Source organism: Myzus persicae, unplaced genomic scaffold, assembly GCF_001856785.1.
Source record: "Myzus persicae strain clone G006 unplaced genomic scaffold, MPER_G0061.0, whole genome shotgun sequence".
Classification (NCBI taxonomy): Eukaryota; Metazoa; Arthropoda; class Insecta; order Hemiptera; family Aphididae; genus Myzus; species Myzus persicae.
In genome coordinates, this window is record NW_019103602.1 from 657,792 (window position 1) to 767,228 (window position 109,437).

General features: G+C 27.9%; 6 protein-coding genes across 11 annotated transcripts; 2 read left to right on the forward strand and 4 right to left on the reverse strand.

Annotated features, from left to right (window-relative positions):
* Positions 1 to 1,172: 1,172 nt before the first annotated feature.
* Positions 1,173 to 14,599, reverse strand: LOC111034864. The gene is made up of 18 exons (XM_022316266.1): positions 14,059 to 14,599; positions 12,376 to 12,582; positions 11,914 to 12,021; positions 10,470 to 10,568; positions 10,302 to 10,334; positions 10,189 to 10,224; positions 10,033 to 10,074; positions 9,422 to 9,568; positions 8,374 to 8,646; positions 7,249 to 7,329; positions 6,418 to 6,498; positions 5,567 to 5,647; positions 3,970 to 4,047; positions 3,657 to 3,770; positions 3,288 to 3,597; positions 3,044 to 3,219; positions 2,311 to 2,864; positions 1,173 to 1,448 (listed from the first exon to the last, which is right to left on the reverse strand). The coding sequence occupies exons 1-18, from the start codon at positions 14,076 to 14,078 to the stop codon at positions 1,432 to 1,434; spliced, it is 2,457 nt and encodes an 818-aa protein (XP_022171958.1). The 5' UTR covers positions 14,079 to 14,599; the 3' UTR covers positions 1,173 to 1,431.
* A 5,897-nt stretch (positions 14,600 to 20,496) lies between these two features.
* On the forward strand, positions 20,497 to 48,143 carry LOC111034855 (MAM and LDL-receptor class A domain-containing protein 1-like). 3 transcript variants are annotated; one of them, XM_022316255.1, is made up of 18 exons: positions 20,497 to 20,878; positions 31,991 to 32,089; positions 33,304 to 33,334; positions 33,418 to 33,573; positions 33,640 to 33,784; positions 33,860 to 34,028; positions 34,112 to 34,288; positions 34,716 to 34,872; positions 35,673 to 35,942; positions 36,028 to 36,198; positions 42,368 to 42,476; positions 42,619 to 42,799; positions 42,866 to 42,878; positions 42,988 to 43,062; positions 43,155 to 43,313; positions 46,643 to 46,839; positions 46,907 to 47,072; positions 47,960 to 48,143. In XM_022316255.1, exons 2-18 carry the CDS (start codon positions 31,997 to 31,999, stop codon positions 48,007 to 48,009), a joined length of 2,319 nt encoding a protein of 772 aa, XP_022171947.1. In that variant the 5' UTR covers positions 20,497 to 20,878; positions 31,991 to 31,996; the 3' UTR covers positions 48,010 to 48,143. The 3 variants fall into 3 exon arrangements, with proteins under 3 accessions (XP_022171947.1, XP_022171949.1, XP_022171948.1); XM_022316257.1 differs by lacking the exon at positions 20,497 to 20,878 and adding an exon at positions 25,087 to 25,107; XM_022316256.1 differs by lacking the exon at positions 20,497 to 20,878 and adding an exon at positions 29,973 to 30,133.
* Positions 37,430 to 40,832, reverse strand: LOC111034856. The gene is made up of 2 exons (XM_022316258.1): positions 40,456 to 40,832; positions 37,430 to 39,157 (listed from the first exon to the last, which is right to left on the reverse strand). Exon 2 carries the CDS (start codon positions 39,142 to 39,144, stop codon positions 38,092 to 38,094), a length of 1,053 nt encoding a protein of 350 aa, XP_022171950.1. The 5' UTR covers positions 39,145 to 39,157; positions 40,456 to 40,832; the 3' UTR covers positions 37,430 to 38,091.
* On the forward strand, positions 39,145 to 40,230 carry LOC111034857. The gene is made up of 2 exons (XM_022316259.1): positions 39,145 to 39,897; positions 39,964 to 40,230. Exons 1-2 carry the CDS (start codon positions 39,465 to 39,467, stop codon positions 40,065 to 40,067), a joined length of 537 nt encoding a protein of 178 aa, XP_022171951.1. The 5' UTR covers positions 39,145 to 39,464; the 3' UTR covers positions 40,068 to 40,230.
* Positions 48,144 to 52,947: 4,804 nt separating the features above from the next.
* On the reverse strand, positions 52,948 to 58,971 carry LOC111034869. Of its 3 annotated transcripts, none has more exons than XM_022316272.1 (6): positions 58,694 to 58,971; positions 57,139 to 57,335; positions 56,932 to 57,067; positions 56,714 to 56,848; positions 55,022 to 55,090; positions 52,948 to 54,939 (listed from the first exon to the last, which is right to left on the reverse strand). In XM_022316272.1, the coding sequence occupies exons 2-6, from the start codon at positions 57,210 to 57,212 to the stop codon at positions 53,551 to 53,553; spliced, it is 1,803 nt and encodes a 600-aa protein (XP_022171964.1). In that variant the 5' UTR covers positions 57,213 to 57,335; positions 58,694 to 58,971; the 3' UTR covers positions 52,948 to 53,550. The 3 variants fall into 3 exon arrangements, with proteins under 3 accessions (XP_022171964.1, XP_022171965.1, XP_022171963.1); XM_022316273.1 differs by lacking the exon at positions 58,694 to 58,971 and adding an exon at positions 57,749 to 57,846; XM_022316271.1 differs by lacking the exon at positions 58,694 to 58,971 and adding an exon at positions 57,416 to 57,658.
* A 22,177-nt stretch (positions 58,972 to 81,148) lies between these two features.
* LOC111034867 (myb-like protein AA) lies at positions 81,149 to 102,871 on the reverse strand. Of its 2 annotated transcripts, XM_022316269.1 has the most exons (5): positions 102,424 to 102,871; positions 99,621 to 99,768; positions 87,746 to 87,823; positions 82,732 to 83,976; positions 81,149 to 82,256 (listed from the first exon to the last, which is right to left on the reverse strand). In XM_022316269.1, exons 2-5 carry the CDS (start codon positions 99,718 to 99,720, stop codon positions 82,117 to 82,119), a joined length of 1,563 nt encoding a protein of 520 aa, XP_022171961.1. In that variant the 5' UTR covers positions 99,721 to 99,768; positions 102,424 to 102,871; the 3' UTR covers positions 81,149 to 82,116. The 2 variants fall into 2 exon arrangements, with proteins under 2 accessions (XP_022171961.1, XP_022171962.1); XM_022316270.1 differs by lacking the exon at positions 87,746 to 87,823 and having other exon boundaries at positions 81,150 to 82,256; positions 102,424 to 102,868.
* Between the last annotated feature and the right edge of the window lie 6,566 nt (positions 102,872 to 109,437).

The following is a 109,437-nucleotide window of genomic DNA, read 5'->3' on the forward strand; positions in this document are numbered from 1 at the left end:
TTATCTCAAAATTATACTAGATCAAGATAATATATATATTATATATGTATATGTTATTCCTTATGAAGGAACTAACCACAAAAATATATTGGAATATATATTTCTATCTTATTAAGTAGATAGATCTTATTAAGAAATTATAAAGTTCTTTATAATCTGATACTAACCTACTATTATCTGGTTTATCAATTATATTATTTACATTATGGACTCCACATCACACCCAGCATTTCTATTATTTATTTAATCTTTGATGATGTCCACAAATTGTTTTGGTTAAAAAAGAACCACTAAATAATTTGTCATATTTCACTAGTCATAGTTGAGAAACAACATGAAAAATTAATAAATTTAATGCTTTAGTAATATAGGATGATGCCATGATGGTTTTGATGATGGTCATGATGAAGTTTTATATGCACTGGTCTATCATTAAATTTAAATTTAACACATCAAAGTCCTACCAAGAGCTTTATTTACTAGGGGTATTTTAGAGAGCAATTATTTTAAATATTTAACATAAAATTCTTTAATTTACCTGCCAGAACAAGGCCTTGGTATGATCTCAAATAATCAACTAACAAAAACCAAACCTAGAAAAATCATGGGAATTAAGTCAAAGCTTATGGTCAAACAATTATAAACTTGATACATAAATATATTTGCTACTATGATTTATAATCATGGAACAAAAGTGTACCTAATTGATTTCATAGTATTATTTTTTCAGACCTCAATACAATAAAAAAGTTCTAACTTAATTTTATCTTATTACTATAGATACATTCCAAAAGAGTTCCTTATTGTATAAATATTATTCATCAACAATCTGGACACATTGAACTTCACTACTAACAGACTACCGTCATAATTACAATAATTTTTTTTTTATTGAGCGAGCAACTAAAATAAAATTAAGATTTTACAAAAATAATAAAACAAATATTGAAGGCAGATAAAGAATAAAAGTAATATAACTTCATGTATTTACATCATAATTTTATTTTTATTTTTTAAAACTACTAATATTCATAAGCTAAGGGTTACAATTAGAAATATTGAATTGAAAAAAACAACATTTTAAGCAATATTTAAAAACAACTCTAGAGAAAATGTAAACATAAATCAGCTAAACCGAAGAAATACTTATAAATAACAACAATTTTGATATAAAAAAAAAAAATACATATTTATTTAAAAAAGTAACGAATTAATGATTTATACTTAACTTCAGAGAAATCACTAAAAACGATAAATTGTTCAATTGTTTTAAAAGATTTTTTCTCTTAATTAATTTACTGTGAAACAAAATGACATACTTTCAATTAATTCAATACTCGTAAAAGGAGTAATATCAGTAAAAATAAATTAATACAAAATATTAATTGTTAATAAAATGGTGATAATAAAACAATATATATATAAAAATGATCAGTTATCCCAATTTTCTGAAACAAAAAAAAAATGTGATAAGTTATCTGACTATTTAAGTATTTATGAATGCAATTATTCATAGCAAGAGGTTTATAGCAAGTAGGTTTCAAATAATGTTTGATAATTATTTCTGGTAGGGAACTAGGATATCCATATATCAGAGTTACTTTACAATTGTCAATTACAAATGTTATACTATATTTATAATGTGGGATATGGTGTAAGAAAATGGTTCCTCCACTTTATCTGGTCAATTAAAAAATGTGCAAATATTTTACAAATTAATTGCAAAATTGGTTTCTATAATTTAAAAATTAGAATAACATTTGCCAGCAATGGTTTTAGGCATAATAATATTTTAGATTCTTAGCAAAGCGATGAAGGTATTTTTTTAAAAACAATATTGTGTCTAGTATTATATTATTATCTTCAATACCTACTCAGTTGACAGTTGTGGTTGTTGTGAATTGTGATTCATAATTGTATAATGTTAATATTTATCCCAGCTTATAATTACTAACGTAATTTTCACATAATTATCTAATTTATTTATTTATTTAAATTTATAATCTTAATACATTTTGTGATTTTGTTACTATAATACCTACATTTAAAATACTTTGGTATGCTTCTTCAAAATCTTAAATTTTAATTAAAATACCTATATAGATACTTATTAAATTATTCTTAGAATGGGCTGGGGAAGCGGGGAAGTTAATGTTGGCCATAATTAGGCCACCCCAATAATGTGTAATCCTAGCTAATGTGTCTGTACAAATTCACCTAGAGCATCCAATATAGAACCACAAACATGATTAAATTATATTGTTTAACTGCTTATAGCTAAATATATGGTAAAAATTAATATTTAGCTACCTGTTATGTAATTATCAACAGTTATTTGATCTTGGTTCAGATACGGAACAGCGTTTACATCCAATGTGTTTTTACTGTTATATTTTTCTGATAACTCATGTTTACTGTTATTACTATTTGTACTTTCACGTTTCTTTCTTTCTGATCTATGTTTTGATCTGGCATTTGTTTTTGAATTTCGTTTTTGATTCACTTCAATGGCATCATTAACAATGTTTTTATATTGTTGATAATTAAGTGCTTTATGTTGTTCAGTATCACCACAAATCCAAATTTCAGCATTTTGAACACTAAAAACTGATTTTAGTGTACATAAAGTACGTGGCAAAGTGTGTTGGTAAGACCTATAACTTATTGGCTCTTGTTGAATTCCTAAATATCTATAACCAGTCATTTGTGACTTCATCTCTTGAAAAGCTTTTTCAAGACATCTAAAGTATGCTGAGTTTTGATCTAAAGGCTTGATGAATATACAAAACAATACTTCACTATCAATTTTGTAAGTCAGTAAATCACCATGCGCCATTGGTTTAATATTAATATCTTTTAATAATCTATAAATGTTTAAATAGTAATTATTACTTAACGTTTATTAATTTTTCTGGTTAATTTAAACTACTTTTTATTGAGAATATCTAACTCTTATAAAATGATATATTTTTTAATATTTAACTTAAATAAATTTGTTTGAAGAATAAAAATGTTTAACATTCATTAACAAAATACAAATTACCTTTCTTTGAATGGGTATTTAGCATTGATATGTTCTACAACTTTATCATTCCAATTCGCTGAATACACTGTGTTTATATTTATAAATATTATTAAATCAGTTTGTTTCTCCATCTCCCACAAATGTTTATAAGTATAATTTACTTTTGGAGGATTAAAATGTTCTACATCCAATTTCTATAGATTTAAACATTATTTTAATTATTTAAACAAAATAAAAATATAAAATAATGGTAATAACTTACAGGCGGTGCCAGGCATAAAGTAACTTCAATATTGGATAATATAAATACTTTTGAAATCAGTTCCTTTACATCTGCCATATTGAATGTGTCTAGTCCATATTTTGGGATTGCCAATTTTGTTAATTTAAGGTCATTCATTTTATCACGTAAATTATACAATGCTATTTCTAAGGAAGATAATAATGGTTTCTGAGCCACTTTTCTTTTTACGACTAAATAAAATATATGTTGTTCATCATGTAAAATATGACCAACATCGCTCACACGTAAATGTTGATCCATTAATGCACCATATTTTCCAAATTTGTATCTAAAAAATTTATTTATTTTTTACAAATAAAATAAGAAATGTAAGTATGAATATAGTACTTAAAATCAGCTGTCATGCCCATAGAATTATGAAAATCTTCACAAACACAATGAGCTAAAGAAAATTTAGAAGGCAAACCAAATATGTCATCATTCACTTCAAATATATTCAACCTAAAAAAAAATATATAGTAAGAAAATTGCTTTATGATTTTTTAAAAATCTAGTTATTAGTTAACAATGCAATCAATTTAATGTAATTTTAATGATTTTTCAAGTTACAATCAATGTATTTATAATTCTTACATACAGCTCAAAGGGTAATTTAGTACTACAATCTATTGTTCTGATAATTAAATATGATACAACTTACATCGTATTTTCAGTCTTTGGAATAGGTTTACTGTATTCATGTATATTGTTATTATCCCAGTGTTCACTGTTATTAGCCCTAAAAATAGTTTCATTAAAAAATCTCATATAATAAAATACATAAGAGTAAACATATATTTTTAAAAGATTTTAAGATATAATAAATGTACACATAATAAAAAATTTCAATGGGAAAAAAAATTAGTTTTGAGATCTGTTCTAATTATTAATGATGACATTTATATATTTTCAGTATAGTTTTCTGTATTCATAACTATCACTATTACCTCGATGTTCAACTTTATTTTTGGTTATTCTAAAAACATTATTACAAATAAAGTGCAAAAACTTACTTAATCAAATATAAATTTAAAAAAAAACTATCATGACCAATAGAGTCAAGAGATTATCAGCACTACTTGTTTTCTCTCTATGACCCAAGAGAAACATAATATCAAACATGAATTGTAGAGAGAATTGACCAATGATCAAACTTAAAATGAAGTATATTACCTGTTTCTATAATGGCTTTATTTTTGCAATATTTCGATTTTTAAGCGATATATTAGTGTAAAATTTTATAATTTAAAAATGATAATATCTCGCTTTAAAACAGAAATATTGTAAAACAAAATCAATGTGAGAACATAAACAATATTCTAAAATTTAACTTTGATAATTGGGCAATTCAAATCTAATACTAAAGCTAAACAACAGGTTTGTTCTACTAAACTCAAATTTGATATGTGCACATGAGCTGGAGAGAGAAAACTAATTGTGCTGATATCATTTTAAAACATTTTGTTTCAATATTTTGATGCGTGACAAAAATTGTATTTTTTTCTTATAAAATGCACTCTATTAACATAGTAATTTATCCATACATTGTTTAATGATATTTAAAACGACATTGGTGTATACTATACTATGTAGAACAATCCTTGTTGCTAAATAAAGGGACGTTATAGTTAATATAGTCATAAACTCCTAAATATTATGAAATTTGGAAATTATATTTATTTTAAGACCTGATAAAATAAATATAAAACGAGATTCAAGTATTTGTTTTTTCTATATCAAGTTTTGAATTATACAAGTTAATATCAATGATAATTTGTATAAAAGGAAATTAAATATTCTTTTATTAAGTTACAACATGTATATGTTAAAGAAATTCAATTATGTAATGCTTAATAGAAAAACCAATTAAGCTTCAAAAGTTAGGTCCTAATTTTCTAAATATTTGATATGATGAAACTGACCGAATTTCAGTTTTTGCAATCAGTTTTCTGTTCTCAATACTGTCATAATTGTCTCTGAATTTGCCATTGTTTAATGTGATCCTTTAAAATTTTTTTTTTTTAAGAACATTGCACTTCAAAGAACTTAAAAAATGTTTTATAGATAGACTTTCCTAAGGTGTCTGATTTATTAAACAGGCTGTACACAATATAAAAAATGTAATAATTTTAAAGATTTTTAGTTGCAATATGGGTATATAGGTATAATAAAGATTATCAATAATATAAATCACAAAGATAAAATAAATTAAGATGTAAGATTCCATTGTTCTGAATATTTCCTATAACAGTACTTACATATGCTCAGTCTTTGTATTCAGTTTACGATTATCAAAATCATCAAAATCTTTCCAGTAGAAATCATTATATTTTGTGGTCCTAAAAAATGATTTTTAAAAAGTTAGTTACTTTTAATTAGATAGTTTAAATTTTGACAAAATTCATCAAAACCACAAATATTTACTAAATTATTTTGAGAAAGAAATTCATACAAAAATATATTATATCACAAAAAAATAAAAAACTACTGGACATACAAATTAATTTTAAATTATTGTCAGTAAAAAATTGTAACCCAGGAAATTGAATACAAGGCTTCTCATAAGTTTTTCATCTTACGAAAAAAAAAAATTCAAAAATATTTGAGTTACTTAAGCACGTTTTTTTTTATAAGCAACTAAAATTCAATTTTTGGCAATCATCTGTTAGGTCATCTTGTAGTTAATAATTCATAAAATGTTCAATTTTTATAGCTAAGGATTTAAAATGGTATCTTTATAAGATTTGCATAAGTAGTTCATAATGTAAAAAAAAAATATAAAAACTTTATAAACTGTCTTTTTAAGTAGATTTTAAGTTAAAATTTTATACTTAAAGGGAGAAGAAGAATTTTAGTTATTTTTTTGTAATTTAAAAATATTTTAACAATACAGGGTGAGATTGTCTTTGTTTAGAATCTTAAATGATTTAATATAATTGAATTTAATTTTAACACATCAGTTTCAATGATCCACACAAACACCTACAGTACAGCAGAGCGGTCCCCACTTGCCTATCCTTTTTTATTAACCTCAATTATACAAAGCTTAAGAAATAATAATGTTGTTTTTAGATCCAGTTATCAGAATAAGAACTAGGACAATACTTACATATTTTCAGCCTGTGTAATTGGGTTTTTATTTTCATAACCATTGTAGTTTTTCAAGTGTTCATCATTAATTTCTTTGATCCTAAATAATTACTTCATTATGAATAAGGTTAAAAATAAGAATATTATTAACTAATTATGGATAGTTTCCAAAAGTTATAATAATAATAAGTTTATATATATATAGTTCATAACCTTTTTTTCCGTCGAATTATGGTTTTTTTTTTAATTTTTGGGGTGGAATGAACTGAAAAAGTTTGGAAACCGCAAATCTAGGCAGTATTCTAGAGGAGGCAGAAGACATATATATATCATTTATAGACTTATCAGTGGCATATGATACTGTCTGGAGAGAAAGGCTTATGTAAAAGTTTACAAATATAATCCCTTACAAGAAAATGAGCAAACTATTAAACATGCTAGAAAAAACTGCAAGCTCCACATGTTCATGGATGGTAGGAATAGTAGATACTAGATGGCACTCATTAAATAATGGGTTACTAGAGATTAGTGTCAGAATTGTTCTTTAATTTCCATTTGTACATTCTGTATGCAGTACTTATTCCATAAAAGATTACCTATGTCTGATGTGAGAGTTCTAAGTTTCAAACCCTTTAAAATTAATATTTCATTAACTGAATGTGAAATACAGATAAACTTATAATAAAAATTAATTTAATTTTGTATTAAGAAATTTAGTTAATTTTAGGTAACAATTCAGTGTATAATATATATATAACACAAAATTAGAATTATAAATAGCTCAAAAGGAAAATAGATTTAGTTTTTATTATTAAATCTTCTGAATATTATTAATTATGATGGTACTTACATATTTTCAGTTTTTGTTGTCAGATTTCTGATTTCATTACTATTATCATTTTCACAGCAGTCAACATTATTTATCGTGATCCTAGAAAATATTTTTATTCATCATATGAAATAAGAAAAATAAAAACTTGATTCATTAAATATAGATGGGATTCTATCAATATTTATTTTTATGAATAATTATTAACAAGTAACATATTGATATAGGTATAATACCTATATTATAGGTATGTGAATAAATTAAATTATGTATCTTATGCATACAGTGTCTGGAATGATAGAATTGAAAGTGAACGACTTTGTTTCATTCTTTAAGTCTGAGGAAAGCAGACCATTTTTAAAGGGTTGGATTTAAGCAATTTTCTAAATCCATTAGGAGAGCTATGTGAATGTACGTGTAGTGACGGATCATTAGTCCGTGTCTGTGTGAGTTACTCGTTGACTAGCTTTCAACAGTTACTTTGATAATACAAATACAAAAATCATAATAGTGATGTCAATAATTCATGCATAAAAATAATAAATATTGCACATAGCACTACATACTACATTGGGTTTAATGAATGTATTTCTTAAAAATCAGTTGCACCAGCATGCGTTGTCTTTATCTTACAAGTATGCACATAGCAAATTTTAGGCTCAGCAGATCACATAAAGCTCCGTTAGTTTAAAAATTAGAGTAAATTTACCTCTTATACATTTTAAAAGTAAGATTATATATAATATATTATCTAGGGCATCTCATATTCTTTCTATTATATTTTAATTTTAAAGCAAGCTATGAGTATATTTAAATTGTAAATTGTTTGTACATCTAAAAATACTCATAACAAGCTTAAAATTAAAATTTAATAAAATACCAACAAGATGCCCAAATATTAATCTTACCTTTATTTTATAAGGGGTCAATTCACTCTAATTTTTAAAGTAATGGAGTTAAACGTGATCACCTAAGACGGAAATAGCACATGCGGGTGCCACGTCTTCTTAGATTTAAGATAATGCCTTAAGAGGATGTCAGCATTCTATTTGTATTCTCTATCTCACCTTACCCTATTTCTAAGAAATTTTAAAAAATAGCATATCATAAATTATATTCATTTTTAATAAAAAATAAAACACGCACAATTGTTCATTTCCATTGGTTTTGCATTGATTTTCCATTAGCTCTATATTTTTTTGGATATCAAGGATATTGCCATCATTCATGTACTCTGATCCACTTTCAATATAAGTGTCTTTACTATGGCTATTGTTAGACACTTCAAAACAATCAGTTTTCTCAGGATCACTATTTAATGACAATTTTGTTTCGCTTATAAAACTATCAGATTTGTTTGTTAACATTTTATCTTTATCCCTGTAAGGATTTCCATTAGGTATTTCTTTATTTGACATTCTGTACAACAAAATTAATATAAATTAAAATTGATACTCAATAAGTTATGAAAAACTCAATTATAACAAATATTAGTTAGTAAAAATGGTATCGAGTATATATAAAAGGAGCACACAACATCCAACTATTAAAAATAATTATTTCAAGAGATAACGTCATAGGACCAGACTCAACATGAATATCTGAGAGTCGAAAGAGTTGAGCACTTTACACAATGAACCTACCTTAATACTATTTTTAATGTTTGATCTACATATAAATGTGTGCATTTTGAGCTTAAGACAATAGAGGTATCAGAATTGCAATATAACAAATATTTTTTTTAAATTAAAAATACTAAGAAATAATAACCAGTTGTCACAATAAGTGATTGGTCCAGTTACAAGATAGACATAACAAACATGTGTTTAATAAGATTTTAAATATTTAAAAAAAAACTCGACACTTTAAACGAATTCTAGTTCCACCAATGTCCTTAGTGCATAAAAAAACATCATGATGTGATGATTACACGTACAATAAAAATTAAAAATATACTTTTAAGGTAAGTAAATTATGTGAAGCAATTAATTGTTACACATATAAGATTGATAATTATGTAGTCCCAGGCCCAGTGGCATCACTCTCTTTTTAAAATTATTCATAACTTATTGAATAATGTGAATGGATCCTACACAATTTTTCTTAGAATTGGACATTCTGTCGAAAATTTTTTTTTACTTTTTTGCTCTTTTCATATAGGTAATGCAATAAAATTATTAATATGCTCTTTTACTTGTCTATGTTAAGTTTGGTTTCACACTTGAATCGTTTGTCCATTAATTTGTTTTCATTGATTGTTTTAGTTATTAGTAACATTGCAGTATTTTTGATAGGATGTCTTTTCCTAGCTCTTGTTGATCCTATGTCCTCGCAATTTTTTCTATAGAAAAATAAATGATAACTAAATTTAAGGGGACTTAATTGAATATTTTAATTACAATACATAACAGAAAATTGAATTGAATAAATATTATCCAGCAAAAATACTTAATCTACATGATGTCTATGATAGTCACATGCCTGTGATCTTTTTTTTATTACTTTTTGGAAGTATTGGCAACTTTGGCCATTAACATTTTGTGGTGGGTAACTGTTGGTTGTGAGCCACAAGTAAGTATGTAGGGCAAAAAGTTATCACTAAAAGCCCAGGTGGTCACCTGTCTAGGACCTAGTGATGGCAGACGATGCTTGACTGTAGCACACATCAGAGGTTGCAGCCAAGAACCGCACCACACCAGGCCCCTACAATTTTTTGTATGATAATCAAAGGCTTTGAATAACTGGATTTAAAAAATAATAAAAAAGTATTTTTTATAAATAGTTTATACTTAAATTAATACTCACTCTTCTTCTTTAACTTTTTCCACACTGTCTTCAGAATTAGAACTGTAAACATGATGATAATTTAAACATTTAACTAAAATAAACTATGCTTATACAAAATCATTTATAAAAAGACCTTGAAATGCCTAAATATTTAGATTTAAATGAAATACTCACTTATCCTTTGATTCTCCAGGATTTTGAGACATAGGTCTATAAAAAAAGAACCAATCAAATTATTGTTCTTTTAATATTTTAATTAGATCTAATATATTTTAGTAGGTACTTACTTTTGTTCAACTTCATAATGTTGAGAATCAGACCTAAACATATTAAATTACATTATTCATAATTCATATCCATAAATAAATTACTCTTAAAAAATGATAGGTAAATCAAAATCATCAACTTATCTTGATTATTCTTAGAATATAAATTTGTTTAACTGAGAAACTTACCCTTCCTCTAATTTACAATTTACAATATTAGCAATAACTCCATTTACTATTTTTTGTTCAGCAACTATATTATTGTTAAAAACAGATTGATCATTACACCTGTAAAGAAAAAAACATTGAGTTATTGAAAAGTTTTGAGGAACATTTTAATATAATTTAATTTTTTTGGAAAGGTTTTAAACTAAAAATCAGAAAAACTTTAATTAGTCTTTATTTATCAGATATAACTACTTTTATACAATATTCTTCTTCAGTTTGATTTTCATGACTAAAAGAAGAATGACAATCATACATTTAGGGAAACATAAACATTAAGCAAAGTCAACTTAAATAACTCAAAATGCTTGATGGTTCAATTTTGTTTTATTATTATCAAAATTACAGTTACTTATTGGATTTGAATATTTGTTTAGTAAATTAAAATAAAGTTACATACTCTTTATTGATTGTGTCTATTAATTCCTCGATTAATTCATTCACCATACCATCAATAACCTCGTCAACAACTTTACATATTTGTTTTCGTTTTTTGTTTTTATTGATGTGATTAGAAATAAAATAATCATCACACCTTGCAGTAAAGAAAATAATTTAATTATTTTTTGAAGTTAACTTAATAAGTTAAAATAGTTGATTTCTAATTTTTCTTCTTAAATATTGAGTTATCTAGAGACTAGAGTTGTCTGTTATATGAATTCATGCATTTAGTTATTTTCTAAACCTATTTATTTAAGTAAGTTTAACTTTATGCCAATTAGTAATTTTACTGTAAATATTACTTAAAATACCTAAGATTAATATTCGACAAACGCCTTAACTGGAGCTCGCATCTTAAACAAAAACGTAAATCAGTGAACTCTAGACTGCATCTTCTGAAACCCCTATTAAAGTCGAAACTTTCTCTAGCCAACAAACTCACAATATACAAATCAATAATTTGTCCAGCTTGGCCTTACGGCATCCAACTATGGGGGCTAGTAAAACCATCTAACACTAAAACCTTGCAAGCATTTCCAATCCATATGTCTACGCCTAATAACCGCTGCCCCATGGTATGTTACCAACAAAAACCTCCACAAAGACCTGAACATACCAACCCTCAACAACTTAGCCAAATCCTACTACATTAAATTTCACTCAAAGCTTCGAGCTCATCCAAATCCCATAGTTAAATATATATCCTCTACCTCAATTATACCTAGAAGGCTAAAAAGGCTATGGCCAAGAGATCTGCTCAATACTTAAAAAACATAATAATAAAAAAAAAAATTAAAACCCTAATTTCTAGTCAGGTGGCACTGCTGGGAGCCTTCCTTTTTTGTTATTAATGTTATTTTGCTATTATGTCATCACACTTACTGATTACACCATTGTATAGATTGTAAATACACTATGTTTAGTAAAATAAAATAAAAAGGAAATTAGTATAATACAACTAACTTACTCTTTAGTCCCAGTGTCTAATAATCCATTCACAATATCAATAACTTTATTTGATCCTTTTTGTTCTTCATTTTTATTGGTGTGATTAGAAAAAGAATTAGCATCACACCTTTAAGAAAATAAAAATATTAAACTGTAGAGAAATATATATATATTACTTTACTACTTATCTACTACTTAAATTAGGTATGAGGCAATTAAAATATTAGTAAGTACTTACAAAAATTAAAAAAAAAAATTATATAGATAACTATATTAAACTAATATGAATAATAATATAGGTAGATAATATTATTATTAATAAAAATATTAATATTGATATAAATATATAATATTAATATTAATTATGCCAAATCATATAATTAAAATTATTTTTTCAAGAAAGAAGTATAGGCAAATTACCTACAAAGAACTTCTGAATTTAAACTTATTAAATACATTTAGAAATCTAATTTACTAGTACCTATTTTCAACAGTTTTCTTAGGTGAATCATCTGCCTTTTCAGTTGTTTTAAGATAATCAGATAAAATTTTAAACCATGAACTAAACTGGAACATCACACATGCCGCAATAGAGAAAAAAATTCTTAGTACATTACGAGTAATGTACATTACCAAACTCCAATAAAAATTGATGGATTTCCAGTGTTGAACTCCATTAGATAATGTTCTAAATTTATAAAATAAACAATAAATAAATTAAAAATGTACAATTTTTTAAAAACATTTACGACTTATGTCAAATATTAGGTAGGTATATGACATAGAATCTTTATAAAAAAAACTGCGATATTAAGCATACATATTTTGATAATTTGTTCATAAAAAACAACATTTTTAAGATAAAGGTTACCTAATCTATATTAGAGAGATTGGTTGTTTTTACAGAATACTTATAAGCATCATTTCCAATTTTTTGTATCTAAAATTCAGACCCTAGTTTCACTGTAAAGAGCAAATTTACATAAACCAGGAGAATATTTATGTGTGGTTGGTTAGTAGAGGTGGCTGCAGTCCTATGTCAATATTTTTTCCTTAAATAGTACTTTATGAACCACATGTATATTATTCATTATTTTAATAAACCTGAAATGTATGACTTTGGACATGAACAGGCACAGTATATTATCTAGATTAAATTACTTTAAAAATACCTAATAAAATTACTTTACGCGTTAAATTAAGTATTTTTATTGCATTTTTATTTAAATTACATTTGCATTAGGTAGGTATCTGTCATTATTTTTATCACATACCTAACGTCACATTTATATTTTAAAAGTAAGGCTTTACAAATAATGTTACTATCTTAAAAATTTACAAAACCAGTCCATTACTACTTATAAGTAGTAATAACTAAAAAGTTATAGTAAAAGGTTACACTATAAAAAAATTGTAAAGCAGTAAAGGTATAACAGGTATAACATAGATGATGAAGGGGACTAGGGGACCATCGAGGGGACCATTGTTAATGACTTAGGTAATGTTATTTATGAACAAAATGTATGAGTATTATTTCCCAGGATCTTTAATAATACTGTTGGTTATTATTATCTTAAACATTCGAATTATAAATCTTAAAGCTCCTAGGTTTTGTCATACATTCTACTTTCATAAATTATTTTAATAATGTGAAAAATAACAAGTTACTTCAAAGAAATTACTTTTAAAAAGTTATTTTGTTAGAATTGAGTTAATTAAAATAAGATATAATGAATGTCACTTCTCGACACTGAAGGATGGCCTAGCCATATAAAACTAAACTTAACGATTCCGAGACAAAAGTTCCTAACCATTCGTTTACTTCTTCTTGCTATTGTTTTTTTATTTGTATATATAGTTATAATATGGGATTACTTTACAATTGATTAACAAACAATTAATCATCGATACAAATTTCGACCGACCAAAAAACGCAGAAATGTTCATCTCCACAGGCGTGGCGGAGTTGTCGCAGAAAAAGTTGGAGTTGTAAGTTATTCAATAGTTAGGGCTGAGGATGAACGACTAGCGAATCGTATGCTCGGCGGGGAAAATGGTGATTCCCAGCGCCTCGTGACTGACCACCGCGGCCCACCAACCACCACCGATTGAAAGGGGCCTGTCGGCCAAACGGTCGTTACGCGCGTGCAAAATAACTACTCACTTTTGATTCGCATCCGCCATTGCGTCGGTGGATTCTCGTCACGGGTCGGTCGGTTCAACGTGGATCGAGATCGTAACGTTTGGTGTCGTTCTCGAGTAAACGTGGCGACTGCAGGACGGCAAATGGCAAGCGGAGTAACCAGGAACAAGCACGCGTGAACGAACGGAGGACAAAAAAAAAAAAAACGTACCACTGCGGTATACGACTACACCAGCACAGCCGAGTTTAGTGTGCTGTACCAAATACCAATACCGACCAGCACGCCAACGCGGTACAAAAAGAAAAAAAGTAGTAAACGCGCCAAACGGTTCCAACGGTCGTGCGCTCCCGGCGGCGTTCGACTCATCGGCAATCGGCAGTTCGGCGAGTGGCGACTAAATAGCTGAATGACTAATGACTAATGAGTAATGACCACGGTGATATTATGTCGTGCGAGTGCGCGACCAGTGCAACCACGGACCTTTCGACAAACTTTAATAATAATATGTTACGTCATAATAACAATAATATTGTAATCGTTTTTAAAAATAATAATAATAATATATTATCCAGCAGCGAAGTTGCATAATCGAGCTACCAGTTGTGGGTAATAATAATATTTAGAACTGAGTGTAGGCTGTGCAGCCGATATTCGGTCTCGGACTTCGATGGTTGAATGGTATCGGTGGCGGTATTATGAACGTGCCTAGTACCAGCCACTCAGGTCTATTTAATAATTGTTATTTGATTTATAATTTGTGGTAAGTATTATACAGTGACGGCTAGTCGTGCATATATGCACACGTACACTCCCTACCCAAACGCGAGAAAAATTGAAAAATTGAAACCATGAATCATAATAATACAACCATGTTGCTGCGGTGTTGTTGAGATTATGTCTGAAAACATAAAAATATAAATAGATGTAGGAATTCAGAATGAAAAAAACGGTCGGGCGGCTGTCGGCTGCCCCCGCCGGAACGGTATCAGTACCTATGTATAATAGTGCAGCAGTGCACACAATCTTCGTGCACATTTGTGCAGTGTAAAAATTAAAACAAGTCAAGACACGCAACCCGCGCTATAATGGAATTGATGTGCACGTTCGTTTCTGTGCACGTAATCAATTAAATTTATTGTTTTCAGCGGATTATGTTCGACGTTGCCGTCGAGCGTCGGCATTATGATTTATTTTTACTCTCACTCGTTTATTACATTCCGATTTTCAGCTGATAACGTTCGTAAACAATCGTTTAATACGGTATTCTATATTATGTAACATATTGGTTACATTTTTCCGGATGTACACTACTTCATTAAAAACCCACGGGCCACCACTGGTATTAATAGACCGCCATCGCACCAAACCAAATAAACATTAGAAATTGTGCATTTCACCGGTAATACACCATTAGGTAATTTCGTAAGACATCCACAGTCACGATTTTGATAATAAGTTATTTCCCACCAAAAATGAGACGTATTCCTCCACTACGGTTATCCTGATGTCCTTCTCGGCTTCGTTTTATCATTTTCCTCAGAATTAAAACCAATACAGATCTTGAGTCTTGACCATTTTTTTCTACTGTCCATTTTCCACCACTATCAAAATTTCATTTACTGATTGAGGAAATTGTTCTAAACATTTTTATGCTCAGCTAAACATCAAATATTAAATTATAATAAATAAAAAAGGGGTAAGTGGGTATGTAACCGCACTGCTGTACAGTAGGACGTAGGTGAGGAGTGTACCTCATTATTGAGGAGTAAGTCTCTTCAATTTAAATAGGTAATATCATTGACTATAAATATTAGTATTTATAATCAATAGTAATATAATATGCATTTTGATGGGTAAAAGTTATTTATTTTAGATACTATTAGTATTTAGTAGTACACTAATATGATAGGTTAAATAAATTTTTGCAAGACAATGTCATGGTGTGCGTAAACAATATAATAATACACTTTATAAGTAGGGTTCGGATTTGAAGGCAAATGCCTTTCTCTTATTAATCACAATAGAAAAATAATTTTTATACAAAAATGTGTTTCATTTAATTTCTTAGACGAAGTATCTTTTTTTTTTGCCTTTTTTTGCCTTTTTACTTATAAATGCCTTTTTGCCTTTTTTACCTATTGTACTTATAAATGCCTATTTTGTGTTTAATTTTTCAGTTGATTTTATAATTGTATACACAGCTTGCGTATTATCGCTACAAATGAGTTTTATTATTCGCAATATTAATCGATATCATCTCATCGAGTATTTGGGTAGGTTCAACAAAGTTATATCGAAGAACAAGGGATGGGAAAATATCAAAAAGATCAACCAAGTATTGATTGGAGAAACCACAAGCGAAGAAGATCTAACAATTTGCAATCTTAATTTAGATAATTATTTAAGTATGAAATAACCCCGATAACTTCGGTGGACGTAGAAAGATCGTTTTCGATGTACAAAAATATTTTAACCCCTAATTTTTCTGAAGACAGCTTATCACAATACATGGTAGTCAATTTTTTTTTAATACCAACTAGTTTATTTTGCATTAAATTAACTAGTATAACTCAAGTAAGTTAATATTTAAAATTGTTTTTAACTAATTCTTGGGACAAACCTGGTTTTAAAAAAAGGTACCTAATCTATTTATACAAAATAGCATAAACTTAATATAGTTTAGTATTCATGCTCAATTTTAATTTGTATTTTTCTCAAAATGTGTGCATTTGAAAGTGTTTAAAAAATGTTCACTATTTTATTTTGTAGTATATTTATGAATTGCCTTTTGATATAAATTAAATGCCTTTTTTTGACTTTTTTTACATTTTAAATGCTTTTTTTATTGATTATATTGCCTTCAAATCCGAACCCTATTTATAAGTTTCAACAAGGTACCTACTCATAAATGATATTTTTAAATTACAAAAATATAACTAAAATCGTTAATCTTCGTTTAAAATGTTTGAGTATTTAGTTTTGTTTAAATTTTAAATTAAATTGACTACAAAAAAAAATCGTTTTCATATATTTTCTAGATTTTATGATTACAGTATTACTGTATGAACTACTTATATTAGAACCTTGTACTTGGCTATACAAATTAAACATTTTAAATATTTTAATTACAAAATAATTTGCACATTTTTGTGGTTTTGACGAATTTAATTAACATTTAAATATCAAATACTTACAAAGTTATAAAAAAATACTGCATAATATATCTTTAATATACTTAAAAAGCTATAATAACAACGTATAAGAAAACTTGTTTTAAACTTTCAAGCTTTTTGACTCAGCGAACATATTTTGTACCGATATTTATAGAAAAAAAAACTAAATCAAATAAAAATGTTTATGTAATATAGGTCAAAAAGAGTAGGTTAGTTTGAAAATAGTACTATGTCTAGAAAACGCTGTTATGAACATTTGGTAAAAATGTCAAGAATATACGATTATTCATTTTAAAGTTACATCAAAATAAGTTCACCATCGTTTTCAGCATGCCTAACTACGTAGGCACATTAAAACAAAAACATTGAGCTAAAAAAAGTGTATTCTGTAAAATAAAAATATATCACATTATCACTGATTTCATTCTTAATTCCTCAATATTCGTTATACACATGGGTGTAAACGTAAAATCATAAGCTTTGGAAGGATATAACTTCCAAGACAATGATTTCCGAATTTTTTTTTTTTTTAAATGCTGTGTAGTTAGAGTGAATTTATGCCCTTTTTTCATTTCAATAAAAACTTATGAAGAACCTTGTAATACATTTTCGAATTTATACATTTTCTCAATTTCCCACCACAGACATAATCTATACTTAGTGTCTACTGTACTATACTCGTATACTAGTAATCTTGTATTATATGAGTCTGTGATGATACAGTCCTTGATGATATTACAATTTATACATTCATACATTAAAACATTAGGTAATATAATTAAATAATTATTTTAAAATATGAATTATTAAAATGAAAGTCAAACAACTGACTAAAATTTAAATTTAAAATAGAAGCTAGTAGTTACTATAGGTAGTAGGTACCAAGTGAAAAGTTTAAAATTATAATAATACATTTATATTTATACTTAAATATGACATAATACAATTAATTAAAATCAGCTAGTTTTTTGTCTAAAAATACGAAAGTTGTTGTTCCATACAAATAAGAATACTAATAGCCCGATAACGTGCAATATAATATTCAACTCTATTACAATTCAATAGTACTATACATTTCGATATTGGTATTTTAGTCTAATATGATTAATAAATAAATAATTAATACTAAATATCTTGTTTTTATACTACAAATTTAGCTGTACAGCCTGTCAAGGAGTTTCAGTGGCGGCGGCACAAATGCGCAATAACAGTGAGATAAATGTAAGTATCTATATTTTTGTTTATGACCTATCAATTAATTAATTTTTCTTTTTTTAGTAAGCTTATAGGGTTAATAAATATATATAAATTCACAAAAATGGAAAAACCACCGAAAAATGCTCTAAAATAACTGTTAATACCTAAAAAAAACACCATGTATGATCTATCTTCGAAATCCTCCCCCTCCTCCTCATAAATACACAGCTTCCAAGACTAAACCATATTATTCACCGCGGTGAATCCAAATGGAAACCGGAGTGGTAGCTGCAAATCCGCAATGGTATACAAAGACAGTTAAACAATGCTTAAGATTTCTGATTCCTGTTCAATCTTTACTGCTGACGCTCTTGCGTATTCCAATGCTCTCTTTATATCACAAAAACAAATAAAAAAACTAAAATATAGGTACTTACTGATTCACTTAGTACTCTATACGAATTAAGATCTAAATATTCAAAACAAAGTCAAGTGACCCATACAATTACCATAAAAATACAAATGTTCGTGTTCCTATTAGGTGGGTTAGAAGTTAGAACCCAACCTACCTGTTAGGTATATAATTATGCTATAATTCAAAATTCAAATTGTAAAGTAAAAACTCCTCAGTTTCTATAGTTATAAATTAATATTATAATCTATAGATGTCTATAATTAATAATTATATCAATGGATGGTTTATCTTTTTTCACTATCCGATGATATCTTTAAGCTAGCTCTCAAATATGCATTGTAAATGTTAATTACAATTGTGTAGTCTCCGTCTTACTCACGTATAGGCCTAAAAATGAACCAAAATAAACGTCCAGCAGTTCCAATTTTGTGTTGTTAGGTTATATATTTGGGTGAATTTACCTATTATCAAACTTAAACGTAAGAACATTATCTGTGTTCACTAGTTGGTTTTTTACGATATTTTTATTCAGACATTAATTTATGTTTATAATTAATAAACAAAATAATAGTATCAATATGGTACCTATAGGTAGGCATTAGTGGTAACGAAATCATGTAAAATATTAGTTAAAACTTAAAAATCATTATGTTTGCCATTGATTTGACATTTGAATCTATCGGCTAGGCGAGGTCTGGGTACACCTGTATAGTAATGATACATTAGTAACCTTCACGTGATCGAAACATGATTTTAAAACAAACGTTTTTGCAAAATAACCCTGCTATAAAATTATAGAGCTACAATACGTATAATTGGTGTTGAGGTCGTTACACATTGTTGTGCGAACACTCGGCGGCAGAATTAAGGGAAACTGTAGCATAATATAATATGCTTGTAGCGCATAGAGGTTGTATGGGTGATGAGGGTGCGGGTGGTGTCGCTGTCCTGCTGGCGGTCATTCCTCGGGTCATATCGCACAATTAAATCCGATATAATAATAATAATAATAAAAAATCATGCTGCGTCAGAGCTGCTATTTACTGCATGCATTTCGCCGTACAATCATATATTATAATAATAATTTCTTGCGTATATCGTGAATATTATAATACATTATAGGTATAGCCGTATAGGACATAGGTATATGGGCCACAGAGCAGTTTTTTTATCCATCTTTCATTAAAACTATACGATCGTTTATTATACATAATATCCATGTACGATGACGTCCATTTAGGTGCCAGCCGCCAGGTGCCTATAATACATAGGTACCTATTATGTAATATTTTTCGCAGCTCGCATATAATATGAGGTGCACACAAACAAACGCTCTCACAGCGCACGTGTGTTCAAAGTACAAACAGGTATAAATAATATATGTATAAATGTAAGTGAACATATATTATAGACTTCCGCCGTACTTGCAGCTCCCTCGATTGTTGTACAGGTGACTCGTACCTACAAGCCGAGGCGGAGGTTCGTTGAACCGAACCCTGCGATTTGCGCGGAAGCGCCATCGCCATGGTAACAGCAAGGTCAACAAACACTGACCCGGCGAGTATGTTACCGTGTATACGCCTACCATTACAATATATACCACTACCACTAATACCATTACCACTAGTACCATTCCTGCTAACACTCTGACACGGCAACGATTTAATATAATATTATGTAGGTGGGTGGGAGGTATACGAGGTGGGTGTCCGGCGTGAAGAGCGCCGCCGTCGTCTAGCGCGTGCGGTTGAGTCCATTGCAGAACGCCGGCGGTGTAGTACGGTATGATATTATTGTAGTCTACCGCCGTCTACGGTTCTATATATTATTTTGTACACAGTAATTCCGCCGCATATCGCGTCTTCGGGTTCATTTGGGTGAACGTTCAAAATTTCAATCTTCGGGTGTCGTTTAATATCGTTGCGCCGGTACTTTGAGGGGTGGCCTTTTACCACTAGGTCTTGGCTTTTCCTATAAGCCAAGAGCTTTTCCTGCCGAAAATCGCCACTCGTTCGCCCGCGGAGACGGACAAGAAGTATCTCAAATCTCAATCAGGTAATATTATGTATCAATTATGAATTATATTTATTATTATATGACCGGACTGGAGTCTATTACTTAAGTAGGTATCTATATCGCGGGCGTTAAATGAAAATAAGACACTAAATAAGTACCTACATGGTTATTTTTTTGTAAATTTTATTTTTAATGTACCTAGGTATACTGCAATATTATCATAAATAGTTTGCATAACATTGCATTGATCAAACATGAAGTTGAACTCAAAAACCCTAGCTATACGAAACCACTTACCTGCGTCGTACAATTAAATTGTATTATTATGTCGCTTTAAAATTTAGCAAAATAAGTCACTCTTTCTAATGCCTTATAGCAACCACGACACATCGTGTGATCGAGTGGAATTTCATCATCATATAACTACAGTATAAATGGTGTAATTCTCCGTCACGCAATAATTGCAGGTATACATACGATATATCAATAGGTTAATTATACTTTAAGTATATTTATACTTATTGTAGTCATTTTGCTAGTGGTTTCGATTTTTTGCTCACATATATTACCAGTCTTAAGTTGTAACATAGTAATAATAATAATAACATTAATTGTATACTCATAAATATTAGTTAATACAGTAATATATTAATATCAATTATCAATTATCAATTACAGCTATCCATTGATGATCAAATATATTAATTATTGGTGCCTAGGTACTTATTATACATTTTGTTTCTATGCTATTGTTCCAGGTGAACATAACGTTTTCAGACATACCTTAAGTAATTGCATTGATTATTGTCACAATTCGTTCATGATCGTATGTTATTATAGATTATATCATTTATGTACACAACAATTATTCAGCTTAAACAGTTCAGGTGTTCACTGTTCAGATTTTCACACATTATAATCATATATTTTTTTTTAAAATTACTTATATGAATCAAAACATAATTTTTAGGGTTTCCTTATAGGCATTAGGCATGTATATGGTAATATGGTATATCAAATAATACGTTAGAATATTTTAATAATACTTATTACATTCGCAATTTTGCCAGTAACGAGCCAAAAATGTTAGGAGGCATTAACCAAATGGCAAATACATGTTTTCCACAATAATATTATAGTATAGTATATTATACTATTTCATATATTATTGTGTAAGGGTTTGTTTAACAATGAGTTCTAAAATAATAACTCTCTGTGTAAATAGGTATAGAAGAATGTATTATACTAACTATAATTACAATTTTATAGAATTTGTGTAACAAATACTATTATTGCCAATAATACACCAATACACGAATACATTTGAATACTAAATGTCATAATTAGGGCTCGGTACTTCTAGGAGTTTGCATGTTTTTAAATAATCATTAAAAACATAGCTAAGTAAAATAGAAATTTGTTTCATAGCATTACAAGTTTATATTTAAAATTTATAATTGCATATTTTGCATAATATTTGACTATATTTCATTTATAAGTGCATAAATGACCATTTTTCATTTTATTAGTGCATATTTGACAATATTATTTATACGAGGAGTAAGTTTTTAGTTATATAAAAAAAATTTTATTTTAAATAGATTTCCTGGACCGGATATAAATATTTAAATATTAATATTTGCGTTTTTCTTGCCTATCATTATAACTGTATTGTTATTTATCGGTATACCACACTCGTGATTCCCGATAGGCGATAAGCCGATAATGATACCAAAAAAGCATTTTATAGACTATGACTAGTTGTAGATAGAGGCCAGATGGTCCCTTGAATAGTAATAGTTGACAGTTGGTGTTGTGCGTTCTTCGTATTTTGGTTTTGTGGAGTGTTTATTCTTTCGAGTGAGCCCATAATAAAATAATTAAAAAATGCCTAGCTTAATGATTTTGTAAAAGAGTATAATTTTTTTTAAATGCATATTTTAATAGCATATTTATTGGTTCGTTAGCGCATAAATGCATGCATATTTTAAGGTTTTTAAGGGCATGAAGTCCCTAGCCCTAGTCATAATAAATTATAATAATTATTTAATTAATTCAGATGCCTATCAAGTATCAATACTGTAATACATTTTACATTGTACAGTTTAATCAATATAATAATCTGTTATTCTGATGAGCTATGATGAATATTATATTGTACCTATGTCTAGAGTATGTCTAGTCGGGTTAATAATGTTAATATGAATTTTAAAAGTATGTATAATTGAGTAATAGTGTTACCTATTTTTTATTGTTTGACGCTTCGTATAACGTAATGTGTATTATTATATAATTCTACTAAATTATTGTGATATTTTATTACCTATACATCTGATTTTGAGTGGAGCGAGACAAACAAATTTAACAACCGTTTGACATTTACTATTACTCGTAACTGTGGATTAGATGTGGCAGGTGTGAACATTTTTGGCAATAGGTGGTACAAAATAAATAGTATAACTAACTCTCTCTTATATTTTATATAATATCAATTGTAGCTAATAAAGTGTATTAATAAAAATAGATTTGTTTTAATTATTTTAGATTACGTTTCTTAATTACATTTTAAATTACAACCAGATATTTAATCAAACTTTAAAATTGTTTGAACAATTTTAGACAATCACTATTTTATTACCTATATAATTTTTTCATCAACAATTTCACTCAAAATTTAAAAGCAACAAGTAATTTAGTGAAATAGGGTTATCTCCAAGTAGGTCGGTAGTTGATGAAAAAGTACATCCAAATTACGAGTATAATCCGTCAATAAAATATTCGATGTAGTTACCTAATAGGTAAACCTATCTAATTACGAGAGACTTTGAGCTCAGATATTTTATATTTCTGTTATTACTATTGTAGTATGTAACATTTATCTATATATTAGTATACATTTATAAGAGATAACAATATACTCAATAACTATATATTTTGTTTCCAGTGTGTTGATTTAAGCAAGATGATATTATAACCTCAAATTGTAGCTTTTATGTATTCTATATTCTTGTTTATATAGGTAACTAAAGTATTGTTAATTGTCGTTATATATATATTTCGATTCATAAATATAACGAATATACGTTTAACGTTATACCTATAAGGCTAGGTATACGTATAGAATAATAAAGAATAGTATAAACCTATAGGTTAAAATTAGATACTTAATTAGTTTTACTTTATTTAAACTTTAAAGCAAACTAAAACTGTATTCTCATAAAATGAAACATATTATATTTTACTGTTTAACTACTATTAGGTATGTGCATAGATATTAATCAGAATAATTATTTGAGAGAAGTGATGCATATTATATATAATAGTTTAATGTTAAAACACGTCTATTATATTATACAAGTATCGAATATAGTAGGTGAAATATGTAAAAAAAATCATTGATGTGGAACTTAATATTTTGAAGTTCAATGACCTTTTAATTAACTAGTTTTATGCTTTATATTTAGCATTCATTGTAGGATTTTAAATACCAAGGTATTTAATAACTATGGCTGTAGACACTATAGGCATATATCTATATCCTGTATATTTTACAGTTAAACTATTTTTGTATTTGAAATGTTGAATTAAAAATTTTAAATTTATATCAATGGTTGATAACATAACTTAGCTGAATATTATTAAAATAATATAAAGCAATATTTTCTTTTCACGAACAATTTACAACCTATGGTGGAATTATGTTCTTACCTACTTTATTTGTCACTGTAGTTCATCAGCTAGTGTTTAATACGGTAACAACATGTATAATACTTAAGCTTCAAATCATAATTTAATATACCTAATAAATAATATTATGTATAATATTTGAATTGCACAATAAAACACATTAATTAGGTATTAGATTACTTACCTATCTATAAGCATGGAATCGGACACGTTTAATAAGATTAAATTATGTTTTATTATTTGATTTTCAAAAGGATTTATAAATTTACTTATTCGTTTAATAAGGCAAAAACTACTTATAAGACACCATTGACACCAGTTGTAACTCGCAGTGACATACCTTGCAGGTACCTTGCAAGAACCTACAATTAAAAGTTCCTGAAAAACGCCTGTTTTATTTTCTAAATTTTTTTGGTTGTCATGGTGTTAAGTTCTTATGCAATGAAGTTTATTTTTAGTGAAATTAGAGAAATCATTTCTAATGTTTATCTAAAATTATAAATTATAAAGACCACTCAAAAATATTCTACATATATATATCGCCAGTAAAATACAACAAAGATACATTTTTTTTTAATAAGGTAAGATATTATCATATTAGATAGGTATAAATTAAAATATCACATGGCTATGTATAATGTAATATCTAAAACAAACTTTTACAAAGTAAAATCAAAAATACAACACGATTAAAAAAAAGGTTTCAACAGAAATAACTGCTATTTTTAAACGTAATAATTAATAAATAATAATAATATGTAATGAAAATGCACTTTATTTCTAATAATACACATAATAAGAGTTAACATTTTGTGATTTATCTAAGTATAATAATGTAATGTGTACAGGTGGTTACCTATACTGTTTCGTAATGACTTTTTTTTTTAAATTTCTTTTAATGAGACTATCTTTCCTAGTTTCAAAGGTAATTAAACGATTTCTTCTGTACCTAAGAACAACTATCTTAAATTTCATACTATCTAACATTCTATAACTAGAAAATAATGTAGAAAATGAATGTTCCCAACACCAAAAATATGGTATTTTGAGTACTAAGTCAAGTAGGTACTTAAGTATGCGAATACTGATTAGTAGGTAACAACCTATTCTACTTTTCAATGTTCTATGAAATGAAAGGTCATTATTATTACCAACTGGCAACTTATAATTAAGGCTAGTATTTATATACATTGGAATTTTTTTTTTCGCAGCACCCTTTCACAAATTTTGTTATTAATGTCCACGAATTGTATCGTATTATAATGCATATACCTTATGATAAAACACGATTGAGTATAATTCCTACCGTTGCGGTCATTGCTACATTAAAATCAAAATTATTATTTTCACATATTATACTACATTACTACAACAGTTATTATTATGATACCAAGCTTACACGAACCGAGCACAGCTTTATCGACAATATATTTATGGATTAATAAATTGCCCAGTTCCGCGCAATAAAGCAATACTAACAATATGTATTAGTTTATCCGTGATAATGATTAATGAACGTCATAAACGTAAAATTTTGAACATTTAGCATTGGACTAATACTTACTTAAAATGAGCATTAAAGTTATTAAGATAAGTAACTGTTCCCAAATTTTTACAGGAATAATTCAGTTTACGTAATAAGTGTTTGTTTACCTAGTCCTTCACACAATATATGAATATGTCAATTAATGTCAATGCGTTAAAAACAATTTTAGACAGGTTTCATAATACACAAATTATTTATATTAATATTTTTTTTATAACGTAGTTCAAAATTGCAACAAATAGTAACATTGCAGAATTTGTTGTGATCGATCGTTAAGGTTTTCTTCTGTATGTCTATACCCTTTGAAAAGTTGTCAAATGTTCTCAATCGTGTAGTAAAAAATGTGTTTTATGCTCAATCTTGTATGGCCCTTATATTTTTTATTTTTTCCCTCCGTACCTTTAATACCTACCAGGCTGTGTATTGCATATATTTTAATTATTGTGTACCTATATGGGAAATCCCAGATTCGTGGTACATTTAAACGAAAGTAGTTTAAAAGACTAGATATTGTATTATGCTACGAATTTTAATTTAAAAAACCAGTGATTTGGCCTTTGATGGAAAACAAGAAAAAATGCTTAGAAAATTCTGTAGATCTATTTAAAAATAAGAAGAACAAAAATAATTTAATTTTCATAAAAAGTAACTTGATTATTTTTTATTGAAACTACAAGATGCTTTTCTTTTACATAATGATAATTTGGAAAATATTGTTTGATTAATTATACACCATATTGATCGGTATGGGTACTTTATTATATTTTTATTTCATATTTTTATTTTACTATTTTATATAAATCCTAGTCCTAATGCATTAAATTTTATCATATAATATTATAAGCATGCGATTATCCGTTCTGTGAATATTTAAGTGAAGTCTAATGAAATATTTGTTTATGTATAGTATATACTATTAATATCATGCAAATATCTGATATATACATGCATCAAAATAAAGCAAGCCATTTTTCATATTAATTTAGTAAGCCAAAAAATGGTATTATATTTACATTAACTAGGTGCCTATATATTTATAAGACATAGTTTTAAATGCTATCATAATTTTCTAGTGTTATATATTATGTACAATTGTATACTTACATAAATAATAGTACGTCTACATACATTTCATTGCACGCAAAGTTAATATTTATAAAATGTCAAGGTAAACCTTTTAACAAAGTAATGATTTTTCATAAAATGACGTGAATATTATTTAAAAAAATATTTTTTATTCAACGGAACATACCCTATAATTTTTATTATCTTATTTTTGTTTTTTATAGTAGGGTATACAGAATATTATATTGTATACAATACACATTATATAACTTTATAGTAATAGCCAATCATTATATTTTATACTTTAAAATCATGACAAGTATAAATACTAATATTGCTTAAAAATATATATTATACTGTACATCTGTAATATCTATTAGGTATCTTTATATTGTGTAATTACAAGTTGATTTACTAATTGAAAATGTAAAACTTAAGTTTTACTTTATTAAATCGTTAAATGTAATTTATTTAAACTCATAAATATTATGCATGATAATGTAGTTAGAGGTTGGTGCAAGGTAAGTAAGGAGGTAGAAAAACGTAACAAAAAAATGTTTAAAAATAAATGTTCACAGTATTATTACTTTGTATCTATACAGTAACACGTAAACTTCACCAATTTTGTTAATTTTGATCTGTAATCCAACTAGCCAACTAGGTACCTACATAATTAAGATGTACTGCGTGTCTACGTGCATAATTTTAACACCGGTACATAAACATTGTTACTGTCAAAATAAAAAAATTCAAATAACACATGGGTTTATTTAGGTAATACATACTATCCCGTACCCACTACCTACTAATGAATAAAAAAAACTAGTAATTTATCTTTTTTTGGATTTTATACAATTGAGTTGCATAATTATATTGAGTCATCACTGACCATATATATCGATAGAAAAAAAGTATAGAACATACAAATTAATGTTCTGACCACGGAATATAGCCGTGGTTGTGACTTTTGATAGTCGTTATTAATTTATTAAATTGTTATATTAAGACATTAGGTACATCTGACAGATTTATAATAAGGTTACCTATATAATATAGTATACTATTAAAACAATAATTATGACTTGAATAAGAATTACACTTGAATGAAATTCGTTGGCCTCGTATTATGTATTTGATAAATGCGTGAGGTTATTTATTTTATTTATTTATTATTCCTCGAGAAATAAGTATGATTATATCACTTTCATAAGGTAGGTACCTACATCACAAAATGACAAGTAAAAAAACGTAATTAACGATACTGCTATGAAAGTAGGTCATACGATATTTATAGAAATTGTGTTTTTAACCATTTTTTTTATTGTTTTATCTTAGGCAATCTTCATTAGTGTCGATTATGATAAAATAATTAGGGGGTGACAATAGCCTGAGAAATTCAACTCTCATAATAATACTTAAAATCATAGTATATCTATTACCTAATACACTCAGTTTACATTAAGGCACCCTGTGCCAATGTAATTTTGTCCACAAAAATACTCTCTACAGGAATAATGATCTTATTCCTGTAGAATCAACTTAGTATGTCATTATTTTTAAATCAATTATAAGGTAATATTCTACTTGCTGAATTGAACTTCGTTTTTCATTATTTTAATTTTAAACTTTATAATATGTCTTCAAAAACAATACAATTTTAAGTTTTTTTTTTACAAATTATATTATACCATTTTAAATTATTTAAAATAAAATAAGAAATCGGAGTTCAATGCGTCTAGTTGGAAGTCTACTACTTTCAGATAAAAAAACTGGGTATGAAAATCTGGCAATTCTACAAGGCTTGAGAATTATCATTCCTGTGAAGTGTGAAGTCATTTTTTTCGATATAATACAGTATATCAACCCCCTTCCCCTAAATATATATTGGGCAGTAGATTAGTGAAAAAGTACGTATTGTATTAAGATGGCAACAAAAATGCAAAATAAAATTTACAAATTTTTATAGATTTGCAGAAAATTTGAAAAACTGGAACCGGGCCCCTTAAATAATTAATTATAGAGCTGATATTTTTAGATTAAATAGAAATAATACAAATCAAAAATAGTTTATTTAATATCTGAGAAATAATTTACAAGTGGGAAACCAAACGAAAAAAAAATTGTATAATATGTTTTAATTTTACATAATAAGTTATGTATTAAATAGACACATCTAAAGATCCTCAACAAATGTCATACGACAAGAAATAGAAGAGTTTAAAATTAAGTTATAAAATAGAAAATGAATAAAACGAATATGACAATTATGTTTTAATTTAAAGGGTTTTGTTTGAATTAAAAATATTTAAGACTATGGATTATTATTAACCTATAGCCCTATAGGAACCTAATACAGTCATACTTATAAATAATAATTTTAATTTAAAAACTTGGGTAAATTTAAGAGTTGTAATCATATATTGGTACCAGATTTTTCAAGTTTGTAGGGAATTCGAAGAAAGAATATTTTTGCAAATATGAGTTCTAGTATTGAAACTAATATTTAAGTTTTTATAAAAAGGTGTAATTTGTTATTAATCATGTTTTTCATATTTAGAACGTGTATCATTAAAATAACTGAATATTTATAAACATTTTTTTTTTTTAAGTTTTGAGCTATATCAACAGACAACAATAAGAGAAAAATGTTTAAAAATTTTAGACGTATTCATTGTTCACGTACGAATCGTTATCAAACGCGCCTATGCCACCTACTTATGCAGTTAGGTATACAATTAATACAAGTAAAATTAAAATGCAAAAAAAAAATTATTCTCATTTAATTGTATTTTCAAGGACTGCACTTCTAGGTTTTATTAAATCAAAAAACTATACAAAGCAATAAAATTAAACTTGTTTTGAGGTTGCGTCCCGAGTTCACAGAATTTTATTTCACGCTATTGACTTTCAGTTGATGCGGATTCGGTAATTATAGTCACCCACAAAACCTTGATCTTCACTGAACACTGGACAGTGTGAGTTTGGCTAATTACTGGGTACGTATGTTCGTTTTATAGAATAACTACTAATAATTTTACTATTGGACTTGTGAAATGCTATAATAATATAATCATGGAAATACAATAATTACGGCCTTCGAATTCAACGTTACAGACTTCGTGAGTGCGTTTTGATAATGGGCATTAAACGATTCAAAATTATTCGCAAAAAGGTCGAACAATTCTTTATTGCAAAATATTGTTTTCAACAATATAGGTAGGTTATAAGGTAACCTACAGTGATTTCGATTTTAAAACGATTTAAAATATTACGCGTCTATTATTGTTAAAAATATTTTTTTTTAAGAGATGTAAACAAACGTATCTACATAAAAACGAAAATATCTAAAATAAGACCGTGAAATATGTAATACGTACCCATATATGATCAAACGCACGTAATGTAAATGATTTCACGGTTATCGAAAGCGTCGAGTAACGGTGAAAATTGCATAGACACCTACCTATGATCTAAATATTACATATGTGTGAAAAGCGTGTCAAAATTATACAGAGAAAAGTGAAAAATGTACCCACAAAATAGTTATTTTTGAGATATGCTATAATAGGATATTTCAACTATACAATAACATGTAATATATTATTATTTGTTTCACTATGGTGTGTGACAGCTTAGTTAACCCATTGCAAAATATTTTTAAATCCAAGTTCGAATAGCAACCATAAAAACTAAACAAAGGATATTTCACTTTAACTCCTTGTTAATTATGTTGATTTGTCATATTCATTAATCATTTGTCCCTTGAACAAGATTAAGTGCCCTATGATTGATCCATTAAATTAATCAATTATTTACGCCACTCGGCCACTCGGCATTAGAATTACGTAGTATTATATTTATTGTACATAATATAAGAAAATATTGTAACTTGTAATAAAACAATTTAAAAATAAACAATAAAAAAGTAGACGTGGCAAATAGGTATTATCTATATTTAGGTACATAAGTAGGTTCTGCTGCATAGTAGGAGTCAAGTGTATAGGTACCTCGTTATTGGGAAGGCCACTATAATGGATATGTTGAATTTTAATTCAATGATAAAACATGGTATACGAAAAACCATTCTGATTGGAGATGGTCTGTCAGTCTGTAGCTATTACTAAGTATATTTTATCATACATTATTTATACTGCTATTATAGTACCTGGTATACACTATACATATTGTATAGGCAACAATCTAAAATATGAATCTTAATATTTTTTAAATGTCGATGCAAATCTCTAGTAAATAAAGTAAATAATAATATGCTTGAAAAATTTTAAGTCTCAATACAAATATTTTTGAATTACTTCAAAATAAATAAATTATTATTCTTTGTGTTTGGCGGCGATGAAATACCTTCGTAATATAACGTATACTAACGTCATTGGTACCCGATTGATTCTATACCAACTAACGTTGCAAAGACGGATAGGGAAAATTATGATTGACAAGTACCTATTTGTTTTCAGCAATAAGTAACAAAATGTATTGAATATAACAATACTTTGTTTCAATATTTTAGCTAAAATGTCTACAAAAAAAACTGTTATTTTATAAATTGTATACATTTTATGGGTTTGAATAAGAACCACCTGAATGAGGAACCTTGTATTAAGTACATTTAGGTGTTTATTTAAAAGTACCTAACTGTATTAAAATTGTTTTATACTTATGATTTGAGGGAAACTCATAAATTACTAAACTTATTATACGTTTAATTTATAAGACCATTTATATAAGGCTACTTTGTATGATTTCAGAAAATTATGCCGAATAATTGAGATTTCATTTAATTTGAAATTTAATAATTGTTACTGATTTGAATGAATTGATTAATTTTATTCCAGGCAAAAATGAAATTATGGCTGATATTGTCAATAGCAAGTTATTCAATTTTAGAATGTTTTCCCGGAGCTATAACAGAATTTTCGGACTCGGTAGTATCTGTAAGTATTTTAATTTGCATTTTTTATTGGAGTCAGCAACACTAAATTATTTATATTAAAATGTATTGTTCTAATGCCGCATGACAATTTTTTTTTCAAAAATCAAAAACAAAAGAACGATCATGACATAAGCAAAACCTAAACCACGTACAATAAAAATCATTGAAAATTAGTTACACTTTACGGTATACACATATGTTTTATTCTGGACAAACATATAGGTACTTTTAACCAACTAATAATATATAATCATATTATCATAACTAAAATGTTTGATTCGTCATGTTAAATAAAATAAAATAAAGTTCTTACATATTGTAATTAGTTATTTGTAGTAGGCATATTATATAACTTTAACTAAAATTATTTCCATGTGTATTTAACTACATTCAAATATTAGTATACCTGTACGACTATCTACTTTCTAATAACAAAAATTAAAAACACAAAATGTCCCATGATTTGAGATTGATTTAAATTTGTTGATGAATAAACATTAAAAATAATATACAGGGGCAAACAATAATTAATTCATCAATTAGCTTACATAAAATATTATATAATTCTATAAACGTAAATACTAAAGTACTTATAGGTTATAATATTAAATATTTAATTAGGAACATTAAAATAATTACAAATACTAATTTTAAGTTTATACTAAGTGTCAAATATCGATATAAATTACCTATTATTTAATATTATTATTATTATTTATTGAAACATAGTTATTTACATTTTTCATTCTAGAAAAATATATAAATACGTCATAATATTGTATAGGTACTTTTTAAATTACGGAAATTCAAAATATTATATTGCAAAGTTTATGAACACTTTTTATGAGAGTAGATGTTTTTCGATGCTTCTGCTGTTTTGCAAATAAAAATGTTTACTTAAATGGACAGAAATATAAAATATATTCAAAATAGCTACCCGATGAGTTTAAATTTTTACGTTATACTACTTATACTCATTTTTATTGAAATTTTTTCACAATGGTATTTTTTTTAGATCTGTTTTAGTAAAACGGATGGCATCATTTATCTATTTTAAAAACTTAATAAGTACTCTTATAGTACTCTTCAAATCACTGTTATGTTTACGATATAAATCGTACCTAATTTATTCTTAGAATATATATATTTCACTTTACAATCAGTTTTATATATCAAGACAATATAGATGAAATAGTTTCATGTTTTTTTTTATAGATTCGGGGGAAAAGGCAAGGAACTGTAACAGGTGATATTACATTTTTGATTATTTATTTGCACAAATAATATTAAGTAAACAAATTATTTAATGATTGAAATCAATACTTTAAGATACCTGTGATTTTGGAGTTGATCCTGGGTTATTGACATGTGATTGGAAAAATCGAAATGGATCTGCTTTAAAATGGGAACTAGGGGCCGGTACACTCTCAAATTGGTTAGGTGGGCCATCGTCTGATGCAGGACAAGGAGAAGATGCAGAAAAAGGTTAGTTAACATTATGTCATTATAAATTATTAATTAATAACTATATTATTAAATATTTTGCTCTAGGAGGGTATATATTTTTTGAAACATCTTTGTTAGCTGCACCAATAGTAAGAGTTGATGATATTACTATTAGGGAAGGTCAAAATGCATTCATTGAAAGTCCAGTACTTGGGAGTACAGGAGCAGAAGGAAAATGCATTTCTTTTAGGTAAATAAACCTAATTAATTTGAGTTTAATACTATAATTTGTGTATTTAATTTCTATATCTATTTATTTATGAAGCTTCAATGTTGATGGGTTGAGTGCAGCTGGACTAAGAGTTATTTTACAACCTACAAACAAAGACGGTCGGCCAGATGGATTTTTCAGAGTATTATGGGGTACTAAGGATCCAACTAATAAAGTATGGATGAATTCAGAAGTACTTTATACATATAACAAGGAGCATCAAGTATGATTATTGATTAAACTATAATTTTATAATTTTTTTTTGTCTAAACATAGTAATAAATATTTGTATGTGCCTATATAAAGGTGGTATTTGAAGGGATAGCTAAAGACTTGCCAGATCCATTTCGGAAATTTCGTGGTTATGTCGCAGTAGACAATATAGCAATCAAACAAGGGCTAGATTGTAAGGGCCATTGTACATTTGAAGGTGGTTTCTGTGGCTGGATTAATGATGAGGATGATGATTTCAACTGGTCTTTGGTAAGCAGTTCATTATATAATACTAGTTTACTAATAAGTGCAGATATATAATATAATGTAGGTTTATATAATTTAAATATAACTTACTAAATTACGAATTTATAATTTTATTGTTAGATTTATTTTACTAGACTAATTTATTAATTAATGTTAACGATAGTAAACTGTTTAAGTTTATTACTTTATACTCAATCTATATCGTGTAAAATTCAACTACTGGCCAATAAATTATGAAAATAAACAGACAGTAAAATAATTTCTTATTATAAAATAAGTATAGTTCAATGATCTTAGATAATGTAACAACACTGTATATAGTTATCCCTATATTTTATGGACTATCTTTCACTAGGTATATTCTATTAAGCACTTATAAAAATAAAAAATAAGAAGTAAATACATTACCTATAATATTGTTGTACTTTAGGGAAGAGGAAGTAAAAATCCATCTACTGGGCCGGCAACTGATCGATCAAGTTTCATTTATGGTGGAATGGAAGGAGGTTATGCATTTATTGACTCATCATATCCACGAAGGCCTGGTGATATGGCTCGTATGTCAAGCATGGAATTTGATCCAACTGGTAAAACGAATATGTCGATAAATAGTGTTTTTATTAGCACTAGGGCTTTGATTTTAATGCCTTCACATCTTTTTTTCTGAAACACTTGACACAATGCTTTTCAATACATAAATGTGTTTCAAGCACACACTAGGATAACAAAAAACTTTTTTGAGGGAATTTTTTACATATTTCGAGGTTTTTGACGTTCAAGTTACTACATCTAAATACACCTAAATGTTTTTATATAATTATTTTAACCTACTTCTAGAAATATTACGAAAAAAAATTATTACATAATATTTAAATAAACATACTGTACTAAACAACGACGAATCTAGGGGAATTCACAAACATATCATTCCCATTTTTTTTATAATTCTACAGATCCTGATATTTCTATATTTCAATTATATGCATGTCTGATAATACAATGCATTATTATACGTATCATTCTGAGGGGCACAAACTAAAATAGTACCATCTTAGTTGATGGTTTACAGAGATTCCGATATTGTAATTTTACATTAACAAAAAATTGTGCCCCCCAACCGCAGATCTTTGCTCTTAATCCGTGCCTGGTACTAAAACAACATAAGGTTATCTAGTTTTTAAATATAAAGTTTCACGAATTTATCTTGATTTCTGAAGAAATCCGGTGTCAAATCCGGGAATTCGTTTAGAATATTTTTTAGAGTTTTGGCAAATTGTAAATTCAGCAAATGCAATTTTTTTATTTTTAAGGGGATGTAAATCCGAGCCATAGTTATCACTAATTAATAATAATCATTGAATTTGAATACATTATGCTTATTTTGTAGGACCAGATACACCACTCTGTCTTCGATTTTGGACTCATATGTATGGAAATGGAATAGGAACATTGACAATTTCAATAAGTGATACCAGAGAAGGAGAAGATAGAGATATTTGGTCACTTACTGGAGAAGCTGGAAATTCTTGGTACCAAGCTGAGGTACCTGTGTCATCGGCTAACCCGTTTAAAATAATAATTATTGCTAAAATCGGTAAAAATAATCTTGGAGATATTGCTGTAGACGACATTTCATTGACACCTGGAAGTTGCCCTAGTAGGAATATTCATAAATATTAAATTAAATTTTAAAATAATCTAATATATATCTACTTATTTACTATAATTTATTTGTAATGTAGCTGCTCCTCAAATCGCTGCAGCCACATCCGGTGATTGTACATTTGAAGTGGATGAATGTGGATGGAGTAATGTAGTATCTAGAGAGCGTTTGGACGATATTGATTGGGAAAGGACTTCCGGGGCTGCACTGAGAAGTACAGCTCATGATCATACATTGGGCACAGAAAAAGGTAACCAATTATGAATAAAATGTAGTATATCCAATTTAAATAATTTAAATCAACTCAACAAGATAGCCAGATAAATAACTAATAATTGAGAGTTAAAAAATGTAATTCGTTTTAATTCGTTTGAGTTTAAACGTTTGCATAACTATATACAAATATTTAATGTCCCAAAATAAATTACACAATTAACAAATTGATCGGAGTTAGTAGCTGGTGGCTGGCAGTCGGAAGATAGGTACTGTAGAACGTAGAGTATGGTACTCACATTGGAATACTTTATAAGTTAGGTGCTTTATAAAAACTGTTAAATGTATTATTTTGCTCATTAAATCAGTAGGTAATGATTCTAAATCTACGTAGAAAATAACAAAATAAGTTGTAGGTAAAAAAATTATTAAAATGTGGTATAACTGTATAAGAGGTATTTAAAAATAATATATATTAAAGGACCATGAAACAAAAAAAAAATGATTTTTTTTTTGTACTTTTATATAATATTAGAAATGAAAACTAAATTGTTCGTCTTTTCAAAAAAATTATCCGATCACTCCTTCTGTGTTAAATAGCGATCGTACGTATACGCGTGACGTCACTGGTGCGCACGGATTTGTGCAGCCGTATTATTTCAAGCGGTATTTTAAATGGCGTTTTATAAACACTTATTTAAAATGAAAACTACTACTCCTAAAATGGCGAAGAAAATATTAAGTATTAAGTTAACATTTATTGAAATATATTAATGCATTATTACAATGAGTATTTGAGTTTTACAGTTTACATTTAGTATAGACAGAATAGTATACATTTAAAATGGTGTACTATATTTCAACAATTAAATTATTTAAAAATGCTTAACTATTAGTTTATATTTTTAGAATCTTGTGAATTTTTTTTTCATTAAATCGTCGTAACTAGGTTTTGGTTGAAGAACTATATTGTTAGGTAACGCGGGTAAACTGAATTTTTCTGATATTGTTGAATTATTTTCTTTCATATGAACATGGACTTCTTGCATAATATTTTTGCACCACTCATCAGTTTTATTTAATTCATATTTTTTTTTTATGACATATCTACTGGCTGGTTTGGAAAATACTATTTTCTCTCCGACTTCCTTTTTATTTACATTGTTATTATGATCTAGTATAGCAATGATACTTCTCATATACATACCTTTGTATTTTAAGTGAATACGTTTTGGCATATATTTTAATCGTAAATTGTAATACGACTCTAATCTACCAGTATGTACAAAATGAGTAGCATGTGTCAAATCCTTTAAAAAGTCTTTTGCCATGATAATTTTTTTCAAAGCGTAATATGATTCGCTTTCTGGGTCTATCCACAGTTTATTTCGTATTTCATTTTCATTTAATTTTTCATGCTCGCATCTCTTTTTTACACCATTATCTTCCCACTCATGCTCATTTGATATGTGTTTTAATATAGATGTAAATTTATCAATGAGTTTTTCTTCATCTCCTTCACATGTCTGTGCTGACCACCAAAGATGATTGTTAATTGACGATTTCCATAAAAAAGCATCAGGATATTTCTTTTCGAGTGGTTTTAATCTTTTCATTAAACTCTTACTTAAATGCCAAATATCGAATTCATGTTTAATATTTGGATGCTGTGTACGGATAAATGCACGTATACCTTTATGTCTATCTGTTAAAAACAACTCGATTTTACAATTACTACTATTAGTTAAATCCATTAGTAATTGTTCACAGGCTTGCCTTTCTAAATCCCCTTTAAATTGGCCCTTTTGAACTAATTTAAAATCTATGATTTTTCCCGTGTTGATATCAATAACTGAATAAGTACAGTACTTAGCACAAAAACCCGGTGAGTCATATTGGCCATCCCCAGCTAGCCAAATTGATGATAACTTTATAGCGTCGATGTTTTTTTTCTGTGTTCTTCCCATTGGCGGCATATTACAGGAAATAAGTATTTATTTATAATTTTGTCATAAACTGGACGAGTAAAAATTGAAAGTTTCAATGCGGAGCAAAATACTTTAAATTGAGAAAATAGAATACCAGATAGTACTAAAGCCGCAGTAATCAAAATGTTTCCTTCTGGTCTCTTACCTGTTTTTGGCTGTGAACACCATTGCAATTTATGGCCCTGTTCACATATAGTTATAATTGAGACCAGTGCACCTTGTGTAAAATGTTGTCGAGAACAAACCATACTACCACATAGACGACAATATTCGAAAAGTTGGGATAAATTTTCCCAAAATACAATGAAACAACGATTATCATCAAAATCATTTTGCGTAGATAAATTGTTTTTGTAATGTCGATTATATTCATATTGGCTATCATCATCAGAGTCAATCTCAGAATTAGAACTTTCATCTTCGGATTCGGACGGTATATCAAATGACAAATTATCGTTCTTTTCTACTTTTTGATAAGTTTCTAGCCCTATATCACACTGTACACCTATATCATTGTGATTGACTCGTTCTTCAGAAAATTCTGATTGTAAACTACAGTCATTGGGTTCTAAACTGAAATCCGCGTTGCTTTGAATTACTTTTACTTTTTTCGGAGTACTTGTAGTTAATAATTCTGATGTGAACTGACTAAATTCTCTACGATCTGCCCTTTTATTACGTTCACTAAGTGTCAATGTATTATCTGTTGTACTACTTCTAATAGTAGGGACAACGTTGGGATTTAAATTTATTCTAACTTTTAAATCTGGCATCAGTTTATTTTTCATGATATCCGATTGATTAAAATCTTCAAATTTAAAATGTTTTGAACATAATCGTGAATTTCTTGTAGGAGTGAAATATTTTCGTTTGCAAAATTCAACCCAAACTTTATATCTACTAGGAGATTTTTCACGGGTTGGAAATCTATAAAAGTGTAGGCTGGTTTTACTTCTATCGCTTTCTGAACATCCATACGCTGAACAAATCGGCATTGTTATAAACGATCTAAATAAAAAATAATTTAACGAGTTATTGAACTATTGGTATACATGATATACATCGTTTTTGTTGTTGTATTTTTATAGTTGTATCAAGTTTTCTAAAAATAATAATATGAGTCTAAATAAAATGGTTATTAATTTGGTTAATTTAAACACGTAGTTTCATTGAAAATTCTAAAACCAGCATTATTTTATTATTAGTTGTGTTGAACGACAGAGCGATAGACGCAACGACGCAACGTACATAAGTGACTTATTTTTGTATGCAATATAATATTAATATTTTGAGTTGTGTAATTTGTGTTTAAAAAATGAGTTTAAAACCTTTCTGTTTTGAACCTACTGTGGAAGATATCGATAACAGAATTTATGAAGCACTACGAGTAAATCCAATACAAACAATAAACTATGTGGGAAGAACAGCAATACACCCAAGTAATTGGTGTTTGTGTAAAAAGTGTCCTATTTTGCAAACTGACAAAGAATGTATTTGTTGTTTTGAGTTCGAAAATATATCGAAATTGCATTCTAATATTAAATGCGTGATAGAATTATCATCTTTTAAAAAAATTATTATGGACGAAGAAGTTTTGAACATTACTAGGCAACAAATGATTTTGAAAACTAATGATGTAAAACGAAAAAAAATGCTTTCAACATTAAATCCGGAAAACAAAACTTGGAGATTTATATGTTACAAACAATTTACGCATTGGATAAATTCATGGACTGCAATAGGAAAAGGTAATTTATCTATATTTATTATTAATTAGTAATTATTAATTGTATCGTTAATACTTAATTTTATAGGAAATCGTGTATGTATTCCAGCATGTGTTGTACAAGCTATTCGAAATAAGTACCCTGAAAATAATGGAATATACGTAGGTTTCAAAGAAAACTACAGCAAATAAGAAACTTGAATAAATTTGAACTCTAAATTAATTGTAATAAATAAGTTTGAATAAGATTAGTGTAACTCAGTATTCATTTTATACTTTTTTATTTTTTATTATTCATAAAAACCTACATTATGATTATGTAAGTACGTCTATAATCACATATAATATACTAATAGGTACTATAGTATATTTAGTTATTTAAAATAATGAATAAATATCTAATACTAAATTTGTATTATATTATAATATAGGTTCTTTTATTTTTTGATCGATGGTTTATGTAGTTATTAATTATATTTATTTAAATGCTATAGTATTTTAAATCATAAATGAGCATACAAAACTATTTTATTTATTATAGTTAAGTTATGTTTACTAAAAATTAATTTAAATAACTTACCTCTAGCCTCTAATTATAATTTAATAGCAACTAAAAGCAACTGCGAATGACGGCTGAAGAATGACAAATGACAATTAATAATATCCTATAGATCCTAGTTTGTTATTCATGTTATTAAAATGGAATTATCTAATATGATATAAATAACTTTTAATGTCAATAATAATAAATGATAATGATATTATATCGTTACAGAAATTAATTCAGTCTAATATTTTGTATATTTTAATGCATCATATAAATATCTACTGCGTAAAATAATACGGCGGCACAAATCCGTGCGCACCAGTGACGTCACGCGTATACGTACGATCGCTATTTAACACAGAAGGAGTGATCGGATAATTTTTTTGAAAAGACAAACAATTTAGTTTTCATTTCTAATGTTATATAAAGGTATAAAAAAAAAATCATTTTTTTTGTTTCATGGTCCTTTAATAAAACAAGAAAAAGATGGTTGTGATGTATTTAGTTTTTTTTTTTTTGTAAATGTTGGTTTTGATATAGAAAAAAATATATAAGATTAAATGATTTTGAAAAAATATAATGGAATATTTTAAATAACAATTGTGAAATTATGGACACTATCTTTATTACTCCAATAGATAAAACAGACCGGCTAATAACCTCGCAGTTGATGCCTTAAACAATTAATAAAAAAAAAAAAAAAGATAAAACAGAAATAGTGCAATATATTATAATACTTAAAAGAAAAACGTCCTTTTTTGAGCATGATCTTACAAATTACCTATCTACTTAATAAAAAACTCAGCAAAGACGATATCATATCCGTTATCTTACATTTATAATTTGTCAATGACGCAAGGAGTATTTCCCTCTAGTTTTAAAAAATATACAATAATACCCTTGTATAAAATAGACGACCACCCTCAATGTTCTAATTATAGATCAATAACTTTGCCTTTATATCAACGTCAACACTTTTTGAGGAATGCATTAAAAGTAGAACCTTAATATTTTTTAATAAAAAAGTATTGGTTTCCAAAAAATCAATCTGGTTTTCGACTGGCCTTTTAATAAATCGTTATTTTCAAAATAAAGTATTTAGCATTTTTCTTGACATTAAAAAAGCTTTTGATACGTAGTGTTAAATGTTAATCATAATATTCTTGTAAAAAGTTAGTCTATGCTGGACTAAAATGTAAAATTATTGTAATAATTTAGCATATTTAGAACTTAATGTAATACCCATAAATAGCTTAATAACAGTCTAATTAGTTTATTTAAATTTAAACATTACATCGCTAAGGTAAATCACTCATATACTGCACACTTTAAGGAAAATGTTAATGTATTTATAGGTACATCTATAAGACAATTTAAAAATCAAATTTATTTCAAATGTTGTATAACCCATGCAATTCAAATATGAAGATTATGTAAAATTAATGTCCCGTGATTTTTATGATTTGAATATTATGCCAAAGAGATATTTACTAAAGAAATCAATTTTTCAAAAATTCAATTATTGTTAACATATCAATATAGTTTTAATTCCTTTATTTTTTCCCCCTTTAGGAGATATTTACTGTTTTTTGCTATTGTATAACTTTATTATAATGAATTCAAATTATTTATCTCTACCACAAGCATTATGCTTTTATGGGGAGTTTGTAACTTTGCAACTTGCATTGTAATTTATTATACCATTATGTATATTATTATTGTTATATTATTTTAATCCTTAGTTTATTAAAAAAATGCTGCATGATGCATGCCAATGCTTAGCCTAACGTAACCTAACCTAACATGGCATTAAGTCACAATTGGCAAGTATAAAATAGCTAAAATATTGTTCTCCTCCCCCCAAAAAAAAACGATTTTAAAGTTCAACAAAGGATTTTTTATAATTCTTAGAAACATTAACTAATATAATGTATAATATTTACAGGATATTTAATGACATTAGCGCGTACAGCCCTTCAACGTCCTGGAAGTCGTGCATGGTTTACATCAAGAGATTTCAAAACAACGTCTACTCCTCGTTGTTTGTCATTTTGGTAAGTTAAAGTAATTATCTGTAGACCGTAGTCTGTAATAACACTTAAAACTAATTCATAACTATTTTTAAATACTCAATCTATTAATAATGTAATAATTCCTAACATTTAGAAATTTATTAGAAATTAAATTTAAAAATAGGTTTGTGATGAATGAACCGTTTATTGACGCAACTGGCCCGAGTTTAGGCGCTTTGAGTATTTATCTGCGAAGTAATGATAACACTGGAAGTACTGTAATGAAACCAATTTGGCGGTTGTATAACCATCAAGGTCCAGACTGGCAATATGCTCAAGCGCTCATTAAGGAACCCAATGATGCCGTAAGTTTATTATGTGTATACAATTAAATAAAACAAGACAAATATTAACGTTTTAATTTCTTTCAGATTTTGATCGAAGGTAAGAATTAATATAAGTACCCAATTATGTTTTGTTATACACAAATAATAATAAACATAAAAGTAAGATTAAATTTTATGAATTATTGAGAAATATGTTGAATTTTAAGGTATATGGGGTTCTAGTAGAGCAAATGGATTTATCGCATTCGATGACATAACATTTTTTGGCGGCTCTTGTTCAAGTACGAGTATTACCTACCTTTTTAGTTATTACCTAATGTGATTGAATGCATTTGTTTATTAAAATTATTCTAATAATATGATATTATTGCAGTTATTCCGGCGGGAGCAAAAGTACGACCTGGTGAATGTAGATTTGAACGAGATATGTGCGATTGGTCAAATGGCACAGACAAATCGCCGGCTTCGTGGAGAATGGCTACGGTGAACAGAAGACCTTCCAATTTACCTGATAAGACTTTTGGTGCTCCAGGTTCGATAATATAACATATTTTATTGCATGTTGTACCCATTAGTGGACCATGAATAACTGAATAGGAGGGGCTGTTTAACTCGGCTGTATTTGATTATAATATAATATATTAATTACTAATATGAAATGGATATATCAGACTACAACTGTCTTAGTTAAGTTGAGAATTATAATTTATGTAATAAATCGACTACTCGAGATTCTGCCATTTCAGAGTATTAGAACGATATATTTAGCACTTGTTGATGCATTAATTATAGGTAACTAGATCGCTACACAGTGGCGCGACTAGGGGGTGCAAAAAGGTTAAAATTTAGCATCCCTTGTTTTTTATATCCAACTTTTATTATTTTATTGAAATACCATGAATTTTATGTTTTTAAATCATCGAAAATTTCCTGAAAAAATGTATAATTATTTGATCGTAAGCCATATAATATAATCCATTATAATTCATTCCATATTCGGATATTCCTATAGTTGTTCGACGATTAACGATAATGTATAGATACATTACGGAGAAAAATATTGCTTCTGAGCTATTTTTAGCCAATAGGTAATAGGTCGCATCAAAAAGCACTATAATATGTAAAATATATTATGTATTCTGCGGCGAACTGCAATATTATTGGTGAACCCGCATGAGTTGTATAATACCGTTTTATTGGGTAAATCTTTATTATATAATCTTTAATCTTTATACATTAACATTTAACGATTGAAAATTCAAATTTATACAAACTTTTGCAAATCGCAAATAGAATTCCGGTAAGCTCTGCTACTTGTGAGCGAAGTTTTTCAACAATGTGGGGTATAAAAACCCCGCGTTTTAGAGGTATAATTGCGCCACTGCCGCTACATGGTAGGTAAGTATATAAGGTTGGGATGGGGGCGTAGGCCCTGTGATAATACTGTCACACAGCTTCAAACTTGCCAAAATACAACTATCAAGATCTCAAGTAAAAGAAATAGGTACCTACTAGATATCCAATTAGAAAATTGTTTTCAATGTCTTGATCATAAAATATCTATAGCCTATGTGTGTTATAGCTTACAACATGTACCCTATATCAGTGTTGGGGAAGTTACATATTTTGGGTAATTAAATTACATTACTAATTACTAATTAAAATTGTAACTAAATTATTTTTAAGTTACTTTTTTTTCATTTTGTCAAGTTACATTACTTTTGAGTTTTAAAAGTAACTCAATTACAATAGAAGTTACTTTTTTTTTTCATATCACTGGAGCTTAATAACTTTTTTGTCTATATGACAATACACAAACTATATAATGACAATCAACAATATGAAATTATTAACAATTAATACTAATTTTGCTGCACATTAAATATTTAATTTTTATTTTTCAAATTTATTTTAAACAACAGTGCGTTTTCAAAATTACTGTCAGTAATTTTCGGTCGCTTTTTAGTGCATATATCTCCTGCTATGCTAAACAAACGTTCAACAGAAGCACTTGAGGGTAAAGCAGTTACTCTTAGTAGAAGTAGAGTACATTTTAGAATTTACACAAAGGTTACACTTTACTTCAAAATTGTTGTTATTTACCGAAATTAACTTAAATAAATTGTTGTACATATTATCGTCAAATAGTCAATAGCTATAATAACAAAAGTATTTTAGTATCACAAGTTCAGAAAATTCTACTTATAAATTATAATAATTAGGTATATGATATATTTTAATATTTACACTCTTTATCAATACCTACGTTCTAGAAATGTATTAATCCAAAAAAAAAAGTAACGAGTAATTTAGTAAAAATTACTACAAAAAAGTAACTTAAATTACATATAAATTACTTACAATAAAATGTAATTAAATTACCATAAAATTACTTAAAAAGTAATTTCGTTACAGTAACTTGGAACTTAAGTTAAGTTACTCCCCAACACTGCCCTATATCTTATTTATATATTATTTATATATTATATCTTAAAAAAGATAACCAATAGTGGCATTTGATTACCTACCTATTTGAATCATAATGTGAATACTAGATATGCAGTAAACAATTAAGTATTCATTAGTTTGGCTTAATTACACCGATTGTCGAAAGGTGGATGATTTTGTTGAGATTCGGTATAATGCCCATCAAATTAGCCAACGTGCAACTTTCCCTATTCAAAAAGCATGTCTCAGGCTTACTTTGGCTGTCAAATGGATGGACACTGCTAAAACATACATTTTAATTTTTATTATATTTTCTTCTTTTTGGATATATTATGTCGTATGTATAAATAAAAAATATATTTATTTATTTATTTATTTATAATAGTAAACGGGATAGGCCCTTGACATTTATATAAAATTAATAATTAACAAAAATATAATACACTATAACATACATAATATTAGCAGATAATAATGTAGTACAAAATAATTACACACAATAAGATGATTAGATGTTATAGGATCCATCATTAGCTAGTGCCATCATACGCAAAATAACTAACTAGTTTTATAAATGTGTATTAAGTATTCAATGTCAAATATTTTTTGTATGTATTTTTATTATTACTTTTTATTTTATTTATTATTTTTACTTGCCTATTAGTCCAAATAATTGAAGATATTAAACATTTTTCATGGATTATAGATAACCCTAGACCACCAATACAAGTATTTTAGTAAGGTCCAGTAATTTATTACCAGATATTAATTAAATAAAAAAATAATAATAACAAAATATATCTATTGGCAACCATGCGTTGATGTCTTGCCGTGGAGTAATATCATCGTGCAGTTCATGGTCCACAAATTATAGACACAGCAGGAAAAACTTAGATAGTCGGTTAGGCTATAATACAACATAACCTATCTGTGCAAACAATAAATACATAAATAAAATATTATTTTACAAGAATGAAATATTACTTATACTAAAAATTAAAGTTAACTGGTTTGATATATTTCCACAATCACTCTATATGGCCTATAGGTGGTTAGATTTGATTGTTAGTTAAAATATTTTATGAACAATTAAAAATAAATGATTGAATACAAGTACCCATAAACACAATAAATAAGTACATTGAGTCTTAGTGCCTAGTGGTCTTATTATATATTTAGGAGAACTAAAAAACCATCAGTATCATCACTATTACCATAAAAGTTACCTACATAATTAGATTTAGAGTTTAATTAAATTACATAATATTAATTAAAAATAAATAAATATTTATGAAAATTCTACCTACTTGTACCTACTTACTTATTTCATAAATCAGATACCTATGTTGACTGTCAAGTAAACTGTAGCATTGTTGTTTAATTATGTTAAATAACAAAATATTTTAATTTCAGATGGTTATATATACTATGACTTATTTAATCAAATATTGGGTTCAAATATGGTAAGGCTAATATCACCAGTTATACCAGTAACTGACGAGCCACAACTTTGCTTTTCATTCTGGTATGCTGCTTTTGGCGCTGGCGAGTCAGCATTGTTGCAAATTATGAGACAAGACAACAGTTCAGGAGAAACCCCAGCAGAAAAAGTTAGAGTCATATTTAGTTGTTTGATCATATAAAATGTGTCAGTTGTCTTACTATTGATTTTTATAGATTTGGAGTCTAGAAGCAAAGAATATGGATACCACACGACCGGCATGGATGCCTGCACAAGTAACAGTAGAATCTAATAAACCTTTCCATATAATTATGGAAGGACAAGCAACAAACGGAGGCTTTGCAGTAGATGATATCATATTCACTCCAGGATCTTGTCCAAGTAAAATATAAATATCAATTGCTTAAATTTATTTGAATAGCGGTACACAATAATACACATAAAATAATTTTGAACAGCGACAGTTTTCTTTATAAGACCATTTAATCAATAAATAAAGGATATCCAAGCTGCATTGGTATCTTGCATAATTTATAAAATTATAATATACCTATATAAACCATAACATTCATAATCAAAATATAATAACTATTATATAAATACACATAGATAGCCCGGTAGGTATATTAGTATATTTAATAAAAAAAGTTATATTCAATATTGTACATACTAGCTGTTCAAGTAGGTATACATTAAAGTTATCAGTTTTCATCTGATATTCATAAAAATGCACCTACTTATATGGCTACATATCTTGAAATAGTACCTATCAATATTATTATTTTATCTAGGTTTTACCTACATACCTACTTCAAATTTTAGTTTTTTATATTATTTTATTTATATCAATATAAATAATATAATATGTTTGGTTCTGAGAGGAGCAGCAATGAATGTGTTGGTTTTGGTATGATATGTTTTTAATTGTTTAGGTACCTACTTTATGTTTTGTCTTTCAACATGAATGAATAATATTGGTTGTTATTATAGTATTGTTTATAATTTGCATTTTCACCTACATAATGTTTTGTATAATTTTAAAGATTATGACAATTTATAATGTGGCAATGTGCCTAATTTTTAATATTTATAGTATATCTATTCTATATAAAAATAAATGTTATCAGCAAACAAAATGTAAAAAATGGGTCACATATTTTGGGTGTTTGGACTTGTAGTATATTTTAATGTTGTTTATAATGTAGTTTATTAGGTAATCATTAACAAGTTGCTATAATGTTACAATATACGTTTGTCTATTGTTTTAGCTCGTCCAGATAAGGCCGCACTGAAAAATCAAAAACTAAAAGCGGCTTAAATTGAAATCAATGTATTAACAGAATACGTCTGTGTTATTATTTCTAGTCAATTTAAAAAATTAACAAATTTTATTCATAATATGATCATGAATATAGCATGTAATAATTATGTCATTACTGTTATAATAATTGTACGGACATGTATTCCAATTTTTATTAGTTATGTATAATATATTATATTTTTATCTGGAACTTTTTCTTGTAAATCGATAAAATAATGTTAATATTTTTAATTTTTATATGATTATTTTCAACTACCTTCAACTAAGAACTAAAAACCTGTAAAAGGTTTTATGAAAATTGCCATAATGCGTCAATTTTTATTTTTAAAAACCAAACAGGCAACTGTAACAGTTATAATATTAGTGGTATTAATTTAAATTGTTTAAAAACGTAAACATTTATTGTACACATATTTTTATTTATACCTGCCAGTTGGCTCCAATTTATAACAGCATAGTTTGGAATGTTATATAAAATCTAATTTATAATTATTTTTAATATAAATATACCTATACATGATACATTTAGGTATATAAGCAAAACTTCCATCATAAACACATTTAATTAGTAACATAGATAATAATTATAATAGTTACTAACTACCTATTTAATTAATTACTTATTATTAATGGATGCAAACATTTTCTATTTACAATAGTTTATTATTTTGTTACCTATGTTAATTTTGTGTATAATAATTCCATTTATTTTAATACTTCCATTTTTATTTGTTTTCAAATTGTGTTGAACATACTTATTTTGAATCTAGATTTATTGGAATTGGTATTTAGTAAATTTTTGTACTTTTTATATAAAACATTTATTTTTCACTAAAATTTAAAGCAAATTATGTATTCGTAAATAGTAATAAATTAAATTATACTTACCTACTGCTGTGTGTGTTAAAACAATATACATATTTATCTTTATACTTGATACCCACAATGTTTTCATCTGATTCTATAGATTTTAGTAGTAGGTACCTAATATTAACAATCTATTTTACAATATAAAAAAAAAATTTTTTTTTTAATTTTTAAATATATACCTAGTATTAAATATAATATATAAGGGTAAAACTTCAGAATAAACAATTATTTCAATCATTATATAAATAAGTACTATTATTGTATCCATATTTAAAATAAATTGTATTGGTTTTTTCCTTCTATAACTATTTTGTGTAATGAATATATTATTATATAATTGGATATGTAAATGATGTATCAGTCACCTATGTATATTCTTCATAGATTCCTTCAAGTAATGGACTGAAGTTGACAGTAGTTATTCATTATACATTTTTTAATGATTTGAAAATTAATTATCGGGTCAAAATAATAATTGGACTATAGGTACCTACTTACTATATTTACCTATAAACAAAAATATGTCCACATAAAAATGTGCCATACCTTCAATATTTACACCTGAGGATAGTCGCTGTTAAGCCAAAATACAACTAAATATTTAGTAATAGATTTGGTGCTATATTTTTTTTAATACTAACAGAATTACATTGTTTGCATGTGAGTACTCACATACTAACTAGGTAGATACTAATTTGATTACTGTACCAAGGGACGAAAATCCATTTTTAAAAAAAAATCCACATGAGTAGGTATTTATTTTAAATACATAAATTTAAATTGTTTTTTTTCAACCAACTTTAAGTAATAGGAACAATATTGCGAGTACACATTGTCGAGTAATATTATAACATATTATGTGTGCACAGGTACACTTGACAATGGGATCAAATACTTGGGCTTGAATCTACAAATCTAGCAATTCCCACCCTGTTGTTAGAGATAGAGGCTCTTTGGTCACATGGCTCATAGTTAGTCTAGTATGTAGAAACGACCAGGCAGAACCTCATTTTGTTGTACAGAAAATCCATGTAATTAGATTTAATAATATTAAGTATAATTTGATAATTTTTAGTGTGCATAGTCAAGAAACACTCTATTATTCATTTGACAATCTTCTTAAAGAGGAAGTCAGAGCACTGTTTGTTTTCTTTCTCCAGCCCACGCGCAACATAGACAAATCGCATTTACGCAGAATTTTTTTTTGTTTTAGAATAATCTAAGAGTAAAATCACCCATTACAAAATCGATGAAGAATAATATTTTTAAGGGAATGATATATCGATTTGTCTTATTATTGTCTCAAAACAATTTAAACATCATTTAAATTTAAAAAAAAAAATTTCTATAAATAGAATAATAATAAAATATAAAACCAATATGTTATACCCTCAAAAATATTACCATCTACAATTTTTGTGATATGTGATTTTAGTATAAGGTTACTCAAAAATCATAAAAAACGATTTTAGGTGAAAAACTATCTTTCTTGTGCTTGAGTCTGAGAGAGAAATAAATATTGTATAACATCATCTTAATATAAATACTATAAAATACTCTCCTCGCAAAGGATAACAAAGTGCCGGTACACATCAACAAATTAAATCATTAGCTAATAATTTCATTGTGGTCAACGCCTTGAACATTTTGCAAAATACCATGTCCTTATTATTATTATTATTGAACTGAGTAAGTAGTGGTGACCATATTAACTTATGTAGGTTAACATAGCCTGATATAAATTTAAACCTTCATGAAGGTTGAAGGATATTAAGAATACACAAGAAAAAACAGTAAGCATTATCTTATAAAATATATTAATTTATTATGAATCAAATACTTGGAACGGAAGGCAATTGTATTTTGATGGTAAATAATGCAATTTGTGTTTTATTATCCGGACCTGACTTTGTCAACATTTTAATTGTTTTCCCTGATTTGGAAAATCAATTTTAAAAGCTATAGAACAACAAAGGTGTAAAAAAACCACGGTTTATTAATTATTTCTGTTGAATTAGTTTGCCCAATTCATCTTTCCAATCCAAGGTTATAATTTTGTAATACACTGATGCTCTAATTTTTTAAAATTACGTAGTTACTTGACAGTTTTGATTTTATCTATATGATCAGTAATAATCTACATTTTTGTACCAAGTTTCTCACACAATTTTTTCAAAATTATATGAAAGACTTTTATGATTAAGACATATTTTCTGTACGATGATCACGATCATAGTTCAGTGGTGTGGCAAAATTGTTAATCATGACTGATTCTGAGTTTTTTTTAGGGCAGGTAGATGATTATTAATGAGTAATAACCTAGTATTTTAGTATTTACTAAGACAGGTAGATAGTAAAAAATATAACAGTTAATAACTTTAATGACGTTTTGGATGGATAGAAATTAGACAAGCTTCTAAAAAATTTCAAGTTTTGCCAAGTCCCTGAACTATGGCTACTCTGAACAAGAACCTATAAATTAATAAATTTAATAAAAATGAACTGTAATGTCATAGATATTTTTCTCATTTACATCAGAAACGATTCAGTGGTAAAATTTGTATAGGTCATTAACGCCATTTAAATTCATGATCAATTTTAATGTCCATAGATTATTACTTCAGGGTGTTTAAGTGTTTTTTTATGTGAAAAAAAATCCATTATCCAAATCAAATAATTTATATACAATAATCAAGATTAAACATTAAGTTATAATATGTTATATAATATGATAGATCCATTATTTTCAACAAAATCATATTCATTAAACTTTTGATCTCTGATAGATTATTATTATGATAAATCCATGAATTATCGACTAATAAAAATATGCACTATCTACGAAATCTAATTAATTTAAAAATACATTCAATGTTACAATTAGTTGTTTCTAAGTGTAACAGTTATAGATAACTGACTCATTGTTTGCGTCACACTCAGTGATTTTGTGACATTAAATCAATAAATATTTGTGTGCAATTTGGATTAAATTGAAAAAGGTGGGTGATTAATTTTTAATTTATACTCAACAAAATTAAGAAACTTTAGTTGAACAAGTTCAATTTGATTCATCTTGCAAGTCGTATCAGGATCCCCCACAACAGCTCCATATTCCAAAATTGATCTCACCGATACACAATTTAAGGATTATAAAGGAGTCACTAATTTAAATTCATTACAAATTATTTTTATAAAACCTAAGATTTTTAATGCTTTAAAACACATTTTATCTAAGTGGGCATGAAAATTTAACTCATGATCAAATAGAATACACAAATCAGTAATCTCATTACCTCCAAATAACTATACATTATCATTTATAGAAAATAATTACGAATACACTCACGAGTTTAAACGACATTTTGAAATATCAAGTTCCAACCCACAACTTTTAACTCATCTGACTAACAAATTGAGATTGCCTTGTAAAAGCAAGTAGTCATTTACGAATTCATTTTTAGAAATAATTTTAATTGATCTGCAAATAGTAGGAATTGACTGTTAACAATAGCTCTTTTAACAGCATTAATAAATAATACAAATAACAAGGGAGAGAGATGCCCAACTTGAATTAAAACTTGAATTAAAACTGAATTAATAGCTGGCCTAATAGAAAATAATATAAATGAATCAAAGAGTTTAGCTATATGGCTTAATATCAATATAGGTCTATAGTTGGTTTTATTGGAACTTTCGCTGGACTTTAGTTCCAGAGTGACTGTGCTAAGCTCAAATAAATCAGGATACATTCATTCAATTATTTTCGAAAAATAAGCCATAATAGAAATAATAATCAGGATAGGAGAAATTTTTAGAAATTTCGTGTCTTCCAATAAGCTTTTGGAGACAAACCATTTATTTTTTATTTGTACATTTAAAATATATCTATTGAAATTGAAATACATTCTTTATAAATCAACATAGGTCATTTATTATTATGAATTAACATGTATTTATTTTTAAGAGAAAAACATAGATTTCCACATATCTCTTATATTGGGTAATACAATACAATTAAATGTATAAATAATTATTCATATTACATTTCAGTATAACAATTATATTTATATATATACATAATATCTCGCCCATGATACACAATAATGATGTAAAAATATTTATTTTAAAAGCATATATGAACTTCAATGGCAAAGGTTATTTGTATATATGTTTTAATTGTGAAGAAGAATAATTTTGCTACACACATAAAAATTATTAAAATTAATATAACATATAGACATTGGTCTATTATTCTTGTAATAGACCAATGTTTAGGATGCTGCTTACTACTAACGAGCACCCGTCTTTTTGTTTTTGTTAATATTATATAAATAATGTTTAGAGCTTATATTTGTCTTTTGAATACACATATTTTGTACTGTACTTTGGACCAAGGCCCATTTTGTAATATAAAATTAAATAAACATAAATATATAACAATAATTGTACTATTCAAGCCTTAAAAATATAAATTTGTAGTTTAAACTTATTTTAATACACAATTGGTTGCTTAAAAAATATTTAATGGATTTGTTGAGAATAAAAACAAAATAATCATATTTAGCTATAGATACACAGCTTAGAGGAATCATCAAAAATATTATTTAAAATAGGATTGTACAGTGTACACAAACATATATTATTAAATAAAATAATTAAGTATAATTTTTAAGATAGCAATGATATTTTATCTACAATATCATTTCTCACTTCCTGATTTGGTACTTCTACATATCCTATACAAGTGCTTATATTATTATGTATGGCTTCAACCAATACTGAAGATGGACTTGTAGTCAGATAACCTAAGTCCATCAACATATGGTAAAAATAATCTAATGATTTCCTAGTAGGGATTCCGGATGTTGCAATAACTATAGGGTTGATCGGCAGAGATTTTTTGTCTGAATTAGGGTAGAACATAGCCAGCATATTATGATCATTAGTTAGTATTAGTTGCATCGTATTGTTAATAGTTGGATTTGAAAGACCACAAAAAAAATTTCCAAAGTCTCTCCAATAGTTGCCAAGTTTTTTAAATTTTAAAACACTTAAAATTGACCATGTGCAATATATTTCCTTCTTTATTTTTGTACTTGGATCAATTTTATTATATGAACCATAATAAGCTTTTACTTCTTTTATTGTCGTTGAAACATCTTTAAACTCTGATTTTTTGAAAAGATACTCCAACTCATTCACAGTTAATCCATAATAATCAGTAAACTGATGAAATTTATAGAACGGTTGTATTAGTATACACGAAGGCATTATAATATGAACAGCATACTCAGTTTTTCCGGTCATAAATACTTTATCAACTAATTGATTGTTTTTTAAGAATAATAACATTTTCCTCATAAACAAAACGATAATTTCATAATCTTCTAACAAAGTCGCTGTTATTGTATCAGTCTTTGTAAAAAAATCAACATTATCTATAAGAACAAAACATGGCTTATTATGATGCTTTATTAAAAATGTACACAATAACCTAAGACCAATTGAAGTTTCATCTACATCCTTAAGCTTTTTGTAACTTTTACAGCACCATAATTTACATATTTTTCTCTGTTTAATACTCAATTTAGAACTTTTTTGCAAATAATTATGCAATCGAAAGGATTTGTGAATTATTTTTTTAAGTCCTTCAATAACACAATTGTACGATTTTAAATTCTTTTCCATTTTAAAATCCGCATATAAGACTGGGTGTTTTCCAAAATGCTTCTTCATTATGTTAACCTCTTTGCTTATTTTAAGTCCTTTAAATAATTTGTAATTACTTGTGTTTGTAATTGGTTTCTCAGCGCTTGCCTTTGAAAGTGGTTTTCCAAGAGAGTCCACCTGAATTTCCAAGAAATATCTTAACATAGTTAGATTCGTTGATTTCCCATACTTGCGGGGAGCCGTGATAACAAATCCTTTAATTTCCTCGTTTCGAAAAAATACTTCTTTTATCATCAACGTTTTATCTACAAACGCTGTTGTTTGACGAATTTTTATAAAATCAGACGAAGAAAGATTAAAAATTGTATTTTCTTCAATTGAAATTGTCTATAACATGGAAAACACATAAATAGTTTAGTATTTGTATTCAAATTTTAATTCTTATAATTTGTATAATATTAAAACTTACCTCCATGTTGCTAACGATACTTTCTACGGTTGCATTACAATTTCTGCAGTTCTTGCAGCAAGACATTACCTGAAAACAAACAAATACATATTTTATGAACAATTTTTATAATAATAATTATAAATTAAAAGTAGTTATTTTACTAGAAAATATTTTAGCTGTTGTGTGCCTATCTGATTTACATACACACTGCCAGTACAAAATAAAGAAATCAACTAAGCACTAAAAAATCATTTTTAGTTTTTTTTTAACTTGAATTATTAATGGAAATATACACATATTAATATTAGGAATAACATTTTCACAAGAAACAATTATTTTCTCTGTTTATTTTGTTGTAATCAGGGTTTGGGACTCACAGCACTTATAATCATCAAAATAAGCAAAATAAAGCAAGACAAAAACTATTAACACAATTTTTTTAATTTATTGCTTAATTTTTACACTTGATTACATAAAAAAAATTACCTTTAAATAAATAAAGAACTTTTAGCCATTTTGAGTTTATGAAAACCTTTAAATTTCCTTCCTAATCAAAAAAAAATTGATTGTTTTGGCCGATTAATAGATAAGTGAAGCAAATGAGTTCCAGTGTTTATTACTAGAAAATATAATAGAAAGGAGAAGAACTATTTTTGGTTCTAACTTTACCATGAACAAAACAAGAAAAAAACGAGAAATGTACTAAACTTTCTAGGTTTTTATCAGTGGCACAATTCACCATAAATAATAATTAAGCAGACATATGCATAGAAACAAAAATAATCAGAAAAACTGAGAATCAGCATTTTTTTTTTTTTGAGAAACTTCCAAATTTATAATTAAAAGTGTTGTAATATGACATACACTTCCGTAGCACTCTGCTAGATTTAATGTCAAACCGTTAAAATTAGCAAACACTATACGTTCTGAGCCCTGGTTATAGTATACATTGGTATATATAGTACTATGGTAATTGATTTTATTTTGAAGAAAATACATTATACTTTTGTAAAAGAAGAATTTTTCATGTTTTTTTTATCTTAGTATTTATAAATGATACCTTACGGACATCTACTATCCATGTTTTTGCCACTTTATTTCTTTAGTCAAACATAATTTTGGTACAAACAACTAAAAATTATTTTAAAGAATATAGAGGTAATAAGTATTTTTTTCTACTTAGATTTTTTATATTCAATTTTTAGTTTTAATCATTTTAACAATGAATTAATATCAAATCAACAATTTATAACAGTGATATAAGACCATTAATATAATTTAGAAGATTAAGTATTTTTGGTAACAAGTGTTGTAGCAGAAAGGACTTAGAAGGACAGTATAATACCAGTATTGTCAACCTTGGCCCTATAGGAGCCAGACCCCCTTTAAACACAGAAATTAAATTATTGAATAGTGATGCTAGAATAAGTGTAAAACTAGAAGCTCATTTGTTTTGTTTTTAATAACTGATTTACTATTTATAAATTTATTCAAAATAACAGCATTGTATACTTCAAAATTAATTTTTCAAGGCTTTGTTTGATTAAATTAAAATAATTTGTTTATTTTTTTTTCTGATGACATAGGGATGGGCAGTTGCCCTGGACTTAATATACCACTTTAAATAATTCATAAGAAAATATAATAGACAGTAAAACATAGAACAGATAAATACGGGATGTTCAATAGGTATTAAACATTTAGGCTTACTTCAAAAACTTCCGGATCAACTTCATCGACGGTGAAAAGTAAAAGTATATTAATCCACGTGTTGTTGAGGCGATCGGTTAAAACTGTAAGTACCTTATTCAGTATCGCACAACATTCTTTTGCTTCCTTTTTACTCTAAATTAATAAAACAATCAAAAACAATCACCCCGTATAAATTATACTACAGTAGTGGTTATATATACAAGGCACAAGCTTACATCAATTTTCTTGAGAAAAACATCTAATATTTGCAATTCGGCATCTATTTGTTGTAACATATTAATTTTGGTCATTGTTCCTTTTGCAAGTTTAATATTAAGTTGTTTACGTCTATAATTTGCATTTCGTAAAAGTCTAAAAAACATTTACAATTATTGTGTAAAATAATTTATAACGTATGGTATCTATAATATACTGCTACTTACCGTAGTGCATCATAGTTAGTAGTGCTAATTGTCATGGTGAAACATCCTTCAAAACCCTTAAATTTGCTCCCCATATTTGTTGTCGATTATTCTAGGTAATTTATTCACAAATGGAGCAGAATATATCTATAATCTGAGAAAAGATGTTTCAAAGCCCTCTGCACAATGTTCAACTGTTTTGTAATGCAGACCTGTAACTAATAATGCATTTGACTATTGATCAACTGGTTTGCAACCGAATAAAATAAAGTACGAAACATTAAAAGGTCGCTTATACATCAACTATAAAGACATCGATTTTGCTGGGCAGTCGCACGACGAACAGTGTGTGCATGTGTGTGTTAAGGATATTTTGATGAAGGATAACATAGGTCTATGAGAAATAGAGTATCGAGTATCTATGTCAGCCTGGATATGGGTAGTATGGATGCACGACGGCCTATATTGAATCACAGCATTCAGCGGCGCCGAATGTTCTTATCAAATTTGACAAATTGTAGTCTTAGTGTCTTACCATAGATATGGCGTTTGACTTGAACCCTCTAAAGCTGCTGTATATATATATATATACATGTTGCTTATACACAAGACTGTAGAACAGCTGACTTACCTAACCACAACGGAACGGCAGTATGACATGACGCGACTTTTTTGTATGCATATGTATGTAACTTGATAAGGAAATTTGGCGCCGTTTTATAATTGCCTGTTGAGCAACCATATTACAACTATATCTGTGGTTATAAAGCCATATTTGATACTTAAAATGGTAACGTATCACCACGGCTGTAGATAACACTATCTATTGTACTACTATCGACCCGTATCGGACTCATACTTCGATACGAGTATGTACGTAACTATTCCCTATTGATACGTATCGAATTTTTTTTCTTGGAAATCTTCATACGCACAAGACGTGCACAACACATTTTTTAATTGTGAGACCTATTTTTTTTTAGGCATGAAGAAACATTCATTTTTTATGTTACAAAATTCACAATGGTAGGAATCTTTTTTAATTATAATCAAAAAGTGTAACTTTTGTCAAAACAATAAAAATACATTTAAAACTAAATTAAAAACAGATACATTAATAAAGAAAAATTTATCCTGACATGATGTTGAGTCTCCCGGGGGGGGGGGGGCAGTGCTCACCCAGGCTCTCCCGTAAACACGTCTGTGGAAATCTTAATAGTTTCATAGTATCACCTAGAACCTTGTACTACTAGATCCCCAGGTCTGTTCCCTGCATAGACATAATATAAAACAAGTAGATAGCGGACTGCATATCACATAATATAAAACAAGTAGATAGCAGACTACATATCACATAATACATTCCCTCGGGAACGTTGAAATCAGGAACATATGCCAACAGGGCAATTTTTTTGGGATTTATTTTTTGACTACTAACACATCGGGTGCCCACCACAGCTATATAGACATATAGTTAAAAGTAAATAGATACAAGTGTCTACAACGGTTAACAATACATTAGGTAATACACTAATACCTATTGTATACTATTATATTTATACATTTGAATACATACCTGTGTGTATGAAGTTGTGTGACTAACTTGTGTTGAACGCAAATGGTGAAACGGGGAAAAACGAAACTTCGAATCTTCGGTGGATGGTGGTCACGAGGTACTCTTCACGACATTTTTTTTACTGCAATTTTCGACGTTACAGCTGTGCGTATAGTTGCAAAGGTGCGCCACCTACAACAACCACTATAGTCGCTACTCGCTTGTCCCAATATTACTGTAATACAGAATTATTTTATTTCGGCTGGGTGACATTCCGGGCGGCATTGTCCTATTACAAAAGATCGATCGTGCCCGAAGATGACCAACAAGTGAATGCGCGCGCATAGTATTGTAGTATGTATGTCTATAGTGCAGGGGTCGGAAACCTGCGGCTCTTTAATGTGCAACCTGAGGGCTCTTTGGAAAATTCCTACTAATATTAAGTAGATACGTCGTGTTGTGTGTTATTGTATTTAGTTAAATAATATTATATTCATATAAACAATCACAATAATGAACTAATGAAATAAAGTTGTTCTATATTTTCTAAATTTAAGAGGTACCTATCATTATGTTTTTAATGCCTACCGATTTTTCAATGGAATAATAATATCATCTTTATTCTAATATTCCATAATAAATTGTCTATACTAACAACTACAACTCAAAAAAAGGTTGTTCAGACCTGTACGGCTCCCTGAACATATCATGGTTTTGAAATTTTTTTAGTGGCTTTTTCTTACGAAAAGATTCTCGACTTGCTATAGTGTTTTGTGTACACTTTTCGCGGTGGTGAAAAAGTGGTTGACATAAAATAAATATATATTATTGTGTTGACAGTAATGTTATGAAAAGTTATCCTTTGAAAAAATAATGTAGCAGGTACATTTAAACAGGCTTACATTCACTTACACCCAGTGGCATTTTCGCCAGAGCCGTAGCAATGTTCATTTGCGCTCCTGGCCATTTAACATATTTAAACCATTATAAAGTGTTTTAATACCCCCCCCCTCATCATACGCACACATATAAAAGGTGTATGCATTTTTTATTTTATTTTATTTGTATTAGTAATAATAATAATTATGATTTTAACAAGAAAAAATAGTTAACATTATTCTGTGCTTAGGCCTCTGATTTATTCGGTATTTTAATTTTCAAGCAAGATTAGGGTATGTGAAATATCACAAATTAAAAATGCTCAAATCACGCTTGAAAATTAAAATATCGAATAAAAGTCGACACAAATAATGTTCTTAACTAAAAATTTAATAATAGGTCAATTCACTCAAATATCAAACAAACAGCACTCTATTTAAACTAGTGAACGAATATTTGTCATATCGTACATGTTTAAGACGTAGATAGCAAAAGGATAGGTAGCTATCCAGACATACCAATTACCAGCTAATACTAAAAAAAATAAAAACATTTAAAATGTAATTTATGAAGTAAATTTATATTTTCAATATTCTAAAATCTTTTTTAGAAAATACAATTTCTCAGACTGATTCAATTTATGTTTAAATATTAATAACTGAATTAAAGATATTTTTTTATTGATATCATTGTCAAGCCAGTTGTCCAAATTACTCCAGAGATAAATATCTGACCTTTGATTATCAAACAGTCCGTAGAATTAAAATAAATAAAATAGATAATTGGCGTGGAGGTAATTTAAACAGTTCGACTCATATAATTTAATTTACTTAACTCCAGATAAGATTTAGATGATTTTAAATCTATTTAATAATTAAGTGAATAACTGTATTATTATTTTTTTAATGTGTGAACAAAATATCTAAATGTATTTACCTTATTTAAATTCAAATTTGATCGATAAGAACCAACAAATAGTAATAGCAACTTCTTGTATAGGTACTAGATATTTACATTCTTATAAATAATTATTTTGCGTAAAACCTAAGTTACAACTTTGATATATATGATTATATTGACTACAATTAAGTAAATTAATTTAATTTTGTATAGTTATAATTTATAATAATTAAGAACTCACCGTAGAATTTCTGGTGAGTTCTTCCCTTCATGGACTAATATAAAATGACTAAATATTGTAATTGGAGTAGGGATAGCCCTACCGTCTACGTACGACCTACCTATAAATATGATGGAAGTCTTTAAAATATAATTAATTTAGAATCCAAATTTTAACTTGGACATTCAGCTAATATTGAATAGTAATAATCGATTTTGAAAACTACTACGTTACCACTTACCACCAATTCAAATATAAACACAATATTATCGGCACCAACAGTTCTTAAAATTTCCACTCGGCACCCAGCGTAATATTACGTGATATTATAAAGATTAACGACATATTATTTTTAAACACGTCTTGTAAATAATTGTAATATTTGTATACCTACTCTATAAAAGCATAAGGTAATATAGTCTCTCACTCGTCACTATAGTGTATCTATAATAATACAACTATTTTGATCATATTATTAGTAAAATGTATATTATTAATAATACCAATAATGATTAATACCATATATATATATATCTATCAATATATGGTATATTTTATTCTGGATTTTGCGCCACTTCAGCTTTGCGTCCCTGGCCTGTGCCAGTTTCGCCAAGCGCCTCAAAAAAAATAAGGTATAGTTACTCTCACGTATGATATTAAGGCAATGATGTAAATATGCAATGATTATTTTGATTTTAGAATCGCAAACTAATCAACCCTTTAAAAATGCCAAGAACAATTATTTTGCAAAGCTCTTATAGACTACATTCACAAATTCACAAACTTTACAAAAATACATTTTTTACTAGGTACCTATTGGCTATTATTTACATTTTGTATTTATGTACTTATAAGTGTTAAAACTATTTCACATTCCACAAGTCATGTTTAACATTTTAATAACTTTTATTTATAAATTAAATTATGATAATAATTATTACTCTGTCCGCAACGAACCTTTAAAAAAAAATAACTGCAATAATCCCAGTCTCAAATGCTACCAATACGTTTTACACTTACACAGTTACACGTGGTAACAACCAATCGTAATTATTTGTTACACGGTTCTAACTTCTGAGTTATAAATGGCATAATTATATATACATATATTATTAATTATTAAGGCAGCGGAGTTGAGTTGTAGCATTTGCATATTTGTATTGAACGATCACAAAAATAGCAGAGTAAGAAACAAATGTCCGAGTTTTTTTTGGTTTTAGTGTATATTTCTTTGATTCTATACGTTAAGATGCATATTTTCAATAATTTATTGCGTTATCAATATTTTTAAAATTTGTATTTAATTTAAATATTTGATATACAACCAAAATAATGTCGAATTTAAAATTATTTACAATTTTGATCATATTAATATGGTTGTTGATTGATTTATTTTCCGGTTATTAATTTTATTTATTTACAGATATTGTTCACTGCATAAGATATTATTAATACGGGGACGTCGGTCGTAGACATAAAAATTTAAATAAAATATTTTCATACAAATAATCTTATTTTTTAATGCATATTTTGTACATTTTAGTGCATGTTTGGTGATTTTTTAGAGCTACAAGTCCTCTGCCCTAATAATTATATATAGACTACGGATTTCTTAATTTTTAAGCATGTTAATGTATTCGAGCGTATATTTGCTTATTAATTGTAATATTTTTACAGGACATACGCGAATTCACTAAAATATGGTAAATGGGTATGCGCCATATATCCTCGTATACCCTCGAAATCACCATAGCCTACTCAGTGGTGGCTCGTGTGAGTTTGATATGGCAGTGCCGAAAATATACGACGAGAAGGGTATGGTCGAATTGCACTTATTTTAGTCAAATTGCACTTGGGTTTAAAAAAGGTGATGGTCGAACTGCACTCGGGTAAAAAACTGAAAAAGGTAGTGGTCGAACTGCATTTGGGCTCAAAAAAGTATTTTAATAAAATTATCATGCATTTGAAGGGCTTTTTTCTTTGCTGAATTTGAAATCATTCTCCGAGGTAAATTAAATGGTTCTTCATGAATATGTATCAATTCAGACCGAAAAATTACTTTAGAAAATTCATCCAGATAAAGTTTTGAAGGACAATCACGATGGGTACAACGCCATTTTACATGCTTTTCTTTTTAAAATGTATAATTTTGATACACGATTAAGTCACGGCCACATTCAATTTTAATAATTTTTAAACTGTTCATATTTACACAGCGACGTAAAAGTGTGTACTAATTGTATTTTGCATAGGTCTACATAGACACATAGTTCACGCTATACGGTATACAATAAAAGTATTAATCTTATATGCTAGCGTTCTTTTCGTTTCATAATATGTTTAACGGGTTTTCCATTAAAATTTTTTTTTTGAACGAGTGATGTTCGACCACTACCTGCTTTTTACCTGAGTGCGGTTCGACCATTACCTTTTTTCAATCCAAGTGAAATTCGACCATTCATTTGTAGGTAATAAGTGCAATTCGACTATCCCGGACGAGAATTATCGCACTAAAGTTAGCGTTGGTCGCTCAGCTTTCATTTAATTTTTAGATTATATTCTTATTGCATTGGAATAATTGCTGGATGATATTTTTCTTCGAATATTATTATTTTACTTAATTTTATTCTGAATCATTTAAATTATTTCGTAAGAAATATTGACCATAGTGATTCCTATTTAGTTACTTTAAGAAGTATAATTGAAAATAAAGTTTTATTTTAAAATGTACTTATGGAGTGCCGCCACATCATTGCACTTTATCGCTAGCCGCCACTGTGCCTGCTCCTTAAATCCGACCAGTTTTTAAGGGCCTAGACTCTTTTAACGTATTAATGACTTTTCGCTTTTTGCCCCTGTCGCTTTTTGGGCTGCAACTTGTTTAAGCACTACCTATAACTTCTACCCAAAAAATCGAAACTCGCTTGGGCGCACTGTGATATTAAATGTACAACTGGTAATGTAACTGGTTTACGCACACGGCATTAATGATATTTTATCTCGGTAGACAGATGGGTTGAAATTCATCAATAAAGAGTACGGAAAAATTTAATTTTTCACAAACAGTGAATCTCGAGAACTTACAGTGCGTCAGTGTGAATACATGAAATTTATGCCTCTAACCTATATTTAATAAATATGGATTTAGAAATTAGTGTAGTTTTTGAAATATTTGTTTAAGTATAAATAATTTTAAACTCACCAAATATCGTGTTTTAAAAAGTGGTGATTTTTATTTTTGTTGTGCCAATAAAAAATGCTACTAGCGTTCTAAATAATTATCAGTAGGTAAGTTGCATCTCGCAAATAAAGGTTCAAAAAGGGTCATCGATTATTTGAGTCCGGGTTTACCTTTTTATACAGCCTAGATGCTTCTCAACATAAATAAAGCACACGCATAGCATACATTAAGTATTACAGACCACTAGTAACAGAGTAGATTAATTGCGTATGTTTCCACTACATTTGATTATATAACATTATGTTATCACATAATATTTTTAAAAAATTATACAAACTATTTATAGATTATGTAAAAACACTTTAAAATAATTATGCAAAGTTAAAAAAATATTTTGTTATAAGAACCTTAATGAAATCAAAATAATTACATGCATTTTAAACTACAACATAATGTAGTAGAATAAAAAATAAAAAGGGAGCGATGGGACAAAGATGGAGTACAGGTGTAAGGGTCGATTTTTTAATACGGTGAAATTCGTATTTGAATATTATGACAATATGGTATGAACGGAAGGTTGAAGACCTACATGAATATAGTCACCGAGGGTATGCCGGATACGCTTATTTCGGGGAAGAAATGGTCCAGTGATCTCCCGCTGCTTCTATGCCGTGTATCTCAATGAACTAATATGTGTTTATATAATACGATATGACATGTTAGTGTTACCAAAGGTCGTTCTAACACGATTATTATTTTAATAGTTTTTAAAGCGGGTGTATTTTACTACTTGTAAGTTGTTTTTTGTTTGAAATGCATATGTTTTTCAGCGAGGTTGCTCTGTCGTACTTGTAGCGTGTATTAGTTGTTGTTCTCTGAGGGCGATGTTCGATACTCGATATTACCGTGGCAATATATGTATTTTGATTTATTCAAATTTATTTATTTACCTAATGCTTTTTTTTAGAGTCTTACGGGATTGTTTGGATATTACCTTCACAATTTTGTTTGATGTGACAGTGATTATTATAGCAAGTTCTTAAAAATCCCTGCATCCGTAGTGGCCTTAATAATCGACTACCAACCGTATGTAGTTTAAGTTATTGAGCTCCTTAAGATTGTGCTTGTATTTTAAATGGACAATAACTAAATAATAATGATTATGCTTATAATTAATGATAATCTAATAATAAATATATAATTATTTTAATTAAATGTAGCTCTCAACATTCAAGAATCCTTACATCTGTAGTGATTGTACGTAATTAAACTGCCAACTGAATGAAGTTTAAGAACTTGCACTGAGAAATGTAAAGTACCATGTTAAATACTTGGTGTTATTTTGATCAATCATAATAATATAAGGCAATAATATAATATATATCTACCAAATGAGATATCAGGTGATGGTGACAAGGTACGTAATCGATTTGAATACACAAACCCGCTTCAATAATATTAACATTTGTATTAAGTTTGAAAATGCTGACAATATTATATTGTTAGTCGCAGACATCACATAGACATACCTCATGATCATATGAACAATATATTGTAAGTATTACAATATTACAATATTATTGTAAATATGTATGGACTCAACTCGGTTACGACCTAATTTCAGGTAAGAATAATAATATGGGCGAGTTTCGTCCCTAAAACGGGACGCGAGTTATCTGCTGAATTTAATACCTGTACAATTTACCTTTTGGTGGACGCAAGTTGTATGCAGCCCCTTAAATAAAGAGTCGTGGGTCGGGCTTATGAGATGCACGTATGAATTGCGGCCATCATACAATAATGTATATATTATATACTATATAATAAATAGTTAATGCTATCGCTATGTATTGAATATAAATTATAAACATTACATAATACAAATTCACTCAATTAATTATTAATATTACGTCGTATTTTATATTATTGTCATAATAATGTAGTCTGTACATTTCACAATCTGGTCATTTTAAGCAGGTTGTATTGCCGAAAAGTCGTCAATAAAGCAGTCTATGACGTTTTCAGGGTCCAAAAATTGCAATCCAACATTTTTTTAAAAATAATGATTGTAATTATATAGTTTAGTAAGTTCTAAACATTGAATTTCCTCCACCAACTTTGCCCTAAATGAAATCGACATAATCTTATTAGTGCTTTAGGGTCTAGAGAAGAGCCTTTAGAAGAGGCCTACTTAAGAAAATAAAAAAACGGGACATCTGAAACACCTACCCCCCTCCCCCCCTCCAAAGAAAATTCTTCCACATACATTAATAACACATATGCACACAACCTGTAGAGAGTAAAAATACAAATCTAAGTCATATCACAAACAATTATTTTCTTATTACATTACCGTTTTTGAGTAAATAACCTAAATATAATAAAAGTTTTTAAATATTTATGAATATTTTCTTTTTTTGTGTTTTATTAAACACAATGTTACATTTTAAAAGTCAAAACTATTATAATTTTTTAAACAATTAAAAAATGTACTTTTAAATATTAAAATTTAAGTATTAAACAATTAAACAATACAATGTTACATACCAATACTGTTACATTTTTTTTTAACAAGAATTAGGAAATTTACAACATAAACTTTTTTCATTATTCATGAATTTGATAATCCTTCTTCCACACTTTATACTATTTTTTCGTATTTTTCTGAAGAACTTATCGAATTCAACAATTTTGGGTGCTTCAAAAGAAATTCATAAAATTGTGAACAAGTTAAGCTTTTAAAGTGCTGTTTTGCAATAATTATTGATCTGATGGTTTTGACTTTGAAACGAACATAATAGAATTAAAATAGAATAATAATAATAATAATAATCGAATCAATCATAGATATAATTTATTTTATATCTATGGAATCAATATAATTATAATATTCATAAGACTACAGGCTTGTCGATACCGTAATACGGGTATTCGTAATAATTGAAAAACAAAAATAGCGGACGACCGTCGGCGTACACATACTTTCATAGTTTTATATTTAAGGAATAATAATAACAATTGTGTTGCGTGTCCGTGGTTTGGTCGGTCGGTGCGATAAGACGACGACGACCAAAACAGTCGCGCAACTGAACATGGTGTCTGTTATTTATAAATTTAGTTTCTAATTTTAAACATATATACGAGTAAAACTGTTTTATATTAATTGTTTCATAAATCGATATTTTTTTCACAAACATAATAATATAATAATATTGAAATAACGGGATTAAAACAGGACCATCTTCTAAAAACGGGATAAAAAGCGTCCCGTTCGAAGTTTGTCGGGACAACGGGACATGATGACAAAAAACGGGACAATCCCGTTTTAAACGGGACGTCTGGTTACCCTACTATAAACCAACAGACATGAAGTGGCAAATTATTCGTTGAAATTAACACGTGTTAGTAGTATTTAACTTGTTGGATGATAAAAAAAACAGAAGAGTTGATTCGATTGTATCGTAGTTAATGAAAATCATGTGACAGATAAAACAATAAAAATATCTATATTATCTTTATCATATTGTATAAAGATATAACTTCCCATACTTATCGAACATTTCATTTATCGTTATTCGTTTTTATATCCAACACCGCATCTGCAAAGTACATAGAATAGGTAATAGGTATATATAGATACATAATTAATGATTATTACCTAAAATAAGGTCGGGCCACGACTAACTTACAGCTGAAATATTATCGGGCCGGAATTCACCGGTTTTCAACACCAGAAACGACACGTCGGGCCGCAGCTCACTCACAGCCAGGGAGCGAAACCCGGACACCCTTCACGCAAGGCGATCCTTTCGCTATTTCAAACTTGCCGCCGTTTTGACCATGAACGGTGACCACACACCGTTGTCCGCAATGTTGGTAGCACTTGGCGCATCCTTGTCCGAGTAACGACGGCGACGTCAACGTTTCAGAAACGTTTCTGATTGGTCGCTGAATTTTGCTCTCGACACAACGGTTCGTGTGTATACGTGCGTGGGTCGCGATTAAAGATAATAATATTATTATATTATATTTGTATACAATATTTGATAATATATATTACAATTTACAATATTACTTACTTCACAAAATGAATGATAATAACATTAATAACTAATGAGATACGCACTTGGCATCTTAAATTATGGTGTATTTTAAACTCGTAAGATCCATTAAGAATAAACAACTTCTCTCTTCTAATTTTCTTTATAGATCTTGGTGAGTGTGGACTACTGGACTATAGATTTTAAAGATATCTTGCGTGGACAGTGATGTCAAAATTTGTCTTGTCGCAAACCCAAAAATCAATACGATACTTTTCATAATTACTTTTTCAAACAATAGATATTAGTCAATAGTGATACTATAGTGATACGTAAATGTTGTTGAAGCGTTGGTAAAAATCTACAACTATGTGATGTCAATGGTCATGGTTATGTGTAATTGGTATAGTATACAATATATTATATAGGATTTAATATGAACTATGAAATAGGCTAAAACTTTGATACTGATTTTGAATTATTTTTCTTTTTGATAAATATTGGCATATTAATATTGCCGGGACTGTTGTCTGTTCTTTCTTGTAATTTTGCCATGGTACTGTTTTGAACTGTTGTATGTTGATCATTGAAAGTTTTGATATTGTCTATTGAGTTCATTTAGATTTTAGGTATATAATAGGCAATAACATTGATTTACACAAATAAATTGTATAATTTGCCAATAAGTATAAATAAAAATCAAGTAGTCTATGATAATAGGAAAGTGGCCAAATGTTGGTAGTCTTATGTCGAATTTCCACTATAAATCTATTATTTTAATACTTCAATAATATTTAATGAACCAATTATGAATCACAGTTAGATTCTACTGCCTTATAACTTTTAGAAGACCTTATTTATCCTGGAAAATCATGGTCACCGGAAGTGTCATCTACAACATATTTATTTAAATTATTTATTGTTTTTTTCTCAATATTTTGTTACCAGCGGCAAAACTTTTGCAGTTAAACATTATGAACGAGTTATGTTGTTGTTTCTTACAGACAAACTGCACCCTAGACATTATATTGGTAGATATATTATGTTAGCTGATTAACATAGCTGCTCAAAATTATTAACAAATTCAGAATTATATGTTCATCAACACTTTGTAAGAAATATTATTTATTAATATTATTTTATAGGAAAATTATATTTATTATTGTTGGATTTTGATTGTGAGAGACGTGGTTAAAGGTAACGAGTTCCTTTCCGTATCACCCAAACAAGTAGTCAAGTTGATATCCAGTGATGAACTTACAGTTCTATCTGAAAAAAAGTAGGTAAACTAAAATGTATAACCTATTGTTATATTTTATTATTTGGCTAGGGAAAATTAAGTGACTTACCTTCGTATTATATATAGTCTAATTAACTTATAAGTACCTTTTTGCTGTAAGTATTTGAATGTATTTTTGTTGGGCAAAACATGAATTAAGTTCTTGTATTTTACTTAGATTAATGGAGTATGCACGTTTATCATTAACATAAAAAAAATAACACAAAAAAATAAATAAAATATAAGTGTAATGTAAGTTAATGTAAGTTATTGTAAGTAAATGTAAGTTATTTCTTTAAATAATAAAAATTTTATATTGAATAAATTAATATTTTATAAATTCATCAATTTTTAAGGTTTCTCATAAAGTAGTTCATAATGTAACCGTAAAATTAAAAAAATTAATAAACACAGTTTTTTTATAGGTATTTTAAGATCAAATTGGGATTAAATTAGATTTTTAAACAGAGTAAAATTTTTAGTTATTTTGTGATAATTTAAAAAATTTATTTGTGGATACTTAAAACTTTTTAAGTATATTATTATATTGTACACACACAATAACATTTTCAAATACAATATTTTTGGCAAAATTAATTCAATTTACTGTTTTACTTAATAATGTGTCATAATAAAATAAATTTCTTTAATAGCAATAATACCATCAAATATACGATATTATATACTTGGTAACATAAGCTGACAGATAGTCTTGGCTCAAAATCATTTTTGGAATAAATTGATTTTATATCATTGAATTCAAAATTTAACACATCTATTATAGTGACTCTTCCGAAATCTACTGTACAGGCATACAGGGAGTGGTATCCATTTGACCACATTTTTAGTATTAAGTTTGTATTTATAGCTGTCACCTGTCTTATCTTACAAAAATATAGGTACAAACTGTAGGTTGTGCCTTAATCATAGAACACACTCCTTCAGTAGGCAGGTTAACATAGTGTATTATTTTTAATTGTATGTGCTAATTAATTTTTTTTTTTTAAATCAACAGATGAAAACACTTAGAATTATCTGTAAAATATAAGACCTAATACTTCAACCCAGGATTTAAAGGATAGTAGCTATTGTTGCCAAATTTAACGGCATTTATCATGAAATTATACATATTTTTTCTGTTACAATAATGAAATGACATTTTCATAACATATATTATTAATATTAATCATTTAATTACTTAATAATACATAACTGAAGAGCGGATTTTTAGATTCTTAAAAGTTTAAAGTATGAATAAAGTTTAAATATTCTCTTAATAATAGTTTAACTTGTAAAATATTCTGATCTTATTTTAAAATAATTTAAAAATCAACTTTATACCAGTTGCAATGGAAACATAGTATGTATGATGCATAGTATATGTCTACATTAAACTTTACAAGTTTTTAACAATTTGATTTACCAACTACAAGGTTAGTTGCAAAACGTGTAATAATATGCTTGAACTTAAAAATAATTATTGCTTTTTATTTGGCAAATTATTTAAATTCAGTCACACTTGAAACAATTTCCAATTTAATAACAATCAAGTTATTGAAAAATGTCTATAGTCTTTCATTATTAAAATAAAAACTTTTTTTTTGTGCTACCAAAGATTTTAAATTTAAAAATTATCTAACATGATTTTTTTTGGTAAAATAATATATTCTTAACCATGAAATATAGGCTGAAGATTCTCTGAACTCTAAAATATGTAAAATTAATTTCTCTCTTCAACAATAGTTTTTCTGGTAGAAAAGTGAATCTAGTTGGTACTTTGGGGGTTCCAAAGTAAAAAAATTCCAATAGTTTTCAAAAGCGGAAGGAAAAACAAAAACGAAATTAAGGAAAAATGAGAATTTTTATGGAAAGCCTGTTTTTAACAAAATCGATTTTGGTTTTTGATAAAACTCTAAAAAACATACAGTTGATAGTAGATACATGACATTTTCACTGAATGTTTATAAGCGCAATTTCTATACACCTACAATTTTTAAAATATTTTGACTGTTGAACTATTTATAGACATTTGAAATTTTCAATTATTATTAGTTTTTTTAAACTAATGTCAATAAAAAAATGTCCGTTCTGTCAAAAAACTTGAAAATGTAATTCAAGGTTCCACGTTGTTGTTAGTGAAAATTAAAAGGAAAGTTGAGCGTAAATCCTCAATATTTTTTATGGGCGTTTGAATTTAGAATTTTGCCAAAATACGAAAAAAAATTGCTATAATTTGCAAATTATTTTGAGTTAGAAATTGATGAAAGTTATCTTTCTATATTAATGATTTAAAACTTAATACAAGATTCCTTATAAAATTGTCTACCTTAATCAAAAAAAAAAATTTCTTATAAAAATAAATCAAATACAATTTTCATGAGCGTTTGAAGTTTAAATTTGTATAACATTTCATATTCACCTAATTTTTTATGAATTTATGATTTTTTGATTTTGTTGTAATTCAAAAAGGAATAACTGTTGTCCGTAAATACTTGAAATTTACACCATAATATGTTTATTTTAACAATTTATATAGGTACTCGATAAAATGTTCAAACTATTTTGACTCGTTTTGAGCTGTTTACGGATATTTTCATTTTTGAATTGTAACCTTATAATTTAAAGTTGAACGTTTATTGATTTGTTTGTTGAACTTTGAACGATTTATTATCATTTTATAATCTTAATTAGAACCATATCTTCCGTCCATCGACGACATACAATAAAGTATAAACCATCTTATGCAACAATTCATATATTGAAAAATTAACTTACATTCAACTTATTAAAAAAAAAATCGTAGAAGTGGATGTCGCTCTCCTGTACAGTCGGTTACAAGTGGGTTACTGTGATGGATGGTTTTAAATATGAATTCTATGATATAAAATTATTGTATAAGAAAAACGATTCTGAGCGAAAACGGTTTGTAATTTAGTACATTTGATGATATTATTGCGATTATAAAGTAATTTAATTTACTATTATGCATTATAACTAACGTAAATTAAATTCATTTTTTGCCCAAAAAAATACATTTGAAAATTCATTGTGTGTATTAAATATAATAATATACTCTAAAAGTTTCAAGTACCTACCTACCCAAAAATAGAATTTTTAAATTACAACAAAAGATGTTAAAACAAAAAAAAAACGTTCAATATTCATACAAGACTTCTTAAAGTCAACCACGTTACACCTAGCGGCTAGCACTGTTAGTACCCTTGGCCGCCATGGTTGCCCATCAATTAGAATCTAGGGGGTGACAATATCGTTAAAAAGAACTAAGAACTAACAAAATTGCTTTTATTAAATAACAGATAATAGTTATGCAAGTATCCAGCATAGATAAACGATATACCTATGTAATATATGTAATGCAGTATAATATCATCGGTAAAATTAGTTTGTTATTTACAACTAAAACAATTACTATCATTTATTCATTTCACATTTGTCCACATTTTGCACCCGCTAATGGGCACCCTGGGTGGTCATCACAACGGCTCCGCGGCTATACGTGCAGGATATTCCGGAACTTCAACCTGTGTAGACAGCCGTGCTGGTGTGCTGTATACACTCGAATAACTAATTATGTTAGTTAACCACTACCATTCAACGTTGAACACACCAGTTCTCGCCCGATCACTGAAGTTAAGCAACATCTGGCGTAGTTAGCAGTACTTGGATGGGTGACCGCTTGGGAACACTACGTGTCGGGTAATTTTTTGTATCGTTACACCCAATATAAATATGATATGATTATATTTAAAATATTGTATATTGGTGAACATTTTTTTTGGTTATTTATTAACTTTGTATTATTATTTTTTTTGTGACATATTAGTTATTACTCTAGTAAATATGATTTATTTTTGCATTATCAATAAAGTCAGTGATATTTATTATATTGGTAGCAATTATAAAATAATAATAATATTATACATTTAGGATAACAGAATAGTTATAGGTAAAATGATTTAAGATTAAAAGATATTTAAGGTTTAAAGATATTAAATATAAACCAGATTGTGATAGTGAATTGTTAATATGTTTATGAATAAAAGTATTATAGTGCCTTTGAAAAGAAGTCCCTAATTAAAACTATTAATTGTGGGATAATTAATGAACTGGCGATTGAGCCTGGAACAAATTGAAACAAAATATTTATTTTTTTATTAAAAAATAAATATTGAATTGTCAACTATTCTATAGCAAGGGTGGACACTAGACATACCACTGCTTGCATTTTAACATTTTTACTAATATAGCAATAGTCAATAGTTATTAAATATTAATCCTTTTCCTGCTCTTCATATTATTTTTCATTATACTATGCTGCTAGCGATTCTTTATCGCTGACCACCCCTGCGTTGTATTATAGCCACTGCAGGTCAAGTTCAGTGCATCATAACGATCTTATTGCAATTAAATGTCCCTAAATCATTAAGTGTATTAAATTGTCCTTCACGCCTAATTACGCAAATATTGGTCCTTATATTTTTTCTTGTCAAGCAATTATAAAAAAAATTGTGCTCATGTACTTTTAATGTTTTTTTATTTTTATGTATAAGAATAACTTAAGTGGGATTTCGTATTAAATAATTTTCGAGCTAACCTAACCTAACGCGATTGGTTTTTAAATTAATTAGTTCAACCTAACTTAATAAGTAATAACGTATAGTTAATATTAATATAGATTTCCTACTTTCTACGAATGAAACATAATTATATAACATTAATATATCCCTAAAAATTGAGTCTGACAGACCATCTCCGCTCAGAATCGTTTTTCGTATGATTTATCATTGAATTCAAATTTAACGGATCCATTAAGGTTACTTACTCAATGATGTAGTATACTCAATAGTCAACATCTACTTTAACACAGCGAGTTACCTAGTTTTTTCTTTGTTATACATATTATACAATGTTAAAAATTAAAATAATCTAAAGCTGATGCTATTCGCTGAGCTATAGATGTGTTTAAGATTAATCACAGACATGGAGGGGGGGGAGAGATATATCATAATTAACATTATTTTTTAGTTTTTATATAATTGGTTAAAACAAATCAAAGAACTAGTCTCAAATTTAGTCAACGTTTAGATTATTTTGGTAATCTGTTCATCTATAGAGCCTCTTCAGAGTTCAGGCCATAATAAACGTGGTAATACTCGCGATACAATTATGGCAGACGTTTAGAAATGTTCTTAATTACCAAAAAAAAAAACTGAAACTATGGTTCTAAATGTTATTGTCATTTTGAAATCTATTTAATATATATTAAAAATGACGAACAGTTAATCTACTGTGTGTATTGAGTATGGTGGAAAATAAAATTTTTTGTGTAGAAGGTAAACATTTCAGAGGAGGTTATTAGAAAGATATATATGATATATATATATATGATACACCAGATAATAAAAAAATAAAAATATAAACATGGGTAATATTATAATAGAATTAATAAACTCTAAACGAAAAATACTTATAATTACGTTTTATATATTTTTTTTAGGTATTTAGGTAGACATATAGGGAGTTATATTATCTACCACATCATCACTCTATTCGTTTATTTTATGCATACAATTTAATAGCAAAGTTAAAACTACCACAAACAGCATTAATTACTAAGTAGAATTTATAACGTTATATCTAGTATTAGAAGTTCAGTTAATTTGTATTGTTATTTTCAACCTAACCTATTTCTTCTTATGTTAACCTACTAATTAGCACTCTATTTAGTAGCTAACTTGAAATAGATAACATCTAAGAATTTGTATGTACCATATCGGGCAGCTCATGTATTCATTTTGATACTATAAATATTATGTTTGATGGTCGGAAAGTTTATTCTGACGCTGCTTTTGGTTAATTGAATCCGTGTCCAAGACTGGTAACTATAATAATATAAATCATAAATCATAAATAATTCATAATATTAAATTGATATTACCTAACTGCAGTAATACCCCTCCCCCAAAGCTTAAAATTAAAATAAAGTCTCGTGAGTCATAATAATAATATAATACTAGTATTTATAATCAATGATAAAATGTATATTTTATATTCTTCAATACTACCGTATTGTCACCCAATATTTAAGTTTACCGTGTCTTTAGATTCGTCATTATTCGAATCTTCTTCGACCGCCTGCATAAATTCTTCTTCCTCAACGATAGCTAAATTAACCTCCTTATTCTGAGACTCCTTATAAGAAGCTACAAATGCGTACTGGTGATTTTCCTTTAAGTGATCACGATTTTTTCTATCGTCAATGAAACTACAACTCGAGCTCTGAACAAAAATGAATGTAAAATCATGAATTTTAAAATGCTTATAACTTTGTATTACTAAAATTAAATATGCAGATCATGTATACAATCTATTTCTGAATTATACGAATTAAAAATAAATATTTTGTTCAACGATTTATTTTGTTTCTGAATAATGAGGTTATGACATGGGAACCATATTAAGACACCTACCAGAAATTCGTTCATTCAATTATAACTGTCTGTTGGAAATGGTTACGAAAATAAGTAACCGACTTTGAACCAAAGTTATCGGTTCGGTAAAATGAATTCATTTTTGTTCACCGATCCTAATTTTAGGGGGAAATAGTCACCGTTTAAAAGTAACGAACTTCTGGATAGATACTGGTAACTGGTGTAGAAACTTAAATAAATAATCCATCGTAATAATTGGTAGTGCCTAAATGTTGGTTCTTACAAATTGAGTCTCATAGCTAAATATGAAAATAGTATTATACATTGATACCAATAAATTAATTGATGAACAATACACATACCAATTTAGTCCATGATTTAAAAATGAAAAATATATAACATATCTAATGGCTAATTGAGTCATTGAGGTGACAACATGTTCTATTTTTATGTCTTTCGTTGGATAAAATAAAAATTGTAAGTGTACAAATGAAAAGTGACTCAAACAATTAAAAAAAAATAAAACTTTTCAAAAACCATAGAAAAATAAATTATAGAAATAGCGCATTTGAAAATGCATTCAAAATAAATATGAAGATTTGATGAATACAAAATCTAAATACAAAATTTAGCATATACTTTTTTTTATCAATATTAATTTAATTATTTTATCTATTTATTATTTTAATCAACCGAATTATACATAAGTTAAACATCTATATTAATCAATTTTTTTAAATAACATTAGAGAAAAACATTTTTAATGACACCGGTAGAACTTTTTGTTATTAACAGTTCTAAGTTTGCAAAAATAGAAAGGAGAATTAAATTTTTTTAATTTGAAGGATAGTTTTAGTATTAAGACATGGACTCAATTAGTGCCTATTATATATTAAATGCCACGGGACTCAATTAGTAATATATATAGGTAGGTACTTAAAACTTTTAATTATTATTTACTCAATCCAATTTAAAAGGAAAACTAAACAATATTTTTGACCGTAGGTTGAAAAAAATGTAGTTGGGTAATCATTAAAAAAAATTACTCGTTTGACGGAGTTGGTGGAACTTCTTCTACTTGTACCCATATTTATATCTCGAATAAAATCTTCAGACGATTCTATATTAAAATTGTAACAATCAGCATTTGAGTTATCATTGTTCACTAACTGACGTATCATGGAATTAGCAGGATTTAATAGTAGGTCGGAATCCGAACACGATTTGTCACCATCTCCATCATAATTATTGTTGTTATCGGAAAAATATTCGTCATCCGAACATTTTGTTTCTATTTCTTTCTGAAGTAATTGTTCCTCAAAACAGCTGTCTTCGGAGTTTTTGGGTTCAATTAATTTACTCTCTTTTTCCTGAAATTGTTTGATATCTTATTAAAAATCGTTTAAAATACATATTAATTTTACTCAATTATTCAGTCAAATAGTGGGTAATAGGTACTAATTCTTTTTCTCTGATTTTGAACACGATACTATTAAATTATTACAGGCTACTACCAGGTAGGTACAACAAAAACTATCAATTTTTTTTTCTCAACTTGAATATAATGGATTAATTAACAATTATATGAAAACATGTATTGCAGAATAGAGAAAATTTTGAAACATTTTAACCTAACCTAACAAAGTAAATAATAATGACAACAGCACAAAGATCTCAGATTTCCTTAAATAAATTATTAAGGTAAGCAACTTTTGAATCTACTTTTGACCTGTTTATTATATCATCTGAATTTTAAATGTCAAACATCATGTTTTTTCATACGTATATAATTTAATATACTCAAGTTAATTTACCTCAAATGTTGAACCCTGATATCATCAATAATAATAACAAAAAAAAGTTTAAACTAGATTTTAAAATATAATAACTGATCACAATATTATATTGGTTTTATAAATTTATCATCGGTATATACAAGTAATTTTATCGAATCGAAAATAATGAAAGATGGTTTTACTATCTATGGTAACAATAGATATCACCATAATGTTTTAGAAACCATATCCCAAACCTCTTGGGATTTAAATGTATATTATCTTATAATGATATAACTATATCAATATGTATTATAGGTACCAAAGTATAGTAGGTACCTATATTTGGAGAAAAAATTAGTAAATGTTGCGTACCCAGGGTTCCGTTTTAAAAAAATAGAAGGGTACCCTCAATAAAAAAAGAAAAAAGAAAGAGGACTTCATCCTCTCACGTCCTCCCCCCCCCCAAATCAAGCACTGAATTTAAACTTAAAAATGTATTGTACACTCACTACTCAAGTAATTAATTAATTTTAATAACACTTAGCTGTTAATTATATTGTGGCAATATGGGGTACACAAGCACACAAATATTTTATTAATTTTATTGTTTTTTCTATTCTATAGAAATATACTTACACAATACAATCAAGGTATCACGAATATTTGTTAAAAAAAGATGCTCTGAAAATCAGAGGACTATTCCAACATTTTAAACTAGAAACTATAGAAACTATCACTCTGCACCTATATGAGAAAATATTAATTTCAATTTTACCTCAACAAAACGTAGTATTATTTGCAATATGCTCCAAACTATGAAGAAAGGTGAACTTAAGACGATCAGCATATTTAAATATTCCATGGTATTTGAAAATACAACTACTGGCGTTTGGGGAAACATGTTACATCTGTTGGGAAATAGACAGCACATTATACTGTCGTCCGGATACATGGTTTATTTATCGATATAATTTATATACTTATCATTTTTTTTTAAATTTAGTGATTACATACAATATATTAAAAAATGAAATGTTTTATTTTGTTTACATAATAAATAATAATTTCGACAAATTATACATGTTACTACGAACTCATTCGACGAGCCAGTGACTTACAATTACAGTACTATATGATACCAGAATGTTATTTGCCAATCTAGATCACCCCAAGAGTTTTATTATGCATAAGTTTAGTTGAATCCAATGAAATGGAACAAGACGTAATGAGGTACTTTACCTTTTTTTTTTACGTATTTTAAAAACATTTAATATTATTATACTATACACATTATTTATAACTATCATTATAAACTAACATTAGATTCGTGTAAAATTAAAGCATCCTATTACCTATTTATATCACTTATATCTACGGTGACTCCACATTGCTTGTAGGTACAGTATGGATTCAACATAGTATACACAAGGTAATTGTATTTTAACATTAAAATGTGAATAATACTTATTATAATACTACAAAATATACTTTGGCTAGATGAACAGTGTTTTTAAATTGTATTTTTATTGGGAAACAGAACTCGCACATTCAGTCGTTTTGACAAGGACGACGAAAAAAACATAGTAGATATATAATACGTTTTATACGAGTACATATATATTATAATTTATAAATAAATCAGTCTACCTATTGTGTCCAATAGGTACGTACACCTAGTCGTCACGACTACCCTTCAACTGACGTCAAGTAAATTATATCGTATATACATGGTAGGTACCTGTGTGTAGACGTGCAGTGCGTTGTACTTAAATTGAATAGATTCAACAAATATTTTAAATGAAAAGCGCAGCCTGTCACATTATACACAAGCCCAGTTTAAAGGGGACAGGGCTCCCATTTCTTTCTACAAAACATTTTTTTATGTACCCATTCAATAGAAGTATCAAAAAATAAAATAAAAAGTAATAAGTGTAACCATAGCTTGCCACTCCATATTTTTCGTTTGCAAGGAAAATCTATAAATCATAAAATGTTTTTGCTATAATATGTAACAATGATACTGAAAACATTTCGAAAAATCTGTCAGAAACAACTAATCTTGTATTTAACACAAAAACATATTTACGTTGAAATGCTGAGATCACGAAAAAATACTGAATAATAAATTCATAATTAATTGATATTTAATAAAAATAAGGTAAAGTTTGTAAGTTATTGGTGAAAATGGTAGTTTTTATCAATATAGTTCAATGTATCAATATGTAATTATTGAATTATACTCAATACTTAGTTAATTATATTCAAAAATTCAGCTGTTTTATTGTGTTTTTTTACAAAACTTTTGTTGGCAGGAACAATGATCTAATTTTCCACCATGAAAGTAGGTTAGGTAGACAATTTGATCTAGTTGGTAATTTTAAAAATTGGGAAATTCTGTTATTCTTTTTTTAATAATTGGGTAAAAATAAAAGAGTTTGTTTGTTATATTCATCAAGGAATAACAACTCTATTACTTTAGACTTAAAAAAAAAAAATCAAATTCACAATATGTGTTGAATTTTTCTGAGCTATGAATATTTGAAAAAATTTAAAAATTATAAGTGTGTAAATTAGTTTGTGGTTAATTTGTAATTTAATACCTTATATTTGAAAATTTAGTAGGTGCAAGATTCCATATACGTTTATTTGAGCAATCTAAAAGTATCAAAAATATAATATTGGCAGTCATGATTTGTTTCTAAAAAAGTTTGAGGTTCAAATGTTGACAAAATATAATATAAAAATCCCAAAAATATATTTTTTAGTTAGAAATTCATAAAAAAATTCTTTTCATAACCAAGATTAAACATTTTAATAGAAGATTCAATACAAGTTTGTTAACCTTAACAAAAATAAAAGTTTATTGGAAAGTAACATACGTTTTTTATAAGTTTTTGAATTTAAAATTGTTACTATATATTTGATATTCAGCGGTATGTTAACGAATTTCTATTTATCAATTTTTGATATTTTGTTTTGAATTGAATGAATTTCACATCACAACGGTCAATACGTTGGAATTGACTTACAAGTTAATAATATATTCTAATATATAAACAATTAGACATTAGTAATATTGTTGCAACAATTGAAGACCATTATCACTTACAAGTTGATAAGGTTACTAAGGTATGAAATGTTGATTCAACGTTTAAAGTTAAATTTGAAGTAAGCATTGAAAGTTTTGAATATGAAATCTTGTGTATACACGTTAAAGTTATAATTACATTATACATTTTAAAATCCAAAGTTTTGCATTTAATATTTGAATTACTTATTGATTAACTTGTTGAATATAATTCAACTAATATTATACCTATGTAGTTCATAGGATGTATTATAGGTTATTATATTCAATAACAATTTTATTTTTTGTTAATTATTACAACTAGTTCCATTTGGATTTTTTTATATTTGCTGAATGAGTCTAAAAAAGTGAACACATTTAAATTTAATTAGGTATATGTAAATATATTTTTGAGTTAGTAGGTGCGGAATAAACCCAATAATCACAATACAGAAAATACAAAACTCTAATTCAATAACAATAATAATGGGTGTAGTAATTTTGATGAGGTAGAAATAAATTTTTGGTAGAATACTTTGGGAGGTATATATTAATATTATCTATGAAACAAACAAATTAATAAAACACATTATTACTGTTTAAGCAATACATATTTTAAGCTGTATTCAAATGTTTTGTAAAAAGGAAACTTTTAATTAATTTTAGCTTATATAATAAGAATGTGATTAATATAAAATAAATTTCTTAACTTTAAATGTTATAATAAATCAATTCTCATGAGAGTATGGACATTTAACTCGTCAAGTATAATATATTAGTATTTATGAGTGATTTTGTAATAATCGACAATCAAATAAATAGTATAATAATATGTAATACAATAATGGTACAGTGAAAAACAATTTTTTAAGCTTACGTTATACATACAGGAACACGTGAATTAACTACAAAAAAATAAATTAACAACAAACATATAAAACACTCGTTCAAGATTTTTTTTTGTAATTAAAACTGAAATCCTGTACTTATAACATTTATAATATGCAATTCACTTATGACGAAAAATCAGTTTTCAATCGTAACGATAATATATCAAAAATAGTACAATAATTCAAATAAAAATAAAAATAACTCGCATTGTAAAAAATATATAGTACATAAATAATACCCATAGTACGTAAATAGCAAATAATAATAATAAATGAAAGTGACGATAATTTAACTTAAATTGACTGCAGTTGAGATTTCAATAATTTATTTGGTTGAATAATGGACTTGCAGCAATATGGTATAGTAGTAATAATAATTATTGTGTTAACTAAACGGTGTAAAAAAATATTATGAAATTAATTAAACAGTAAAATATAAATCATCAGTAGGTAGTTGGAAAAAAAATCACAACGAATTTACGTATAACATAATGTGAATAAAGAGTTTTGATCTCTAGGATGCGAAGTAAATTATTATTATCATCACTCGATACGAACGAGTAACGTTTACCGCGGGTCCATAGACGATCGATTTTCAAAAACATCCGTTTAAATTATGACGAATGCTTTTGAAAATCGATAATCTCTCAACCGGTTGGTGGAAAACCTTACTCGTACGTAAGTAATACTATAATATATAAATGGACAACATAGAAATCTTATAATATAATAGTTTTAAAAAATTAGATCGTATTGTATCAAAACAAGACGCGAAGGACCACGACGACCAGCACCGTGCACAGGATCGATTTTGAGTACGAAATTATGTTGTTGTCTATCTCTTTAATCTTCGTCTCGTACTTGGACAAAGCGGGTTTTTCTGAGAGCACCATAATTTCTGTCGATGAAAAAATAAAAATAAAAATATAAGCTTTTATTGTGAGTTATGACTAAGTATGCACAATTCATAATTTCATGGATGTTTATAACTGTATATTTAGAAACTACATAATATAATTGAGTACATACATATATATATACTATACAATTTTTACACAATGATAATATATCAAGTAAATATATTTACTGTAGTGATAGTCTATAATATAGTGCTCAAATGTGTTACGGCATCAGTAAAAAATTAGTACCCAAATATATAATGAAACGTGACGAGTTTTGTGATAAAATTCCCAAACATGTTATAGCCTTTTTTGGCTCTATTAAAGATTTTTACTTATAATTGCTACCAGAATTTTCCTATCGACTATTTCATTCCCTCGTGTTACAAAAACGAATTACATACCTACCTATTTCGATCGCTGACTACCGAATATTAATCACATGAATTAAACTACTGTTGGTTTAGTTCTTACCAGTATTTGATTGAACGGGACACTCATCGTCATCTTCGTGCAGTGGCTGCAGCTGTGACGACGACATAACAACTTTAAGGGCTGTTAGGTTCTCGACGTTAGTGACTTCCGGCATCATCAAGTTTTCGGCGGCCATGGACGGAAACAGTAGACTGGACACGGATAATACCGGATCGCTTTTGATCTGCTGTTCACTATTAATTTGCTGCTCTACGGCAGTAGACATAGTTAGTTGACAGGAGACGGATGAAACGTTTTCGACTTCAATATTCTGTACACTCTCAATTTGCTGCTCGATAGTAATGGATGAAGATAGTGGATTGTACATGGATGAAACGTTGTCACCTTCGACTTGCAGTACACTCTTGAATTGCTGGTCGACGGTAGTGGACGGAGTCAGTGGACAGGACACGGATGAAACATTTTCACCTTCGATCTGCTGTGTACTCTTGAATGGTTGCTTGTTGGCAGTGGACAGAATCAATATAGAAGAAACGGATGAAACGTTTTTATCTTCGATCTGCTGTGCACTTTCGATTGGCTGCTTGTTGGCAGTTGACTGAACCAACTCAGAGGAAACGGATGAAACGTTTTCACCTTCACTTTGCTGTGCACTTTCGGTTAGCTGCTTGTTGGCAGTTGACTGAACCAACTCAGAGGAAACGGATGAAACGTTTTCACCTTTACTTTGCTGTGCATTCTCGATTTGCTGCTCGTTAGTAGTGGACGGAGTCGACGGACTAGACACAGATACAATGTGGTCGCCACATTCGTTCTGTAATATTATTACTGGCTTCTCGGAGTAAACGGTGGTTGGTTCTGTAATGTCTACCGAAGATCCGGAGTTATCAGCGCACATCAGTTGCTGTTGCTTCTGGTTGACAACGTCAACAGTTTCCATAGACCCTAAATTATGGGTGCTTTTGTCATCGTTGTTGTTATTGTTGTTGCTTATGACGCTGTTGACGACGGACAGTTCCGAATATCCAGATTGGCTGCAGTTGCACTGATCATTAGTTGATGGTGGTTCCGAAATCACTTGCTTTATAACCTCTACCGAACTGGAAAGCCGACTGTTGGCCGATTTCAGCTGTTGTTGTGTGTCTAACTGTTTAAATGATTTGGGTTTGGGGGTTCTCGGTGAAGATGATGGTTGTGGTTTTGGCCTCGGAGACAGCGACGTCTGCAAGACGCTAGTTTTTTTGATTGACCTACATGAACTGACCGACCTCGAAGTAACTGATACTGTGAACCGACAACCGTACAATGTATTATTAGTCATTAGTTTTATAATTTATAGGAAATATGTAAAATGTAAATGTATTTACTATTTATACAGGAGAGCAATATTTAGTTTAAAATAAAAACGACATTTTAATACTACCTATTATTATCATTAATTATAAGTTGAAACTAATTTCTGTTAAGATATATTATTATATAAATATCAATCGACCAAATGCCTGTTGTAGGTTTTTTTATTAAATAGCAACATTTTTACTGTTCATTTTACATATAATTAATGTTTGTTCCTTGATCGTCTCGTGTTTTTGTTTTTTAAAATCTAAAATTCTAGGCAATTATTCCATTTTAAAACATGCCTATTTAATTGACCTTCGCTGTGGCAACCGTTGTTTCTTGGCATTTATCGACTATATTGGCCGTTTTAATTGATACGAATTTATAATAATTAGTAATCAGTCTACAAATCATAGTTTACACATTTTTCAAAACTATAGAATAGGTAATAGTATAAAATTATAAATAAGAACTGACATTGATCAATGATATATGTGAGTAAATATTAATTTATATATAATATATTACTATATATTTGTCATGGATGAATAGGTACTTAGTTGTATCGGCTGTAATCTAATAGATTCCTTCACTAGTATTCTCTTAAAACTTAAAAGTGGATAAAAACCCTCTTTGAAACGCTTCCCCCTAAATTAGTCATTTGTATTGTATAATGGTTTATAAATCCGTATTGTATTATAAAATATCAATTAGAAATTTTTCTTTAAAAAAAATTGTCATAGGGAATATTGAGGAACATGGTAAACTTACAACTTCCAAGAGCATAACGTTATTTTTAATTAAATATGAATAATGTAAATATTTTATAACTGTATATTGGTATTCAATACATTTAAATAAGGATAATATATAGATCAAATATATTTATAACTCCTAAATTTATCTTCCATAAAGTTTGCTGCTCATTTATTATGTTGTTAAAAAGAGTAGAAAATCATGGTAGGAATATTTATTTATTGCATTTGGTTAATGAGAACCCTAAAATATTATTAAAGTTCAGAGTGCTTATAAGTTTCTAAAAACAGTTATTAGGTGCATTCTTACATGAGTATTCGTTTAGTATGTGACCTACCGATCGAAAATCGAGTTTAGTATGTGACTCGCTAAGACGATTATTTATATTACAGGTACGAACAATCTATGCTTGCTTATCTTTATCATTTTATGATATTATATTCACTGTTTCTTACTAATAGATATTTTGTCATTCTAACATAGTACATTGCTCATTATTGACATAACTGTCAGTACGTGTCAATCCTAAATTGCGTGTGTTTAAAACTTTAAAATGTCAGCAGTTGAGTTGTATGCGATTATTTCTTCTGAAAAAAGCGTGTTAGATTTTTTACAAAAAACTGTACAAAGTATATTGCCAAATATAATTTATGATAAAAAATTGTTATATCATTTTGTTTATAATTTTCGACCGATTTTGAATGTAATTTGTGTTAATAAAATAACCTAATTTTATGAATTTTAATTTGACTGTTATACCCTACACGGTAATCTAATACCCTAACAAATTTGAAATAAATTGTATCAGGTAATATGTTTAACAGTTTAACTTCACAAGAAATATTAGTGTCATACCTTTGTACCAAATATTCTATGTTCAGATTATAGAATTTTTTAAATTAAAACAAAATGAAAGAGTTTTATAGCAATAAATGTATCACTCATTCATTACAGTTTTGTATAGCTGAAAGTAGAAATAACTCGAGGCCTCAGCGACAAGGTAACTCAAATGCAATGGTATATGATTATTTTAATTGTATTTTTTTACATGTGTTTATAGTATGTAGATAAACTGAGTGAGAATAAGATGTTTTCAAAAACTTCATATAATTAAAGTACAATAATATTTGAAATTAGTTGTTAATTGCTATTATTTGTTGGTATTGTTATCAAACTAAAAAGAGTCTATTTTTGTTAAGTGAAAATTTACATGAAAGTTAAGGTTTCGATGTTTCATAGTCATTATTTACATTTTGTCTATAACACAATAGAGTTATATTCATAGGGAGTTAAAATTAAATATAATTTGTACTCAACTACCAAATAACATTTATTCAAAAAGTTGATTGTCAAGACGCAATTTCCTCAAGCAAACGAAAATCTACTCTAAATAACGCCGAAAATAAAAATAATGTTCATTGTTATACTATTATAAATTGTTTATGTAAAATTAATTTTATTATGAATTTCAAGAAAAACGTTCTCTAGTTGTAAACTAAAGTATATGAAAAGCATACGATGTCATGGAAAATTAGGTTCAAAAATAAATTTATTTTTACACTCAATAATTATAAGCGTTAAAAACAAAATACTAATAGGTAAATAAAATTCAGTTAACACTTTTATAATATTTTTATTATTATTTTTAGTTTTTATTTCTGTTTCGACATATTTTTAAGGTGTTTATACTTACTATAGTTGCTATGCATGAATACTAGAGTGCACTGCAGTATTACATGTACGAATAAAATTTATTATGAAAAACGCGCAGTGAACTGTCTCACAAACTCGATTCAATTACCACGTAGTGAAAATAATTGGCGAATACTACTAAAGTGTAACGGTGTTGTTTATTTACTAAAAACATAGAATGAAAAAAAAGTTGAAACCAATTTATTCACCGATAAAAACTTTTTTAATAAACGTACTTAGTAAGTTAGTTGTATATGCACAGTTCTGTAACTTGGCCCGGAGACAATTTATTCGAGTACGCATAGTGTATAATATACAATATACAACTGTTATATATTACAACAGTTCATGAAACTGTATTATGATTACTTTACCAGATTTTTTTTTCAGGATTATTGGTAGGTATGTACAGAGTGATTGAAAAAAATATAATATCGTAATTATAGTGAAACAATAGCTCAGTTCATTAATCCCACATTTTAAATATGCACGCACAAATATATAGGGGATTTTATAATATAAATAATCTATGGATCGATTTTTATTTTTATAATTGTTTATATTTACTTGAGTCACATCTACAGTTTATTTAAACACATTTTAATCTAATCGTTTTACACCCGAAAAATCTGATTTTAATTTTGGCTTGAGTAAATAAAAATCGATCGATTATAACATATTACATTTATAATATATGACCCATAAATTGTACCTACAGTAGTTTAAAATTCTGTGCAGAAACGATTTTTATTTATGAAGTGCCCTGTAAATGTACTGCAGTGTGTCCATAGTTTACGATTTCAAATCGGGCAACGACCTAATTTGTAATTTTTCATCAAAGTTACCATTAGTGTTATCAGAATTCAGATTGGAAATATGTTTAGGCAATATTGACGGAATAACACTAACCAAAATAAAACGTTTTTTTCTCCAAATACTTAGGATTAAGTTATAAGTGTTTAAAAACAAAAATGTACAGATTAAACAAATTTTAATCCAAATAATATTTATCAATTAATTTCAGTTATCGTGTTAAATAATAAAGACTTTCGAATTTTGATACATTTAAATTTAAATAGGTATATACATTGTAATGATATATATATTTTATGTAGATAAATGTATCGAACGATGATCTACGTAGTATGTCAATTATAAAACACTTTGGTAAGACAGTTACTGATATTTAAAGCCTAAGCAGTTATTACTCATTGCAGCCTAATGTGTCTAGTATAAAGTTATCATTTAATAATAAACTGAAATATACTTGATATATCTTTGGACTTGTGATCTCCGGCATCACTCGATGATGTACTATCACATGAGACTGTCATTGTGTTAAGGTCTAAAACATAATTTAAAGTGGGATTGAGGTTTTTTCATAAATAACTTAAAAATACGCACTTGAACTACAAATTAAAGTCAGGTGTTGTAAATATTAATAATATTAGGTATTGTGTAAGTGGTGAATTCCAGGAGGGCAGCTATATAGACCACCCAACCCTGCTAAATATAAGCACTATATTATAATTATGGTTTTTTTCATACGAATAAAAGCGACTAGACTAAATAAGTTTTTTTTTATAATTTATACGTGTTATAATATTATGTAATTCAAATGTGTGGGGACTTTCATTTTATTCAAATGTACACCAGCAGTAAATTTGTAAATAAAAAAAAAACACAATTTTAAATAAAAAGTAATAAACATTTCTAATTTATTTTATAGATTATAACCGCAATTATACATATTATGCAATTTTTACACTGTACATGCATATAACTAAGGTGCCATTGCCGTATATATATTAAATTAATTAATGAATAAATACAAATAATAATATGATGATGGTAACTAAATTCCTAATACCTTGAATAAAAATAAGTTTTTAGATTATTTTTTTATCCGATTTTCACAGGTCATAGGTACTTACCATATGCGTTGATTTCAAATATTGTATACAGATTATTAAATCGAATGCTAAGTACCCTACAAGTTATAAGTGTACCTATGGATAAAATAGTGATATATCGAATATGAATAGGTTATATTATTAATAAAACTCTGGTTCTTACATTATTCGAATACTTGGCAGGTTGAGGGTCGAAAATAAAAAATTCAAAAGTATTGAATTTCAGTACCACATAGGTTCGTAGAATGTCAGGAAACAGAATGGGCATGTACCAGTTGCAACCAAAAATACCTTTTTTATACCAAATCCTCCCAAACTACCTAGAGGAAAAAGTATCAGTTGCCCACACATGTTAATATATACACAAATACAATATATAGTTCGTAAAATAAGGGAGGTAAATATACAAATCATAAATAAAATATAAAATTCAAAATTATAATAATTTGTTAATATAAAATAGTACAAAATCAAAATATAATAATTTTTCAGCATATAAATAGTATAAAATTCAAAATTATTATGTTTTGTTATAATAATTACTAACCGTTTTTACAAAATCTAATCTGCTAATATTTTTATTTTTATATTTATTTTATCGGATACAATAATTGACGGATTGAATTCAAGTTCAAAGCCAGAGCATTTTTTTTTTAACATACTAAATAACAATTCATACGTTTTCAATGATTATATACACTCAGACGCATCTAAAATTACATGTTATGTTGACAAATTATTATAATAATTTTGAATTTTATATTTTATTTATGATTTGTATATTTACCACCCCTATTTTACGAGCTATATATTGTATTTGTGTATATAATAACATGTGAGGGCAACTGGTACATTCAAATTTCAATTGGGGGCAACTGGTACATTTGATTGGGGGCAACTGGTATATTTTTAAAATCGCGATAATAGCCTTAGGGGGCAACTGGTAAACACCCAACAGAATGGCTCAGTACAATTTCACTAAAATTGAATAAATGTATTAAGACGACAACATACTCGCATATTGTGTTGTTACCGTCTTATAAACGCCTACTACATACTAAATTTGCACTCGGCAGAACCAATTTTTTATTGTAGCTATGATTTTAGTGAGTGAATCCGCACTTATACTATCAAACTCATATGTAAGAATATTATCTGCGTTTGTTATGGTTTTTTTTAAAATGTTTTTAAGTTTTGTTAGTATTTTATTGTTAAGCGTAAGGCCCAGATTTGTATTGTTAAATATGCATATATTTATGCACTCAAAAATTCAATTATATGCACAAAAATATGGAAAAAAATGTATTGAGTGTTAAAAGAACCAAACATTTAAAAAAATTTTAAAAAAAGTATTAAGAGAAAAAAAGACAATTTAAATATCATTATTTAAAATGTGTGCAATGTGCATAGCATACAAATGTGTATTAATTATTGAAATATGTACAAAAACTGAATTAAGATTTAATTAAAACTCGTAGGCCATAATAAGTACTTCATTATTTTAAATACTAAATGAGAAACGTTTTAAGTAAGGTATCATTCAAATACAATTAACCTACATCTAAAATTATCTGCTAAATAAGACAACTGTAATACACTAATACCTACTGTTAGAAGCACATATAATACATCATTAAAAATATGATATCGAACAAAGAGTTTTACTACCATGGTTATTAGTCAGTAAGATTTCAAGTTAGATGTGAGGGACGACTCGCACGCAGTCCCACGGTCCCACCTATCAAAAAGTATGCGTCCGAGGTATCCACATTAGTGATACTCGCAGGGGTCAACCGATTCCATGTGCAATGAACCCTGGTGGCAGGGCCGGATTTACGGGGGGGGGGGGGGCACGGGGCCCAGGCCCCGAGGACGCCACAAGATCCAGTTAGTAAGGGGCCTCCACAAAATAATTTCCTTTTTTAAAAATTTTTCTAGTAATTTGCAAAAAAATATTTTATTTTTTTTTAAGTAAACGAATCACTATATTGGGATTGGTAGTCTTCTACTATTACTACTTAATTATAAATAGAATTATTCAACTACAGTGTTGAGTGATGCGTCGTATACTCGTATATAATAGTAATTTGAATTTCAAAACTAGTATTATTTCGTGAGTGTTGTATTAATTATTATACATTTATACACTACGTTCGAAGTATGGTTTTTATTTACTGGCAAAAACATTGCTCAGTGTCTAAAAATAATGTTTGTTTGATACTATCTGTGTTTTTTTTTCTATATCAATAATTTATATAAATCAGATAGTGTTACTTTCATCAAGCTTATCGCTAGTACAATAATACATTTTTTACCCTAAAACTTGTGTAAAACAGTACACATCGCGGAGTTGCTAGAATCTTGGGAATTATTTTTGTTCAGAATACTCTTCGAAGAAAATTTAAAAGTTACATTTCCAAATGTAGACATTGCTCTGCGTATGTACTTGGTGTTAAGGGTGGCAAACAGTAGTGGAGAACGCTCATTTTCAAAAATTAAACTTATAAAAAATATATTGAGAACTACAATGACACAAGGTCGTCTATCCAACTTAACCATTTTAAGTAACGAAAGTGATGTACTTAGGTCCTTGGACTTTGAAGATACCATTAAACAATTTTCTATTAAGAAGTCAAGAAAAGTGTGTTTTTTATAAATAACTTACAGTACATTATATTTCTTTAGTAGTTTATTTTTATATTTGTATATTATAAAATAACGTTGTACCTTGAACTAACGTACTAAATATTATTTAACGTATCAAATTTTTTACCGGCGATATTACATCCTTAGCATCTGTCGTCCGTCAATATTTTGATAACCGGCATTCGTTCAGCGGTTTTTTGAGAAAGTCTTGGTAAATTCAAAATGTTTATGAAGTTATTCAGGAAGTAGTTAAGTGCCTTGACGAGCTCGTGTCTGAAACGGTCGACGAGGAGCGCCACCTATAAGCGCAACAGTTGTCATACACAGCTGTCGCCAATATAATGTTACGCATTTATTCACGGGTAATCGACAAAGATGTCACATACGGTACCTATACGATATCATTTTTACTGTATTTATTCTGTGCATATTACTATATAACTTTCTATGATATTATATTGATTGATGGAAATCGATTATGTAGCTGTATATTTAAACGTTAGGTTTTACATTAGGCATATCTACATCGCCAAAGCAGTAAAATTCAGGAATTATAATACATTTTATATTTGAATTAGTTTTTGTTTAGGTACATTTACTTAGGACAAAATGAAAACCTATACAAAAAATATACTAAACATTTGACGATTTCATTTCGTGTACCTACATGCAATTATAAACAATATACAAAATGCCAACAACAATATTTCTATAAAATATAACTTGTTTACAATATTTTAAAAACTTACTTAATTTGTAAGGCGTTGCTCAAATAATTTTAGGTTACCTACTCCTCATTATACTCTTGTTATAACGACCTATAAAATATTCTATTTTTTTTCTATCAGTACCCACCCGCCCATATTTAAGGTGTTGCCTAAGCAACACTTGGGCCCTATGTTACTTGCCACTGGCCATGTATATCAAACTTTGAGTAAAATTCAAAATATTTTATTAAGTATTTATTAAATATGCAATTCTTATGTAATTATCCAGAAATATGCAATTATTATGCATTTTGATGCAAATATGCAAAAATATGTACAAAAAAAAATTAACAGCAGAATCTACGTATTGCGAAACTTCCAAGATATTTAATCAGAATTATTATAAGTCAAACGTAGAAGAATATGCATTTGCATAATAATCCGGGCCCTCCTTATGAGTATATAAAATATTAGAATATTTAAAAATAATGAAGAAATTAAAACACCTCACACAAACTATAGGTTCTTACCTACCTTTTAAGTTGGATAATATATGTTAATTCCCTTTTATATTGTAGAAGGAGTTAACACGATGTCCTCTTAAATAATATACGTTTGTCGAATACGATAATTTATAATTGTTTTAGATTTCTAAATATAAGTTTAGAACGGCTTATATTGTGTCTGTTACTCTGTTAGTTACCAGTACAATATTATAGTACATAGTTTAATGTATAGTTACGATTGTTGATATTAAGATATTTATTTATTCACTATTGTTCGTTGTTACTTTACATAGTTACGATTGTTTGTAATAAGATATTTAATTACGAATGTTGATATTAAGATAAACACTTATTGTTTAAGTCTTTAATCTAAGATTTATACCATCCAAAATATAAACACTACCAAATTCTTTCAAAACTATATTTCCAGGTATTAAGATACGTTTGAATACTTGGAATGTAGCAAGCTCGCAGAGTGAGATTTCCCAAGTTCTTTGTTAATTGTTTATTTAAAATAAATAATAAAAACATTCTGCTCAATATTTGTTTTAGAACTTTAATTGAGATTTCTATTTCTATTTAAATATTATCTTAGGTTAAGTATACTCTTTGGTAGTTTTCTAACATAGCTCCAGACACTTTTTAATCATGTCATTTATTTTCAAAATTGAACAGTATTTGATATAGTTGTGTTATTTCCATCACTGGAATAAGTATGATTGTTTACCAACACACTACGGTAACATTTCATTTATCTGTACTTAACATAACGTAATAAGTTTTTAGTACAAATATTTAGCGATGGCATCCCGAGGTAAAGAATTCAACATGTCTCACATGATAGGTTCACTTTCAAATTTGATGGGTGGAGTGTAGATCTGAATATCATATATATATTATGCAATATAATGAACAAATTAAAAGTTATATTCGATTTTTTCGGTACCTACAACCTGTTCGAGTGGATACCTTAAAATGATATAAATATGTATATTATAATCGTACATTTAATTTTTATAATACAACACTATTATTGTCACAAAGACCGGCACCGTATGTGTATTTTAAATTTTAATATTTTGTCAATACAAAACGCATCGTAATTTTTAAGACCTAAGAACCACTGCAGCGTATAACATTGGTCTTAATAAAAAGTCGGATTGAATAAAATATCTTGTTTTTTTTTTAAATACAATGAAAAAAATAATTCAAACTTTCAGAAATAAAAATAGGAGTCTAATCCAATTGTATTAAAAAATAAAATATGTTGATCAAGCCAAATCTGTATACGTAATTGCAAAATCTGGTTATTATATATTCAGGCATAAACTAGTCGTAATAATTATTTTGTCAAGCTTTCAGATTTAATCTGAAAAAAACTTTGCTACATTCAACTCCCTTAACATTTATTTAGATAAAATATACTAAGCGGGTTTGTTATTACATTTCATAAACTAATTTGTGTAACTTATACAATTTAATTCAAATCCCCTCACTCAGTTTATAAATTTACTATAAATTATTACCAAAAGACATCGAATCCGTTGTTATAAATTATTTATTTTTATTTGCTGTCAGTTGTTACAAATATGAAATATTTGGTATAAGTGTAACCTCTTAAATATTTCTTGTTTTTTTTTTTGAATGATGTTTTATTATGATATGCATTACAATATAAAAATGTGTCTTGGCGGAAAATATCAAAAAAAAAAAAAAAAAACACAATAATCATATACTTATAGTTAATACCTACTTGTAGGCTTACAAGCATATTTTGGTAATTGTAATTGCTTATTATAAGGATTTTTAGGGAAATAAAAATGTTAACCGGGCCGTATAGATAGGTATAGGTATATAGATAGGTATCAATTTAAAGGTCAATTATTAATGTGCGTTCGTATAGCATACTAATTAGAAGTGGATATGACTTTAAAACTATTTGCAAATAGTTAAAAATCTTAATTCCCAGATCCTGGTAGGTACTTACGAAATATATTCAAAAACAAAAACATAAAAAAAAATTTGTGTATACCTAAATAATAATTAATAATAATCAACACATCTGTGATAAATTAATAAACTATGCAATTTTGTTTTCTGAATTTAAAATCAATTTTAATCACCTATATATTTTCTATATTTAAATAATATTAATTTCGTTTCATATTTTTTTCTAACAGATTTAATTTATATATAAACTTATCTTCTGTAAATGGTTCTGGGCCACTATCGTACAGATGGTACATAGACCATGGACGTGATTTCGTTAAAAATAGATTAAGTAATTAAAGACCACAATAGTATTTTACATTATGCCATTATGCCTACACTAATTTGAAAATACATGAAAACTTGTAAAAAGTTGTTTTTAAAGTGTTTCCAACAAAACGTAATATAATAATATTAAACAATACCTAGTTATAATGGTCATTTGGAATAGTGGCGAGACCGGCTATAAAACCTAATCCCAAAATTCCCCTGAACGTAATTTTGTCCGCTTGTGTTATTTCTGATCATCTCTGTATGGAACAAAATACGATTCACTTGTATATCCCGCAAGTCGTTGTTTTTAAATTATATAACCATGGACAATAAAAGAAAAAAGATGATATTTGTTAAGTAATTTATAGGTGAACATTCGCAAATGCCACGAATACAAGTTAAATCCGTTATATTACACAGCCATGCTTCATAATATTATATATTATACATAATATAAGAATATAAAATTACCTATTATTATTATATTTGTTTGTAAAAAGAAAACTTTTTGAAAGGAATGTTACACATGAATGAATATTTAAAAATTGTTTTCGCAAAAATGACAAATTGTTTATCAAAAAGTGTAATAAAATATTAAGTACCATTCAAAGAATAAGTTAAATTATACAAATGAATGATGTGTGTACTTACATTTGCATATTATTATTTTTTTTTTTTAATTAAGGCTTCAACTACTAAGGTAATTAGCCTGGTTATATTATTTAATTTTTGTTTATAATTTTTTAGTAGGTAAATCATATTGAACCAAACTTCTTATAAAATCCTAACCTCAAGAAGTCTTTAAATAATGTTAGTTAAAAAATAAAACAGAAATAAAATAAAACAAATCTATAGTGTTAACATAGAACAATAAGATATTTTGTCATATAACTTTTATTTTGAAAATTCTTAACAGATACAAATTTGATATCTCTACTATAATGCGTTAGAATATTATTTTAAAAACCTATTAGACCATTGCTCAAATTATTTAATACCACACTGTCGTTTATCATTTTATTTAGTTTATTATTTGACCCTTGTACACAACAATAACATAGCTGAAGAGGTGGATACAATGTGGTATATTAATATATTGTAATATACGTTTTTGATGATTATCAATTATGCACATGATATTATCTAGTTTGGGCTTATTAAATGTTAGACCATTTAAATTAGGTATTCAGAAAATAAACCAGACCGGTGGTTTTATTACTACTTTATGATTAGATATCCATTTTGCATTATCATTAAATTTAGTTCACCGCATAAAATTATACAAGTTCAAAAATACAACGACTTATAGTTTGAAAAAATATTTTAAATATTAAAACTGTAGTTAACTGTAAGAAAATATGTTAAATTTATTGTAAATAATATGTTTCTGTATGAAGTGGTGTAATACTATATTATTATACCTTGTTCGTCATCTTTTCTACAAGTTATTTTTGCAAGACAATATTATATGTTATGAAAGTATTATTATTTTTAACTTATAGTTTTTACATTTATTATTTTATTTATATCATTTATCAACTTTATATAAAATTTAAAAAATGGAAATCATCAGTTTATAGGATCAATTTTTCTTAAAAGAGCAAATGTTAAATTAGTTAATGATTTGAATTTGATTGAGTAGAAATAAACACAATAAAGCTATGAATCTAATTAATTCATAATTAAAATAATAATTGAATACATTATTTATAGCTTTATTGGGTTTATATTTTATAATTAGGCAATGAAAACAATAATTTAACTTTTGAACATAAAAGAAAAATAAGACCTACAAATTGATTATCTTCTTTAAAAACAAAAATACACAACGGGAAGTAGTTAAATGATAAAAATTAAAAAATAAATATTAAAATAAATAAACCACAAAATACATCCATTTATAAATAATAAATAATAATACTGTAATAATTTTGTTCTAAAAATTACTTTAAAAAACGACTGACCAGGTGTTATAATGTAGCGGGACACCACTCAGTACATAAACATATTATTCAAAATAAATGTAAGCATTTATATCAGTAGTTCACTACACTATACTCAAAACTTTTTTCCAAAAAAATCATTAGAATGGAATTAAAAATTGTGTTCCTTAAATTTTCATAATTGGAACGTAAGCTTTAATTAAAAATGTTTATCTTATTATATTCTAGAATTAATATTATATTGTTTGTATAGCTTAAAAACACATTTTGGTTAAGCCGACTTTTCTGTTAAGGGTGATCCTCTAGGGGTGTTCACCGTTCATAAAAAAAATAACATTTTATATTATCTTTTAGTAAAACCACCTTACTGTTAATTAATATAATTTTCTAATGAAAAGTAATTTAATAGTAATGTATTTGTTTGAACAAAAAAATTAGCTAACGATTTATAATACTGAGGTAGGTACTGTGTTAATTTAAAAATGTTCTTATTTGAGTCCTTTTAAATTTCAAAGAAGTGCTTGCGGTGGACTACAAGTTAAACAGGATATATTTATTTTGATTAATGCTATGTGTATAATATAGTATGCACTGTAATCGTACACTATAGCGAATAGCGTAAACACAATAATATAAGTTAATTAGAGTTATACTGCTATACAAAAACACAACTATAAAGCTTAAAACTATTTAAAAACTTTTAATCAACATTTGTTCGAAATTAATTTAAGTGGCTTTAAAAACGATATTTTTTGCCATTACCCAATGTATAAATATATAACCAGTTAAAATGGATTTTGTAATGCAGATAAATCATTTTAAACATTAAAAACCCCGAGAAAAAATAAATCACTGTTCGAGTGAGTCACTTCATCAATCCAAACATTTCAGATGTACATAATTTTTTATTTTTTTAATGTATTTGATGTTTCTGTAATTTATTTTATTGTACATAGTAAAAACATAAAAATATTATAATACAAGTCATGCTGATTAATCAACAAACTGACTAAAATCTGATAAAAACTACTGAGAGATGTATTTATGTGCCTACTATAACTTCATGAGCATAAATTAAACATTATCTAAAAATCTTAAACCAAACAGAATATTTAAACAAATAGCGTTTAAATATATATATATATATAATATCTGTAATAACTAATATTACCGTTTTATAAACTTTGTATGAGAAATATGATAAAATAATAAATACATATACCCACACGATGCTATCAACTAATTATTACGGGAAATACGAGCCAAAGTTATTGGTTACTAAAGACTTGATGTAAATGTGATCAAAATTATTTCTTTTATGTTAAAAAATGTATTAATAATATACATAATACACGAAAAGTTCAAAAACTGCTAAATTATTTTTTATAAAACTGCTGTAGAAACTGAAATTTTTTTTCTTTCCAAATAAGCTATAATTTTACCGTATTGTAAAAATATTAGTAAAATGTTATTCAAAATATTTGGATGATTAAAAACCAGAACTCCTTAAAAAATTAAAAGAATGTTGATATAAAATTTTAAAAAAATGTGTTTAAATATTATATTTTTATTATTAAATGTAAAAATACGTTGTTTTATAAATTTATTGATTGTTTAAACTTTTATGTTTTTATATTATGTACTGTTTTATATTTTTGCTTTTAAAGAGCCTAATTAAAAAAAAATTGTATAATAAAACCAGGTTTTTTTGTTATGTCTCATAAGTTATGAAATTGATTATATTTATAGTATATTATACTAGGTACTTTATAACTATAACGGTTTTAGTAAAGGGGTTTGCTAAATACCAAATAATTTAATTTCATGATTGGAAAATAGCTGGAACGTAAAAAAAAACGTCGTTGGATCAACATTGCATTTTCAATATTTTTACAGGTGTGGGATAATCCTACAACTTTCCAAATAAACATATTTTGTTAATATCATTTAAAATTATTTGAACGTATACCCCCATCAGTGGCGCCGAAGTCCATGCTAACTTTGGGCCATGACCCGACCGCTTTTTTAAAAAATGTGGCCAGACGGCCAAATTTTATTTACATCATAACTTCATTATGATTAAATCCACGTCACCGTGATTATGAGTAAATATATATTAGGGCACAGGTACTTCTATATTAAATAATTGATATATTAAGGCCTCGAAGTTTCGAAATTGCGTCACCAAATTTTCAAAACTTCGGCGCCACTGACCTCCATAATATGATACTATATTAATCTCGTTGATTTAATAACCATCAAACATATGATGTAATCATACCTATATAAATATTTGGGTGATGTGTTTATCTGGTGAAATAATATAGTATCGTAAATGCTACATTTAAACCTATTACGTCCATAACTTAAGTCAGTGCGTACTTCGGTCAAAAGTCCAACACGATAACGTCGTACACGTGTTGTTCTGATATTTTAATAATACTAACTGTCCCGCATCGAAGTTGCTCGTACCAAAGATTTGTATTATTCCTATGCCATATTTGTATCAATTATAATTGTAGAATAAAATGTAACCATTCAACCAATAGGCAACAAAATTTCTCGAGCCGAAAAAAAATCACGCATGAGCTATTTTTTGGCTAGGTACTTAGGTTTGGGATTGAAAACATAAACTAACCCTCCAAGTCTCAAAGAATATATTGATATAACTTTTATTGAATACTATAGTTTTTGAGTCAATTAACTTTAGATAGATCAACGAGGGTAAAAAATATAGTCATCAAATATCAAAATTATTATATCCAATCATAATGACAGTTATATTATATGTAATTATATCTCAACCATTTAAGAAAAAGAACAATTTCTACTAAATTCAAAAATGTCCGGGTAACTTTTTAAAATTTTTTTCCCCTTGAAAACCTCTTTCGAAATATTACAAACATCAAAAAAAAAAAAAAAGAGCCAAATCGGTGAAACTGTATTCAAGTTGCGTGGATGCAAAGTACAAGCGGAAAGCATTTCAATTTCATTACATGTCATATTATCGACGCGATAAATTTAGTAACTGTACCTATAAGGTCTCTTAAAATCGACGACTAAAATACCTACCGGTTTCCACCGAATTCCAATCCCACTGATGTTATATAATATTATGATAGTTATAAATATTATAATATTTATTATAACTTATATTTAATTTACCTTGCTGATACTGACAACGGCTCCACGAATTAGACAATGCAGCCCAACACGCGTCTCGGCCGTCTGGACCAAAGTTGTATATTCTGTTATTCCTATCCATCGTGGTAGGAATTTCACAACAATTAAAACCGTATCTGCTCGTTAGTGTCTGAAAAACAAAAAAATAAATATTTTCATCGAGATTAGCCAGTATTCTATCGCATTGCGATTAAACGGTATGTACTGGGTAATTCACCAAGCACGGTTACCCCCATTTTTCCTTTAATAATGAATTTATTCAAATTCTGATTTTTGGAATTTTTAAATATACTAAAAACCATTTTTTTCAAATTTTTAAATTTTTTTGTAACTACTTAGGGTGCCATGTGGTGATAATACTTCTATTTTTCAAATGAGAACCCCCCTCTCTTAATACAAACTAATTAGTGGATAATTTTTAAATTTTGATGCACCTACCACATTCAAAATTCTAATGAGTAGTTTCTTAGTTAACAAAATGTTTGTATTAAGACAATAGTCTTTAAAAATGGATTCACATAAGTATAAAATAGACGTATAATTGCACCTAGTATTTATTATACTTGGACCATTTTTACAAATTATATTATTAATATCGATACATTAATATTACTGACTACAATTTGTCAAATCACCATAGTCCTCATATCTTATAAACTCATTACTGTAAGTGGACATTTTATCCTTAGAACTCAATGTTAAATAACTCAAAAACACACGTACGGATTTTGATTTTGAATTTCAGAAAAATTATCTACTGTATAGTTTATAGTTGAATAGAAGTGTAGTTCTCATTTGAAAAACAAAAGCTTGTATCTCCACAGGGCATTCTTTAAGTAATACAAAAAATCTCAAGAATTTGAAAATACGGTCTTAAGGTCTATTTAAAAATCGAAAAAAAAATCAGATTTTGAATAGCTGAATAATTGAAGAAGAAAAAAGTGGGTGAGCATGCTCGGTGAATCACTCTGTATAATACTAAATAATATAGTAATATTGTTTTATATTGCTACGACAAACGCATAGACGTGGTACAGCTGTCGTACGATAGTAATATTATTATTAGAACGACCGGGTGTTGGAAAAATATCGACATGAAAACTGAAAGTTACATTGTCAAATAAAACTTGTCAACTGAATTTGACCTAGGGATTTCTGATCGTCACTTTATTGCGTTGAAGTTGGCGACTGCCTATCGAACCCGTGGTAGGGTACCCAAGTGAATAATATTATTATGAAATAGGATATAGTTGAAGGTATCTTTGTAAAACCTTCGCGGCAACTACTACGGCCGTATTGAACAGAAAACGGGAAATATCTCGATCTCTCAGACATAACGCACACCTAACAACTTTACATACCAAAATATTTAGCACAATTTTCTGGTTTATTTTTGTGTATTGTTGACGCTTTTACGTATACTATCAATATTGTTGTGCGGTGGCTTAAACTTGGTTGGATGTCTTTTAAGATGTTTGCGCCCATAGCGCCTTTGGTTATTAATTTATAATCTCACGGCCGTAGTTGTTTCCGAACCATAGGGGGCACAGACTATATTTTAAACACCTAAGTTCTATATTTTAATAATGGATTTTATAAAGATGTACAATGTCTTATGTATAGTATTATATCGATTCATCTTCCAGCCGTGTTCCTGCAGTCACCCCACTTATTGTAAACGTAATATAACACAGTGAAACTTCCGTTTAACAAAATGTTGTGTTTTTGAGGAAATATTTTTGAGAACCAAATTTAATTCTACTCAATCAATTTCTCTATAGTACGAATTTTTTTTTGTGTTTTCCACTAGATTTTGATGTACGGAAGTTTCACTGTTATTTAATTTTTCCATGTTTGGTGAAAAATTAACATCGTTCAAAACATTGACAGAACATTTAATGGTCCGTACTCGGCCAATATTAATGACAGTAAGTTGAAGAGGTGATATGTATACTAATAATATTACTCATATCATGCATTTATGTTGCATACGACCTACAGTCATGCTGTCGGTGACAAGATAATAATAGTAATGATTTCGTCATATTATCATCGTTATTATTATAAAACGTCATGGCGGCCCGTGCCCTCGTTATTGTCGTTGTACCGATTCGTCGCACGACGGTGATCATTATAATGATTATCGTACGCGATAATGGGACGAGCTAACTCAATAATAATAATAAGTCGGGGTGCCCGTGTTATTAATACGGAATGGGCCGCGGGTATAATAATATAAATATATAATGCATTTAAATATTGTAAGGCTTGTGTGTTTGTGATGGGTAGGCGGCAGTATTCGACTGTAGTACATATTATAGTCCTCTTCATACATATATATATATATATATATATATTATTATATTATCATTATTATGTATATTATTATGCTGATACTTATATGTATTACTTTTGCCCATATAATATGAACGGCAAACACAAGCCGCCATCCTTTTAAACAAACGACATTTACAAAAAAAAAGCTCGCGGAGTATGAATGGGGTATTACCTGCTGGAATTATATTTGAATAGTGATAAATAATAATACGTTAAAATATGTACCTATATTTTTAGCTTTAAGTTTAAACTGAAATAAAAATTAACAACGACGAGAAACTTTTTTTTTGTCATAGTGTGTGTATTATTTACACAGATTACAAGAGGGAAAAAAATAACAAAACCATCGACTGGGACAAGACCACGGTGCACTGTCTGTGTCTCAATGTGCTGTCGTAATAAAACGAATACCATCGTATAATAAGTAATAAACGAAACGTTTTCATACCTGCTGCAGTGTGATGGAATTGACAGGCCCGTCGGTGTTTTCCTCTCTATCGGACGATGGTCATTAAACGTCCACTTATTGCAATCGAATAAATTCGCATTCGTACGGCGATCTGCAGCCGGCCGACGACGGAGATATTATGATATTATTATGAACTCGGCCGAAATAAAGACAAAAACAGCAGTTGACATCTGGAGCAGAGATGTGGTGAGTAGCAGCAGTATTATAATATTGACATTTTAGAAACTCGTGTTGTGCGACGGTGGCAATTTAAACAAATATTTTTTCGGTAATTAAGATTATTATTATTGAGTGATGATTTTATCGAGAGACCAAGTTTTTGTCTGACTTTGTCTCGTGCTACGCGGCCGTCGTAGTTTAAACAGTGCACGAAGAGACGTCCGCGGGCCGCGATAGAGTAAAGTTCGACGATTAAGACGACAGATACCGAACGTTTGTCGTGTGTGTCGGAGAGTCAGATATCGTGATAGCGGAGGGAGAGAGGAAAACCCTGAGCATAATATGCTACATTATTATATAATAATTTTATCGATGTAATATAAAATAATAATAACGACGCGTTTGTTGTCCGTTTATCTCTCGTAGTCTAAAACAATATAGGTACCTAACATTTATATTATTATTAATAACCAATATTATTGCTATAATTTGTTCGTTCCTGGAGTACCTTATCCATAGTCCATACTCCACAGCAATAAAAGTGTGATTTAATGTTATTATCAGTTATCACGCAGGTAATATATTATATTATAATTTTATATATTATAATATTATACAATATAATATTACCTCTCTCCCATTAACATCAAATAAGTAAACCGCTCTTTCTGCAACGAAAAGAGCACAACAATTATTATATTGTTACCTACCGCCATGAGGTACCTATATCTGAAAAAATGAGATCGATTTACTCTTTCATAGTATTGCACTATCGAGCTCCATAAACCGATATTGTACATTCCAATCTTCCATTTAGTACCTATTGCATTGTTGAGTTTAAGCTTAAATGTCTGTTAAATCGAGTTTGGACTACCTTCAACAGCCCTAAGTCTTTTTTTAGACGACAAATATAGCGTTTTATAGAAGGTAGTGTGAAAGTAACTGCGTTTGGATGCCAGATGATTTTTTTTAAGAAATTATAAATAATTTTTATTAAATGTTTTTAAAAGTGTATTGTAATATACTTTTATTGTTAAATTTCATTTTTATAAAATATATTTACTATATATATTTACTAAAAATGTTCTTAACAGATTTCATAAAAATGACGTTGCAATATTGTACCCTATAGTTATATGTAACGGGGTTAGGGAACCTATTATATTAGGATAATTCAGTTAGAATTTTCAGAGCCCTTTGAATTATATTTTAACCTTAACTCGGAGTCTTCAGAAAAGATAGATGGAATATTAAATTCTAGTTTATACGTTTTTATTAGTACACATTACTTATAAAACACAAATGTCGAAAGACTTACTAACAGTATGGTAATCCGGAATTCGTTGGCTCGTGGGCTGCTTAACTTGTCCCGGAACTAACAAACTTAACATGGCGTGTATCTTATATATGATCTATATATCTTATATAAACAGTTGTGTGTGTGTGTTGTGTGTGTGTGTGTGTGTGTGTGTGTGTGTGTGTGTGTGTGTGTGTGTGTGTGTGTATACCCGGATGACTATCATATTATGTTTATAAACCTTCTTCCTCATTATCAATTCAGAATTCTTATACCTATTTATACTGCCTAGTTTACATTATAATTTGTAACGGTGTCACACATTTGTGATCCACTACAGCTGTTTGCATAAGATTTCCTTTAAATAATATAGTATTTATATTAAAGTATTGTGTAATACGCTAGGATGCATAGTTGCTACTTGCTACTGTTGCTAGTTTATATAGTTACACTGAAATAACGATGCTGTAACTACTAACTTTTACGTATAACTTATAAATTAAAATTTTATAACGATACAAATCGTAATCGTTGCACTACATATCGAATAATTCACACAAAACATTTGCCGAACCCTATAAAGCGAACAGCAGGTCGATTCGTGCGATTGTATAATATTACAGAGGTCACAAAAAAACTTCAAAATCCATCAGAGCAGAAACGCTTGTATTTTTCACAGTGGTGAGGCAGTATATTTAATTTAATTAATTTTTCCTTCTGTTGTACCACCCATCCGCCTGTCCATCGAAAACAATTTATTGCCTTATTATATACAAGATATACTCTCGAAATGCCTCCGACCAATAATGCGCACTTCAAGCTTATGTTTAATACTTAGACTTGATTACAAAACCGTTCACTATATTCAGATACGAAAATATGAGGTCCGTGCTTGGTATCTGTCGACGTTTTTTCCTTATGTATTTTGATTTTAAAACAAAGTATTATATGTATGGATTTTGCATTCATTTAAAAACGACGTTATACGTAGCTTCAGAAATGTAATTTAAAAATACAGAGAAAATAACGACCACAGATCACGCTGATAATGTTTCTTTCGCAAAATCCAACACTAGAAATAATTGACATTCACACCGATACGAGGCCACAAAAATCGTTTTGTTTACTGTGTTCAAGAATAGGTACGATATTATTACAATTCAGTCGCCAGTGAGAACAAAATATGTGAGGTGAAACCGCTCAAGTTGATATTATTCAGCCACGAGACGAATTATTTCAAAATTAAAATTACACGGTGCTACTGTACCGTGTTTCGCGTATACCTACATTGACTTGAAATCAATCTGATTGAAATAATAATGATATATAAATTGTAAATATAAGATAATTTTATATTAATTTATTATGCGTCACCTATTATCTACAATAAATTAAAGAAACATTAAGTATATTACCTGCACAGTGCATAATACTTTTATAGTACGTGCTACTAACTTTAACTAACTTAATTACATAATTAAAGAAATAATCAATTCAATGATTTTATAAGAAAATCGTTAATGTGGCATTTTAGAGTCAAACGAGTATAATAATTTATTTATGTATAGTAGCTATACATTTTATGTATTATATTTGTGAAAGAGATAATACCTATTGTATTCGAGTTATTGGGTTTACATATTTTATAGCTGCAACGATAACGGCAGGAGATTACAAAATCGTGTAATGTACACCCAAAAACAATGTAACACAACAAAGTATAATAACAAGTATTGTGTATGTTGTATGAGTTGATTGGAGTTCTCCTTCTATTCAAACAATAATATGTACAATTATGATTTTAATAATGAAAATATAAAATTAATAATAGCTATAGTAATTAGGGACTCTATACTTATTGTATTGATTTCGGAACCCATAATCTTTTATGCATCTGGCTTTATTATCCAAGTTTTCTTCTTGATTTTCTTCAGCCATAAAGGCTTGAGTTAATATCATGAATTTTTCGTATCTGCTACCATAAAGTACTCGTGATACAAATATAATTAATTAATTACAAATACAAATTAATTTCCACTTTACTTCAAAGTTAAAATTATTACATTTTTACAATACGCACATACTGCCCCAACATTATATCGTACAGGAACTTCATAATATAACAAAAAAACTATAACGTCCTGATAAAAATGTTAAAATGAAGTTCTATTTTTCGTCATGTAGTTTCTAATTTTAATCGGTTTCAAAATATTCCCATAATGTTCGGGTACAGTTTGATTAAGTTCCAATTGAAAGTTTTGTTCCTAAACCGGTGTGCGACTCCTCGTGTACCTATTTAACGTGTGTTCGATTTTATTTCTGTTATAAAAATACAGACATTCAGAAGTTTTTTTTAGTGAATCTGAATTTAGGGCACATTATGGTAAATTGTTTATAACATTTTTTAATGGAACTCGAAACGTTTTGTGTAGTAATTTTTATGATAATCACTAACCATCAAGTCTGTCAATTGTCCCGGTGATGTATAATGTATATTATGTGTATTTAAGTATATTATATAATATATATATATATGTGTGAAAATTATATGTATATATATATAATATTTATGTTGTACGTACCCACTACGTACACACATATACTGCACATATATAAATAATATATGATACATATATAATGTATAGGTATATAAAGATTGACAGTCAAAACCAGATGGAAAGTTTACATATTTGATATATGCCAAAAAGCTTTTCCGTGTATATAACTAAAAGTCGGAATGCCATTACGCTCTCAACCTATCTCAACTATAACAACCATCGATCGACACTGCAGTACAACTGTCAAACACAATTATTGCTTTTTTGCATTGCGCAGGTAGTTATACGTAACAAAATAATTGTGATGCTATTACGTAAGTACCTACGTAACGCGTTTGCGATGGGTAAGATAGGGGTAAGTTAAGTGCGTTCTGTACCTATGCATAATATTAAAGACTTACAGTTTTTTCGACATTTTTATTATATTATTGGAATATCTGCACTAGATTTATCGCAAGTGTAAGTGATGTGTGAGACGTGACGGATAAACATGATTGGTAACTTCCGTCGATAGAACTTATGGTGGTGGAGATTTTGAATTTTATTCAACTAATAATTCGCGGCACCGCAGTATATACTAGCGTTTAAGACGCCTTGTGTGCATAGAGTCGAAAGCTGATTTTATTCGCATATTCGTATATGTTGAATTATTTTACAGATTGTACTTGTACAAAATAAATATAGATGTATATTATACCGGCATCATAGTATTAAAGTGTGCACTTTAACTGTCGCAATAACTTTTTGTGTATCTGTTTCGTTTGATAAAGCCGGGTCGGAGCTTATAAACACTGTAAACACTAAACACACACACACACACACACACACACACACACACACACATACACACTCGTGGCGCATGTATTCACGAAAACATCTACCCATTCCCTTTTTATTGCCGGTGTGTGTAAACATATATATATATAATATGATTATATCGAGTCCGGAGTAAATTAAAGTTGATAGTATTACCTACAACGTAATTGCATATACATTTAAATTGCAATAAAACGATGGTATTGTTATTATGATATCTGTAGTTATAACAGAAATAGCTGGCTATACCTATGTAGTGTCGTTACAAAGTTTTAATACAAATAACGGTGGGCAGTGCCTTTTTATGGGGTGGAAGATCGTCGACTGTAGTCGTATAGATGTAGGTGGCGTGCCAACGAGTTCGCTATATATATATACGATGGTCTACGTCGGTTTGATAGTACAACGAAACCGTTTATGTTAAAATACGAACCATGTAGTTGTTTAAGTACTACGCAATAATAATCTGACATTGCAAAAATAAACATTAATTTCAATTTTCGCAGGCCAAAAACACACACGAAAAAGAGTAGGTGTGTATTATTATATTACACTTATATCGTTCAGAGTTTTTGTCTGGCTGAGAATCGAAAGTGTCTGATATTATATAACCATATCATATTGTGTACACAAATATGACAAATGACAAAACAAATCATATAATAATGACTGAAGCTCAACAATTCAGAGTAAACATTTAAACAATTGTTCGATAGTTCTAGTTTTCATTGATTTTGAAATAAAATTAGTAATTGTAAAGTGTGACGAATGCCAAATGCCAATGCCATTTTATCAGCAAAAAATACATTCTACGGGTATAATGATTCTGCCCTGTAAAAACAACCAAATTTGAATTTTTTTTCTTACAGAATGTTTTTTTATAGGGTAGTAGTCTACAGGCCGCATTGAACTAAAATTTTCAATATTTAAATTTAAAATTAATAATATTATGTCTTTAAAAATAAGGCTATATTAAGCTCTATTTTATACCATTTTTTGAAATAAAATAAAATTCAGAGTTCACTGCGGCCGTATGAATTCCCATTCTTTCAAATAAAATAATCAGACAATTTTTCCAGTGAAATCATTATTTTTATATAATACACTGTATCAACCCTTCTCTAAATAGGTATTGGGCAGTAATTAGTAGAAAAGTATAACAATCGAAGTTTGTACTAAAATATAAAGTATCATTTTCAAATATTTTAGAATTGTAAACAATTTGAAGCATGAAATCAATGATTATTAAAACACTTATTTTATTGAGTTGCTTTTTTAGGCTTTAGTTATAAATTATAATTATAATTTGGTTTTTTATGATAAAAAACTATGATATTATTAAACAGCATCTTGCATAATAGATCGCAGATTATAATTTATACATATACCTATATTGTGACATTGATTTCATTATATTGTATTTCTATGATAACTCGTAAATGAACGATTAAATATGTCGTATACCTATCTATCGAGTGGTACAAAAGATAAGATGACAATCATTAACAATTCACACTATTTGAATATCTTTAATAACTTTAAGACAAACACACAAAATTACGGATCTCAAAGAAACACCACAGTCTTCCTATAATAATTAATAGTACATTAGTACCAACTAGAAATCTAGCACTGCCTCTCTGCCATTGTGCTAACGTTCTTAAATTAGTTTTTACTATGTGCTGCCTCAGCTCATTTGCTTTATTGGCCTATTATTAAGAATGCGATAATGTCTTTATTTTTATCATTTAATTTGATTTGCTTGTGTGTGTGCACTAAAGTAATTGGCGCATACGACAAATTGTAGTTTAAGTGTGTAATGTCCAAATACAATTTAATATTATTATTGTTGCTTATTAGTGTTGTATACAGTGTAATCAATTCAATGACAAATAATGGTAGCCCGTCTCATTTAGTCGGTCCACGACGAAAAATATTTACTCGTTTCTTACTGTACATCATCATTCATCAAAATCATACACAAGCCTAACCAACAGTCAGTCAATTCTGTGTTTTCCACGTTAATGATAATAAATGCGTTTCAACCTATAATAAAAATGCTTAAGCCCAAATGTATAACGAGGAAATAATAGTACACAATATAATATATACGTTGAGGGGATTGCAAATAGACAGTTTTTTTCACAAAATTCGATTTATGTA

Excerpts from the sequence above, each read along its gene's own strand:
- LOC111034864 (XM_022316266.1), bottom strand. The coding sequence starts at position 14,078 with ATGGCGGATGCGAATCAAAA. Across the intron at positions 10,075-10,188 it reads CCTGGAGAATCAAAGGATAA|TTCTAATTCTGAAGACAGTG; the intron begins GTGAGTATTTCA and ends TCATGTTTACAG. Across the intron at positions 3,220-3,287 it reads CTTTATGCCTGGCACCGCCT|AAATTGGATGTAGAACATTT; the intron begins GTAAGTTATTAC and ends TTAAATCTATAG.
- LOC111034855 (XM_022316255.1), top strand. The coding sequence starts at position 31,997 with ATGAAATTATGGCTGATATTGTCAATAGCAAGTTATTCAATTTTAGAA. Across the intron at positions 32,090-33,303 it reads TTTCGGACTCGGTAGTATCT|ATTCGGGGGAAAAGGCAAGG; the intron begins GTAAGTATTTTA and ends TTTTTTTTATAG. Across the intron at positions 43,314-46,642 it reads TAAGACTTTTGGTGCTCCAG|ATGGTTATATATACTATGAC; the intron begins GTTCGATAATAT and ends TTTTAATTTCAG.
- LOC111034856 (XM_022316258.1), bottom strand. The coding sequence starts at position 39,144 with ATGCCGATTTGTTCAGCGTATGGATGTTCAGAAAGCGATAGAAGTAAA.
- LOC111034857 (XM_022316259.1), top strand. The coding sequence starts at position 39,465 with ATGAGTTTAAAACCTTTCTGTTTTGAACCTACTGTGGAAGATATCGAT. Across the intron at positions 39,898-39,963 it reads ATGGACTGCAATAGGAAAAG|GAAATCGTGTATGTATTCCA; the intron begins GTAATTTATCTA and ends TTAATTTTATAG.
- LOC111034869 (XM_022316272.1), bottom strand. The coding sequence starts at position 57,212 with ATGGGGAGCAAATTTAAGGGTTTTGAAGGATGTTTCACCATGACAATT. Across the intron at positions 57,068-57,138 it reads ACTAACTATGATGCACTACG|ACTTTTACGAAATGCAAATT; the intron begins GTAAGTAGCAGT and ends AATGTTTTTTAG. Across the intron at positions 54,940-55,021 it reads GTATCGTTAGCAACATGGAG|ACAATTTCAATTGAAGAAAA; the intron begins GTAAGTTTTAAT and ends TCCATGTTATAG.
- LOC111034867 (XM_022316269.1), bottom strand. The coding sequence starts at position 99,720 with ATGGATAGGAATAACAGAATATACAACTTTGGTCCAGACGGCCGAGAC. Across the intron at positions 87,824-99,620 it reads CCGTTGTCAGTATCAGCAAG|ACCTTAACACAATGACAGTC; the intron begins GTAAATTAAATA and ends ATTATGTTTTAG. Across the intron at positions 83,977-87,745 it reads CAAGTCCAAAGATATATCAA|TATCAGTTACTTCGAGGTCG; the intron begins GTATATTTCAGT and ends GTCGGTTCACAG.